Raw genomic sequence first — 144,179 nt, forward strand, 5'->3', positions numbered from 1 at the left:
GGCTTCTCTCAGCTCTAGGTATGTGAGAGGGACCCTGAGTTTGCGGCCTCAAGTGGAATGGACACCGCGATGCCCTGACTCGAAATAAGGCCGGATATCCCTGCAGTGACTGGAATGCAGGCTCGTCTTGCATCTCCCAAGACGAAAGGGTGTCTTAATCCCCTGTGGAGACCGCAGAGAAAGACCTAGTTCCCCACCTCATCGCGACAGGAGGCCTCAAATCCTTTGAAAACTCCAGAGGTACGCGGAGATCAGTGCCTCCAAAGGAGACGATGCCTGACTCCTCGTGAAACTTGATAGGAGACCCAGGATTCCTGTGGCACGTGGAAAGGGACCCTTGGTCTCCCGTCTCAGCTGGAGAGGCGTCCCAATTGCCCTGCAAAGCCTCGAGGAGAATCCCGAGTTGTCCCTCGCAACTAGGCAGGAGTCCTGACGTCGCTGAAGAAACACGTGTGTGGAAGGGCCATCCCCGTCGTAACTCGAGAATATACCCCAGGTTCCCGCCGCAACTCGAGAAAAACCATGAGACTTCCCCCTCGCCGCGAGATGAGGCCCGATTCCCCTGCACTGCGTGCAGAGCAATTCCGTGTTGCACATCACACATGAAAGGAGCCTTGATTTCCTTGATGGCACTCCAGAGAAACCCCAAGAACACTGTTTCAAGGCTAGAGGGATCCTGAGGTCACTGTAGCAACACGAAAGAGCCCCGTGGACCAAGAATCCACACGAGATGAGAGGTTAGTCCCTGGCTTCGACTCCTGAGGAATACCACCTTACCACAAGCACCTCAAGAGGAGGCTTCTCTCAGCTCTAGGTATGTGAGAGGGATCCTGAGTTTGCGGCCTCAAGAGGAATGGACACCGCGATGCCCTGACTCGAAATAAGGCCGGATATCCCTGCAGTGACTTCAATGCAGGCTCGTCTTGCATCTCCCAAGAAGAAAGGATGTCTGAATCCCCTGTGGAGACCACAGAGAAAGACCTAGTTCCCCACCTCATCGCGACCGGAGGCCTCACATCCTTTGAAAACTCCAGAGGTACGCGGAGATCAGTGCCTCCAAAGGAGACGATGCCTGACTCCTCGTGAAACTTGATAGGAGTCCCAGGATTCTTGTGGCACGTGGAAAGGGACCCTTGGTCTCCCGCCTCAGCTGGAGAGGCGTTCCAATTGCCCTGCCAAGCCTCGAGGAGAATCCCGAGTTGTCCCTCGCAACTAGGCAGGAGTCCTGACGTGGCTGAACAAACACGTGGGTGGAAGGGCCATCCCCGTCGTAACTCGAGAATATACCCCAGGTTCCCGCCGCAACTCGAGAAAAACCATGAGACTTCCCCCTCGATGCGAGATGAGGCCCGATTCCCCTGTACTGCGTGCAGAGCAATTCCGTCTTGCACATCACACATGAAAGGAGCCTTGATTTCCTTGATGGCACTCCAGAGAAACCCCAAGAACACTGTTTCAAGGATAGAGGGATCCTGAGGTAACTGTAGCAACACGAAAGAACTCTGTGGACCAAAAATCAACTCAAAAAGAGAGGTTAGTCCCTGGATTCGTCTCCAGAGGAATACCACCTTACCACAAGCACCTCAAGAGGAGGCTTCTCTCAGGTCTCGGTATGTGAGAGGGACCCTGAGTTTGCAGCCTCAAGTGGAATGGACACCGCGATGCCCTGACTCGAAATAAGGCCGGATATCCCTGCAGTGACTTCAATGCAGGCTCGTCTTGCATCTCCCAGGACGAAAGGATGTCTGAATCCCCTGTGGAAAGCACAGAGAAAGACTTAATTCCCCACCTCATCGCGACCGATAGCCTCACATCCTTTGAAAACTCCAGAGGTACGCGGAGATCAGTGCCTCCAAAGGAGACGATGCCTGACTCCTCGTGAAACTTGATAGGAGTCCCAGGATTCCTGTGGCACTTGGAAAGGGACACTTGGTCTCCCGCCTGAGCTGGAGAGGCGTCCCAATTGCCCTGCCAAGCCTCGAGGAGAATCCAGAGTTGTCCCTCGCAACTAGGCAGGAGTCCTGACGTCGCTGAAGAAACACGTGGGTGGAAGGGCCATCCCCGTCGTAACTCGAGAATATACCCCAGGTTCCCGCCACAACTCGAGAAAAACCATGAGACTTCCCCCTCGCCGCGAGATGAGGCCCGATTCCCCTGCACTGCGTGCAGAGCAATTCCGTGTTGCACATCACACATGAAAGGAGCCTTGATTTCCTTGATGGCACTCCAGAGAAACCCCAAGAACACTGTTTCAAGGCTAGAGGGATCCTGAGGTCACTGTAGCAACACGAAAGAGCTCCGTGGGCCAAAAATCAACTCGAGATGAGAGGTTAGTCCCTGGCTTCGACTCCAGAGGAATACCACCTTACCACAAGCACCTCAAGAGGAGGCTTCTCTCAGCTGTAGGTATGTGAGAGGGACCCTGAGTTTGCGGCCTCAAGTGGAATGGACACCGCGATGCCCTGACGCGAAATAAGGCTGGCTATCCCTGCAGTGACTTGAATGCAGGCTCGTCTTGCATCTCCCAAGACGAAAGGGTGTCTGAATCCCCTGTGGAGACCACAAAGAAAGACCTAGTTCCCCACCTCATCGCGACAGGAGGCCTCAAATCCTTTGAAAACTCCAGAGGTATGCGGAGATCAGTGCCTCCAAAGGAGACGATGCCTGACTCCTCGTGAAACTTGATAGGAGACCCAGGATTCCTGTGGCACTTGGAAAGGGACCCTTGGTCTCCCGTCTCAGCTGGAGAGGCGTCCCAATTGCCCTGCAAAGCCTCGAGGAGAATCCCGAGTTGTCCCTCGCAACTAGGCAGGAGTCCTGACGTCGCTGAAGAAACACGTGTGTGGAAGGGCCATCCCCGTTGTAACTCGAGAATATACCCCAGGTTCCCGCCGCAACTCGAGAAAAACCATGAGACTTCCCCCTCGATGCGAGATGAGGCCCGATTCCCCTGCACTGCGTGCAGAGCAATTCCGTGTTGCACATCACACATGAAAGGAGCCTTGATTTCCTTGATGGCACTCCAGAGAAACCCCAAGAACACTGTTTCAAGGCTAGAGGGATCCTGAGGTCACTGTAGCAACACGAAAGAGCTCCGAGGACCAAAAATCAACTCGAGATGAGAGGTTAGTCCCTGGCTTCGACTCCAGAGGAATACCACCTTACCACAAGCACCTCAAGAGGAGGCTTCTCTCAGCTCTAGGTATGTGAGAGGGACCCTGAGTTTGCGGCCTCAAGTGGAATGGACACCGCGATGCCCTGACGCGAAATAAGGCTGGATATCCCTGCAGTGACTTGAAGGCAGGCTCGTCTTGCATCTCCCAAGATGAAAGGATGTCTGAATCCCCTGTGGAGACCACAGAGAAAGACCTAGTTCCCCACCTCATCGCGACAGGAGGCCTCAAATCCTTTGAAAACTCCAGAGGTACGCGGAGATCAGTGCCTCCAAAGGAGACGATGCCTGACTCCTCGTGAAACTTGATAGGAGACCCAGGATTCCTGTGGCACGTGGAAAGGGACCCTTGGTCTCCCGTCTCAGCTGGAGAGGCGTCCCAATTGCCCTGCAAAGCCTCGAGGAGAATCCCGAGTTGTCCCTCGCAACTAGGCAGGAGTCCTGACGTCGCTGAAGAAACACGTGTGTGGAAGGGCCATCCCCGTCGTAACTCGAGAATATACCCCAGGTTCCCGCCGCAACTCGAGAAAAACCATGAGACTTCCCCCTCGCCGCGAGATGAGGCCCGATTCCCCTGCACTGCGTGCAGAGCAATTCCGTGTTGCACATCACACATGAAAGGAGCCTTGATTTCCTTGATGGCACTCCAGAGAAACCCCAAGAACACTGTTTCAAGGCTAGAGGGATCCTGAGGTCACTGTAGCAACACGAAAGAGCTCCGTGGACCAAAAATCAACTCGAGATGAGAGGTTAGTCCCTGGCTTCGACTCCAGAGGAATACCACCTTACCACAAGCACCTCAAGAGGAGGCTTCTCTCAGCTCTAGGTATGTGAGAGGGACCCTGAGTTTGCGGCCTCAAGTGGAATGGACACCGCGATGCCCTGACGCGAAATAAGGCTGGATATCCCTGCAGTGACTTGAAGGCAGGCTCGTCTTGCATCTCCCAAGATGAAAGGATGTCTGAATCCCCTGTGGAGACCACAGAGAAAGACCTAGTTCCCCACCTCATCGCGACCGGAGGCCTCACATCCTTTGAAAACTCCTGAGGTACGCGGAGATCAGTGCCTCCAAAGGAGACGATGCCTGACTCCTCGTGAAACTTGATAGGAGTCCCAGGATTCCTGTGGCACGTGGAAAGGGACCCTTGGTCTCCCGCCTCAGCTGGAGAGGCGTCCCAATTGCCCTGCAAAGCCTCGAGGAGAATCCCGAGTTGTTCCTCGTAGCTAGGCAGGAGTCCTGGCGTCGCTGAAGAAACACGTGGGTGGAAGGGCCATCCCCGTCGTAACTCGAGAATATACCCCAGGTATCCACCGCAACTCGAGAAAAACCATGAGACTTCCCCCTCGCGGCGAGATGAGGCCCGATTCCCCTGCACTGCGTGCAGAGCAATTCCGTGTTGCACATCACACATGAAAGGAGCCTTGATTTCCTTCATGGCACTCCAGAGAAACCCCAAGAACACTGTTTCAAGGCTAGAGGGATCCTGAGGTCACTGTAGCAACACGAAAGAGCTCCGTGGACCAAGAATCAACACGAGATGAGAGGTTAGTCCCTGGCTTCGACTCCTGAGGAATACCACCTTACCACAAGCACCTCAAGAGGAGGCTTCTCTCAGCTCTAGGTATGTGAGAGGGATCCTGAGTTTGCGGCCTCAAGTGGAATGGACACCGCGATGCCCTGACTCGAAATAAGGCCGGATATCCCTGCAGTGACTTGAATGCAGGCTCGTCTTGCATCTCCCAAGACGAAAGGATGTCTGAATCCCCTGTGGAGACCACAGAGAAATACCTAGTTCCCCACCTCATCGCGACCGGAGGCCTCACATCCTTTGAAAACTCCAGAGGTACGCGGAGATCAGTTCCTCCAAAGGAGACGATGCCTGACTCCTCGTGAAACTTGATAGGAGTCCCAGGATTCTTGTGGCACGTGGAAAGGGACGCTGGTCTCCCGCCTCAGCTGGAGAGGCGTTCCAATTGCCCTGCCAAGCCTCGAGGAGAATCCCGAGTTGTCCCTCGCAACTAGGCAGGAGTCCTGACGTGGCTGAACAAACACGTGGGTGGAAGGGCCATCCCCGTCGTAACTCGAGAATATATCCCAGGTTACCGCCGCAACTCGAGAAAAACCATGAGACTTCCCCCTCGATGCGAGATGAGGCCCGATTCCCCTGTACTGTGTGCAGAGCAATTCCGTCTTGCACATCACACATGAAAGGAGCCTTGATTTCCTTGATGGCACTCCAGAGAAACCCCAAGAACACTGTTTCAAGGATAGAGGGATCCTGAGGTCACTGTAGCAACACGAAAGAACTCTGTGGACCAAAAATCAACTCGAAAAGAGAGGTTAGTCCCTGGATTCGTCTCCAGAGGAATACCACCTTACCACAAGCACCTCAAGAGGAGGCTTCTCTCAGCTCTAGGTATGTGAGAGGGACCCTGAGTTTGCGGCCTCAAGTGGAATGGACACCGCGATGCCCTGACTCGAAATAAGGCCGGATATCCCTGCAGTGACTTCAATGCAGGCTCGTCTTGCATCTCCCAAGACGAAAGGATGTCTGAATCCCCTGTGGAAAGCACAGAGAAAGACTGAGTTCCCCACCTCATCACGACCGATAGCCTCACATCCTTTGAAAACTCCAGAGGTACGCGGAGATCAGTGCCTCCAAAGGAGACGACGCCTGACTTCTCGTGAAACTTGATAGGAGTCCCAGGTTTCCTGTGGCACTTGGAAAGGGACTCTTGGTCTCCCGCCTCAGCTGGAGAGGCGTCCCAATTGCCCTGCCAAGCCTCGAGGAGAATCCAGAGTTGTCCCTCGCAACTAGGCAGGAGTCCTGACGTCGCTGAAGAAACACGTGGGTGGAAGGGCCATCCCCGTCGTAACTCGAGAATATACCCCAGGTTCCCGCCGCAACTCGAGAAAAACCATGAGACTTCCCCCTCGCTGCGAGATGAGGCCCGATTCCCCTGCACTGCGTGCAGAGCAATTCCGTGTTGCACATCACACATGAAAGGAGCCTTGATTTCCTTGATGGCACTCCAGAGAAACCCCAAGAACACTGTTTCAAGGCTAGAGGGATCCTGAGGTCACTGTAGCAACACGAAAGAGCTCCGTGGGCCAAAAATCAACTCGAGATGAGAGGTTAGTCCCTGGCTTCGACTCCAGAGGAATACCACCTTACCACAAGCACCTCAAGAGGAGGCTTCTCTCAGCTCTAGGTATGTGAGAGGGACCCTGAGTTTGCGGCCTCAAGTGGAATGGACACCGCGATGCCCTGACGCAAAATAAGGCTGGATATCCCTGCAGTGACTTGAATGCAGGCTCGTCTTGCATCTCCCAAGATGAAAGGATGTCTGAATCCCCTGTGGAGACCACAGAGAAAGACCTAGTTCCCCACCTCATCGCGACCGGAGGCCTCACATCCTTTGAAAACTCCAGAGGTACGCGGAGATCAGTGCCTCCAAAGGAGACGATGCCTGACTCCTCGTGAAACTTGATAGGAGTCCCAGGATTCCTGTGGCACGTGGAAAGGGACCCATGGTCTCCCGCCTCAGCTGGAGAGGCGTCCCAATTGCCTTGCCAAGCCTCGAGGAGAATCCCGAGTTGTGTCTCGCAACTAGGCAAGAGTCCTGACGAGGCTGAACAAACACGTGTGTGGAAGGGCCATCCCCGTCGTAACTCGAGAATATACCCCAGGTTCCCGCCGCAACTCGAGAAAAACCATGAGACTTCCCCCTCGCCGCGAGATGAGGCCCGATTCCCCTGCACTGCGTGCAGAGCAATTCTGTGTTGCATATCACACAAGAAAGGAGCCTTGATTCCCTTCATGGCACTCCAGAGAAACACCAAGAACACTGTTTCAAGGCTAGAGGGATCCTGAGGTCACTGTAGCAACACGAAAGAGCTCCGTGGAGCAAAAATCAACTCGAGATGAGAGGTTAGTCCCTGGCTTCGACTCCAGAGGAATACCACCTTACCACAAGCACCTCAAGAGGAGGCTTCTCTCAGCTCTAGGTATGTGAGAGGAACCCTGAATTTGTGGCCTCAAGTGGAATGGACACCGCGATGCCCTGACTCGAAATAAGGCCGGATATCCCTGCAGTGACTTGAATGCAGGCTCGTCTTGCATCTCCCAAGACGAAAGGGTGTCTGAATCCCCTGTTGAGACCACAGAGAAAGACCTAGTTCCCCACCTCATCGCGACAGGAGGCCTCAAATCCTTTGAAAACTCCAGAGGTATGCGGAGATCAGTGCCTCCAAAGGAGACGATGCCTGACTCCTCGTGAAACTTGATAGGAGACCCAGGATTCCTGTGGCACGTGGAAAGGAACACTTGGTCTCCCGTCTCAGCTGGAGAGGCGTCCCAATTGCCCTACAAAGCCTCGAGGAGAATCCCGAGTTGTCCCTCGCAACTAGGCAGGAGACCTGACGTCGCTGAAGAAACACGTGGGTGGAAGGGCCATCCCCGTCGTAACTCGAGAATATACCCCAGGTTCCCGCCGCAACTCGAGACAAACCATGAGACTTCCCCCTCGCCGCGAGATGAGGCCCGATTCCCCTGCACTGCGTGCAGAGCAATTCCGTGTTGCACATCACACATGAAAGGAGCCTTGATTTCCTTGATGGCACTCCAGAGAAACCCCAAGAACACTGTTTCAAGGCTAGAGGGATCCTGAGGTCACTGTAGCAACACGAAAGAGCTCCGTGGACCAAGAATCAACACGAGATGAGAGGTTAGTCCCTGGCTTCGACTCCTGAGGAATACCACATTACCACAAGCACCTCAAGAGGAGGCTTCTCTCAGCTCTAGGTATGTGAGAGGGACCCTGAGTTTGCGGCCTCAAGTGGAATGGACACCGCGATGCCCTGACTCGAAATAAGGCCGGATATCCCTGCAGTGACTGGAATGCAGGCTCGTCTTGCATCTCTCAGGACGAAAGGGTGTCTTAATCCCCTGTGGAGACCGCAGAGAAAGACCTAGTTCCCCACCTCATCGCGACAGGAGGCCTCAAATCCTTTGAAAACTCCAGAGGTACGCGGAGATCAGTGCCTCCAAAGGAGACGATGCCTGACTCCTCGTGAAACTTGATAGGAGACCCAGGATTCCTGTGGCACGTGGAAAGGGACCCTTGGTCTCCCGTCTCAGCTGGAGAGGCGTCCCAATTGCCCTGCAAAGCCTCGAGGAGAATCCCGAGTTGTCCCTCGCAACTAGGCAGGAGTCCTGACGTCGCTGAAGAAACACGTGTGTGGAAGGGCCATCCCCGTCGTAACTCGAGAATATACCCCAGGTTCCCGCCGCAACTCGAGAAAAACCATGAGACTTCCCCCTCGCCGCGAGATGAGGCCCGATTCCCCTGCACTGCGTGCAGAGCAATTCCGTGTTGCACATCACACATGAAAGGAGCCTTGATTTCCTTGATGGCACTCCAGAGAAACCCCAAGAACACTGTTTCAAGGCTAGAGGGATCCTGAGGTCACTGTAGCAACACGAAAGAGCTCCGTGGGCCAAAAATCAACTCGAGATGAGAGGTTAGTCCCTGGCTTCGACTCCTGAGGAATACCACCTTACCACAAGCACCTCAAGAGGAGGCTTCTCTCAGCTCTAGGTATGTGAGAAGGACCCTGAGTTTGCGGCCTCAAGTGGAATGGACACCGCGATGCCCTGACGCAAAATAAGGCTGGATATCCCTGCAGTGACTTGAATGCAGGCTCGTCTTGCATCTCCCAAGATGAAAGGATGTCTGAATCCCCTGTGGAGACCACAGAGAAAGACCTAGTTCCCCACCTCATCGCGACCGGAGGCCTCACATCCTTTGAAAACTCCAGAGGTACGCGGAGATCAGTGCCTCCAAAGGAGACGATGCCTGACTCCTCGTGAAACTTGATAGGAGTCCCAGGATTCCTGTGGCACGTGGAAAGGGACCCTTGGTCTCCCGCCTCAGCTGGAGAGGCGTCCCAATTGCCTTGCCAAGCCTCGAGGAGAATCCCGAGTTGTGTCTCGCAACTAGGCAAGAGTCCTGACGAGGCTGAACAAACACGTGTGTGGAAGGGCCATCCCCGTCGTAACTCGAGAATATACCCCAGGTTCCCGCCGCAACTCGAGAAAAACCATGAGACTTCCCCCTCGCCGCGAGATGAGGCCCGATTCCCCTGCACTGCGTGCAGAGCAATTCTGTGTTGCATATCACACAAGAAAGGAGCCTTGATTCCCTTCATGGCACTCCAGAGAAACCCCAAGAACACTGTTTCAAGGCTAGAGGGATCCTGAGGTCACTGTAGCAACACGAAAGAGCTCCGTGGAGCAAAAATCAACTCGAGATGAGAGGTTAGTCCCTGGCTTCGACTCCTGAGGAATACCACATTACCACAAGCACCTCAAGAGGAGGCTTCTCTCAGCTCTAGGTATGTGAGAGGAACCCTGAATTTGTGGCCTCAAGTGGAATGGACACCGCGATGCCCTGACTCGAAATAAGGCCGGATATCCCTGCAGTGACTTGAATGCAGGCTCGTCTTGCATCTCCCAAGACGAAAGGGTGTCTGAATCCCCTGTTGAGACCACAGAGAAAGACCTAGTTCCCCACCTCATCGCGACAGGAGGCCTCAAATCCTTTGAAAACTCCAGAGGTATGCGGAGATCAGTGCCTCCAAAGGAGACGATGCCTGACTCCTCGTGAAACTTGATAGGAGACCCAGGATTCCTGTGGCACGTGGAAAGGGACACTTGGTCTCCCGTCTCAGCTGGAGAGGCTTCCCAATTGCCCTACAAAGCCTCGAGGAGAATCCCGAGTTGTCCCTCGCAACTAGGCATGAGACCTGACGTCGCTGAAGAAACACGTGGGTGGAAGGGCCATCCCCGTCGTAACTCGAGAATATACCCCAGGTTCCCGCCGCAACTCGAGAAAAACCATGAGACTTCCCCCTCGCCGCGAGATGAGGCCCGATTCCCCTGCACTGCGTGCAGAGCAATTCCGTGTTGCACATCACACATGAAAGGAGCCTTGATTTCCTTGATGGCACTCCAGAGAAACCCCTAGAACACTGTTTCAAGGCTAGAGGGATCCTGAGGTCACTGTAGCAACACGAAAGAGCTCCGTGGACCAAGAATCAACACGAGATGAGAGGTTAGTCCCTGGCTTCGACTCCTGAGGAATACCACCTTACCACAAGCACCTCAAGAGGAGGCTTCTCTCAGCTCTAGGTATGTGAGAGGGACCCTGAGTTTGTGGCCTCAAGTGGAATGGACACCGCGATGCCCTGACTCGAAATAAGGCCGGATATCCCTGCAGTGACTGGAATGCAGGCTCGTCTTGCATCTCCCAAGACGAAAGGGTGTCTTAATCCCCTGTGGAGACCGCAGAGAAAGACCTAGTTCCCCACCTCATCGCGACAGGAGGCCTCAAATCCTTTGAAAACTCCAGAGGTACGCGGAGATCAGTGCCTCCAAAGGAGACGATGCCTGACTCCTCGTGAAACTTGATAGGAGACCCAGGATTCCTGTGGCACGTGGAAAGGGACCCTTGGTCTCCCGTCTCAGCTGGAGAGGCGTCCCAATTGCCCTGCAAAGCCTCGAGGAGAATCCCGAGTTGTCCCTCGCAACTAGGCAGGAGTCCTGACGTCGCTGAAGAAACACGTGTGTGGAAGGACCATCCCCGTCGTAACTCGAGAATATACCCCAGGTTCCCGCCGCAACTCGAGAAAAACCATGAGACTTCCCCCTCGCCGCGAGATGAGGCCCGATTCCCCTGCACTGCGTGCAGAGCAATTCCGTGTTGCACATCACACATGAAAGGAGCCTTGATTTCCTTGATGGCACTCCAGAGAAACCCCAAGAACACTGTTTCAAGGCTAGAGGGATCCTGAGGTCACTGTAGCAACACGAAAGAGCCCCGTGGACCAAGAATCCACACGAGATGAGAGGTTAGTCCCTGGCTTCGACTCCTGAGGAATACCACCTTACCACAAGCACCTCAAGAGGAGGCTTCTCTCAGCTCTAGGTATGTGAGAGGGATCCTGAGTTTGCGGCCTCAAGTGGAATGGACACCGCGATGCCCTGACTCGAAATAAGGCCGGATATCCCTGCAGTGACTTCAATGCAGGCTCGTCTTGCATCTCCCAAGAAGAAAGGATGTCTGAATCCCCTGTGGAGACCACAGAGAAAGACCTAGTTCCCCACCTCATCGCGACCGGAGGCCTCACATCCTTTGAAAACTCCAGAGGTACGCGGAGATCAGTGCCTCCAAAGGAGACGACGCCTGACTCCTCGTGAAACTTGATAGGAGTCCCAGGATTCTTGTGGCACGTGGAAAGGGACCCTTGGTCTCCCGCCTCAGCTGGAGAGGCGTTCCAATTGCCCTGCCAAGCCTCGAGGAAAATCCCGAGTTGTCCCTCGCAACTAGGCAGGAGTCCTGACGTGGCTGAACAAACACGTGGGTGGAAGGGCCATCCCCGTCGTAACTCGAGAATATACCCCAGGTTCCCGCCGCAACTCGAGAAAAACCATGAGACTTACCCCTCGATGCGAGATGAGGCCCGATTCCCCTGTACTGCGTGCAGAGCAATTCCGTCTTGCACATCACACATGAAAGGAGCCTTGATTTCCTTGATGGCACTCCAGAGAAACCCCAAAAACACTGTTTCAAGGATAGAGGGATCCTGAGGTAACTGTAGCAACACGAAAGAACTCTGTGGACCAAAAATCAACTCAAAAAGAGAGGTTAGTCCCTGGATTCGTCTCCAGAGGAATACCACCTTACCACAAGCACCTCAAGAGGAGGCTTCTCTCAGGTCTCGGTATGTGAGAGGGACCCTGAGTTTGCAGCCTCAAGTGGAATGGACACCGCGATGCCCTGACTCGAAATAAGGCCGGATATCCCTGCAGTGACTTCAATGCAGGCTCGTCTTGCATCTCCCAGGACGAAAGGATGTCTGAATCCCCTGTGGAAAGCACAGAGAAAGACTTAATTCCCCACCTCATCGCGACCGATAGCCTCACATCCTTTGAAAACTCCAGAGGTACGCGGAGATCAGTGCCTCCAAAGGAGACGATGCCTGACTCCTCGTGAAACTTGATAGGAGTCCCAGGATTCCTGTGGCACTTGGAAAGGGACACTTGGTCTCCCACCTCAGCTGGAGAGGCGTCCCAATTGCCCTGCCAAGCCTCGAGGAGAATCCAGAGTTGTCCCTCGCAACTAGGCAGGAGTCCTGACGTCGCTGAAGAAACACGTGGGTGGAAGGGCCATCCCCGTCGTAACTCGAGAATATACCCCAGGTTCCCGCCGCAACTCGAGAAAAACCATGAGACTTCCCCCTCGCCGCGAGATGAGGCCCGATTCCCCTGCACTGCGTGCAGAGCAATTCCGTGTTGCACATCACACATGAAAGGAGCCTTGATTTCCTTGATGGCACTCCAGAGAAACCCCAAGAACACTGTTTCAAGGCTAGAGGGATCCTGAGGTCACTGTAGCAACACGAAAGAGCTCCGTGGGCCAAAAATCAACTCGAGATGAGAGGTTAGTCCCTGGCTTCGACTCCAGAGGAATACCACCTTACCACAAGCACCTCAAGAGGAGGCTTCTCTCAGCTCTAGGTATGTGAGAGGGACCCTGAGTTTGCGGCCTCAAGTGGAATGGACACCGCGATGCCCTGACGCGAAATAAGGCCGGATATCCCTGCAGTGACTTGAAGGCAGGCTCGTCTTGCATCTCCCAAGATGAAAGGATGTCTGAATCCCCTGTGGAGACCACAGAGAAAGACCTAGTTCCCCACCTCATCGCGACCGGAGGCCTCACATCCTTTGAAAACTCCTGAGGTACGCGGAGATCAGTGCCTCCAAAGGAGACGATGCCTGACTCCTCGTGAAACTTGATAGGAGTCCCAGGATTCCTGTGGCACGTGGAAAGGGACCCTTGGTCTCCCGCCTCAGCTGGAGAGGCGTCCCAATTGCCTTGCCAAGCCTCGAGGAGAATCCCGAGTTGTGTATCGCAACTAGGCAAGAGTCCTGACGTGGCTGAACAAACACGTGTGTGGAAGGGCCATCCCCGTCGTAACTCGAGAATATACCCCAGGTTCCCGCCGCAACTCGAGAAAAACCATGAGACTTCCCCCTCGCCGCGAGATGAGGCCCGATTCCCCTGCACTGCGTGCAGAGCAATTCTGTGTTGCACATCACACATGAAAGGAGCCTTGATTTCCTTCATGGCACTCCAGAGAAACCCCAAGAACACTCTTTCAAGGCTAGAGGGATCCTGAGGTCACTGTAGCAACATGAAAGAGCTCTGTGGACCAAAAATCAACTCGAGATGAGAGGTTAGTCCCTGGCTTCGACTCCAGAGGAATACCAACTTACCACAAGCACCTCTAGAGGAGGCTTCTCTCAGCTCTTGGTATGTGAGAGGGACCCTGAGTTTGTGGCCTCAAGTGGAATGGACACCGAGATGCCCTGACTCGAAATAAGGCCGGATATCCCTGCAGTGACTGGAATGCAGGCTCGTCTTGCATCTCCCAAGACGAAAGGGTGTCTGAATCCCCTGTGGAGACCACAGAGAAAGACCTAGTTCCCCACCTCATCGCGACAGGAGGCCTCAAATCCTTTGAAAACTCCAGAGGGATGCGGAGATCAGTGCCTCCAAAGGAGACGATGCCTGACTCCTCGTGAAACTTGATAGGAGACCCAGGATTCCTGTGGCACGTGGAAAGGGACACTTGGTCTCCCGACTCAGCTGGAGAGGCGTCCCAATTGCCCTGCAAAGCCTCGAGGAGAATCCCGAGTTGTTCCTCGCAGCTAGGCAGGAGTCCTGGCGTCGCTGAAGAAACACGTGGGTGGAAGGGCCATCCCCGTCGTAACTCGAGAATATACCCCAGGTTCCCGCCGCAACTCGAGAAAAACCATGAGACTTCCCCCTCGCCGCGAGATGAGGCCCGATTCCCCTGCACTGCGTGCAGAGCAATTCCGTGTTGCACATCACACATGAAAGGAGCCTTGATTTCCTTGATGGCACTCCAGAGAAACCCCAAGAACACTGTTTCAAGGCTAGAGGGATCCTGAGGTCACTGTAGCAACACGAAAGAGCTCCGTGGACCAAGAATCAACACGAGATGAGAGGTTAGTCCCTGGCTTCGACTCCTGAGGAATACCACCTTACCACAAGCACCTCAAGAGGAGGCTTCTCTCAGCTCTAGGTATGTGAGAGGGATCCTGAGTTTGCGGCCTCAAGTGGAATGGACACCGCGATGCCCTGACTCGAAATAAGGCCGGATATCCCTGCAGTGACTTGAATGCAGGCTCGTCTTGCATCTCCCAAGACGAAAGGATGTCTGAATCCCCTGTGGAGACCACAGAGAAATACCTAGTTCCCCACCTCATCGCGACCGGAGGCCTCACATCCTTTGAAAACTCCAGAGGTACGCGGAGATCAGTTCCTCCAAAGGAGACGATGCCTGACTCCTCGTGAAACTTGATAGGAGTCCCAGGATTCTTGTGGCACGTGGAAAGGGACGCTGGTCTCCCGCCTCAGCTGGAGAGGCGTTCCAATTGCCCTGCAAAGCCTCGAGGAGAATCCCGAGTTGTCCCTCGCAACTAGGCAGGAGTCCTGACGTGGCTGAACAAACACGTGGGTGGAAGGGCCATCCCCGTCGTAACTCGAGAATATATCCCAGGTTCCCGCCGCAACTCGAGAAAAACCATGAGACTTCCCCCTCGATGCGAGATGAGGCCCGATTTCCCTGTACTGCGTGCAGAGCAATTCCGTCTTGCACATCACACATGAAAGGAGCCTTGATTTCCTTGATGGCACTCCAGAGAAACCCCAAGAACACTGTTTCAAGGCTAGAGGGATCCTGAGGTCACTGTAGCAACACGAAAGAACTCTGTGGACCAAAAATCAACTCGAAAAGAGAGGTTAGTCCCTGGATTCGTCTCCAGAGGAATACCACCTTACCACAAGCACCTCAAGAGGAGGCTTCTCTCAGCTCTAGGTATGTGAGAGGGACCCTGAGTTTGCGGCCTCAAGTGGAATGGACACCGCGATGCCCTGACTCGAAATAAGGCCGGATATCCCTGCAGTGACTTCAATGCAGGCTCGTCTTGCATCTCCCAAGACGAAAGGATGTCTGAATCCCCTGTGGAAAGCACAGAGTAAGACTGAGTTCCCCACCTCATCACGACCGATAGCCTCACATCCTTTGAAAACTCCAGAGGTACGCGGAGATCAGTGCCTCCAAAGGAGACGACGCCTGACTTCTCGTGAAACTTGATAGGAGTCCCAGGTTTCCTGTGGCACTTGGAAAGGGACTCTTGGTCTTCCGCCTCAGCTGGAGAGGCGTCCCAATTGCCCTGCCAAGCCTCGAGGAGAATCCAGAGTTGTCCCTCGCAACTAGGCAGGAGTCCTGACGTCGCTGAAGAAACACGTGGGTGGAAGGGCCATCCCCGTCGTAACTCGAGAATATACCCCAGGTTCCCGCCGCAACTCGAGAAAAACCATGAGACTTCCCCCTCGCTGCGAGATGAGGCCCGATTCCCCTGCACTGCGTGCAGAGCAATTCCGTGTTGCACATCACACATGAAAGGAGCCTTGATTTCCTTGATGGCACTCCAGAGAAACCCCAAGAACACTGTTTCAAGGCTAGAGGGATCCTGAGGTCACTGTAGCAACACGAAAGAGATCCGTGGGCCAAAAATCAACTCGAGATGAGAGGTTAGTCCCTGGCTTCGACTCCAGAGGAATACCACCTTACCACAAGCACCTCAAGAGGAGGCTTCTCTCAGCTCTAGGTATGTGAGAGGGACCCTGAGTTTGCGGCCTCAAGTGGAATGGACACCGCGATGCCCTGACGCAAAATAAGGCTGGATATCCCTGCAGTGACTTGAATGCAGGCTCGTCTTGCATCTCCCAAGATGAAAGGATGTCTGAATCCCCTGTGGAGACCACAGAGAAAGACCTAGTTCCCCACCTCATCGCGACCGGAGGCCTCACATCCTTTGAAAACTCCAGAGGTACGCGGAGATCAGTGCCTCCAAAGGAGACGATGCCTGACTCCTCGTGAAACTTGATAGGAGTCCCAGGATTCCTGTGGCACGTGGAAAGGGACCCTTGGTCTCCCGCCTCAGCTGGAGAGGCGTCCCAATTGCCTTGCCAAGCCTCGAGGAGAATCCCGAGTTGTGTCTCGCAACTAGGCAAGAGTCCTGACGAGGCTGAACAAACACGTGTGTGGAAGGGCCATCCCCGTCGTAACTCGAGAATATACCCCAGGTTCCCGCCGCAACTCGAGAAAAACCATGAGACTTCCCCCTCGCCGCGAGATGAGGCCCGATTCCCCTGCACTGCGTGCAGAGCAATTCTGTGTTGCATATCACACAAGAAAGGAGCCTTGATTCCCTTCATGGCACTCCAGAGAAACCCCAAGAACACTGTTTCAAGGCTAGAGGGATCCTGAGGTCACTGTAGCAACACGAAAGAGCTCCGTGGAGCAAAAATCAACTCGAGATGAGAGGTTAGTCCCTGGCTTCGACTCCAGAGGAATACCACCTTACCACAAGCACCTCAAGAGGAGGCTTCTCTCAGCTCTAGGTATGTGAGAGGAACCCTGAATTTGTGGCCTCAAGTGGAATGGACACCGCGATGCCCTGACTCGAAATAAGGCCGGATATCCCTGCAGTGACTTGAATGCAGGCTCGTCTTGCATCTCCCAAGACGAAAGGGTGTCTGAATCCCCTGTTGAGACCACAGAGAAAGACCTAGTTCCCCACCTCATCGCGACAGGAGGCCTCAAATCCTTTGAAAACTCCAGAGGTATGCGGAGATCAGTGCCTCCAAAGGAGACGATGCCTGACTCCTCGTGAAACTTGATAGGAGACCCAGGATTCCTGTGGCACGTGGAAAGGGACACTTGGTCTCCCGTCTCAGCTGGAGAGGCGTCCCAATTGCCCTACAAAGCCTCGAGGAGAATCCCGAGTTGTCCCTCGCAACTAGGCAGGAGACCTGACGTCGCTGAAGAAACACATGGGTGGAAGGGCCATCCCCGTCGTAACTCGAGAATATACCCCAGGTTCCCACCGCAACTCGAGACAAACCATGAGACTTCCCCCTCGATGCGAGATGAGGCCCGATTCCCCTGCACTGCGTGCAGAGCAATTCCGTGTTGCACATCACACATGAAAGGAGCCTTGATTTCCTTGATGGCACTCCAGAGAAACCCCTAGAACACTGTTTCAAGGCTAGAGGGATCCTGAGGTCACTGTAGCAACACGAAAGAGCTCCGTGGACCAAGAATCAACACGAGATGAGAGGTTAGTCCCTGGCTTCGACTCCTGAGGAATACCACATTACCACAAGCACCTCAAGAGGAGGCTTCTCTCAGCTCTAGGTATGTGAGAGGGACCCTGAGTTTGCGGCCTCAAGTGGAATGGACACCGCGATGCCCTGACTCGAAATAAGGCCGGATATCCCTGCAGTGACTGGAATGCAGGCTCGTCTTGCATCTCCCAAGACGAAAGGGTGTCTGAATCCCCTGTGGAGACCACAGAGAAAGACCTAGTTCCCCACCTCATCGCGACAGGCGGCCTCAAATCCTTTGAAAACTCCAGAGGTACGCGGAGATCAGTGCCTCCAAAGGAGACGATGCCTGACTCCTCGTGAAACTTGATTGGAGACCCAGGATTCCTGTGGCACGTGGAAAGGGACACTTGGTCTCCCGTCTCAGCTGGAGAGGCGTCCCAATTACCCTGCAAAGCCTCGAGGAGAATCCCGAGTTGTCCCTCGCAACTAGGCAGGAGTCCTGACATGGCTGAACACACACGTGTGTGGAAGGGCCATCCCCGTCGTAACTCGAGAATATACCCCAGGTTCCCGCCGCAACTCGAGAAAAACCATGAGACTTCCCCCTCGCCGCGAGATGAGGCCCGATTCCCCTGCACTGCGTGCAGAGCAATTCCGTGTTGCACATCACACATGAAAGGAGCCTTAATTTCCTTGATGGCACTCCAGAGAAACCCCAAGAACACTCTTTCAAGGCTAGAGGGATCCTGAGGTCACTGTAGCAACACGAAAGAGCTCCGTGGACCAAGAATCAACACGAGATGAGAGGTTAGTCCCTGGCTTCGACTCCTGAGGAATACCACCTTACCACAAGCACCTCAAGAGGAGGCTTCTCTCAGCTGTAGGTATGTGAGAGGGATCCTGAGTTTGCGGCCTCAAGTGGAATGGACACCGCGATGCCCTGACTCGAAATAAGGCCGGATATCCCTGCAGTGACTTGAATGCAGGCTCGTCTTGCATCTCCCAAGAAGAAAGGATGTCTGAATCCCCTGTGGAGACCACAGAGAAAGACCTAGTTCCCCACCTCATCGCGACCGGAGGCCTCACATCCTTTGAAAACTCCAGAGGTACGCGGAGATCAGTGCCTCCAAAGGAGACGATGCCTGACTCCTCGTGAAACTTGATAGGAGTCCCAGGATTCTTGTGGCACGTGGAAAGGGACGCTGGTCTCCCGCCTCAGCTGGAGAGGCGTTCCAATTGCCCTGCCAAGCCTCGAGGAGAATCCCGAGTTGTCCCTCGCAACTAGGCAGGAGTCCTGACGTGGCTGAACAAACACGTGGGTGGAAGGGCCATCCCCGTCGTAACTCGAGAATATACCCCAGGTTCCCGCCGCAACTCGAGAAAAACCATGAGACTTCCCCCTCGATGCGAGATGAGGCCCGATTCCCCTGTACTGTGTGCAGAGCAATTCCGTCTTGCACATCACACATGAAAGGAGCCTTGATTTCCTTGATGGCACTCCAGAGAAACCCCAAGAACACTGTTTCAAGGATAGAGGGATTCTGAGGTCACTGTAGCAACACGAAAGAACTCTGTGGACCAAAAATCAACTCGAAAAGAGAGGTTAGTCCCTGGATTCGTCTCCAGAGGAATACCACCTTACCACAAGCACCTCAAGAGGAGGCTTCTCTCAGCTCTAGGTATGTGAGAGGGACCCTGAGTTTGCGGCCTCAAGTGGAATGGACACCACGATGCCCTGACTCGAAATAAGGCCGGTTATCCCTGCAGTGACTTCAATGCAGGCTCGTCTTGCATCTCCCAGGACGAAAGGATGTCTGAATCCCCTGTGGAAAGCACAGAGAAAGACTTAGTTCCCCACCTCATCGCGACCGATAGCCTCACATCCTTTGCAAACTCCAGAGGTACGCGGAGATCAGTGCCTCCAAAGGAGACGACGCCTGACTTCTCGTGAAACTTGATAGGAGTCCCAGGTTTCCTGTGGCACTTGGAAAGGGACTCTTGGTCTCCCGCCTCAGCTGGAGAGGCGTCCCAATTGCCCTGCCAAGCCTCGAGGAGAATCCAGAGTTGTCCCTCGCAACTAGGCAGGAGTCCTGACGTCACTGAAGAAACACGTGTGTGGAAGGGCCATCCCCGTCGTAACTCGAGAATATACCCCAGGTTCCCGCCGCAACTCGAGAAAAACCATGAGACTTCCCCCTCGCTGCGAGATGAGGCCCGATTCCCCTGCACTGCGTGCAGAGCAATTCCGTGTTGCACATCACACAAGAAAGGAGCCTTGATTTCCTTGATGGCACTCCAGAGAAACCCCAAGAACACTGTTTCAAGGCTAGAGGATCCTGAGGTCACTGTAGCAACACGAAAGAGCTCCGTGGACCAAAAATCAACTCGAGATGAGAGGTTAGTCCCTGGCTTCGACTCCAGAGGAATACCACCTTACCACAAGCACCTCAAGAGGAGGCTTCTCTCAGCTCTAGGTATGTGAGAGGGACCCTGAATTTGCGGCCTCAAGTGGAATGGACACCGCAATGCCCTGACTCGAAATAAGGCCGGATATCCCTGCATTGACTTGAATGCAGGCTCGTCTTGCATCTCCCAAGACAAAAGGGTGTCTGAATCCCCTGTGGAGACCACAGAGAAAGACCTAGTTCCCCACCTCATCGCGACAGGAGGCCTCAAATCCTTTGAAAACTCCAGAGGTATGCGGAGATCAGTGCCTCCAAAGGAGACGATGCCTGACTCCTCGTGAAACTTGATAGGAGACCCAGGATTCCTGTGGCACGTGGAAAGGGACACTTGGTCTCCCGTCTCAGCTGGAGAGGCGTCCCAATTACCCTGCGAAGCCTCGAGGAGAATCCCGAGTTGTGTCTCGCAACTAGGCAGGAGTCCTGACGTGGCTGAACAAACACGTGGGTGAAAGGGCCATCCCCGTCGTAACTCGAGAATATACCCCAGGTTCCCGCCGCAACTCGAGAAAAACCATGAGACTTCCCCCTCGATGCGAGATGAGGCCCGATTCCCCTGTACTGCGTGCAGAGCAATTCCGTCTTGCACATCACACATGAAAGCAGCCTTGATTTCCTTGATGGCACTCCAGAGAAACCCCAAGAACACTGTTTCAAGGCTAGAGGGATCCTGAGGTCACTGTAGCAACACGAAAGAGCTCCGTGGGCCAAAAATCAACTCGAGATGAGAGGTTAGTCCCTGGCTTCGACTCCAGAGGAATACCACCTTACCACAAGCACCTCAAGAGGAGGCTTCTCTCAGCTCTAGGTATGTGAGAGGGACCCTGAGTTTGCGGCCTCAATTGGAATGGACACCGCGATGCCCTGACGCGAAATAAGGCTGGATATCCCTGCAGTGACTTGAATGCAGGCTCGTCTTGCATCTCCCAAGATGAAAGGATGTCTGAATCCCCTGTGGAGACCACAGAGAAAGACCTAGTTCCCCACCTCATCGCGACCGGAGGCCTCACATCTTTTGAAAACTCCAGAGGTACGCGGAGATCAGTGCCTCCAAAGGAGACGATGCCTGACTCCTCGTGAAACTTGATAGGAGTCCCAGGATTCCTGTGGCACGTGGAAAGGGACCCTTGTTCTCCCGCCTCAGCTGGAGAGGCGTCCCAATTGCCTTGCCAAGCCTCGAGGAGAATCCCGAGTTGTGTCTCGCAACTAGGCAGGAGTCCTGACGTGGCTGAACAAACACGTGTGTGGAAGGGCCATCCCCGTCGTAACTCGAGAATATACCCCAGGTTCCCGCCGCAACTCGAGAAAAACCATGAGACTTCCCCCTCGCCGCGAGATGAGGCCCGATTCCGCTGCACTGCGTGCAAAGCAATTCCGTGTTGCACATCACACATGAAAGGAGCCTTGATTTCCTTGATGGCACTCCAGAGAAACCCCAAAAACACTGTTTCAAGGCTAGAGGGATCCTGAGGTCACTGTAGCAACACGAAAGAGCTCCGTGGACCAAGAATCAACACGAGATGAGAGGTTAGTCCCTGGCTTCGACTCCTGAGGAATACCACCTTACCACAAGCACCTCAAGAGGAGGCTTCTCTCAGCTGTAGGTATGTGAGAGGGATCCTGAGTTTGCGGCCTCAAGTGGAATGGACACCGCGATGCCCTGACTCGAAATAAGGCCGGATATCCCTGCAGTGACTTGAATGCAGGCTCGTCTTGCATCTCCCAAGAAGAAAGGATGTCTGAATCCCCTGTGGAGACCACAGAGAAAGACCTAGTTCCCCACCTCATCGCGACCGGAGGCCTCACATCCTTTGAAAACTCCAGAGGTACGCGGAGATCAGTGCCTCCAAAGGAGACGATGCCTGACTCCTCGTGAAACTTGATAGGAGTCCCAGGATTCTTGTGGCACGTGGAAAGGGACGCTGGTCTCCCGCCTCAGCTGGAGAGGCGTTCCAATTGCCCTGCCAAGCCTCGAGGAGAATCCCGAGTTGTCCCTCGCAACTAGGCAGGAGTCCTGACGTGGCTGAACAAACACGTGGGTGGAAGGGCCATCCCCGTCGTAACTCGAGAATATACCCCAGGTTCCCGCCGCAACTCGAGAAAAACCATGAGACTTCCCCCTCGATGCGAGATGAGGCCCGATTCCCCTGTACTGTGTGCAGAGCAATTCCGTCTTGCACATCACACATGAAAGGAGCCTTGATTTCCTTGATGGCACTCCAGAGAAACCCCAAGAACACTGTTTCAAGGATAGAGGGATTCTGAGGTCACTGTAGCAACACGAAAGAACTCTGTGGACCAAAAATCAACTCGAAAAGAGAGGTTAGTCCCTGGATTCGTCTCCAGAGGAATACCACCTTACCACAAGCACCTCAAGAGGAGGCTTCTCTCAGCTCTAGGTATGTGAGAGGGACCCTGAGTTTGCGGCCTCAAGTGGAATGGACACCACGATGCCCTGACTCGAAATAAGGCCGGTTATCCCTGCAGTGACTTCAATGCAGGCTCGTCTTGCATCTCCCAGGACGAAAGGATGTCTGAATCCCCTGTGGAAAGCACAGAGAAAGACTTAGTTCCCCACCTCATCGCGACCGATAGCCTCACATCCTTTGCAAACTCCAGAGGTACGCGGAGATCAGTGCCTCCAAAGGAGACGACGCCTGACTTCTCGTGAAACTTGATAGGAGTCCCAGGTTTCCTGTGGCACTTGGAAAGGGACTCTTGGTCTCCCGCCTCAGCTGGAGAGGCGTCCCAATTGCCCTGCCAAGCCTCGAGGAGAATCCAGAGTTGTCCCTCGCAACTAGGCAGGAGTCCTGACGTCACTGAAGAAACACGTGTGTGGAAGGGCCATCCCCGTCGTAACTCGAGAATATACCCCAGGTTCCCGCCGCAACTCGAGAAAAACCATGAGACTTCCCCCTCGCTGCGAGATGAGGCCCGATTCCCCTGCACTGCGTGCAGAGCAATTCCGTGTTGCACATCACACAAGAAAGGAGCCTTGATTTCCTTGATGGCACTCCAGAGAAACCCCAAGAACACTGTTTCAAGGCTAGAGGGATCCTGAGGTCACTGTAGCAACACGAAAGAGCTCCGTGGACCAAAAATCAACTCGAGATGAGAGGTTAGTCCCTGGCTTCGACTCCAGAGGAATACCACCTTACCACAAGCACCTCAAGAGGAGGCTTCTCTCAGCTCTAGGTATGTGAGAGGGACCCTGAATTTGCGGCCTCAAGTGGAATGGACACCGCAATGCCCTGACTCGAAATAAGGCCGGATATCCCTGCATTGACTTGAATGCAGGCTCGTCTTGCATCTCCCAAGACAAAAGGGTGTCTGAATCCCCTGTGGAGACCACAGAGAAAGACCTAGTTCCCCACCTCATCGCGACAGGAGGCCTCAAATCCTTTGAAAACTCCAGAGGTATGCGGAGATCAGTGCCTCCAAAGGAGACGATGCCTGACTCCTCGTGAAACTTGATAGGAGACCCAGGATTCCTGTGGCACGTGGAAAGGGACACTTGGTCTCCCGTCTCAGCTGGAGAGGCGTCCCAATTACCCTGCGAAGCCTCGAGGAGAATCCCGAGTTGTGTCTCGCAACTAGGCAGGAGTCCTGACGTGGCTGAACAAACACGTGGGTGAAAGGGCCATCCCCGTCGTAACTCGAGAATATACCCCAGGTTCCCGCCGCAACTCGAGAAAAACCATGAGACTTCCCCCTCGATGCGAGATGAGGCCCGATTCCCCTGTACTGCGTGCAGAGCAATTCCGTCTTGCACATCACACATGAAAGCAGCCTTGATTTCCTTGATGGCACTCCAGAGAAACCCCAAGAACACTGTTTCAAGGCTAGAGGGATCCTGAGGTCACTGTAGCAACACGAAAGAGCTCCGTGGGCCAAAAATCAACTCGAGATGAGAGGTTAGTCCCTGGCTTCGACTCCAGAGGAATACCACCTTACCACAAGCACCTCAAGAGGAGGCTTCTCTCAGCTCTAGGTATGTGAGAGGGACCCTGAGTTTGCGGCCTCAATTGGAATGGACACCGCGATGCCCTGACGCGAAATAAGGCTGGATATCCCTGCAGTGACTTGAATGCAGGCTCGTCTTGCATCTCCCAAGATGAAAGGATGTCTGAATCCCCTGTGGAGACCACAGAGAAAGACCTAGTTCCCCACCTCATCGCGACCGGAGGCCTCACATCTTTTGAAAACTCCAGAGGTACGCGGAGATCAGTGCCTCCAAAGGAGACGATGCCTGACTCCTCGTGAAACTTGATAGGAGTCCCAGGATTCCTGTGGCACGTGGAAAGGGACCCTTGTTCTCCCGCCTCAGCTGGAGAGGCGTCCCAATTGCCTTGCCAAGCCTCGAGGAGAATCCCGAGTTGTGTCTCGCAACTAGGCAGGAGTCCTGACGTGGCTGAACAAACACGTGTGTGGAAGGGCCATCCCCGTCGTAACTCGAGAATATACCCCAGGTTCCCGCCGCAACTCGAGAAAAACCATGAGACTTCCCCCTCGCCGCGAGATGAGGCCCGATTCCGCTGCACTGCGTGCAAAGCAATTCCGTGTTGCACATCACACATGAAAGGAGCCTTGATTTCCTTGATGGCACTCCAGAGAAACCCCAAAAACACTGTTTCAAGGCTAGAGGGATCCTGAGGTCACTGTAGCAACACGAAAGAGCTCCGTGGACCAAGAATCAACACGAGATGAGAGGTTAGTCCCTGGCTTCGACTCCTGAGGAATACAACCTTACCACAAGCACCTCAAGAGGAGGCTTCTCTCAGCTCTAGGTATGTGAGAGGGACCCTGAGTTTGCGGCCTCAAGTGGAATGGACACCGCGATGCCCTGACTCGAAATAAGGCCGGATATCCCTGCAGTGACTTGAATGCAGGCTCGTCTTGCATCTCCCAAGACGAAAGGGTGTCTGAATCCCCGGTGGAGACCACAGAGAAAGACCTAGTTCCCCACCTCATCGCGACAGGAGGCCTCAAATCCTTTGAAAACTCCAGAGGTATGCGGAGATCAGTGCCTCCAAAGGAGACGATGTCTGACTCCTCGTGAAACTTGATAGGAGACCCAGGATTCCTGTGGCACGTGGAAAGGGACACTTGGTCTCCCGTCTCAGCTGGAGAGGCGTCCCAATTGCCCTACAAAGCCTCGAGGAGAGTCCCGAGTTGTCCCTCGCAACTAGGCAGGACACCTGACGTCGCTGAAGAAACACGTGGGTGGAAGGGCCATCCCCGTCGTAACTCGAGAATATACCCCAGGTTCCCGCCGCAACTCGAGAAAAACCATGAGACTTCCCCCTCGCCGCGAGATGAGGCCCGATTCCCCTGCACTGCGTGCAGAGCAATTCCGTGTTGCACATCACACATGAAAGGAGCCTTGATTTCCTTGATGGCACTCCAGAGAAACCCCTAGAACACTGTTTCAAGGCTAGAGGGATCCTGAGGTCACTGTAGCAACACGAAAGAGCTCCGTGGACCAAGAATCAACTCGAGATGAGAGGTTAGTCCCTGGCTTCGACTCCTGAGGAATACCACATTACCACAAGCACCTCAAGAGGAGGCTTCTCTCAGCTCTAGGTATGTGAGAGCGACCCTGAGTTTGCGGCCTCAAGTGGAATGGACACCGCGATGCCCTGACTCGAAATAAGGCCGGATATCCCTGCAGTGACTTCAATGCAGGCTCTTCTTGCGTCCTCCAGGACGAAAGGATGTCTGAATCCCCTGTGGAAAGCACAGAGAAAGACTTAGTTCCCCACCTCATCGCGACCGATAGCCTCACATCCTTTGAAAACTCCAGAGGTATGCGGAGATGAGTGCCTCCAAAGGAGACGATGCCTGACTTCTCGTGAAACTTGATAGGAGACCCAGGATTCCTGTGGCACGTGGAAAGGGACCCTTGGTCTCCCGTCTCAGCTGGAGAGGCGTCCCAATTGCCCTGCAAAGCCTCGAGGAGAATCCCGAGTTGTCCCTCGCAACTAGGCAGGAGTCCTGACATGGCTGAACACACACGTGTGTGGAAGGGCCATCCCCGTCGTAACTCGAGAATATACCCCAGGTTCCCGCCGCAACTCGAGAAAAACCATGAGACTTCCCCCTCGCCGCGAGATGAGGCCCGATTCCCCTGCACTGCGTGCAGAGCAATTCCGTGTTGCACATCACACATGAAAGGAGCCTTGATTTCCTTCATGGCACTCCAGAGAAACCCCAAGAACACTGTTTCAAGGCTAGAGGGATCCTGAGGTCACTGTAGCAACACGAAAGAGCTCCGTGGACCAAGAATCAACACGAGATGAGAGGTTAGTCCCTGGCTTCGACTCCTGAGGAATACCACCTTACCACAAGCACCTCAAGAGGAGGCTTCTCTCAGCTCTAAGTATGTGAGAGGGATCCTGAGTTTGCGGCCTCAAGTGGAATGGACACCGCGATGCCCTGACTCGAAATAAGGCCGGATATCCCTGCAGTGACTTGAATGCCGGCTTGTCTTGCATCTCCCAAGAAGAAAGGATGTCTGAATCCCCTGTGGAGACCACAGAGAAACACCTAGTTCCACACCTCATCGCGACCGGAGGCCTCACATACTTTGAAAACTCCAGAGGTACGCGGAGATCAGTGCCTCCAAAGGAGACAATGCCTGACTCCTCGTGAAACTTGATAGGAGTCCCAGGATTCTTGTGGCACGTGGAAAGGGACCCTTGGTCTCCCGCCTCAGCTGAAGAGGCGTTCCAATTGCCCTGCCAAGCCTCGAGGAGAATCCCGAGGTGTCCCTCGCAACTAGGCAGGAGTCCTGACGTGGCTGAACAAACACGTGGGTGGAAGGGCCATCCCCGTCGTAACTCGAGAATATACCCCAGGTTCCCGCCGCAACTCGAGAAAAACCATTAGACTTCCCCCTCGATGCGAGATGAGGCCCGATTCCCCTGCACTGCGTGCAGAGCAATTCCGTGTTGCACATCACACATGAAAGGAGCCTTGATTTCCTTGATGGCACTCCAGAGAAACCCCAAGAACTCTGTTTCAAGGCTAGAGGGATCCTGAGGTCACTGTAGCAACACGAAAGAGCTCTGTGGACCAAGAATCAACACGAGATGAGAGGTTAGTCCCTGGCTTCGACTCCTGAGGAATACCACCTTACCACAAGCACCTCAAGAGGAGGCTTCTCTCAGCTCTAGGTATGTGAGAGGGACCCTGAGTTTGCGGCCTCAAGTGGAATGGACACCGCGATGCCCTGACTCAAAATAAGGCCGGATATCCCTGCAGTGACTTGAATGCAGGCTCGTCTTGCATCTCCCAAGAAGAAAGGATGTCTGAATCCCCTGTGGAGACCACAGAGAAAGACCTAGTTCCCTACCTCATCGCGACCGGAGGCCTCAAATCCTTTGAAAACTCCAGAGGTATGCGGAGATCAGTGCCTCCAAAGGAGACGATGCCTGACTCCTCGTGAAACTTGATAGGAGACCCAGGATTCCTGTGGCACGTGGAAAGGGACCCTTGGTCTCCCGTCTCAGCTGGAGAGGCGTCCCAATTGCCCTGCAAAGCCTCGAGGAGAATCCCGAGTTGTCCCTCGCAACTAGGCAGGAGTCCTGACATGGCTGAACACACAGGTGTGTGGAAGGGCCATCCCCGTCTTAACTCGAGAATATACCCCAGGTTCCCGCCGCAACTCGAGAAAAACCATGAGACTTCCCCCTCGCTGCGAGATGAGGCCCGATTCCGCTGCACTGCGTGCAGAGCAATTCCGTGTTGCACATCACACATGAAAGGAGCCTTGATTTCCTTGATGGCACTCCAGAGAAACCCCAAGAACACTGTTTCAAGGCTAGAGGGATCCTGAGGTCACTGTAGCAACACGAAAGAGCTCCGTGGACCAAGAATCAACACGACATGAGAGGTTAGTCCCTGGCTTCGACTCCTGAGGAATACCACCTTACCACAAGCACCTCAAGAGGAGGCTTCTCTCAGCTCTAGGTATGTGAGAGGGACCCTGAGTTTGCGGCCTCAAGTGGAATGGACACCGCGATGCCCTGACTCGAAATAAGGCCGATATCCCTGCAGTGACTGGAATGCAGGCTCGTCTTCCATCTCCCAAGACGAAAGGGTGTCTGAATCCCCTGTGGAGACCACAGAGAAAGACTTAGTTCCCCACCTCATCGCGACAGGAGGCCTCAAATCCTTTGAAAACTCCAGAGGTATGCGGAGATCAGTGCCTGCAAAGGAGACGATGCCTGACTCCTCGTGAAACTTGATAGGAGACCCAGGATTCCTGTGGCACGTGGAAAGGGAACCTTGGTCTCCCGTCTCAGGTGGAGAGGCGTCCCAATTGCCCTGCAAAGCCTCGAGGAGAATCCCGAGTTGTCCCTCGCAACTAGGCAGGAGTCCTGACATGGCTGAACACACACGTGTGTGGAAGGGCCATCCCCGTCGTAACTCGAGAATATACCCCAGGTTTCCGCCGCAACTCGAGAAAAACCATGAGACTTCCCCCTCGCCGCGAGATGAGGCCCGATTCCCCTGCACTGCGTGCAGAGCAATTCCGTGTTGCACATCACACATGAAAGGAGCCTTGATTTCCTTGATGGCACTCCAGAGAAACCCCAAGAACACTGTTTCAAGGCTAGAGGGATCCTGAGGTCACTGTAGCAACACGAAAGAGCTCCGTGGACCAAGAATCAACACGAGATGAGAGGTTAGTCCCTGGCTTCGACTCCTGAGGAATACGACCTTACCACAAGCACCTCAAGAGGAGGCTTCTCTCAGCTCTAGGTATGTGAGAGGGACCCTGAGTTTGCGGCCTCAAGTGGAATGGACACCGCGATGCCCTGACTCGAAATAAGGCCGGATATCCCTGCAGTGACTTGAATGCAGGCTCGTCTTGCATCTCCCAAGAAGAAAGGATGTTTGAATCCCCTGTGGAGACCACAGAGAAACACCTAGTTCCACACCTCATCGCGACCGGAGGCCTCACATCCTTTGAAAACTCCAGAGGTACGCGGAGATCAGTGCCTCCAAAGGAGACAATGCCTGACTCCTCGTGAAACTTGATAGGAGTCCCAGGATTCTTGTGGCACGTGGAAAGGGACCCTTGGTCTCCCGCCTCAGCTGGAGAGGCGTTCCAATTGCCCTGCCAAGCCTCGAGGAGAATCCCGAGTTGTCCCTCGCAACTAGGCAGGAGTCCTGACGTGGCTGAACAAACACGTGGGTGGAAGGGCCTTCCCCGTCGTAACTCGAGAATATACCCCAGGTTCCCGCCGCAACTCGAGAAAAACCATTAGACTTCCCCCTCGATGCGAGATGAGGCCCGATTCCCCTGCACTGCGTGCAGAGCAATTCCGTGTTGCACATCACACATGAAAGGAGCCTTGATTTCCTTGATGGCACTCCAGAGAAACCCCAAGAACTCTGTTTCAAGGCTAGAGGGATCCTGAGGTCACTGTAGCAACACGAAAGAGCTCTGTGGACCAAGAATCAACACGAGATGAGAGGTTAGTCCCTGGCTTCGACTCCTGAGGAATACCACCTTTCCACAAGCACCTCAAGAGGAGGCTTCTCTCAGCTCTAGGTATGTGAGAGGGACCCTGAGTTTGCGGCCTCAAGTGGAATGGACACCGCGATGCCCTGACTCCAAATAAGGCCGGATATCCCTGCAGTGACTTGAATGCAGGCTCGTCTTGCATCTCCCAAGAAGAAAGGATGTCTGAATCCCCTGTGGAGACCACAGAGAAAGACCTAGTTCCCCACCTCATCGCGACCAGAGGCCTCACATCCTTTGAAAACTCCAGAGGTACGCGAAGATCAGTGCCTCCAAAGGAGACGATGCCTGACTCCTCGTGAAACTTGATAGGAGACCCAGGATTCCTGTGGCACGTGGAAAGGGACCCTTGGTCTCCCGTCTCAGCTGGAGAGGCGTTCCAATTGCCCTGCCAAGCCTCGAGGAGAATCCCGAGTTGTCCCTCGCAACTAGGCAGGAGTCCTGACATGGCTGAACCAACAAGTGTGTGGAAGGGCCATCCCCGTCGTAACTCGAGAATATACCCCAGGTTCCCGCCGCAACTCGAGAAAAACCATGAGACTTCCCCCTCGATGCGAGATGAGGCCCGATTCCCCTGTACTGCGTGCAGAGCAATTCCGTCTTGCACATCACACATGAAAGGAGCCTTGATTTCATTGATGGCACTCCAGAGAAACCCCAAGAACACTGTTTCAAGGATAGAGGGATCCTGAGGTCACTGTAGCAACACGAAAGAACTCTGTGGACCAAAAATCAACTCGAAAAGAGAGGTTAGTCCCTGGATTCGTCTCCAGAGGAATACCACCTTACCACAAGCACCTCAAGAGGAGGCTTCTCTCAGCTCTAGGTATGTGAGAGGGACCCAGAGTTTGCGGCCTCAAGTGGAATGGACACCGCGATGCCCTGACTCGAAATAAGGCCGGATATCCCTGCAGTGACTTCAATGCAGGCTCGTCTTGCATCTCCCAGGACGAAAGGATGTCTGAATCCCCTGTGGAAAGCACAGAGAAAGACTTAGTTCCCCACCTCATCGCGACCGATAGCCTCACATCCTTTGAAAACTCCAGAGGTACGCGGAGATCAGTGCCTCCAAAGGAGACGATGCCTGACTCCTCGTGAAATTTGATAGGAGTCCCAGGATTCCTGTGGCACTTGGAAAGGGACACTTGGTCTCCCGCCTCAGCTGGAGAGGCGTCCCAATTGCCCTGCCAAGCCTCGAGGAGAATCCAGAGTTGTCCCTCGCAACTAGGCAGGAGTCCTGACGTCGCTGAAGAAACACGTGGGTGGAAGGGCCATCCCCGTCGGAACTCGAGAATATACCCCAGGTTCCCGCCGCAACTCGAGAAAAACCATGAGACTTCCCCCTCGCCGCGAGATGAGGCCCGATTCCCCTGCACTGCGTGCAGAGCAATTCCGTGTTGCACATCACACATGAAAGGAGCCTTGATTTCCTTGATGGCACTCCAGAGAAACCCCAAGAACACTGTTTCAAGTATAGAGGGATCCTGAGGTCACTGTAGCAACACGAAAGAGCTCCGTGGACCAAGAATCAACACGAGATGAGAGGTTGGTCCCTGGCTTCGACTCCTGAGGAATACCACCTTACCACAAGCACCTCAAGAGGAGGCTTCTCTCAGCTCTAGGTATGTGAGAGGGACCCTGAGTTGCGGCCTCAAGTGGAATGGACACCGCGATGCCCTTACTCGAAATAAGGCCGGATATCCCTGCAGTGACTTGAATGCAGGCTCGTCTTGCATCTCCCAAGAAGAAAGGATGTCTGAATCCCCTGTGGAGACCACAGAGAAAGACCTAGTTCCCCACCTCATCGCGACCGATAGCCTGACATCCTTTGAAAACTCCAGAGGTACGCGGAGATCAGTGCCTGCAAAGGAGACGATGCCTGACTCCTCGTGAAACTTGATAGGAGTCCCAGGATTCTTGTGGCACGTGAAAAGGGACCCTTGGTCTCCCGCCTCAGCTGGAGAGGCGTTCCAATTGCCCTGCCAAGCCTCGAGGAGAATCCCGAGTTGTCCCTCGCAACTAGGCAGGAGTCCTGACGTGGCTGAACAAACACGTGTGTGGAAGGGCCATCCCCGTCGTAACTCGAGAATATACCCCAGGTTCCCGCCGCAACTCGAGAAAAACCATGAGACATCCCCCTCGATGCGAGATGAGGCCCGATTCCCCTGTACTGCGTGCAGAGCAATTCCGTCTTGCACATCACACATGAAAGGAGCCTTGATTTCCTTGATGGCACTCCAGAGAAACCCCAAGAACACTGTTTCAAGGATAGAGGGATCCTGAGGTCACTGTAGCAACACGAAAGAACTCTGTGGACCAAAAATCAACTCAAAAAGAGAGGTTAGTCCCTGGATTCGTCTCCAGAGGAATACGACCTTACCACAAGCACCTCGAGAGGAGGCTTCTCTCAGCTCTAGGTATGTGAGAGGGACCCTGAGTTTGCGGCCTCAAGTGGAATGGACACCGCGATGCCCTGACGCGAAATAAGGCTGGATATCCCTTCAGTGACTTGAATGCAGGCTCGTCTTGCATCTCCCAAGATGAAAGGATGTCTGAATCCCCTGTGGAGACCACAGAGAAAGACCTAGTTCCCCACCTCATCGCGACCGGAGGCCTCACATCCTTTGAAAACTCCAGAGGTACGCGGAGATCAGTGCCTCCAAAGGAGACGATGCCTGACTCCTCGTGAAACTTGATAGGAGTCCCAGGATTCCTGTGGCACGTGGAAAGGGACCCTTGGTCTCCCGCCTCAGCTGGAGAGGCGTCCCAATTGCCTTGCCAAGCCTCGAGGAGAATCCCGAGTTGTGTCTCGCAACTAGGCAAGAGTCCTGACGTGGCTGAACAAACACGTGTGTGGAAGGGCCATCCCCGTCGTAACTCGAGAATATACCCCAGGTTCCCGCCGCAACTCCAGAAAAACCATGAGACTTCCCCCTCGCCGCGAGATGAGGCCCGATTCCCCTGCACTGCGTGCAGAGCAATTCCGTGTTGCACATCACACATGAAAGGAGCCTTGATTTCCTTGATGGCACTCCAGAGAAACCCCAAGAACACTGTTTCAAGGCTAGAGGGATCCTGAGGTCACTGTAGCAACACGAAAGAGCTCCGTGGGCCAAAAATCAACTCGAGATGAGAGGTTAGTCCCTGGCTTCGACTCCAGAGGAATACCACCTTACCACAAGCACCTCAAGAGGAGGCTTCTCTCAGCTCTAGGTATGTGAGAGGGACCCTGAGTTTGCGGCCTCAAGTGGAATGGACACCGCGATGCCCTGACGCGAAATAAGGCTGGATATCCCTGCAGTGACTTGAATGCAGGCTCGTCTTGCATCTCCCAAGATGAAAGGGTGTCTGAGTCCCCTGTGGAGACCACAGAGAAAGACCTAGTTCCCCACCTCATCGCGACCGGAGGCCTCACATCCTTTGAAAACTCCAGAGGTACGCGGAGATCAGTGCCTCCAAAGGAGACGATGCCTGACTCCTCGTGAAACTTGATAGGAGTCCCAGGATTCCTGTGGCACGTGGAAAGGGACCCTTGGTCTCCCGCCTCAGCTGGAGAGGCGTCCCAATTGCCCTGCCAAGCCTCGAGGAGAATCCCGAGTTGTGTCTCGCAACTAGGCAAGAGTCCTGACGTGGCTGAACAAACACGTGTGTGGAAGGGCCATCCCCGTCGTAACTCGAGAATATACCCCAGGTTCCCGCCGCAACTCGAGAAAAACCATGAGACTTCCCCCTCACCGCGAGATGAGGCCCGATTCCCCTGCATTGCGTGCAGAGCAATTCTGTGTTGCACATCACACATGAAAGGAGTCTTGATTTCCTTCATGGCACTCCAGAGAAACCCCAAGAACACTGTTTCAAGGCTAGAGGGATCCTGAGGTCACTGTAGCAACACGAAAGAGCTCCGTGGACCAAAAATCAACTCGAGATGAGAGGTTAGTCCCTGGCTTCGACTCCAGAGGAATACCACCTTACCACAAGCACCTCAAGAGGAGGCTTCTCTCAGCTCTAGGTATGTGAGAGGGACCCTGAGTTTGTGGCCTCAAGTGGAATGGACACCGCGATGCCCTGACTCGAAATAAGGCCGGATATCCCTGCAGTGACTGGAATGCAGGCTCGTCTTGCATCTCCCAAGACGAAAGGGGGTCTGAATCCCCTGTGGAGACCACAGAGAAAGACTAGTTCCCCACCTCATCGCGACAGGAGGCCTCACATCCTTTGAAAACTCCAGAGGTATGCGGAGATCAGTGCCTCCAAAGGAGACGATGCCTGACTCCTCGTGAAACTTGATAGGAGACCCAGGATTCCTGTGGCACGTGGAAAGGGACCCTTGGTCTCCCGTCTCAGCTGGAGAGGCGTCCCAATTGCCCTGCAAAGCCTCGAGGAGAATCCCGAGTTGTCCCTCGCAACTAGGCAGGAGTCCTGACATGGCTGAACACACACGTGTGTGGAAGGGCCATCCCCGTCGTAACTCGAGAATATATCCCAGGTTCCCGCCGCAACTCGAGAAAAACCATGAGACTTCCCCCTCGATGCGAGATGAGGCCCGATTCCCCTGCACTGCGTGCAGAGCAATTCCGTGTTGCACATCACACATGAAAGGAGCCTTGATTTCCTTGATGGCACTCCAGAGAAACCCCAAGAACACTGTTTCAAGGCTAGAGGGATCCTGAGGTCACTGTAGCAACACGAAAGAGCTCCGTGGGCCAAAAATCAACTCGAGATGAGAGGTTAGTCCCTGGCTTCGACTCCAGAGGAATACCACCTTACCACAAGCACCTCAAGAGGAGGCTTCTCTCAGCTCTAGGTATGTGAGAGGGACCCTGAGTTTGCGGCCTCAAGTGGAATGGACACCGCGATGCCCTGACGCGAAATAAGGCTGGATATCCCTGCAGTGACTTGAATGCAGGCTCGTCTTGCATCTCCCAAGATGAAAGGGTGTCTGAGTCCCCTGTGGAGACCACAGAGAAAGACCTAGTTCCCCACCTCATCGCGACCGGAGGCCTCACATCATTTGAAACCTCCAGAGGTACGCGGAGATCAGTGCCTCCAAAGGAGACGATGCCTGACTCCTCGTGAAACTTGATAGGAGTCCCAGGATTCCTGTGGCACGTGGAAAGGGACCCTTGGTCTCCCGCCTCAGCTGGAGAGGCGTCCCAATTGCCCTGCCAAGCCTCGAGGAGAATCCCGAGTTGTGTCTCGCAACTAGGCAAAGGTCCTGACGTGGCTGAACAAACACGTGTGTGGAAGGGCCATCCCCGTCGTAACTCGAGAATATACCCCAGGTTCCCGCCGCAACTCGAGAAAAACCATGAGACTTCCCCCTCACCGCGAGATGAGGCCCGATTCCCCTGCACTGCGTGCAGAGCAATTCTGTGTTGCACATCACACATGAAAGGAGCCTTGATTTCCTTGATGGCACTCCAGAGAAACCCCAAGAACACTGTTTCAAGGCTAGAGGGATCCTGAGGTCACTGTAGCAACACGAAAGAGCTCCGTGGACCAAGAATCAACACGAGATGAGAGGTTAGTCCCTGGCTTCGACTCCTGAGGAATACCACCTTACCACAAGCACCTCAAGAGGAGGCTTCTCTCAGCTCTAGGTATGTGAGAGGGACCCTGAATTTGCGGCCTCAAGTGGAATGGACACCGCGATGCCCTGACGTTAAATAAGGCCGGATATCCCTGCAGTGACTGGAATGCAGGCTCGTCTTGCATCTCCCAAGACGAAAGGGTGTCTGAATCCCCTGTGGAGACCACAGAGAAACACCTAGTTCCCCACCTCATCGCGACCGGAGGCCTCAAATCCTTTGAAAACTCCAGAGGTATGCGGAGATCAATGCCTCCAAAGGAGACGATGCCTGACTCCTCGTGAAACTTGATAGGAGTCCCAGGATTCTTGTGGCACGTGGAAAGGGACCCTTGGTCTCCCGTCTCAGCTGGAGAGGCGTCCCAATTGCCCTGCCAAGCCTCGAGGAGAATCCCGAGTTGTCCCTCGCAACTAGGCAGGAGTCCTGACGTGGCTGAACAAACACATGGGTGGAAGGGCCATCCCCATCGTAACTCGAGAATATACCCCAGGTTCCCGCCGCAACTCGAGAAAAACCATGAGACTTCCCCCTCGATGCGAGATGAGGCCCGATTCCCCTGTACTGCGTGCAGAGCAATTCCGTCTTGCACATCACACATGAAAGGAGCCTTGATTTCCTTGATGGCACTCCAGAGAAACCCCAAGAACACTGTTTCAAGGATAGAGGGATCCTGAGGTCACTGTAGCAACACGAAAGAACTCTGTGGACCAAAAATCAACTCGAAAAGAGAGGTTAGTCCCAGGATTCGTCTCCAGAGGAATACCACCTTACCACAAGCACCTCAAGAGGAGGCTTCTCTCAGCTCTAGGTATGTGAGAGGGACCCTGAGTTTGCGGCCTCAAGAGGAATGGACACCGCGATGCCCTGACTCGAAATAAGGCCGGATATCCCTGCAGTGACTTCAATGCAGGCTCGTCTTGCATCTCCCAGGACGAAAGGATGTCTGAATCCCCTGTGGAAAGCACAGAGAAAGACTTAGTTCCCCACCTCATCGCGACCGATAGCCTCACATCCTTTGAAAACTCCAGAGGTACGCGGAGATCAGTGCCTCCAAAGGAGACGATGCCTGACTCCTCGTGAAATTTGATAGGAGTCCCAGGATTCCTGTGGCACTTGGAAAGGGACACTTGGTCTCCCGCCTCAGCTGGAGAGGCGTCCCAATTGCCCTGCCAAGCCTCGAGGAGAATCCAGAGTTGTCCCTCGCAACTAGGCAGGAGTCCTGACGTCGCTGAAGAAACACGTGGGTAGAAGGGCCATCCCCGTCGTAACTCGAGAATATACCCCAGGTTCCCGCCGCAACTCGTGAAAAACCATGAGACTTCCCCCTCGCCGCGAGATGAGGCCCGATTCCCCTGCACTGCGTGCAGAGCAATTCTGTGTTGCACATCACACATGAAAGGAGCCTTGATTTCCTTCATGGCACTCCAGAGAAACCCCAAGAACACTGTTTCAAGGCTAGAGGGATCCTGAGGTCACTGTAGCAATACGAAAGAGCTCCGTGGACCAAAAATCAACTCGAGATGAGAGGTTAGTCCCTGGCTTCGACTCCAGAGGAATACCACCTTACCACAAGCACCTCAAGAGGAGGCTTCTCTCAGCTCTAGGTATGTGAGAGGGACCCTGAGTTTGCGGCCTCAAGTGGAATGGACACCGCGATGCCCTGACTCGAAATAAGGCCGGATATCCCTGCAGTGACTGGAGTGCAGGCTCGTCTTGCATCTCCCAAGACGAAAGGGTGTCTGAATCCCCTGTGGAGACCACAGAGAAAGACCTAGTTCCCCACCTCATCTCGACAGGAGGCCTCACATCCTTTGAAAACTCCAGAGGTATGCGGAGATCAGTGCCTCCAAAGGAGACGATGCCTGACTCCTCGTGAAACTTGATAGGAGACCCAGGATTCCTGTGGCACGTGGAAAGGGACACTAGGTCTCCCGTCTCAGCTGGAGAGGCGTCCCAATTGCCCTGCAAAGCCTCGAGGAGAATCCCGAGTTGTCCCTCGCAACTAGGCAGGAGTCCTGACATGGCTGAACACACACGTGTGTGGAAGGGCCATCCCCGTCGTAACTCGAGAATATACCCCAGGTTCCCGCCGCAACTCGAGAAAAACCATGAGACTTCCCCCTTGCCGCGAGATGAGGCCCGATTCCCCTGTACTGCGTGCAGAGCAATTCCGTCTTGCACATCACACATGAAAGGAGCCTTGATTTCCTTGATGGCACTCCAGAGAAACCCCAAGAACACTGTTTCAAGGATAGAGGGATCCTGAGGTCACTGTAGCAACACGAAAGAACTCTGTGGACCAAAAATCAACTCGAAAAGAGAGGTTAGTCCCTGGATTCGTCTCCAGAGGAATACGACCTTACCACAAGCACCTCGAGAGGAGGCTTCTCTCAGCTCTAGGTATGTGAGAGGGACCCTGAGTTTGCGGCCTCAAGTGGAATGGACACCGCGATGCCCTGACTCGAAATAAGGCCGGATATCCCTGCAGTGACTTCAATGCAGGCTCGTCTTGCATCTCCCAAGACGAAAGGATGTCTGAATCCCCTGTGGAAAGCACAGAGAAAGACTTAGTTCCCCACCTCATCGAGACCGGAGGCCTCACATCCTTTGAAAACTCCAGAGGTACGCGGAGATCAGTGCCTCCAAAGGAGACGATGCCTGACTCCTCGTGAAACTTGATAGGAGTCCCAGGATTCCTGTGGCACTTGGAAAGGGACACTTGGTCTCCCGCCTCAGCTGGAGAGGCGTCCCAATTGCCCTGCCAAGCCTCGAGGAGAATCCAGAGTTGTCCCTCGCAACTAGGCAGGAGTCCTGACGTCGCTGAAGAAACACGTGGGTGGAAGGGCCATCCCCGTCGTAACTCGAGAATATACCCCAGGTTCCCGCCGCAACTCGAGAAAAACCATGAGACTTCCCCCTCGCCGCGAGATGAGGCCCGATTCCCCTGCACTGCGTGCAGAGCTATTCTGTGTTGCACATCACACATGAAAGGAGCCTTGATTTCCTTCATGGCACTCCAGAGAAACCCCAAGAACACTGTTTCAAGGCTAGAGGGTTCCTGAGGTCACTGTAGCAACACGAAAGAGCTCCGTGGACCAAAAATCAACTCGAGATGAGAGGTTAGTCCCTGGCTTCGACTCCAGAGGAATACCACCTTACCACAAGCACCTCAAGAGGAGGCTTCTCTCAGCTCTAGGTATGTGAGAGGGACCCTGAGTTTGCGGCCTCAAGTGGAATGGACACCGCGATGCCCTGACGCGAAATAAGGCTGGATATCCCTGCAGTGACTTGAATGCAGGCTCGTCTTGCATCTCCCAAGATGAAAGGATGTCTGAATCCCCTGTGGAGACCACAGAGAAAGACCTAGTTCCCCACCTCATCGCGACCGGAGGCCTCACATCCTTTGAAAACTCCAGAGGTACGCGGAGATCAGTGCCTCCAAAGGAGACGATGCCTGACTCCTCGTGAAACTTGATAGGAGTCCCAGGATTCCTGTGGCACGTGGAAAGGGACCCTTGGTCTCCCGCCTCAGCTGGAGAGGCGTCCCAATTGCCTTGCCAAGCCTCGAGGAGAATCCCGAGTTGTGTCTCGCAACTAGGCAAGAGTCCTGACGTGGCTGAACAAACACGTGTGTGGAAGGGCCATCCCCGTCGTAACTCGAGAATATACCCCAGGTTCCCGCCGCAACTCGAGAAAAACCATGAGACTTCCCCCTCGCCGCGAGATGAGGCCCGATTCCCCTGCACTGCGTGCAGAGCTATTCTGTGTTGCACATCACACATGAAAGGAGCCTTGATTTCCTTCATGGCACTCCAGAGAAACCCCAAGAACACTGTTTCAAGGATAGAGGGATCCTGAGGTCACTGTAGCAACACGAAAGAACTCTGTGGACCAAAAATCAACTCGAAAAGAGAGGTTAGTCCCTGGCTTCGACTCCAGAGGAATACCACCTTACCACAAGCACCTCAAGAGGAGGCTTCTCTCAGCTCTAGGTATGTGAGAGGGACCCTGAGTTTGCGGCCTCAAGTGGAATGGACACCGCGATGCCCTGACTCGAAATAAGGCCGGATATCCCTGCAGTGACTTCAATGCAGGCTCGTCTTGCATCTCCCAGGACGAAAGGATGTCTGAATCCCCTGTGGAAAGCACAGAGAAAGACTTAGTTCCCCACCTCATCAAGACCGATAGCCTCACATCCTTTGAAAACTCCAGAGGTACGCGGAGATCAGTGCCTCCAAAGGAGACGATGCCTGACTCCTCGTGAAACTTGATAGGAGTCCCAGGATTCCTGTGGCACTTGGAAAGGGACACTTGGTCTCCCGCCTGAGCTGGAGAGGCGTCCCAATTGCCCTGCCAAGCCTCGAGGAGAATCCAGAGTTGTCCCTCGCAACTAGGCAGGAGTCCTGACGTCGCTGAAGAAACACGTGGGTGGAAGGGCCATCCCCGTCGTAACTCGAGAATATACCCCAGGTTCCCGCCGCAACTCGAGAAAAACCATGAGACTTCCCCCTCGCCGCGAGATGAGGCCCGATTCCCCTGCACTGCGTGCAGAGCAATTCCGTGTTGCACATCACACATGAAAGGAGCCTTGATTTCCTTGATGGCACTCCAGAGAAACCCCAAGAACACTGTTTCAAGGCTAGAGGGATCCTGAGGTCACTGTAGCAACACGAAAGAGCTCCGTGGGCCAAAAATCAACTCGAGATGAGAGGTTAGTCCCTGGCTTCGACTCCAGAGGAACACCACCTTACCACAAGCACCTCAAGAGGAGGCTACACTCAGCTCTAGGTATGTGAGAGGGACCCTGAGTTTGCGGCCTCAAGTGGAATGGACACCGCGATGCCCTGACGCGAAATAAGGCTGGATATCCCTGCAGTGACTTGAATGCAGGCTCGTCTTGCATCTCCCAAGATGAAAGGATGTCTGAATCCCCTGTGGAGACCACAGAGAAAGACCTAGTTCCCCACCTCATCGCGACCGGAGGCCTCACATCCTTTGAAAACTCCAGAGGTACGCGGAGATCAGTGCCTCCAAAGGAGACGATGCCTGACTCCTCGTGAAACTTGATAGGCGTCCCAGGATTCCTGTGGCACGTGGAAAGGGACCCTTGGTCTCCCGCCTCAGCTGGAGAGGCGTCCCAATTGCCTTTCCAAGCCTCGAGGAGAATCCCGAGTTGTGTCTCGCAACTAGGAAAGACTCCTGACGTGGCTGAACAAACACGTGTGTGGAAGGGCCATCCCCGTCGTAACTCGAGAATATACCCCAGGTTCCCGCCGCAACTCGAGAAAAACCATGAGACTTCCCCCTCGCCGCGAGATGAGGCCCGATTCCCCTGCACTGCGTTCAGAGCTATTCTGTGTTGCACATCACACATGAAAGGAGCCTTGATTTCCTTCATGGCACTCCAGAGAAACCCCAAGAACACTGTTTCAAGGATAGAGGGATCCTGAGGTCACTGTATCAACACGAAAGAACTCTGTGGACCAAAAATCAACTCGAGATGAGAGGTTAGTCCCTGGCTTCGACTCCAGAGGAATACCACCTTACCACAAGCACCTCAAGAGGAGGCTTCTCTCAGCTCTAGGTATGTGAGAGGGACCCTGAGTTTGCGGCCTCAAGTGGAATGGACACCGCGATGCCCTGGCTCGAAATGAGGCCGGATATCCCTGCAGTGACTGGAATGCAGGCTCGTCTTGCATCTCCCAAGACGAAAGGATGTCTGAATCCCCTGTGGAGACCACAGAGAAAGACCTAGTTCCCCACCTCATCGCGACAGGAGGCCTCAAATCCTTTGAAAACTCCAGAGGTATGCGGAGATGAGTGCCTCCAAAGGAGACGATGCCTGACTCCTCGTGAAACTTGATAGGAGTCCCAGGATTCTCGTGGCACGTGGAAAGGGACCCTTGGTCTCCCGCCTCAGCTGGAGAGGCGTTCCAATTGCCCTGCCAAGCCTCGAGGAGAATCCCGAGTTGTCCCTCGCAACTAGGCAGGAGTCCTGACGTGGCTGAACAAACACGTGGGTGGAAGGGCCATCCCCGTCGTAACTCGAGAATATACCCCGGGTTCCCGCCGCAACTCGAGAAAAACCATGAGACTTCCCCCTCGACGCGAGATGAGGCCCGATTCCCCTGCACTGCGTGCAGAGCAATTCTGTGTTGCACATCACACATGAAAGGAGCCTTGATTTCCTTCATGGCACTCCAGAGAAACCCCAAGAACACTGTTTCAAGGCTAGAGGGATCCTGAGGTCACTGTAGCAACATGAAAGAGCTCTGTGGACCAAAAATCAACTCGAGATGAGAGGTTAGTCCCTGGCTTCGACTCCAGAGGAATACCACCTTACCACAAGCACCTCAAGAGGAGGCTTCTCTCAGCTCTAGGTATGTGAGAGGGACCCTGAGCGTGCGGCCTCAAGTGGAATGGACACCGCGATGCCCTGACTCGAAATAAGGCCGGATATCCCTGCAGTGACTTGAATGCAGGCTCGTCTTGCATCTTCCAAGAAGAAAGGATGTCTGAATCCCCTGTGGAGACCACAGAGAAACACCTTGTTCCCCACCTCATTGCGACCGGAGGCCTCACATCCTTTGAAAACTCCAGAGGTACGCGGAGATCAGTGCCTCCAAAGGAGACGATGCCTGACTCCTCGTGAAACTTGATAGGAGTCCCAGGATACCTGTGGCACTTGGAAAGGGACACTTGGTCTCCCGCCTCAGCTGGAGAGGCATCCCAATTGCCCTGCCAAGCCTCGAGGAGAATCCAGAGTTGTCCCTCGCAACTAGGCAGGAGTCCTGACGTCGCTGAAGAAACACGTGGGTGGAAGGGCCATCCCCGTCGTAACTCGAGAATATACCCCAGGTTCCCGCCGCAACTCGAGAAAAACCATGAGACTTCCCCCTCGCCGCGAGATGAGGCCCGATTCCCCTGCACTGCGTGCAGAGCAATTCCGTGTTGCACATCACACATGAAAGGAGCCTTGATTTCCTTGATGGCACTCCAGAGAAACCCCAAGAACACTGTTTCAAGGCTAGAGGGATCCTGAGGTCACAGTAGCAACACGAAAGAGCTCCGTGGGCCAAAAATCACCTCGAGATGAGAGGTTAGTCCCTGGCTTCGACTCCAGAGGAATACCACCTTACCACAAGCACCTCAAGAGGAGGCTTCTCTCAGCTCTAGGTATGTGAGAGGGACCCTGAGTTTGCGGCCTCAAGTGGAATGGACACCGCGGTGCCCTGACGCGAAATAAGGCTGGATATCCCTGCAGTGACTTGAATGCAGGCTCGTCTTGCATCTCCCAAGATGAAAGGATGTCTGAATCCCCTGTGGAGACCACAGAGAAAGACCTAGTTCCCCACCTCATCGCGACCGGAGGCCTCACATCCTTTGAAAACTCCAGAGGTACGCGGAGATCAGTGCCTCCAAAGGAGACGATGCCTGACTCCTCGTGAAACTTGATAGGAGTCCCAGGATTCCTGTCGCACGTGGAAAGGGACCCTTGGTCTCCCGCCTCAGCTGGAGAGGCGTCCCAATTGCCTTGCCATGCCTCGAGGAGAATCCCGAGTTGTGTCTCGCAACTAGGCAAGAGTCCTGACATGGCTGAACAAACACGTGTGTGGAAGGGCCATCCCCGTCGTAACTCGAGAATATACCCCAGGTTCCCGCCGCAACTCGAGAAAAACCATGAGACTTCCCCCTCGCCGCGAGATGAGGCCCGATTCCCCTGCACTGCGTGCAGAGCAATTCTGTGTTGCACATCACACATGAAAGGAGCCTTGATTTCCTTGATGGCACTCCAGAGAAACCCCAAGAACACTGTTTCAAGGCTAGAGGGATCCTGAGGTCCCTGTAGCAACACGAAAGAGCTCCGTGGACCAAAAATCAACTCGAGATGAGAGGTTAGTCCCTGGCTTCGACTCCAGAGGAATACCACCTTACCACAAGCACCTCAAGAGGAGGCTTCTCTCAGCTCTAGGTATGTGAGAGGGACCCTGAGTTTGCGGCCTCAAGTGGAATGGACACCGCGATGCCCTGACTCGAAATAAGGCCGGATATCCCTGCAGTGACTGGAATGCAGGCTCGTCTTGCATCTCCCAAGACGAAAGGGTGTCTGAATCCCCTGTGGAGACCACAGAGAAAGACCTAGTTCCCCACCTCATCGCGACAGGAGGCCTCAAATCCTTTGAAAACTCCAGAGGTACGCGGAGATCAGTGCCTCCAAAGGAGACGATGCCTGACTCCTCGAGAAACTTGATAGGAGTCCCAGGATTCTTGTGGCACGTGGAAAGGGACCCTTGGTCTCCCGTCTCAGCTGGAGAGGCGTCCCAATTGCCCTGCAAAGCCTCGAGGAGAATCCCGAGTTGTCCCTCGCAACTAGGCAGGAGTCCTGACATGGCAGAACACACACGATTGTGGAAGGGCCATCCCCGTCGTAACTTGAGAATATACCCCAGGTTCCCGCCGCAACTCGAGAAAAACCATGAGACTTCCCCCTCGCCGCGAGATGAGGCCCGATTCCCCTGCACTGCGTGCAGAGCAATTCCGTCTTGCACATCACACATGAAAGGAGCCTTGATTTCCTTCATGGCACTCCAGAGAAACCCCAAGAACACTGTTTCAAGGCTAGAGGGATCCTGAGGTCACTGTAGCAACACGAAAGAGCTCCGTGGACCAAGAATCAACACGAGATGAGAGGTTAGTCCCTGGCTTCGACTCCTGAGGAATACCACCTTACCACAAGCACCTCAAGAGGAGGCTTCTCTCAGCTCTAGGTATGTGAGAGGGATCCTGAGTTTGCGGCCTCAAGTGGAATGGACACCGCGATGCCCTGACTCGAAATAAGGCCGGATATCCCTGCAGTGACTTGAATGCAGGCTCGTCTTGCATCTTCCAAGAAGAAAGGATGTCTGAATCCCCTGTGGAGACCACAGAGAAACACCTAGTTCCCCACCTCATCGCGACCGGAGGCCTCACATCCTTTGAAAACTCCAGAGGTACGCGGAGATCAGTGCCTCCAAAGGAGACGATGCCTGACTCCTCGTGAAACTTGATAGGAGTCCCAGGATTCTTGTGGCACGTGGAAAGGGACCCTTGGTCTCCCGCCTCAGCTGGAGAGGCGTTCCAATTGCCGTGCCAAGCCTCGAGGAGAATCCCGAGTTGTCCCTCGCAACTAGGCAAGAGTCCTGACATGGCTGAACAAACACGTGTGTGGAAGGGCCATCCCCGTCGTAACTCGAGAATATACCCCAGGTTCCCGCCACAACTCGAGAAAAACCATGAGACTTCCCCCTCGCCGCGAGATGAGGCCCGATTCCCCTGCACTGCGTGCAGAGCAATTCTGTGTTGCACATCACACATGAAAGGAGCCTTGATTTCCTTGATGGCACTCCAGAGAAACCCCAAGAACACTGTTTCAAGGCTAGAGGGATCCTGAGGTCCCTGTAGCAACACGAAAGAGCTCCGTGGACCAAAAATCAACTCGAGAAGAGAGGTTAGTCCCTGGCTTCGACTCCAGAGGAATACCACCTTACCACAAGCACCTCAAGAGGAGGCTTCTCTCAGCTCTAGGTATGTGAGAGGGACCCTGAGTTTGCGGCCTCAAGTGGAATGGACACCGCGATGCCCTGACTCGAAATAAGGCCGGATATCCCTGCAGTGACTGGAATGCAGGCTCGTCTTGCATCTCCCAAGACGAAAGGGTGTCTGAATCCCCTGTGGAGACCACAGAGAAAGACCTAGTTCCCCACCTCATCGCGACAGGAGGCCTCAAATCCTTTGAAAACTCCAGAGGTATGCGGAGATCAGTGCCTCCAAAGGAGACGATGCCTGACTCCTCGTGAAACTTGATAGGAGACCCAGGATTCCTGTGGCACGTGGAAAGGGACCCTTGGTCTCCCATCTCAGCTGGAGAGGCGTCCCAATTGCCCTGCAAAGCCTCGAGGAGAATCCCGAGTTGTCCCTCGCAACTAGGCAGGAGTCCTGACATGGCTGAACACACACGTTTGTGGAAGGGCCATCCCCGTCGTAACTTGAGAATATACCCCAGGTTCCCGCCGCAACTCGAGAAAAACCATGAGACTTCCCCCTCGCCGCGAGATGAGGCCCGATTCCCCTGCACTGCGTGCAGAGCAATTCCGTCTTGCACATCACACATGAAAGGAGCCTTGATTTCCTTCATGGCACTCCAGAGAAACCCCAAGAACACTGTTTCAAGGATAGAGGGATCCTGAGGTCACTGTAGCAACACGAAAGAGCTCCGTGGACCAAGAATCAACAAGAGATGAGAGGTTAGTCCCTGGCTTCGACTCCTGAGGAATACCACCTTACCACAAGCACCTCAAGAGGAGGCTTCTCTCAGCTCTAGGTATGTGAGAGGGATCCTGAGTTTGCGGCCTCAAGTGGAATGGACACCGCGATGCCCTGACTCGAAATAACGCCGGATATCCCTGCAGTGACTTGAATGCAGGCTCGTCTTGCATCTTCCAAGAAGAAAGGATGTCTGAATCCCCTGTGGAGACCACAGAGAAACACCTAGTTCCCCACCTCATCGCGACCGGAGGCCTCACATCCTTTGAAAACTCCAGAGGTACGCGGAGATCAGTGCCTCCAAAGGAGACGATGCCTGACTCCTCAGGAAACTTGATAGGAGTCCCAGGATTCTTGTGGCACGTGGAAAGGGACCCTTGGTCTCCCGCCTCAGCTGGAGAGGCGTTCCAATTGCCGTGCCAAGCCTCGAGGAGAATCCCGAGTTGTCCCTCGCAACTAGGCAGGAGTCCTGACGTGGCTGAACAAACACGTGGGTGGAAGGGCCATCCCCGTCGTAACTCGAGAATATACCCCAGGTTCCCGCCGCAACTCGAGAAAAACCATGAGACGTCCCCCTCGATGCGAGATGAGGCCCGATTCCCCTGTACTGCGTGCAGAGCAATTCCGTCTTGCACATCACACATGAAAGGAGCCTTGATTTCCTTGATGGCACTCCAGAGAAACCCCAAGAACACTGTTTCAAGGCTAGAGGGATCGTGAGGTCACTGTAGCAACACGAAAGAACTCTGTGGACCAAAAATCAACTCGAAAAGAGAGGTTAGTCCCTGGATTCGTCTACAGAGGAATACCACCTTACCACAAGCACCTCAAGAGGAGGCTTCTCTCAGCTCTAGGTATGTGAGTGGTACCCTGAGTTTGCGGCCTCAAGTGGAATGGACACCGCGATGCCCTGACTCGAAATAAGGCCGGATATCCCTGCAGTGACTTCAATGCAGGCTCGTCTTGCATCTCCCAGGAGGAAAGGATGTCTGAATCCCCTGTGGAAAGCACAGAGAAAGACTTAGTTCCCCACCTCATCGCGACCGATAGCCTCACATCCTTTGAAAACTCCAGAGGTACGCGGAGATCAGTGCCTCCAAAGGAGACGATGCCTGACTCCTCGTGAAACTTGATAGGAGTCCCAGGATACCTGTGGCACATGGAAAGGGACACTTGGTCTCCCGCCTCAGCTGGAGAGGCGTCCCAATTGCCCTGCCAAGCCTCGAGGAGAATCCAGAGTTGTCCCTCGCAACTAGGCAGGAGTCCTGACGTCGCTGAAGAAACACGTGGGTGGAAGGGCCATCCCCGTCGTAACTCGAGAATATACCCCAGGTTCCCGCCGCAACTCGAGAAAAACCATGAGACTTCCACCTCGCCGCGAGATGAGACCCGATTCCCCTGCACTGCGTGCAGAGCAATTCTGTGTTGCACATCACACATGAAAGGAGCCTTGATTTCCTTGATGGCACTCCAGAGAAACCCCAAGAACACTGTTTCAAGGCTAGAGGGATCCTGAGGTCACTGTAGCAACACGAAAGAGCTCCGTGGGCCAAAAATCAACTCGAGATGAGAGGTTAGTCCCTGGCTTCGACTCCAGAGGAATACCACCTTACCACAAGCACCTCAAGAGGAGGCTTCTCTCAGCTCTAGGTATGTGAGAGGGACCCTGAGTTTGCGGCCTCAAGTGGAATGGACACCGCGTTGCCCTGACTCGAAATAAGGCTGGATATCCCTGCAGTGACTGGAATGCAGGCTCGTCTTGCATCTCCCAAGACGAAAGGGTGTCTGAATCCCCTGTGGAGACCACAGAGAAAGACCTAGTTCCCCACCTCATCGCGACAGGAGGCCTCAAATCTTTTGAAAACTCCAGAGGTATGCGGAGATCAGTGCCTCCAAAGGAGACGATGCCTGACTCCTCGTGAAACTTGATAGGAGACCCAGGATTCCTGTGGCACGTGGAAAGGGACCCTTGGTCTCCCGTCTCAGCTGGAGAGGCGTCCCAATTGCCTTGCCAAGCCTCGAGGAGAATCCCGAGTTGTGTCTCGCAACTAGGCAAGAGTCCTGACGTGGCTGAAGAAACACGTGGGTGGAAGGGCCATCCCCGTCGTAACTCGAGAATATACCCCAGGTTCCCGCCGCAACTCGAGAAAAACCATGAGACTTCCCCCTCGATGCGAGATGAGGCCCGATTCCCCTGTACTGCGTGCAGAGCAATTCCGTCTTGCACATCACACATGAAAGGAGCCTTGATTTCCTTGATGGCACTCCAGAGAAACCCCAAGAACACTGTTTCAAGTATAGAGGGATCCTGAGGTCACTGTAGCAACACGAAAGAGCTCCATGGACCAAAAATCAACTCGAGATGAGAGGTTAGTCCCTGGCTTCGACTCCAGAGGAATACCACCTTACCACAAGCACCTCAAGAGGAGGCTTCTCTCAGCTCTAGGTATGTGAGAGGGACCCTGAGTTTGCGGCCTCAAGTGGAATGGACACCGCGATGCCCTGACTCGAAATAAGGCCGGATATCCCTGCAGTGCCTGGAATGCAGGCTCGTCTTGCATCTCCCAAGACGAAAGGATGTCTGAATCCCCTGTGGAGACCACAGAGAAAGACCTAGTTCCCCACCTCATCGCGACCGATAGCCTCACATCCTTTGAAAATTCCAGAGGTACGCGGAGATCAGTGCCTCCAAAGGAGACGATGCCTGACTCCTCGTGAAACTTGATAGGAGACCCAGGATTCCTGTGGCACGTGGAAAGGGACCCTTGGTCTCCCGCCTCAGCTGGAGAGGCGTTCCAATTGCCGTGCCAAGCCTCGAGGAGAATCCCGAGTTGTCCCTTGCAACTAGGCAGGAGTCCTGACGTGGCTGAACAAACACGTGGGTGGAAGGGCCATCCCCGTCGTAACTCGAGAATATACCCCAGGTTCCCGCCGCAACTCGAGAAAAACCATGAGACTTCCCCCTCGATGCGAGATGAGGCCCGATTCCACTGTACTGCGTGCAGAGCAATTCCGTCTTGCACATCACACATGAAAGGAGCCTTGATTTCCTTGATGGCACTCCAGAGAAACCGCAAGAACACTGTTTCAAGTATAGAGGGATCCTGAGGTCACTGTAGCAACACGAAAGAACTCTGTGGACCAAAAATCAACTCGAAAAGAGAGGTTAGTCCCTGGATTCGTCTCCAGAGGAATACCACCTTACCACAAGCACCTCAAGAGGAGGCTTCTCTCAGCTCTAGGTATGTGAGAGGGACCCTGAATTTGCGGCCTCAAGTGGAATGGACACCGCGATGCCCTGACTCGAAATAAGGCTGGATATCCCTGCAGTGACTTCAATGCAGGCTCGACTTGCATTTCCCAGGACGAAAGGATGTCTGAATCCCCTGTGGATAGCACAGAGAAAGACTTAGTTCCCCACCTCATCGCGACCGATAGCCTCACATCCTTTGAAAACTCCAGAGGTACGCGGAGATCAGTGCCTCCAAAGGAGACGATGCCTGACTCCTCGTGAAACTTGATAGGAGTCCCAGGATTCCTGTGGCACTTGGAAAGGGACACTTGGTCTCCCGCCTCAGCTGGAGAGGCGTCCCAATTGCCCTGCCAAGCCTCGAGGAGAATCCAGAGTTGTCCCTCGCAACTAGGCAAGAGTCCTGACGTGGCTGAACAAACACGTGTGTGGAAGGGCCATCCCCGTCGTAACTCGAGAATATACCCCAGGTTCCCGCCGCAACTCGAGAAAAACCATGAGACTTCCCCCTCGTCGCGAGATGAGGCCCGATTCCCCTGCACTGTGTGCAGAGCAATTCTGTGTTGCACATCACACATGAAAGGAGCCTTGATTTCCTTCATGGCACTCCAGAGAAACCCCAAGAACACTGTTTCAAGGCTAGAGGGATCCTGAGGTCACTGTAGCAACACGAAAGAGCTCCGTGGACCAAAAATCAACTCGAGATGAGAGGTTAGTCCCTGGCTTCGACTCCAGAGGAATACCACCTTACCACAAGCACCTCAAGAGGAGGCTTCTCTCAGCTCTAGGTATGTGAGAGGGACCCTGAGTTTGCGGCCTCAAGTGGAATGGACACCGCGATGCCCTGACTCGAAATAAGGCCGGATATCCCTGCAGTGACTGGAATGCAGGCTCGTCTTGCATCTCCCAAGACGAAAGGGTGTCTGAATCCCCTGTGGAGACCACAGAGAAAGACCTAGTTCCCCACCTCATCGCGACAGGAGGCCTCAAATCCTTTGAAAACTCCAGAGGTATGCGGAGATCAGTGCCTCCAAAGGAGACGATGCCTGACTCCACGTGAAAGTTGATAGGAGACCCAGGATTCCTGTGGCACGTGGAAAGGGACCCTTGGTCTCCCGTCTCAGCTGGAGAGGCGTCCCAATTGCCCTGCAAAGCCTCGAGGAGAATCCCGAGTTGTCCCTCGCAACTAGGCAGGAGTCCTGACGTCGCTGAAGAAACACGTGTGTGGAAGGGCCATTCCCGTCGTAACTCGAGAATATACCCCAGGTTCCCGCCGCAACTCGAGAAAAACCATGAGACTTCCCCCTCGCCGCGAGATGAGACCCGATTCCCCTGCACTGCGTGCAGAGCAATTCCGTCTTGCACATCACACATGAAAGGAGCCTTGATTTCCTTGATGGCACTCCAGAGAAACCCCAAGAACACTGTTTCAAGGCTAGAGGGATCCTGAGGTCACTGTAGCAACATGAAAGAGCTCCGTGGACCAAGAATCAACACGAGATGAGAGGTTAGTCCCTGGCTTCGACTCCTGAGGAATACCAACTTACCACAAGCACCTCAAGAGGAGGCTTCTCTCAGCTCTAGGTATGTGAGAGGGATCCTGAGTTTGCGGCCTCAAGTGGAATGGACACCGCGATGCCCTGACTCGAAATAAGGCCGGACATCCCTGCAGTGACTTGAATGCAGGCTCCTCTTGCATCTCCCAAGAAGAAAGGATGTCTGAATCCCCTGTGGAGACCACAGAGAAACACCTAATTCCCCACCTCATCGCAACCGGAGGCCTCACATCCTTTGAAAACTCCAGAGGTACGCGGAGATCAGTGCCTCCAAAGGAGACGATGCCTGACTCCTCGTGAAACTTGATAGGAGTCCCAGGATTCTTGTGGCACGTGGAAAGGGACCCTTGGTCTCCCGCCTCAGCTGGAGAGGCGTTCCAATTGCCCTGCCAAGCCTCGAGGAGAATCCAGAGTTGTCCTTCGCAACTCGGCAGGAGTCCTGACGTGGCTGAACCAACACGTGGGTGGAAGGGCCATCCCAGTCGTAACTCGAGAATATACCCCAGGTTCCCGCCGCAACTCGAGAAAAACCATGAGACTGCCCCCTCGATGCGAGATGAGGCCCGATTCCCCTGTACTGCGTGCAGAGCAATTCCGTGTTGCACATCACACATGAAAGGAGCCTTGATTTCCTTGATGGCACTCCAGAGAAACCCCAAGAACACTGTTTCAAGGCTAGAGGGATCCTGAGGTCACTGTAGCAACACGAAAGAACTCTGTGGACCAAAAATCAACTCGAAAAGAGAGGTTAGTCCCTGGATTCGTCTCCAGAGGAATACCACCTTACCACAAGCACCTCAAGAGGAGGCTTCTCTCAGCTCTAGGTATGTGAGAGGGACCCTGAGTTTGCGGCCTCAAGTGGAATGGACACCGCGATGCCCTGACTCGAAATAAGGCCGGATATCCCTGCAGTGACTTCAATGCAGGCTCGTCTTGCATCTCCCAGGACGAAAGGATGTCTGAATCCCCTGTGGAAAGCACAGAAAAAGACTTAGTTCCCCACCTCATCGCGACCGATAGCCTCACATCCTTTGAAAACTCCAGAGGTACGCGGAGATCAGTGCCTCCAAAGGAGACGATGCCTGACTCCTCGTGAAACTTGATAGGAGTCCCAGGATTCCTGTGGCACTTGGAAAGGGACACTTGGTCTCCCGCCTCAGCTGGAGAGGCGTCCCAATTGCCCTGCCAAGCCTCGAGGAGAATCCAGAGTTGTCCCTCGCAACTAGGCAGGAGTCCTGACGTCGCTGAAGAAACACGTGGGTGGAAGGGCCATCCCCGTCGTAACTCGAGAATATACCCCAGGTTCCCGCCGCAACTCGAGAAAAACCATGAGACTTCCCCCTCGCCGCGAGATGAGGCCCGATTCCCCTGCAATGCGTGCAGAGCGATTCCGTGTTGCACATCACACATGAAAGGAGCCTTGATTTCCTTGATGGCACTCCAGAGAAACCCCAAGAACACTGTTTCAAGGCTAGAGGGATCCTGAGGTCACTGTAGCAACACGAAAGAGCTCCGTGGGCCAAAAATCAACTCGAGATGAGAGGTTAGTCCCTGGCTTCGACTCCAGAGGAATACCACCTTACCACAAGCACCTCAAGAGGAGGCTTCACTCAGCTCTAGGTATGTGAGAGGGACCCTGAATTTACGGCCTCAAGTGGAATGGACACCGCGATGCCCTGACGCGAAATAAGGCCGGATATCCCTGCAGTGACTTGAATGCAGGCTCGTCTTGCATCTCCCAAGATGAAAGGATGTCTGAATCCCCTGTGGAGACCACAGAGAAAGACCTAGTTCCCCACCTCATCGCGACCGGAGGCCTCACATCCTTTTAAAACTCCAGAGGTACGCGGAGATCAGTGCCTCCAAAGGAGACGATGCCTGACTCCTCGTGAAACTTGATAGGAGTCCCAGGATTCTTGTGGCACGTGGAAAGGGACCCTTGGTCTCCCGCCTCAGCTGGAGAGGCGTTCCAATTGCCGTGCCAAGCCTCGAGGAGAATCCCGAGTTGTCCCTCGCAACTAGGCAGGAGTCCTGACGTGGCTGAACAAACACGTGGGTGGAAGGGCCATCCCCGTCGTAACTCGAGAATATACCCCAGGTTCCCGCCGCAACTCGAGAAAAACCATGAGACTTCCCCCTCGATGCGAGATGAGGCCCGATTCCACTGTACTGCGTGCAGAGCAATTCCGTCTTGCACATCACACATGAAAGGAGCCTTGATTTCCTTGATGGCACTCCAGAGAAACCCCAAGAACACTGTTTCAAGTATAGAGGGATCCTGAGGTCACTGTAGCAACACGAAAGAACTCTGTGGACCAAAAATCAACTCGAAAAGAGAGGTTAGTCCCTGGATTCATCTCCAGAGGAATACCACCTTACCACAAGCACCTCAAGAGGAGGCTTCTCTCAGCTCTAGGTATGTGAGAGGGACCCTGAATTTGCGGCCTCAAGTGGAATGGACACCGCGATGCCCTGACTCGAAATAAGGCTGGATATCCCTGCAGTGACTTCAATGCAGGCTCGTCTTGCATCTCCCAGGACGAAAGGATGTCTGAATCCCCTGTGGATAGCACAGAGAAAGACTTAGTTCCCCACCTCATCGCGACCGATAGCCTCACATCCTTTGAAAACTCCAGAGGTACGCGGAGATCAGTGCCTCCAAAGGAGACGATGCCTGACTCCTCGTGAAACTTGATAGGAGTCCCAGGATTCCTGTGGCACTTGGAAAGGGACACTTGGTCTCCCGCCTCAGCTGGAGAGGCGTCCCAATTGCCCTGCCAAGCCTCGAGGAGAATCCAGAGTTGTCCCTCGCAACTAGGCAAGAGTCCTGACGTGGCTGAACAAACACGTGTGTGGAAGGGCCATCCCCGTCGTAACTCGAGAATATACCCCAGGTTCCCGCCGCAACTCGAGAAAAACCATGAGACTTCCCCCTCGCCGCGAGATGAGGCCCGATTCCCCTGCACTGCGTGCAGAGCAATTCCGTCTTGCACATCACACATGAAAGGAGCCTTGATTTCCTTCATGGCACTTCAGAGAAACCCCAAGAACACTGTTTCAAGGCTAGAGGGATCCTGAGGTCACTGTAGCAACACGAAAGAGCTCCGTGGACCAAGAATCAACACGAGATGAGAGGTTAGTCCCTGGCTTCGACTCCTGAGGAATACCACCTTACCACAAGCACCTCAAGAGGAGGCTTCTCTCAGCTCTAGGTATGTGAGAGGGATCCTGAGTTTGCGGCCTCAAGTGGAATGGACACCGCGATGCCCTGACTCGAAATAAGACCGGATATCCCTGCAGTGACTTCAATGCAGGCTCGTCTTGCATCTCCCAAGAAGAAAGGATGTCTGAATGCCCTGTGGAGACCACAGAGAAACACCTAGTTCCCCACCTCATCGCGACCGGAGGCCTCACATCCTTTGAAAACTCCAGAGGTACGCGGAGATCAGTGCCTCCAAAGGAGACGATGCCTGACTCCTCGTGAAACTTGATAGGAGTCCCAGGATTCTTGTGGCACGTGGAAAGGGACCCTTGGTCTCCCGCCTCAGCTGGAGAGGCGTTCCAATTGCCCTGCCAAGCCTCGAGGAGAATCCCGAGTTGTCCCTCGCAACTAGGCAGTAGTCCTGACGTGGCTGAACAAACACGTGGGTGGAAGGGCCATCCCCGTCGTAACTCGAGAATATACCCCAGGTTTCCGCCGCAACTCGAGAAAAACCATGAGACTTCCCCCTCGATGCGAGATGAGGCCCGATTCCCCTGTACTGCTTGCAGAGCAATTCCGTCTTGCACATCACACATGAAAGGAGCCTTGATTTCCTTGATGGCACTCCAGAGAAACCCCAAGAACACTGTTTCAAGGATAGAGGGATCCTGAGGTCACTGTAGCAACACGAAAGAACTCTGTGGACCAAAAATCAACTCGAAAAGAGAGGTTAGTCCCTGGATTCGTCTCCAGAGGAATACCACCTTACCACAAGCACCTCAAGAGGAGGCTTCTCTCAGCTCTAGGTATGTGAGAGGGACCCTGAGTTTGCGGCCTCAAGTGGAATGGACACCGCGATGCCCTGACTCGAAATAAGGCCGGATATCCCTGCAGTGACTTCAATGCAGGCTCGTCTTGCATCTCCCAGGAGGAAAGGATGTCTGAATCCCCTGTGGAAAGCACAGAGAAAGACTTAGGTCCCCACCTCATCGCGACCGATAGCCTCACATCCTTTGAAAACTCCAGAGGTACGCGGAGATCAGTGCCTCCAAAGGAGACTATGCCTGACTCCTCGTGAAACTTGATAGGAGTCCCAGGATACCTGTGGCACTTGGAAAGGGACACTTGGTCTCCCGCCTCAGCTGGAGAGGCGTCCCAATTGCCCTGCCAAGCCTCGAGGAGAATCCCGAGTTGTCCCTCGCAACTAGGCAGCAGTCCTGACGTCGCTGAAGAAACACGTGTGTGGAAGGGCCATCCCCGTCGTAACTCGAGAATATACCCCAGGTTCCCGCCGCAACTCGAGAAAAACCATGAGACTTCCACCTCGCCGCGAGATGAGGCCCGATTCCCCTGCACTGCGTGCAGAGCAATTCCGTGTTGCACATCACACAAGAAAGGAGCCTTGATTTCCTTCATGGCACTCCAGAGAAACCCCAAGAACACTGTTTCAAGGCTAGAGGGATCCTGAGGTCACTGTAGCAACACGAAAGAGCTCCGTGGACCAAAAATCAACTCGAGATGAGAGGTTAGTCCCTGGCTTCGACTCCAGAGGAATACCACCTTACCACAAGCACCTCAAGAGGAGGCTTCTCTCAGCTCTAGGTATGTGAGAGGGACCCTGAGTTTGCGGCCTCAAGTGGAATGGACACCGCGATGCCCTGACTCGAAATAAGGCCGGATATCCCTGCAGTGACTTGAATGCAGGCTCGTCTTGCATCTCCCAAGGAGAAAGGATGTCTGAATCCCCTGTGGAGACCACAGAGAAACACCTAGTTCCCCACGTCATCGCGACCGGAGGCCTCACATCCTTTGAAAACTCCAGAGGTACGCGGAGATCAGTGCCTCAAAAGGAGACGATGCCTGACTCCTCGTGAAACTTGATAGGAGTCCTAGGATTCTTGTGGCACGTGGAAAGGGACACTTGGTCTCCCGCCTCAGCTGGAGAGGCGTTCCAAATGCCGTGCCAAGCCTCGAGGAGAATCCCGAGTTGTCCCTCGCAACTAGGCAGGAGTCCTGACGTGGCTGAACAAACACGTGTGTGGAAGGTCCATCCCCGTCGTAACTCGAGAATATACCCCAGGTTCCCGCCGCAACTCGAGAAAAACCATGAGACTTCCCCCTCGATGCGAGATGAGGCCCGATTCCCCTGTACTGCGTGCAGAGCAATTCCATGTTGCACATCACACATGAAAGGAGCCTTGATTTCCTTGATGGCACTCCAGAGAAACCCCAAGAACACTGTTTCAAGGATAGAGGGATACTGAGGTCACTGTAGTAACACGAAAGAACTCTGTGGAACAAAAATCAACTCGAAAAGAGAGGTTAGTCCCTGGATTCGTCTCCAGAGGAATACCACCTTACCACAAGCACCTCAAGAGGAGGCTTCTCTCAGCTCTAGGTATGTGAGAGGGACCCTGAATTTGCGGCCTCAAGTGGAATGGACACCGCGATGCCCTGACTCGAAATAAGGACGGATATCCCTGCAGTGACTGGAATGCAGGCTCGTCTTGCATCTCCCAAGACGAAAGGATGTCTGAATCCCCTGTGGAGACCACAGAGAAAGACCAAGTTCCCCACCTCATCGCGACCGGAGGCCTCACATCCTTTGAAAACTCCAGAGGTACGCGGAGATCAGTGCCTCCAAAGGAGACGATGCCTGACTCCTCGTGAAACTTGATAGGAGTCCCAGGATTCCTGTGGCACGTGGAAAGGGACCCTTGGTCTCCCGCCTCAGCTGGAGAGGCGTCCCAATTGCCTTGCCAAGCCTCGAGGAGAATCCCGAGTTGTGTCTCGCAACTAGGCAAGAGTCCTGACGTGGCTGAACAAACACATGGGTGGAAGGGCCATCCCCGTCGTAACTCGAGAATATACCCCAGGTTCCCGCCGCAACTCGAGAAAAACCATGAGACTTCCCCCTTGCCGCGAGATGAGGCCCGATTACCCTGCACTGTGTGCAGAGCAATTCTGTGTTGCACATCACACATGAAAGGAGCCTTGATTTCCTTCATGGCACTCCAGAGAAACCCCAAGAACACTGTTTCAAGGCTAGAGGGATTCTGAGGTCACTGTAGCAACACGAAAGAGCTCCGTGGACCAAAAATCAACTCGAGATGAGAGGTTAGTCCCTGGCTTCGACTCCAGAGGAATACCACCTTACCACAAGCACCTCAAGAGGAGGCTTCTCTCAGCTCTAGGTATGTGAGAGGGACCCTGAGTTTGCAGCCTCAAGTGGAATGGACACCGCGATGCCCTGACTCGAAATAAGGCCGGATATCCCTGCAGTGACTGGAATGCAGGCTCGTCTTGCATCTCCCAAGACGAAAGGGTGTCTGAATCCCCTGTGGAGACCACAGAGAAAGACCTAGTTCCCCACCTCATCGCGACAGGAGGCCTCAAATCCTTTGAAAACTCCAGAGGTATGCGGAGATGAGTGCCTCCAAAGGAGACGATGCCTGACTCCTCGTGAAAGTTGATAGGAGACCCAGGATTCCTGTGGCACGTGGAAAGGGACCCTTGGTCTCCCGTCTCAGCTGGAGAGGCGTCCCAATTGCCCTGCAAAGCCTCGAGGAGAATCCCGAGTTGTCCCTCGCAACTAGGCAGGAGTCCTGACGTCGCTGAAGAAACACGTGTGTGGAAGGGCCATCCCCGTCGTAACTCGAGAATATACCCCAGGTTCCCGCCGCAACTCGAGAAAAACCATGAGACTTCCCCCTCGCCGCGAGATGAGGCCCGATTCCCCTGCAGTGCGTGCAGAGCAATTCCGTGTTGCACATGACACATGAAAGGAGCCTTGATTTCCTTGATGGCACTCCAGAGAAACCCCAAGAACACTGTTTCAAGGCTAGAGGGATCCTGCGGTCACTGTAGCAACACGAAAGAGCTCCGTAGGCCAAAAATCAACTCGAGATGAGAGGTTCGTCCCTGGCTTCGACTCCAGAGGAATACCACCTTACCACAAGCACCTCAAGAGGAGGCTTCTCTCAGCTCTAGGTATGTGAGAGGGACCCTGAGTTTGCGGCCTCAAGTGGAATGGACACCGCAATGCCCTGACGCGAAATAAGGCCGGATATCCCTGCAGTGACTTGAATGCAGGCTCGTCTTGCATCTCCCAAGATGAAAGGATGTCTGAATCCCCTGTGGAGACCACAGAGAAAGACCTAGTTCCCCACCTCATCGCGACCGGAGGCCTCACATCCTTTGAAAACTCCAGAGGTACGCGGAGATCAGTGCCTCCAAAGGAGACGATGCCTAAATCCTCGTGAAACTTGATAGGAGTCCCAGGATTCTTGTGGCACGTGGAAAGGGACCCTTGGTCTCCCGCCTCAGCTGGAGAGGCGTTCCAATTGCCCTGCCAAGCCTCGAGGAGAATCCCGAGTTGTCCCTCGCAACTAGGCAGGAGTCCTGACGTGGCTGAACAAACACGTGGGTGGAAGGGCCATCCCCGTCGTAACTCGAGAATATACCCCAGGTTCCCGCCGCAACTCGAGAAAAACCATGAGACTTCCCCCTCGATGCGAGATGAGGCCCGATTCCCCTGTACTGCGTGCAGAGCAATTCCGTGTTGCACATCACACATGAAAGGAGCCTTGATTTCCTTGATGGCACTCCACAGAAACCCCAAGAACACTGTTTCAAGGATAGAGGGATCCTGAGGTCACTGTAGTAACACGAAAGAACTCTGTTTACCAAAAATCAACTCGAAAAGAGAGGTTAGTCCCTGGATTCGTCTCCAGAGGAATACGACCTTTCCACAAGCACCTCAAGAGGAGGCTTCTCTCAGCTCTAGGTATGTGAGAGGGACCCTGAATTTGCGGCCTCAAGTGGAATGGACACCGCGATGCCCTGACTTGAAATAAGGCTGGATATCCTTGCAGTGACTTCAATGCAGGCTCGTCTTGCATTTCCCAGGACGAAAGGATGTCTGAATCCCCTGTGGATAGCACAGAGAAAGACTTAGTTCCCCACCTCATCGCGACCGATAGCCTCACATCCTTTGAAAACTCCAGAGGTACGCGGAGATCAGTGCCTCCAAAGGAGACGATGCCTGACTCCTCGTGAAACTTGATAGGAGTCCCAGGATTCCTGTGGCACTTGGAAAGGGACACTTGGTCTCCCGCCTCAGCTGGAGAGGCGTCCCAATTGCCCTGCCAAGCCTCGAGGAGAATCCAGAGTTGTCCCTCGCAACTAGGCAGGAGTCCTGACGTCGCTGAAGAAACACGTGGGTGGAAGGGCCATCCCCGTCGTAACTCGAGAATATACCCCAGGTTCCCGCCGCAACTCGAGAAAAACCATGAGACTTCCCCCTCGATGCGAGATGAGGCCCGATTCCCCTGTACTGCGTGCAGAGCAATTCCGTCTTGCACATCACACATGAAAGGAGCCTTGATTTCCTTGATGGCACTCCAGAGAAACCCCAAGAACACTGTTTCAAGGCTAGAGGGATCCTGAGGTCACTGTAGCAACACGAAAGAACTCTGTGGACCAAAAATCAACTCGAAAAGAGAGGTTAGTCCCTGGATTCGTCTCCAGAGGAATACCACCTTACCACAAGCACCTCAAGAGGAGGCTTCTCTCAGCTCTAGGTATGTGAGAGGGACCCTGAGTTTGCGGCCTCAAGTGGAATGGACACCGCGATGCCCTGACTCGAAATAAGGCCGGATATCCCTGCAGTGCCTGGAATGCAGGCTCGTCTTGCATCTCCCAAGACGAAAGGATGTCTGAATCCCATGTGGAGACCACAGAGAAAGACCTAGTTCCCCACCTCATCGCGACCGATAGCCTCACATCCTTTGAAAACTCCAGAGGTACGCGGAGATCAGTGCCTCCAAAGGAGACGATGCCTGACTCCTCGTGAAACTTGATAGGAGACCCAGGATTCCTGTGGCATGTGGAAAGGGACCCTTGGTCTCCCGTCTCAGCTGGAGAGGCGTCCCAATTGCCCTGCCAAGCCTCGAGGAGAATCCCGAGTTGTCCCTCGCAACTAGGCAGGAGTCCTGACGTCGCTGAAGAAACACGTGGGTGGAAGGGCCATCCCCGTCGTAACTCGAGAATATACACCAGGTTCCCGCCGCAACTCGAGAAAAACCATGAGACTTCCCCCTCGCCGTGAGATGAGGCCCGATTCCCCTGCACTGCGTGCAGAGCAATTCCGTGTTGCACATCACACATGAAAGGAGCCTTGATTTCCTTGATGGCACTCCAGAGAAACCCCAAGAACACTGTTTCAAGGCTAGAGGGATCCTGAGGTCACTGTAGCAACACGAAAGAGCTCCGTGGGCCAAAAATCAACTCGAGATGAGAGGTTAGTCCCTGGCTTCGAATCCAGAGGAATACCACCTTACCACAAGCACCTCAAGAGGAGGCTTCTCTCAGCTCTAGGTATGTGAGAGGGACCCTGAGTTTGCGGCCTCAAGTGGAATGGACACCGCGATGCCCTGACTCGAAATAAGGCCGGATATCCCTGCAGTGACTTGAATGCAGGCTCGTCTTGCATCTCCCAAGAAGAAAGGATGTCTGAATCCCATGTGGAGACCACAGAGAAACAACTAGTTCCCCACCTCATCGCGACCGGAGGCCTCACATCCTTTGAAAACTCCAGAGGTACGCGGAGATCAGTGCCTCCAAAGGAGACGATGCCTGACTCCTCGTGAAACTTGATAGGAGTCCCAGGATTCTTGTGGCACGTGGAAAGGGACCCTTGGTCTCCCGCCTCAGCTGGAGACGCGTTCCAATTGCCGTGCCAAGCCTCGAGGAGAATCCCGAGTTGTCCCTTGCAACTAGGCAGGAGTCCTGACGTGGCTGAACAAACACGTGGGTGGAAGGGCCATCCCCGTCGTAACTCGAGAATATACCCCAGGTTCCCGCCGCAACTCGAGAAAAACCATGAGACTTCCCCCTCGATGCGAGATGAGGCCCGATTCCTCTGTACTGCGTGCAGACCAATTCCGTCTTGCACATCACACATGAAAGGAGCCTTGATTTCCTTGATGGCACTCCAGAGAAACCCCAAGAACACTGTTTCAAGTATAGAGGGATCCTGAGGTCACTGTAGCAACACGAAAGAACTCTGTGGACCAAAAATCAACTCGAAAAGAGAGGTTAGTCCTTGGATTCGTCTCCAGAGGAATACCACCTTACCACAAGCACCTCAAGAGGAGGCTTCTCTCAGCTCTAGGTATGTGAGAGGGACCCTGAATTTGCGGCCTCAAGTGGAATGGACACCGCGATGCCCTGACTCGAAATAAGGCCAGATATCCCTGCAGTGACTTCAATGCAGGCTCGTCTTGCATTTCCCAGGACGAAAGGATGTCTGAATCCCCTGTGAATAGCACAGAGAAAGACTTAGTTCCCCACCTCATCGCGACCGATAGCCTCACATCCTTTGAAAACTCCAGAGGTACGCGGAGATCAGTGCCTCCAAAGGAGACGATGCCTGACTCCTCGTGAAACTTGATAGGAGTCCCAGGATTCCTGTGGCACTTGGAAAGGGACACTTGGTCTCCCGCCTCAGCTGGAGAGGCGTCCCAATTGCCCTGCCAAGCCTCGAGGAGAATCCCGAGTTGTCCCTCGCAACTAGGCAAGAGTACTGACGTGGCTGAACAAACACGTGTGTGGAAGGGCCATCCCCGTCGTAACTCGAGAATATACCCCAGGTTCCCGCCGCAACTCGAGAAAAACCATGAGACTTCCCCCTCGCCGCGAGATGAGGCCCGATTCCCCTGCACTGTGTGCAGAGCAATTCTGTGTTGCACATCACACATGAAAGGAGCCTTGATTTCCTTCATGGCACTCCAGAGAAACCCCAAGAACACTGTTTCAAGGCTAGAGGGATCCTGAGGTCACTGTAGCAACACGAAAGAGCTCCGTGGACCAAAAATCAACTCGAGATGAGAGGTTAGTCCCTGGCTTCGACTCCAGAGGAATACCACCTTACCACAAGCACCTCAAGAGGAGGCTTCTCTCAGCTCTAGGTATGTGAGAGGGACCCTGAGTTTGCGGCCTCAAGTGGAATGGACACCGCGATGCCCTGACTCGAAATAAGGCCGGATATCCCTGCAGTGACTGGAATGCAGGCTCGTCTTGCATCTCCCAAGACGAAAGGGTGTCTGAATCCCCTGTGGAGACCACAGAGAAAGACCTAGTTCCCCACCTCATCGCGACAGGAGGCCTCAAATCCTTTGAAAACTCCAGAGGTATGCGGAGATCAGTGCCTCCAAAGGAGACGATGCCTGACTCCTCGTGAAAGTTGATAGGAGACCCAGGATTCCTGTGGCACGTGGAAAGGGACCCTTGGTCTCCCGTCTCAGCTGGAGAGGCGTCCCAATTGCCCTGCAAAGCCTCGAGGAGAATCCCGAGTTGTCCCTCGCAACTAGGCAGGAGTCCTGACGTCGCTGAAGAAACACGTGTGTGGAAGGGCCATCCCCGTCGTAACTCGAGAATATACCCCAGGTTCCCGCCGCAACTCGAGAAAAACCATGAGACTTCCCCCTCGCCGCGAGATGAGACCCGATTCCCCTGCACTGCGTGCAGAGCAATTCCGTGTTGCACATCACACATGAAAGGAGCCTTGATTTCCTTGATGGCACTCCAGAGAAACCCCAAGAACACTGTTTCAAGGCTAGAGGGATCCTGAGGTCACTGTAGCAACATGAAAGAGCTCCGTGGACCAAGAATCAACACGAGATGAGAGGTTAGTCCCTGGCTTCGACTCCTGAGGAATACCAACTTACCACAAGCACCTCAAGAGGAGGCTTCTCTCAGCTCTAGGTATGTGAGAGGGATCCAGAGTTTGCGGCCTCAAGTGGAATGGACACCGCGATGCCCTGACTCGAAATAAGGCCGGATATCCCTGCAGTGACTTGAATGCAGGCTCGTCTTGCATCTCCCAAGAAGAAAGGATGTCTGAATCCCCTGTGGAGACCACAGAGAAACACCTAATTCCCCACCTCATCGCGACCGGAGGCCTCACATCCTTTGAAAACTCCAGAGGTACGCGGAGATCAGTGCCTCCAAAGGAGACGATGCCTGACTCCTCGTGAAACTTGATAGGAGTCCCAGGATTCCTGTGGCACTTGGAAAGGGACACTTGGTCTCCCGCCTCAGCTGGAGAGGCGTCCCAATTGCCCTGCCAAGCCTCGAGGAGAATCCAGAGTTGTCCCTCGCAACTAGGCAGGAGTCCTGACGTCGCTGAAGAAACACGTGGGTGGAAGGGCCATCCCCGTCGTAACTCGAGAATATACCCCAGGTTCCCGCCGCAACTCGAGAAAAACCATGAGACTTCCCCCTCGCCGCGAGATGAGGCCCGATTCCCCTGCAATGCGTGCAGAGCGATTCCGTGTTGCACATCACACATGAAAGGAGCCTTGATTTCCTTGATGGCACTCCAGAGAAACCCCAAGAACACTGTTTCAAGGCTAGAGGGATCCTGAGGTCACTGTAGCAACACGAAAGAGCTCCGTGGGCCAAAAATCAACTCGAGATGAGAGGTTAGTCCCTGGCTTCGACTCCAGAGGAATACCACCTTACCACAAGCACCTCAAGAGGAGGCTTCACTCAGCTCTAGGTATGTGAGAGGGACCCTGAGTTTACGGCCTCAAGTGGAATGGACACCGCGATGCCCTGACGCGAAATAAGGCCGGATATCCCTGCAGTGACTTGAATGCAGGCTCGTCTTGCATCTCCCAAGATGAAAGGATGTCTGAATCCCCTGTGGAGACCACAGAGAAAGACCTAGTTCCCCACCTCATCGCGACCGGAGGCCTCACATCCTTTTAAAACTCCAGAGGTACGCGGAGATCAGTGCCTCCAAAGGAGACGATGCCTGACTCCTCGTGAAACTTGATAGGAGTCCCAGGATTCTTGTGGCACGTGGAAAGGGACCCTTGGTCTCCCGCCTCAGCTGGAGAGGCGTCCCAATTGCCGTGCCAAGCCTCGAGGAGAATCCCGAGTTGTCCCGCGCAACTAGGCAGGAGTCCTGACGTGGCTGAACAAACACGTGGGTGGAAGGGCCATCCCCGTCGTAACTCGAGAATATACCCCAGGTTCCCGCCGCAACTCGAGAAAAACCATGAGACTTCCCCCTCGATGCGAGATGAGGCCCGATTCCACTGTACTGCGGGCAGAGCAATTCCGTCTTGCACATCACACATGAAAGGAGCCTTGATTTCCTTGATGGCACTCCAGAGAAACCCCAAGAACACTGTTTCAAGTATAGAGGGATCCTGAGGTCACTGTAGCAACACGAAAGAACTCTGTGGACCAAAAATCAACTCGAAAAGAGAGGTTAGTCCCTGGATTCATCTCCAGAGGAATACCACCTTACCACAAGCACCTCAAGAGGAGGCTTCTCTCAGCTCTAGGTATGTGAGAGGGACCCTGAATTTGCGGCCTCAAGTGGAATGGACACAGCGATGCCCTGACTCGAAATAAGGCTGGATATCCCTGCAGTGACTTCAATGCAGGCTCGTCTTGCATCTCCCAGGACGAAAGGATGTCTGAATCCCCTGTGGATAGCACAGAGAAAGACTTAGTTCCCCACCTCATCGCGACTGATAGCCTCACATCCTTTGAAAACTCCAGAGGTACGCGGAGATCAGTGCCTACAAAGGAGACGATGCCTGACTCCTCGTGAAACTTGATAGGAGTCCCAGGATTCCTGTGGCACTTGGAAAGGGACACTTGGTCTCCCGCCTCAGCTGGAGAGGCGTCCCAATTGCCCTGCCAAGCCTCGAGGAGAATCCAGAGTTGTCCCTCGCAACTAGGCAAGAGTCCTGACGTGGCTGAACAAACACGTGTGTGGAAGGGCCATCCCCGTCGTAACTCGAGAATATACCCCAGGTTCCCGCCGCAACTCGAGAAAAACCATGAGACTTCCCCCTCGCCGCGAGATGAGGCCCGATTCCCCTGCACTGTGTGCAGAGCAATTCCGTGTTGCACATCACACATGAAAGGAGCCTTGATTTCCTTCATGGCACTCCAGAGAAACCCCAAGAACACTGTTTCAAGGCTAGAGGGATCCTGAGGTCACTGTAGCAACACGAAAGAGCTCCGTGGACCAAAAATCAACTCGAGATGAGAGGTTAGTCCCTGGCTTCGACTCCAGAGGAATACCACCTTACCACAAGCACCTCAAGAGGAGGCTTCTCTCAGCTCTAGGTATGTGAGAGGGACCCTGAGTTTGCGGCCTCAAGTGGAATGGACACCGCGATGCCCTGACTCGAAATAAGGCCGGATATCCCTGCAGTGACTGGAATGCAGGCTCGTCTTGCATCTCCCAAGACGAAAGGGTGTCTGAATCCCCTGTGGAGACCACAGAGAAAGACCTAGTTCCCCACCTCATCGCGACAGGAGGCCTCAAATCCTTTGAAAACTCCAGAGGTATGCGGAGATCAGTGCCTCCAAAGGAGACGATGCCTGACTCCTCGTGAAACTTGATAGGAGACCCAGGATTCCTGTGGCACGTGGAAAGGGACCCTTGGTCTCCCGTCTCAGCTGGAGAGGCGTCCCAATTGCCCTGCAAAGCCTCGAGGAGAATCCCGAGTTGTTCCTCGCAACTAGGCAGGGGTCCTGACGTCGCTGAAGAAACACGTGTGTGGAAGGGCCATCCCCGTCGTAACTCGAGAATATACCCCAGGTTCCCGCCGCAACTCGAGAAAAACCATGAGACTTCCCCCTCGCCGCGAGATGAGGCCCGATTCCCCTGCACTGCGTGCAGAGCAATTCCGTGTTGCACATCACACATGAAAGGAGCCTTGATTTCCTTGATGGCACTCCAGAGAAACCCCAAGAACACTGTTTCAAGGCTAGAGGGATCCTGAGGTCACTGTAGCAACATGAAAGAGCTCCGTGGACCAAGAATCAACACGAGATGAGAGGTTAGTCCCTGGCTTCGACTCCTGAGGAATACCACCTTACCACAAGCACCTCAAGAGGAGGCTTCTCTCAGCTCTAGGTATGTGAGAGGGATCCTGAGTTTGCGGCCTCAAGTGGAATGGACACCGCGATGCCCTGACTCGAAATAAGGCCGGATATCCCTGCAGTGACTTGAATGCAGGCTCGTCTTGCATCTCCCAAGAAGAAAGGATGTCTGAATCCACTGTGGAGACCACAGAGAAACACCTAATTCCCCACCTCATCGCGACCGGAGGCCTCACATCCTTTGAAAACTCCAGAGGTACGCGGAGATCAGTGCCTCCAAAGGAGACGATGCCTGACTCCTCGTGAAACTTGATAGGAGTCCCAGGATTCTTGTGGCACGTGGAAAGGGACCCTTGGTCTCCCGCCTCAGCTGGAGAGGCGTTCCAATTGCCCTGCCAAGCCTCGAGGAGAATCCAGAGTTGTCCTTCGCAACTCGGCAGGAGTCCTGACGTGGCTGAACCAACACGTGGGTGGAAGGGCCATCCCAGTCGTAACTCGAGAATATACCCCAGGTTCCCGCCGCAACTCGAGAAAAACCATGAGACTTCCCCCTCGATGCGAGATGAGGCCCGATTCCCCTGTACTGCGTGCAGAGCAATTCCGTCTTGCACATCACACATGAAAGGAGCCTTGATTTCCTTGATGGCACTCCAGAGAAACCCCAAGAACAGTGTTTCAAGGATAGAGGGATCCTGAGGTCACTGTAGCAACACGAAAGAACTCTGTGGACCAAAAATCAACTCGAAAAGAGAGGTTAGTCCCTGGATTCGTCTCCAGAGGAATACCACCTTACCACAAGCACCTCAAGAGGAGGCTTCTCTCAGCTCTAGGTATGTGAGAGGGACCCTGAGTTTGCGGCCTCAAGTGGAATGGACACCGTGATGCCCTGACTCGAAATAAGGCCGGATATCCCTGCAGTGACTTCAATGCAGGCTCGTCTTGCATCTCCCAGGACGAAAGGATGTCTGAATCCCCTGTGGAAAGCACAGAGAAAGACTTAGTTCCCCACCTCATCTCGACCGATAGCCTCACATCCTTTGAAAACTCCAGAGGTACACGGAGATCAGTGCCTCCAAAGGAGACGATGCCTGACTCCTCGTGAAACTTGATAGGAGTCCCAGGATTCCTGTGGCACTTGGAAAGGGACACTTGGTCTCCCGCCTCAGCTGGAGAGGCGTCCCAATTGCCCTGCAAATCCTCGAGGAGAATCCCGAGTTGTCCCTCGCAACTAGGCAGGAGTCCTGACGTCGCTGAAGAAACACGTGTGTGGAAGGGCCATTCCCGTCGTAACTCGAGAATATACCCCAGGTTCCCGCCGCAACTCGAGAAAAACCATGAGACTTCCCCCTCGCCGCGAGATGAGGCCCGATTCCCCTGCACTGCGTGCAGAGCAATTCCGTGTTGCACATCACACATGAAAGGAGCCTTGATTTCCTTGATGGCACTCCAGAGAAACCCCAAGAACACTGTTTCAAGGCTAGAGGGATCCTGAGGTCACTGTAGCAACATGAAAGAGCTCCGTGGACCAAGAATCAACACGAGATGAGAGGTTAGTCCCTGGCTTCGACTCCTGAGGAATACCACCTTACCACAAGCACCTCAAGAGGAGGCTTCTCTCAGCTCTAGGTATGTGAGAGGGATCCTGAGTTTGCGGCCTCAAGTGGAATGGACACCGCGATGCCCTGACTCGAAATAAGGCCGGATATCCCTGCAGTGACTTGAATGCAGGCTCGTCTTGCATCTCCCAAGAAGAAAGGATGTCTGAATCCCCTGTGGAGACCACAGAGAAAGACCTAGTTCCCCACCTCATCGCGACCGGAGGCCTCACATCCTTTGAAAACTCCAGAGGTACGCGGAGATCAGTGCCTCCAAAGGAGACGATGCCTGACTCCTCGTGAAACTTGATAGGAGTCCCAGGATTCTTGTGGCACGTGGAAAGGGACCCTTGGTCTCCCGTCTCAGCTGGAGAGGCGTCCCAATTGCCCTGCCAAGCCTCGAGGAGAATCCCGAGTTGTCCCTCGCAACTAGGCATGAGTCCTGACGTCGCTGAAGAAACACGTGTGTGGAAGGGCCATTCCCGTCGTAACTCGAGAATATACCCCAGGTTCCCGCCGCAACTCGAGAAAAACCATGAGACTTCCCCCTCGCCGCGAGATGAGGCCCGATTCCCCTGCACTGCGTGCAGAGCAATTCCGTGTTGCACATCACACATGAAAGGAGCCTTGATTTCCTTGATGGCACTCCAGAGAAACCCCAAGAACACTGTTTCAAGGCTAGAGGGATCCTGAGGTCACTGTAGCAACATGAAAGAGCTCCGTGGACCAAGAATCAACACGAGATGAGAGGTTAGTCCCTGGCTTCGACTCCTGAGGAATACCACCTTACCACAAGCACCTCAAGAGGAGGCTTCTCTCAGCTCTAGGTATGTGAGAGGGATCCTGAGTTTGCGGCCTCAAGTGGAATGGACACCGCGATGCCCTGACTCGAAATAAGGCCGGATATCCCTGCAGTGACTTGAATGCAGGCTCGTCTTGCATCTCCCAAGAAGAAAGGATGTCTGAATCCCCTGTGGAGACCACAGAGAAACACCTAATTCCCCACCTCATCGCGACCGGAGGCCTCACATCCTTTGAAAACTCCAGAGGTACGCGGAGATCAGTGCCTCCAAAGGAGACGATGCCTGACTCCTCGTGAAACTTGATAGGAGTCCCAGGATTCTTGTGGCACGTGGAAAGGGACCCTTGGTCTCCCGCCTCAGCTGGAGAGGCGTTCCAATTGCCCTGCCAAGCCTCGAGGAGAATCCAGAGTTGTCCTTCGCAACTCGGCAGGAGTCCTGACGTGGCTGAACCAACACGTGGGTGGAAGGGCCATCCCAGTCGTAACTCGAGAATATACCCCAGGTTCCCGCCGCAACTCGAGAAAAACCATGAGACTTCCCCCTCGATGCGAGATGAGGCCCGATTCCCCTGTACTGCGTGCAGAGCAATTCCGTGTTGCACATCACACATGAAAGGAGCCTTGATTTCCTTGATGGCACTCCAGAGAAACCCCAAGAACACTGTTTCAAGGATAGAGGGATCCTGAGGTCACTGTAGCAACACGAAAGAACTCTGTGGACCAAAAATCAACTCGAAAAGAGAGGTTAGTCCCTGGATTCGTCTCCAGAGGAATACCACCTTACCACAAGCACCTCAAGAGGAGGCTTCTCTCAGCTCTAGGTATGTGAGAGGGACCCTGAGTTTGCGGCCTCAAGTGGAATGGACACCGCGATGCCCTGACTCGAAATAAGGCCGGATATCCCTGCAGTGACTTGAATGCAGGCTCGTCTTGCATCTCCCAAGAAGAAAGGATGTCTGAATCCCCTGTGGAGACCACAGAGAAACACCTAATTCCCCACCTCATCGCGACCGGAGGCCTCACATCCTTTGAAAACTCCAGAGGTACGCGGAGATCAGTGCCTCCAAAGGAGACGATGCCTGACTCCTCGTGAAACTTGATAGGAGTCCCAGGATTCTTGTGGCACGTGGAAAGGGACCCTTGGTCTCCCGCCTCAGCTGGAGAGGCGTTCCAATTGCCCTGCCAAGCCTCGAGGAGAATCCAGAGTTGTCCTTCGCAACTCGGCAGGAGTCCTGACGTGGCTGAACCAACACGTGGGTGGAAGGGCCATCCCAGTCGTAACTCGAGAATATACCCCAGGTTCCCGCCGCAACTCGAGAAAAACCATGAGACTTCCCCCTCGATGCGAGATGAGGCCCGATTCCCCTGTACTGCGTGCAGAGCAATTCCGTCTTGCACATCACACATGAAAGGAGCCTTGATTTCCTTGATGGCACTCCAGAGAAACCCCAAGAACACTGTTTCAAGGATAGAGGGATCCTGAGGTCACTGTAGCAACACGAAAGAACTCTGTGGACCAAAAATCAACTCGAAAAGAGAGGTTAGTCCCTGGATTCGTCTCCAGAGGAATACCACCTTACCACAAGCACCTCAAGAGGAGGCTTCTCTCAGCTCTAGGTATGTGAGAGGGACCCTGAGTTTGCGGCCTCAAGTGGAATGGACACCGCGATGCCCTGACTCGAAATAAGGCCGGATATCCCTGCAGTGACTTCAATGCAGGCTCGTCTTGCATCTCCCAGGACGAAAGGATGTCTGAATCCCCTGTGGAAAGCACAGAGAAAGACTTAGTTCCCCACCTCATCTCGACCGATAGCCTCACATCCTTTGAAAACTCCAGAGGTACACGGAGATCAGTGCCTCCAAAGGAGACGATGCCTGACTCCTCGTGAAACTTGATAGGAGTCCCAGGATTCCTGTGGCACTTGGAAAGGGACACTTGGTCTCCCGCCTGAGCTGGAGAGGCGTCCCAATTGCGCTGCCAAGCCTCGAGGAGAATCCAGAGTTGTCCCTCGCAACTAGGCAGGAGTCCTGACGTCGCTGAAGAAACACGTGGGTGGAAGGGCCATCCCCGTCGTAACTCGAGAATATACCCCAGGTTCCCGCCGCAACTGGAGAAAAACCATGAGACTTCCCACTCGATGCGAGATGAGGCCCGATTCCCCTGCACTGCGTGCAGAGCAATTCCGTCTTGCACATCACACATGAAAGGAGCCTTGATTTCCTTGATGGCACTCCAGAGAAACCCCAAGAACACTGTTTCAAGGCTAGAGGTATCCTGAGGTCACTGTAGCAACACGAAAGAGCTCTGTGGGCCAAAAATCAACTCGAGATGAGAGGTTAGTCCCTGGCTTCGACTCCAGAGGAATACCACCTTACCACAAGCACCTCAAGAGGAGGCTTCTCTCAGCTCTAGGTATGTGAGAGGGACCCTGAGTTGCGGCCTCAAGTGGAATGGACACCGCGATGCCCTGACTCGAAATAAGGCCGGATTTCCCTGCAGTGACTGGAATGCAGGCTCGTCTTGCATCTCCCAAGACGAAAGGATGTCTGAATCCCCTGTGGAGACCACAGAGAAAGACCTAGTTCCCCACCTCATCGCGACAGGAGGCCTCAAATCCTTTGAAAACTCCAGAGGTATGCGGAGATCAGTGCCTCCAAAGGAGACGATGCCTGACTCCTCGTGAAACTTGATAGGAGACCCAGGATTCCTGTGGAACGTGGAAAGGGACCCTTGGTCTCCCGTCTCAGCTGGAGAGGCGTCCCAATTGCCCTGCAAAGCCTCGAGGAGAATCCCGAGTTGTCCCTCGCAACTAGGCAGGAGTCCTGACGTCGCTGAAGAAACACGTGTGTGGAAGGGCCATTCCCGTCGTAACTCGAGAATATACCCCAGGTTCCCGCCGCAACTCGAGAAAAACCATGAGACTTCCCCCTCGCCGCGAGATGAGGCCCGATTCCCCTGCACTGCGTGCAGAGCAATTCCGTGTTGCACATCACACATGAAAGGAGCCTTGATTTCCTTGATGGCACTCCAGAGAAACCCCAAGAACACTGTTTCAAGGCTAGAGGGATCCTGAGGTCACTGTAGCAACATGAAAGAGCTCCGTGGACCAAGAATCAACACGAGATGAGAGGTTAGTCCCTGGCTTCGACTCCTGAGGAATACCACCTTACCACAAGCACCTCAAGAGGAGGCTTCTCTCAGCTCTAGGTATGTGAGAGGGATCCTGAGTTTGCGGCCTCAAGTGGAATGGACACCGCGATGCCCTGACTCGAAATAAGGCCGGATATCCCTTCAGTGACTTGAATGCAGGCTCGTCTTGCATCTCCCAAGAAGAAAGGATGTCTGAATCCCCTGTGGAGACCACAGAGAAAGACCTAGTTCCCCACCTCATCGCGACCGGGGGCCTCACATCCTTTGAAAACTCCAGAGGTACGCGGAGATCAGTGCCTCCAAAGGAGACGATGCCTGACTCCTCGTGAAACTTGATAGGAGTCCCAGGATTCTTGTGGCACGTGGAAAGGGACCCTTGGTCTCCCGCCTCAGCTGGAGAGGCGTTCCAATTGCCCTGCCAAGCCTCGAGGAGAATCCAGAGTTGTCCTTCGCAACTCGGCAGGAGTCCTGACGTGGCTGAACCAACACGTGTGTGGAAGGGCCATCCCCGTCGTAACTCGAGAATATACCCCAGGTTCCCGCCGCAACTCGAGAAAAACCATGAGACTTCCCCCTCGATGCGAGATGAGGCCCGATTCCCCTGTACTGCGTGCAGAGCAATTCCGTGTTGCACATCACACATGAAAGGAGCCTTGATTTCCTTGATGGCACTCCAGAGAAACCCCAAGAACACTGTTTCAAGGCTAGAGGGATCCTGAGGTCACTGTAGCAACACGAAAGAGCTCCGTGGCCCAAAAATCAACTCGAGATGAGAGGTTAGTCCCTGGCTTCGACTCCAGAGGAATACCACCTTACCACAAGCACCTCAAGAGGAGGCTTCTCTCAGCTCTAGGTATGTGAGAGGGACCCTGAGTTTGCGGCCTCAAGTGGAATGGACACCGCGATGCCCTGACTCGAAATAAGGCTGGATATCCCTGCAGTGACTGGAATGCAGGCTCGTCTTGCATCTCCCAAGACGAAAGGCTGTCTGAATCCCCTGTGGAGACCACAGAGAAAGACCTAGTTCCCCACCTCATCGCGACAGGAGGCCTCAAATCCATTGAAAACTCCAGAGGTATGCGGAGATCAGTGCCTCCAAAGGAGACGATGCCTGACTCCTCGTGAAACTTGATAGGAGACCCAGGATTCCTGTGGCACGTGGAAAGGGACCCTTGGTCTCCCGTCTCAGCTGGAGAGGCGTCCCAATTGCCCTGCCAAGCCTCGAGGAGAATCCCGAGTTGTCCCTCGCAACTAGGCAGGAGTCCTGACGTCGCTGAAGAAACACGTGTGTGGAAGGGCCATTCCCGTCGTAACTCGAGAATATACCCCAGGTTCCCGCCGCAACTCGAGAAAAACCATGAGACTTCCCCCTCGCCGCGAGATGAGGCCCGATTCCCCTGCACTGCGTGCAGAGCAATTCCGTGTTGCACATCACACATGAAAGGAGCCTTGATTTCCTTGATGGCACTCCAGAGAAACCCCAAGAACACTGTTTCAAGGCTAGAGGGATCCTGAGGTCACTGTAGCAACATGAAAGAGCTCCGTGGACCAAGAATCAACACGAGATGAGAGGTTAGTCCCTGGCTTCGACTCCTGAGGAATACCACCTTACCACAAGCACCTCAAGAGGAGGCTTCTCTCAGCTCTAGGTATGTGAGAGGGACCCTGAGTTTGCGGCCTCAAGTGGAATGGACACCGCGATGCCCTGACTCGAAATAAGGCCGGATATTCCTGCAGTGACTTAAATGCAGGCTCGTCTTGCATCTCCCAAGAAGAAAGGATGTCTGAATCCCCTGTGGAGACCACAGAGAAACACCTAATTCCCCACCTCATCGCGACCGGAGGCCTCACATCCTTTGAAAACTCCAGAGGTACGCGGAGATCAGTGCCTCCAAAGGAGACGATGCCTGACTCCTCGTGAAACTTGATAGGAGTCCCAGGATTCTTGTGGCACGTGGAAAGGGACCCTTGGTCTCCCGCCTCAGCTGGAGAGGCGTTCCAATTGCCCTGCCAAGCCTCGAGGAGAATCCAGAGTTGTCCTTCGCAACTCGGCAGGAGTCCTGACGTGGCTGAACCAACACGTGGGTGGAAGGGCCATCCCAGTCGTAACTCGAGAATATACCCCAGGTTCCCGCCGCAACTCGAGAAAAACCATGAGACTTCCCCCTCGATGCGAGATGAGGCCCGATTCCCCTGTACTGCGTGCAGAGCAATTCCGTGTTGCACATCACACATGATAGGAGCCTTGATTTCCTTGATGGCACTCCAGAGAAACCCCAAGAACACTGTTTCAAGGATAGAGGGATCCTGAGGTCACTGTAGCAACACGAAAGAACTCTGTGGACCAAAAATCAACTCGAAAAGAGAGGTTAGTCCCTGGATTCGTCTCCAGAGGAATACCACCTTACCACAAGCACCTCAAGAGGAGGCTTCTCTCAGCTCTAGGTATGTGAGAGGGACCCTGAGTTTGCGGCCTCAAGTGGAATGGACACCGCGATGCCCTGACTCGAAATAAGGCCGGATATCCCTGCAGTGACTTGAATGCAGGCTCGTCTTGCATCTCCCAAGAAGAAAGGATGTCTGAATCCCCTGTGGAGACCACTGAGAAACACCTAATTCCCCACCTCATCGCGACCGGAGGCCTCACATCCTTTGAAAACTCCAGAGGTACGCGGAGATCAGTGCCTCCAAAGGAGACGATGCCTGACTCCTCGTGAAACTTGATAGGAGTCCCAGGATTCTTGTGGCACGTGGAAAGGGACCCTTGGTCTCCCGCCTCAGCTGGAGAGGCGTTCCAATTGCCCTGCCAAGCCTCGAGGAGAATCCAGAGTTGTCCTTCGCAACTCGGCAGGAGTCCTGACGTGGCTGAACCAACACGTGGGTGGAAGGGCCATCCCAGTCGTAACTCGAGAATATACCCCAGGTTCCCGCCGCAACTCGAGAAAAACCATGAGACTTCCCCCTCGATGCGAGATGAGGCCCGATTCCCCTGTACTGCGTGCAGAGCAATTCCGTGTTGCACATCACACATGATAGGAGCCTTGATTTCCTTGATGGCACTCCAGAGAATCCCCAAGAACTCTGTTTCAAGGATAGAGGGATCCTGAGGTCACTGTAGCAACACGAAAGAACTCTGTGGACCAAAAATCAACTCGAAAAGAGAGGTTAGTCCCTGGATTCGTCTCCAGAGGAATACCACCTTACCACAAGCACCTCAAGAGGAGGCTTCTCTCAGCTCTAGGTATGTGAGAGGGACCCTGAGTTTGCGGCCTCAAGTGGAATGGACACCGCGATGCCCTGACGCGAAATAAGGCTGGATATCCCTGCAGTGACTTGAATGCAGGCTCGTCTTGCATCTCCCAAGATGAAAGGATGTCTGAATCCCCTGTGGAGACCACAGAGAAAGACCAAGTTCCCCACCTCATCGCGACCGGAGGCCTCACATCCTTTGAAAACTCCAGAGGTACGCGGAGATCAGTGCCTCCAAAGGAGACGATGCCTGACTCCTCGTGAAACTTGATAGAAGTCCCAGGATTCCTGTGGCACGTGGAAAGGGACCCTTGGTCTCCCGCCTCAGCTGGAGAGGCGTCCCAATTGCCTTGCCAAGCCTCGAGGAGAATCCCGAGTTGTGTCTCGCAACTAGGCAAGAGTCCTGACGTGGCTGAAGAAACACGTGGGTGGAAGGGCCATCCCCGTCGTAACTCGAGAATATACCCCAGGTTCCCGCCGCAACTCGAGAAAAACCATGAGACTTCCCACTTGCCGCGAGATGAGGCCCGATTACCCTGCACTGTGTGCAGAGCAATTCTGTGTTGCACATCACACATGAAAGGAGCCTTGATTTCCTTCATGGCACTCCAGAGAAACCCCAAGAACACTGTTTCAAGGCTAGAGGGATTCTGAGGTCACTGTAGCAACACGAAAGAGCTCCGTGGACCAAAAATCAACTCGAGATGAGAGGTTAGTCCCTGGCTTCGACTCCAGAGGAATACCACCTTACCACAAGCACCTCAAGAGGAGGCTTCTCTCAGCTCTAGGTATGTGAGAGGGACCCTGAGTTTGCAGCCTCAAGTGGAATGGACACCGCGATGCCCTGACTCGAAATAAGGCCGGATATCCCTGCAGTGACTGGAATGCAGGCTCGTCTTGCATCTCCCAAGACGAAAGGGTGTCTGAATCCCCTGTGGAGACCACAGAGAAAGACCTAGTTCCCCACCTCATCGCGACAGGAGGCCTCAAATCCTTTGAAAACTCCAGAGGTATGCGGAGATCAGTGCCTCCAAAGGAGACGATGCCTGACTCCTCGTGAAAGTTGATAGGAGACCCAGGATTCCTGTGGCACGTGGAAAGGGACCCTTGGTCTCCCGTCTCAGCTGGAGAGGCGTCCCAATTGCCCTGCAAAGCCTCGAGGAGAATCCCGAGTTGTCCCTCGCAACTAGGCAGGAGTCCTGACGTCGCTGAAGAAACACGTGTGTGGAAGGGCCATCCCCGTCGTAACTCGAGAATATACCCCAGGTTCCCGCCGCAACTCGAGAAAAACCATGAGACTTCCCCCTCGCCGCGAGATGAGGCCCGATTCCCCTGCAGTGCGTGCAGAGCAATTCCGTGTTGCACATCACACATGAAAGGAGCCTTGATTTCCTTGATGGCACTCCAGAGAAACCCCAAGAACACTGTTTCAAGGCTAGAGGGATCCTGAGGTAACTGTAGCAACACGAAAGAGCTCCGTAGGCCAAAAATCAACTCGAGATGAGAGGTTCGTCCCTGGCTTCGACTCCAGAGGAATACCACCTTACCACAAGCACCTCAAGAGGAGGCTTCTCTCAGCTCTAGGTATGTGAGAGGGACCCTGAGTTTGCGGCCTCAAGTGGAATGGACACCGCAATGCCCTGACTCGAAATAAGGCCGGATATCCCTGCAGTGACTTGAATGCAGGCTCGTCTTGCATCTCCCAAGATGAAAGGATGTCTGAATCCCCTGTGGAGACCACAGAGAAAGACCTAGTTCCCCACGTCATCGCGACCGGAGGCCTCACATCCTTTGAAAACTCCAGAGGTACGCGGAGATCAGTGCCTCCAAAGGAGACGATGCCTAAATCCTCGTGAAACTTGATAGGAGTCCCAGGATTCTTGTGGCACGTGGAAAGGGACCCTTGGTCTCCCGCCTCACCTGGAGACGCGTTCCAATTGCCGTGCCAAGCCTCGAGGAGAATCCCGAGTTGTCCCTCGCAACTAGGCAGGAGTCCTGACGTGGCTGAACAAACACGTGTGTGGAAGGGCCATCCCCGTCGTAACTCGAGAATATACCCCAGGTTCCCGCCGCAACTCGAGAAAAACCATGAGACTTCCCCCTCGATGCGAGATGAGGCCCGATTCCCCTGTACTGCGTGCAGAGCAATTCCGTGTTGCACATCACACATGAAAGGAGCCTTGATTTCCTTGATGGCACTCCAGAGAAACCCCAAGAACACTGTTTCAAGGATAGAGGGATCCTGAGGTCACTGTAGCAACACGAAAGAACTCTGTGGACCAAAAATCAACTCGAAAAGAGAGGTTAGTCCCTGGATTCGTCTCCAGAGGAATACCACCTTACCACAAGCACCTCAAGAGGAGGCTTCTCTCAGCTCTAGGTATGTGAGAGGGACCCTGAATTTGCGGCCTCAAGTGGAATGGACACCGCGATGCCCTGACTCGAAATAAGGACGGATATCCCTGCAGTGACTGGAATGCAGGCTCGTCTTGCATCTCCCAAGACGAAAGGATGTCTGAATCCCCTGTGGAGACCACAGAGAAAGACCTAGTTCCCCACCTCATCGCGACCCGATGCCTCACATCCTTTGAAAACTCCAGAGGTACGCGGAAATCAGCGCCTCCAAAGGAGACGATGCCTGACTCCTCGTGAAACTTGATAGGAGTCCCAGGATTCCTGTGGCACTTGGAAAGGGACACTTGGTCTCCCGTCTCAGCTGGAGAGGCGTCCCAATTGCCCTGCAAAGCCTCGAGGAGAATCCCGAGTTGTCCCTCGCAACTAGGCAGGAGTCCTGACGTCGCTGAAGAAACACGTGGGTGGAAGGGCCATCCCCGTCGTAACTCGAGAATATACCCCAGGTTCCCGCCGAAACTCGAGAAAAACCATGAGACTTCCCCCTCGCCGCGAGATGAGGCCCGATTCCCCTGCACTGCGTGCAGAGCAATTCCGTGTTGCACATCACACATGAAAGGAGCCTTGATTTCCTTGATGGCACTCCAGAGAAACCCCAAGAACACTGTTTCAAGGCTAGAGGGATCCTGAGGTCACTGTAGCAACACGAAAGAGCTCCGTGGGCCAAAAATCAACTCGAGATGAGAGGTTAGTCCCTGGCTTCGACTCCAGAGGAATACCACCTTACCACAAGCACCTCAAGAGGAGGCTTCTCTCAGCTCTAGGTATGTGAGAGGGACCCTGAGTTTGCGGCCTCAAGTGGAATGGACACCGCGATGCCCTGACTCGAAATAAGGCCGGATATCCCTGCAGTGACTTGAATGCAGGCTCGTCTTGCATCTCCCAAGAAGAAAGGATGTCTGAATCCCGTGTGGAGACCACAGAGAAACACCTAGTTCCCCACCTCATCGCGACCGGAGGCCTCACATCCTTTGAAAACTCCAGAGGTACGCGGAGATCAGTGCCTCCAAAGGAGACGATGCCTGACTCCTCGTGAAACTTGATAGCAGTCCCAGGATTCTTGTGGCATGTGGAAAGGGACCCTTGGTCTCCCGCCTCAGCTGGAGAGGCGTTCCAATTGCCCTGCCAAGCCTCGAGGAGAATCCCGAGTTGTCCCTCGCAACTAGGCAGGAGTCCTGACGTGGCTGAACAAACACGTGGGTGGAAGGGCCATCCCCGTCGTAACTCGAGAATATACCCCAGGTTCCCGCCGCAACTCGAGAAAAACCATGAGACTTCCCCCTCGCCGCGAGATGAGGCCCGATTCCCCTGCACTGCGTGCAGAGCAATTCCGTGTTGCACATCACACATGAAAGGAGCCTTGATTTCCTTGATGGCACTCCAGAGAAACCCCAAGAACACTGTTTCAAGGCTAGAGGGATCCTGAGGTCACTGTAGCAACACGAAAGAGCTCCGTGGGCCAAAAATCAACTCGAGATGAGAGGTTAGTCCCTGGCTTCGACTCCAGAGGAATACCACCTTACCACAAGCACCTCAAGAGGAGGCTTCTCTCAGCTCTAGGTATGTGAGAGGGACCCTGAGTTTGCGGCCTCAAGTGGAATGGACACCGCGATGCCCTGACGCGAAATAAGGCTGGATATCCCTGCAGTGACTTGAATGCAGGCTCGTCTTGCATCTCCCAAGATGAAAGGATGTCTGAATCCCCTGTGGAGACCACAGAGAAAGACCTAGTTCCCCACCTCATCGCGACCGATAGCCTCACATCCTTTGAAAACTCCAGAGGTACGCGGAGATCAGTGCCTCCAAAGGAGACGATGCCTGACTCCTCGTGAAACTTGATAGGAGTCCCAGGATTCCTGTGGCACGTGGAAAGGGACCCTTGGTCTCCCGCCTCAGCTGGAGAGGCGTCCCAATTGCCTTGCCAAGCCTCGAGGAGAATCCCGAGTTGTGTCTCGCAACTAGGCAAGAGTCCTGACGTGGCTGAACAAACACGTGTGTGGAAGGGCCATCCCCGTCGTACCTCGAGAATATACCCCAGGTTCCCGCCGCAACTCGAGAAAAACCATGAGACTTCCCCCTCGCCGCGAGATGAGGCCCGATTCCCCTGCACTGCGTGCAGAGCAATTCTGTGTTGCACATCACACATGAAAGGAGCCTTGATTTCCTTCATGGCACTCCAGAGAAACCCCAAGAACACTGTTTCAAGGCTAGAGGGATCCTGAGGTCACTGTAGCAACACGAAAGAGCTCCGTGGACCAAAAATCAACTCGAGATGAGAGGTTAGTCCCTGGCTTCGACTCCAGAGGAATACCACCTTACCACAAGCACCTCAAGAGGAGGCTTCTCTCAGCTCTAGGTATGTGAGAGGGACCCTGAGTTTGCGGCCTCAAGTGGAATGGACACCGCGATGCCCTGACTCGAAATAAGGCCGGATATCCCTGCAGTGACTGGAATGCAGGCTCGTCTTGCATCTCCCAAGACGAAAGGGTGTCTGAATCCCCTGTGGAGACCACAGAGAAAGACCTAGTTCCCCACCTCATCGCGACAGGAGGCCTCAAATCCTTTGAAAACTCCAGAGGTATGCGGAGATCAGTGCCTCCAAAGGAGACGATGCCTGACTCCTCGTGAAACTTGATAGGAGACCCAGGATTCCTGTGGCACGTGGAAAGGGACCCTTGGTATCCCGTCTCAGCTGGAGAGGCGTCCCAATTGCCCTGCAAAGCCTCGAGGAGAATCCCGAGTTGTCCCTCTCAACTAGGCAGGAGTCCTGATGTCGCTGAAGAAACACGTGTGTGGAAGGGCCATCCCCGTCGTAACTCGAGAATATACCCCAGGTTCCCGCCGCAACTCGAGAAAAACCATGAGACTTCCCCCTCGCCGGGAGATGAGGAACGATTCCCCTGCACTGCGTGCAGAGCAATTCCGTGTTGCACATCACACATGAAAGGAGCCTTGATTTCCTTCATGGCACTCCAGAGAAACCCGAAGAACACTGTTTCAAGGCTAGAGGGATCCTGAGGTGACTGTAGCAACACGAAAGAGCTCCGTAGACCAAGAATCAACACGAGATGAGAGGTTAGTCCCTGGCTTCGACTCCTGAGGAATACCACCTTACCACAAGCACCTCAAGAGTAGGCTTCTCTCAGCTCTAGGTATGTGAGAGGGATCCTGAGTTTGCGGCCTCAAGTGGAATGGACACCGCGATGCCCTGACTCGAAATAAGGCAGGATATCCCTGGAGTGAATTGAATGCAGGCTCGTCTTGCATCTCGCAAGAAGAAAGGATGTCTGAATCCCCTGTGGAGACCACAGAGAAAGACCTAGTTCCCCACCTCTGCGCGACCGGAGGCCTCACATCCTTTGAAAACTCCAGAGGTACGCGGAGATCAGTGCCTCCAAAGGAGACGATGCCTGACTCCTCGTGAAACTTGATAGGAGTCCCAGGATTCTTGTGGCACGTGGAAAGGGACCCTTGGTCTCCCGCCTCAGCTGGAGAGGCGTTCCAATTGCCCTGCCAAGCCTCGAGGAGAATCCCGAGTTGTCCCTCGCAACTAGGCAGGAGTCCTGACGTGGCTGAACAAACACGTGGGTGGAAGGGCCATCCCCGTCGTAACTCGAGAGTATACCCCAGGTTCCCGCCGCAACTCTAGAAAAACCATGAGACTTCCCCCTCGATGCGAGATGAGGCCCGATTCCCCTGTACTGCGTGCAGAGCAATTCCGTCTTGCACATCACACATGAAAGGAGCCTTGATTTTCTTGATGGCACTCCAGAGAAACCCCAAGAACACTGTTTCAAGGATAGAGGGATCCTGAGGTCACTGTAGCAACACGAAAGAACTCTGTGGACCAAAAATCAACTCGAAAAGAGAGGTTAGTCCCTGGATTCGTGTCCAGAGGAATACCACCTTACCACAAGCACCTCAAGAGGAGGCTTCTCTCAGCTCTAGGTATGTGAGAGGGACCCTGAGTTTGCGGCCTCAAGTGGAATGGACACCGCGATGCCCTGACTCGAAATAAGGCCGGATATCCCTGCAGTGACTTCAATGCAGGCTCGTCTTGCATCCCCGAGGACGAAAGGATGTCTGAATCCCCTGTGGAAAGCACAGAGAAAGACTTAGTTCCAGACCTCATCGCGACCGATAGCCTCACATCCTTTGAAAACTCCAGAGGTACGCGGAGATCAGTGCCTCCAAAGGAGACGATGCCTGACTCCTCGTGAAACTTGATAGGAGTCCCAGGATTCCTGTGGCACTTGGAAAGGGACACTTGGTCTCCCGCCTGAGCTGGAGAGGCGTCCCAATTGCCCTGCCAAGCCTCGAGGAGAATCCAGAGTTGTCCCTCGCAACTAGGCAGGAGTCCTGACGTCGCTGAAGAAACACGTGGGTGGAAGGGCCATCCCCGTCGTAACTCGAGAATATACCCCAGGTTCCCGCCGCAACTCGAGAAAAACCATGAGACTTCCCCCTCGATGCGAGATGAGGCCCGATTCCCCTGCACTGCGTGCAGAGCAATTCCGTCTTGCACATCACACATGAAAGGAGCCTTGATTTCCTTGATGGCACTCCAGAGAAACCCCAAGAACACTGTTTCAAGGATAGAGGGATCCTGAGGTAACTGTAGCAACACGAAAGATCTCTGTGGACCAAAAATCAACTAGAAAAGAGAGGTTAGTCCCTGGCTTCGACTCCAGAGGAATACCACCTTACCACAAGCACCTCAAGAGGAGGCTTCTCTCAGCTCTAGGTATGTGAGAGGGACCCTGAGTTTGGGGCCTCAAGTGGAATGGACACCGCGATGCCCTGACTCGAAATAAGGCCGGATATCCCTGCAGTGACTTCAATGCAGGCTCGTCTTGCATCTCCCAGGACGAAAGGATGTCTGAATCCCCTGTGGAAAGTACAGAGAAAGACTTAGTTCCCCACCTCATCGCGACCGATAGCCTCACATCCTTTGAAAACTCCAGAGGTACGCGGAGATCAGTGCCTCCAAAGGAGACGATGCCTGACTCCTCGTGAAACTTGATAGGAGTCCCAGGATTCCTGTGGCACTTGGAAAGGGACACTTGGTCTCCCGCCTCAGCTGGAGAGGCGTCCCAATTGCCCTGCCAAGCCTCGAGGAGAATCCCGAGTTGTCCCTCGCAACTAGGCAGGAGTCCTGACGTCGCTGAAGAAACACGTGAGTGGAAGGGCCATCCCCGTCGTAACTCGAGAATATACCCCAGGTCCCGCCGCAACTCGAGAAAAACCATGAGACTTCCCCCTCGCCGTGAGATGAGGCCCGATTCCCCTGCACTGCGTACAGAGCAGTTCCATGTTGCACATCACACATGAAAGGAGCCTTGATTTCTTTGATGGCACTCCAGAGAAACCCCAAGAACACTGTTTCAAGGCTAGAGGGATCCTGAGGTCACTGTAGCAACACGAAAGAGCTCCGTGGACCAAGAATCAACACGAGATGAGAGGTTAGTCCCTGGCTTCGACTCCTGAGGAATACCACCTTACCACAAGCACCTCAAGAGGAGGCTTCTCTCAGCTCTAGGTATGTGAGAGGGATCCTGAGTTTGCGGCCTCAAGTGGAATGGACACCGCGATGCCCTGACTCGAAATAAGGCCGGATATCCCTGCAGTGACTTGAATGCAGGCTCGTCTTGCATCTCCCAAGACGAAAGGATGTCTGAATCCCATGTGGAGACCACAGAGAAAGACCTAGTTCCCCACCTCATCGCGACCGGAGGCCTCACATCCTTTGAAAACTCCAGAGGTACGCGGAGATCAGTGCCTCCAAAGGAGACGATGCCTGACTCCTCGTGAAACTTGATAGGAGTCCCAGGATTCTTGTGGCACGTGGAAAGGGACCCTTGGTCTCCCGCCTCAGCTGGAGAGGCGTTCCAATTGCCCTGCCAAGCCTCGAGGAGAATCCCGAGTTGTCCCTCGCAACTAGGCAGGAGTCCTGACGTGGCTGAACAAACACGTGGGTGGAAGGGCCATCCCCGTCGTAACTCGAGAATATACCCCAGGTTCCCGCCGCAACTCGAGAAAAACCATGAGACTTCCCCCTCGATGTGAGATGAGGCCCGATTCCCCTGTACTGCGTGCAGAGCAATTCCGTCTTGCACATCACACATGAAAGGAGCCTTGATTTCCTTGATGGCACTCCAGAGAAACCCCAAGAACACTGTTTCAAGGATAGAGGGATCCTGAGGTCACTGTAGCAACACGAAAGAACTCTGTGGACCAAAAATCAACTCGAAAAGAGAGGTTAGTCCCTGGATTCGTCTCCAGAGGAATACCACCTTACCACAAGCACCTCAAGAGGAGGCTTCTCTCAGCTCTAGGTATGTGAGAGGGACCCTGAGTTTGCGGCCTCAAGTGGAATGGACACCGCGATGCCCTGACTCGAAATAAGGCCGGTTATCCCTGCAGTGACTTCAATGCAGGCTCGTCTTGCATCTCCCAGGACGAAAGGATGTCTGAATCCCCTGTGGAAAGCACAGAGAAAGACTTAGTTCCCCACCTCATCGCGACCGATAGCCTCACATCCTTTGAAAACTCCAGAGGTACGCGGAGATCAGTGCCTCCAAAGGAGACGATGCCTGACTCCTCGTGAAACTTGATAGGAGTCCCAGGATTCCTGTGGCACGTGGAAAGGGACCCTTGGTCTCCCGCCTCAGCTGGAGAGGCGTCCCAATTGCCTTGCCAAGCCTCGAGGAGAATCCCGAGTTGTGTCTCGCAACTAGGCAAGAGTCCTGACGTGGCTGAACAAACACGTGTGTGGAAGGGCCATCCCCGTCGTAACTCGAGAATATACCCCAGGTTCCCGCCGCAACTCGAGAAAAACCATGAGACTTCCCCCTCGCCGCGAGATGAGGCCCGATTCCCCTGCACTGCGTGCAGAGCAATTCCGTCTTGCACATCACACATGAAAGGAGCCTTGATTTCCTTGATGGCACTCCAGAGAAACCCCAAGAACACTGTTTCAAGGATAGAGGGATCCTGAGGTCACTGTAGCAACACGAAAGAACTCTGTGGACCAAAAATCAACTCGAAAAGAGAGGTTAGTCCCTGGATTCGTGTCCAGAGGAATACCACCTTACCACAAGCACCTCAAGAGGAGGCTTCTCTCAGCTCTAGGTATGTGAGAGGGACCCTGAGTTTGCGGCCTCAAGTGGAATGGACACCGCGATGCCCTGACTCGAAATAAGGCCGGATATCCCTGCAGTGACTTCAATGCAGGCTCGTCTTGCATCCCCGAGGACGAAAGGATGTCTGAATCCCCTGTGGAAAGCACAGAGAAAGACTTAGTTCCAGACCTCATCGCGACCGATAGCCTCACATCCTTTGAAAACTCCAGAGGTACGCGGAGATCAGTGCCTCCAAAGGAGACGATGCCTGACTCCTCGTGAAACTTGATAGGAGACCCAGGATTCCTGTGGCACGTGGAAAGGGACCCTTGGTATCCCGTCTCAGCTGGAGAGGCGTCCCAATTGCCCTGCAAAGCCTCGAGGAGAATCCCGAGTTGTCCCTCTCAACTAGGCAGGAGTCCTGATGTCGCTGAAGAAACACGTGTGTGGAAGGGCCATCCCCGTCGTAACTCGAGAATATACCCCAGGTTCCCGCCGCAACTCGAGAAAAACCATGAGACTTCCCCCTCGCCGGGAGATGAGGAACGATTCCCCTGCACTGCGTGCAGAGCAATTCCGTGTTGCACATCACACATGAAAGGAGCCTTGATTTCCTTCATGGCACTCCAGAGAAACCCGAAGAACACTGTTTCAAGGCTAGAGGGATCCTGAGGTGACTGTAGCAACACGAAAGAGCTCCGTAGACCAAGAATCAACACGAGATGAGAGGTTAGTCCCTGGCTTCGACTCCTGAGGAATACCACCTTACCACAAGCACCTCAAGAGTAGGCTTCTCTCAGCTCTAGGTATGTGAGAGGGATCCTGAGTTTGCGGCCTCAAGTGGAATGGACACCGCGATGCCCTGACTCGAAATAAGGCAGGATATCCCTGGAGTGAATTGAATGCAGGCTCGTCTTGCATCTCGCAAGAAGAAAGGATGTCTGAATCCCCTGTGGAGACCACAGAGAAAGACCTAGTTCCCCACCTCTTCGCGACCGGAGGCCTCACATCCTTTGAAAACTCCAGAGGTACGCGGAGATCAGTGCCTCCAAAGGAGACGATGCCTGACTCCTCGTGAAACTTGATAGGAGTCCCAGGATTCTTGTGGCACGTGGAAAGGGACCCTTGGTCTCCCGCCTCAGCTGGAGAGGCGTTCCAATTGCCCTGCCAAGCCTCGAGGAGAATCCCGAGTTGTCCCTCGCAACTAGGCAGGAGTCCTGACGTGGCTGAACAAACACGTGGGTGGAAGGGCCATCCCCGTCGTAACTCGAGAGTATACCCCAGGTTCCCGCCGCAACTCTAGAAAAACCATGAGACTTCCCCCTCGATGCGAGATGAGGCCCGATTCCCCTGTACTGCGTGCAGAGCAATTCCGTCTTGCACATCACACATGAAAGGAGCCTTGATTTTCTTGATGGCACTCCAGAGAAACCCCAAGAACACTGTTTCAAGGATAGAGGGATCCTGAGGTCACTGTAGCAACACGAAAGAACTCTGTGGACCAAAAATCAACTCGAAAAGAGAGGTTAGTCCCTGGATTCGTGTCCAGAGGAATACCACCTTACCACAAGCACCTCAAGAGGAGGCTTCTCTCAGCTCTAGGTATGTGAGAGGGACCCTGAGTTTGCGGCCTCAAGTGGAATGGACACCGCGATGCCCTGACTCGAAATAAGGCCGGATATCCCTGCAGTGACTTCAATGCAGGCTCGTCTTGCATCCCCGAGGACGAAAGGATGTCTGAATCCCCTGTGGAAAGCACAGAGAAAGACTTAGTTCCAGACCTCATCGCGACCGATAGCCTCACATCCTTTGAAAACTCCAGAGGTACGCGGAGATCAGTGCCTCCAAAGGAGACGATGCCTGACTCCTCGTGAAACTTGATAGGAGTCCCAGGATTCCTGTGGCACTTGGAAAGGGACACTTGGTCTCCCGCCTCAGCTGGAGAGGCGTCCCAATTGCCCTGCCAAGCCTCGAGGAGAATCCAGAGTTGTCCCTCGCAACTAGGCAGGAGTCCTGACGTCGCTGAAGAAACACGTGGGTGGAAGGGCCATCCCCGTCGTAACTCGAGAATATACCCCAGGTTCCCGCCGCAACTCGAGAAAAACCATGAGACTTCCCCCTCGATGCGAGATGAGGCCCGATTCCCCTGCACTGCGTGCAGAGCAATTCCGTCTTGCACATCACACATGAAAGGAGCCTTGATTTCCTTGATGGCACTCCAGAGAAACCCCAAGAACACTGTTTCAAGGATAGAGGGATCCTGAGGTAACTGTAGCAACACGAAAGATCTCTGTGGACCAAAAATCAACTAGAAAAGAGAGGTTAGTCCCTGGCTTCGACTCCAGAGGAATACCACCTTACCACAAGCACCTCAAGAGGAGGCTTCTCTCAGCTCTAGGTATGTGAGAGGGACCCTGAGTTTGGGGCCTCAAGTGGAATGGACACCGCGATGCCCTGACTCGAAATAAGGCCGGATATCCCTGCAGTGACTTCAATGCAGGCTCGTCTTGCATCTCCCAGGACGAAAGGATGTCTGAATCCCCTGTGGAAAGTACAGAGAAAGACTTAGTTCCCCACCTCATCGCGACCGATAGCCTCACATCCTTTGAAAACTCCAGAGGTACGCGGAGATCAGTGCCTCCAAAGGAGACGATGCCTGACTCCTCGTGAAACTTGATAGGAGTCCCAGGATTCCTGTGGCACTTGGAAAGGGACACTTGGTCTCCCGCCTCAGCTGGAGAGGCGTCCCAATTGCCCTGCCAAGCCTCGAGGAGAATCCCGAGTTGTCCCTCGCAACTAGGCAGGAGTCCTGACGTCGCTGAAGAAACACGTGAGTGGAAGGGCCATCCCCGTCGTAACTCGAGAATATACCCCAGGTCCCGCCGCAACTCGAGAAAAACCATGAGACTTCCCCCTCGCCGTGAGATGAGGCCCGATTCCCCTGCACTGCGTACAGAGCAGTTCCATGTTGCACATCACACATGAAAGGAGCCTTGATTTCTTTGATGGCACTCCAGAGAAACCCCAAGAACACTGTTTCAAGGCTAGAGGGATCCTGAGGTCACTGTAGCAACACGAAAGAGCTCCGTGGACCAAGAATCAACACGAGATGAGAGGTTAGTCCCTGGCTTCGACTCCTGAGGAATACCACCTTACCACAAGCACCTCAAGAGGAGGCTTCTCTCAGCTCTAGGTATGTGAGAGGGATCCTGAGTTTGCGGCCTCAAGTGGAATGGACACCGCGATGCCCTGACTCGAAATAAGGCCGGATATCCCTGCAGTGACTTGAATGCAGGCTCGTCTTGCATCTCCCAAGACGAAAGGATGTCTGAATCCCATGTGGAGACCACAGAGAAAGACCTAGTTCCCCACCTCATCGCGACCGGAGGCCTCACATCCTTTGAAAACTCCAGAGGTACGCGGAGATCAGTGCCTCCAAAGGAGACGATGCCTGACTCCTCGTGAAACTTGATAGGAGTCCCAGGATTCTTGTGGCACGTGGAAAGGGACCCTTGGTCTCCCGCCTCAGCTGGAGAGGCGTTCCAATTGCCCTGCCAAGCCTCGAGGAGAATCCCGAGTTGTCCCTCGCAACTAGGCAGGAGTCCTGACGTGGCTGAACAAACACGTGGGTGGAAGGGCCATCCCCGTCGTAACTCGAGAATATACCCCAGGTTCCCGCCGCAACTCGAGAAAAACCATGAGACTTCCCCCTCGATGTGAGATGAGGCCCGATTCCCCTGTACTGCGTGCAGAGCAATTCCGTCTTGCACATCACACATGAAAGGAGCCTTGATTTCCTTGATGGCACTCCAGAGAAACCCCAAGAACACTGTTTCAAGGATAGAGGGATCCTGAGGTCACTGTAGCAACACGAAAGAACTCTGTGGACCAAAAATCAACTCGAAAAGAGAGGTTAGTCCCTGGATTCGTCTCCAGAGGAATACCACCTTACCACAAGCACCTCAAGAGGAGGCTTCTCTCAGCTCTAGGTATGTGAGAGGGACCCTGAGTTTGCGGCCTCAAGTGGAATGGACACCGCGATGCCCTGACTCGAAATAAGGCCGGTTATCCCTGCAGTGACTTCAATGCAGGCTCGTCTTGCATCTCCCAGGACGAAAGGATGTCTGAATCCCCTGTGGAAAGCACAGAGAAAGACTTAGTTCCCCACCTCATCGCGACCGATAGCCTCACATCCTTTGAAAACTCCAGAGGTACGCGGAGATCAGTGCCTCCAAAGGAGACGATGCCTGACTCCTCGTGAAACTTGATAGGAGTCCCAGGATTCCTGTGGCACGTGGAAAGGGACCCTTGGTCTCCCGCCTCAGCTGGAGAGGCGTCCCAATTGCCTTGCCAAGCCTCGAGGAGAATCCCGAGTTGTGTCTCGCAACTAGGCAAGAGTCCTGACGTGGCTGAACAAACACGTGTGTGGAAGGGCCATCCCCGTCGTAACTCGAGAATATACCCCAGGTTCCCGCCGCAACTCGAGAAAAACCATGAGACTTCCCCCTCGCCGCGAGATGAGGCCCGATTCCCCTGCACTGCGTGCAGAGCAATTCCGTCTTGCACATCACACATGAAAGGAGCCTTGATTTCCTTGATGGCACTCCAGAGAAACCCCAAGAACACTGTTTCAAGGATAGAGGGATCCTGAGGTCACTGTAGCAACACGAAAGAACTCTGTGGACCAAAAATCAACTCGAAAAGAGAGGTTAGTCCCTGGATTCGTGTCCAGAGGAATACCACCTTACCACAAGCACCTCAAGAGGAGGCTTCTCTCAGCTCTAGGTATGTGAGAGGGACCCTGAGTTTGCGGCCTCAAGTGGAATGGACACCGCGATGCCCTGACTCGAAATAAGGCCGGATATCCCTGCAGTGACTTCAATGCAGGCTCGTCTTGCATCCCCGAGGACGAAAGGATGTCTGAATCCCCTGTGGAAAGCACAGAGAAAGACTTAGTTCCAGACCTCATCGCGACCGATAGCCTCACATCCTTTGAAAACTCCAGAGGTACGCGGAGATCAGTGCCTCCAAAGGAGACGATGCCTGACTCCTCGTGAAACTTGATAGGAGTCCCAGGATTCCTGTGGCACTTGGAAAGGGACACTTGGTCTCCCGCCTCAGCTGGAGAGGCGTCCCAATTGCCCTGCCAAGCCTCGAGGAGAATCCAGAGTTGTCCCTCGCAACTAGGCAGGAGTCCTGACGTCGCTGAAGAAACACGTGGGTGGAAGGGCCATCCCCGTCGTAACTCGAGAATATACCCCAGGTTCCCGCCGCAACTCGAGAAAAACCATGAGACTTCCCCCTCGCCGCGAGATGAGGCCCGATTCCCCTGCACTGCGTGCAGAGCAATTCCGTCTTGCACATCACACATGAAAGGAGCCTTGATTTCCTTGATGGCACTCCAGAGAAACCCCAAGAACACTGTTTCAAGGCTAGAGGGATCCTGAGGTCACTGTAGCAACACGAAAGAGCTCCGTGGGCCAAAAATCAACTCGAGATGAGAGGTTAGTCCCTGGCTTCGACTCCAGAGGAATACCACCTTACCACAAGCACCTCAAGAGGAGGCTTCTCTCAGCTCTAGGTATGTGAGAGGGGACCCTGAGTTTGCGGCCTCAAGTGGAATGGACACCGCGATGCCCTGACGCGAAATAAGGCTGGATATCCCTGCAGTGACTTGAATGCAGGCTCGTCTTGCATCTCCCAAGATGAAAGGATGTCTGAATCCCCTGTGGAGACCACAGAGAAAGACCTAGTTCCCCACCTCATCGCGACCGGAGGCCTCACATCCTTTGAAAACTCCAGAGGTATGCGGAGATCAGTGCCTCCAAAGGAGACGATGCCTGACTCCTCGTGAAACTTGATAGGAGTCCCAGGATTCCTGTGGCACGTGGAAAGGGACCCTTGGTCTCCCGCCTCAGCTGGAGAGGCGTCCCAATTAGCCTGCCAAGCCTCGAGGAGAATCCCGAGTTGTGTCTCGCAACTAGGCAAGAGTCCTGACATGGCTGAACACACACGTGGGTGGAAGGGCCATCCCCGTCGTAACTCGAGAATATACCCCAGGTTCCCGCCGCAACTCGAGAAAAACCATGAGACTTCCCCCTCGCCGCGAGATGAGGCCCGATTCCCCTGCACTGCGTGCAGAGCAATTCTGTGTTGCACATCACACATGAAAGGAGCCTTGATTTCCTTCATGGCACTCCAGAGAAACCCCAAGAACACTGTTTCAAGGCTAGAGGGATCCTGAGGTCACTGTAGCAACACGAAAGAGCTCCGTGGACCAAAAATCAACTCGAGATGAGAGGTTAGTCCCTGGCTTCGACTCCAGAGGAATACCACCTTACCACAAGCACCTCAAGAGGAGGCTTCTCTCAGCTCTAGGTATGTGAGAGGGACCCTGAGTTTGCGGCCTCAAGTGGAATGGACACCGCGATGCCCTGACGTGAAATAAGGCTGGATATCCCTGCAGTGACTTGAATGCAGGCTCGTCTTGCATCTCCCAAGATGAAAGGATGTCTGAATCCCCTGTGGAGACCACAGAGAAAGACCTAGTTCCCCACCTCATCGCGACCGATAGCCTCACATCCTTTGAAAACTCCAGAGGTACGCGGAGATCAGTGCCTCCAAAGGAGACGATGCCTGACTCCTCGTGAAACTTGATAGGAGTCCCAGGATTCCTGTGGCACGTGGAAAGGGACCCTTGGTCTCCCGCCTCAGCTGGAGAGGCGTCCCAATTGCCTTGCCAAGCCTCGAGGAGAATCCCGAGTTGTGTCTCGCAACTAGGCAAGAGTCCTGACGTGGCTGAACAAACACGTGTGTGGAAGGGCCATCCCCGTCGTAACTCGAGAATATACCCCAGGTTCCCGCCGCAACTCGAGAAAAACCATGAGACTTCCCCCTCGCCGCGAGATGAGGCCCCGATTCCCCTGCACTGCGTGCAGAGCAATTCTGTGTTGCACATCACACATGAAAGGAGCCTTGATTTCCTTCATGGCACTCCAGAGAAACCCCAAGAACACTGTTTCAAGGCTAGAGGGATCCTGAGGTCACTGTAGCAACACGAAAGAGCTCCGTGGACCAAAAATCAACTCGAGATGAGAGGTTAGTCCCTGGCTTCGACTCCAGAGGAATACCACCTTACCACAAGCACCTCAAGAGGAGGCTTCTCTCAGCTCTAGGTATGTGAGAGGGACCCTGAGTTTGCGGCCTCAAGTGGAATGGACACCGCGATGCCCTGACTCGAAATAAGGCCGGATATCCCTGCAGTGACTGGAATGCAGGCTCGTCTTGCATGTCCCAAGACGAAAGGGTGTCTGAATCCCCTGTGGAGACCACAGAGAAAGACCTAGTTCCCCACCTCATCGCGACAGGAGGCCTCAAATCCTTTGAAAACTCCAGAGGTATGCGGAGATCAGTGCCTCCAAAGGAGACGATGCCTGACTCCTCGTGAAACTTGATAGGAGACCCAGGATTCCTGTGGCACGTGGAAAGGGACCCTTGGTCTCCCGTCTCAGCTGGAGAGGCGTCCCAATTGCCCTGCAAAGCCTCGAGGAGAATCCCGAGTTGTCCCTCTCAACTAGGCAGGAGTCCTGATGTCGCTGAAGAAACACGTGTGTGGAAGGGCCATCCCCGTCGTAACTCGAGAATATACCCCAGGTTCCCGCCGCAACTCGAGAAAAACCATGAGACTTCCCCCTCGCCGGGAGATGAGGAACGATTCCCCTGCACTGCGTGCAGAGCAATTCCGTGTTGCACATCACACATGAAAGGAGCCTTGATTTCCTTCATGGCACTCCAGAGAAACCCCAAGAACACTGTTTCAAGGCTAGAGGGATCCTGAGGTCACTGTAGCAACACAAAAGAGCTCCGTGGGCCAAAAATCAACTCGAGATGAGAGGTTAGTCCCTGGCTTCGACTCCAGAGGAATACCACCTTACCACAAGCACCTCAAGAGGAGGCTTCTCTCAGCTCTAGGTATGTGAGAGGGACCCTGAGTTTGCGGCTTCAAGTGGAATGGACACCGCGATGCCCTGACGCGAAATAAGGCAGGATATCCCTGCAGTGACTTGAATGCAGGCTCGTCTTGCATCTCCCAAGATGAAAGGATGTCTGAATCCCCTGTGGAGACCACAGAGAAAGACCTAGTTCCCCATCTCATCGCGACCGGAGGCCTCACATCCTTTGAAAACTCCAGAGGTACGCGGAGATCAGTGCCTCCAAAGGAGACGATGCCTGACTCCTCGTGAAACTTGATAGGAGTCCCAGGATTCCTGTGGCACGTGGAAAGGGACCCTTGGTCTCACGCCTCAGCTGGAGAGGCGTCCCAATTGCCTTGCCAAGCCTCGAGGAGAATCCCGAGTTGTGTCTCGCAACTAGGCAAGAGTCCTGACGTGGCTGAACAAACACGTGTGTGGAAGGGCCATCCCCGTCGTAACTCGAGAATATACTCCAGGTTCCCGCCGCAACTCGAGAAAAACCATGAGACTTCCCCCTCGCCGCGAGATGAGGCCCGATTCCCCTGCACTGCGTGCAGAGCAATTCTGTGTTGCACATCACACATGATAGGAGCCTTGATTTCCTTCATGGCACTCCAGAGAAACCCCAAGAACACTGTTTCAAGGCTAGAGGGATCCTGAGGTCACTGTAGCAACACGAAAGAGCTCCGTGGACCAAAAATCAACTCGAGATGAGAGGTTAGTCCCTGGCTTCGACTCCAGAGGAATACCACCTTACCACAAGCACCTCAAGAGGAGGCTTCTCTCAGCTCTAGGTATGTGAGAGGGACCCTGAGTTTGCGGCCTCAAGTGGAATGGACACCGCGATGCCCTGACTCGAAATAAGGCCGGATATCCCTGCAGTGACTGGAATGCAGGCTCGTCTTGCATCTCCCAAGACGAAAGGGTGTCTGAATCCCCTGTGGAGACCACAGAGAAAGACCTAGTTCCCCACCTCATCGCGACAGGAGGCCTCAAATCCTTTGAAAACTCCAGAGGTATGCGGAGATCAGTGCCTCCAAAGGAGACGATGCCTGACTCCTCGTGAAACTTGATAGGAGACCCAGGATTCCTGTGGCACGTGGAAAGGGACCCTTGGTCTCCCGTCTCAGCTGGAGAGGCGTCCCAATTGCCCTGCAAAGCCTCGAGGAGAATCCCGAGTTGTCCCTCTCAACTAGGCAGGAGTCCTGATGTCGCTGAAGAAACACGTGTGTGGAAGGGCCATCCCCGTCGTAACTCGAGAATATACCCCAGGTTCCCGCCGCAACTCGAGAAAAACCATGAGACTTCCCCCTCGCCGGGAGATGAGGAACGATTCCCCTGCACTGCGAGCAGAGCAATTCCGTGTTGCACATCACACATGAAAGGAGCCTTGATTTCCTTCATGGCACTCCAGAGAAACCCCAAGAACACTGTTTCAAGGATAGAGGGATCCTGAGGTGACTGTAGCAACACGAAAGAGCTCCGTAGACCAAGAATCAACACGAGATGAGAGGTTAGTCCCTGGCTTCGACTCCTGAGGAATACCACCTTACCACAAGCACCTCAAGAGTAGGCTTCTCTCAGCTCTAGGTATGTGAGAGGGATCCTGAGTTTGCGGCCTCAAGTGGAATGGACACCGCGATGCCCTGACTCGAAATAAGGCAGGATATCCCTGGAGTGAATTGAATGCAGGCTCGTCTTGCATCTCGCAAGAAGAAAGGATGTCTGAATCCCCTGTGGAGACCACAGAGAAAGACCTAGTTCCCCACCTCTTCGCGACCGGAGGCCTCACATCCTTTGAAAACTCCAGAGGTACGCGGAGATCAGTGCCTCCAAAGGAGACGATGCCTGACTCCTCGTGAAACTTGATAGGAGTCCCAGGATTCTTGTGGCACGTGGAAAGGGACCCTTGGTCTCCCGCCTCAGCTGGAGAGGCGTTCCAATTGCCCTGCCAAGCCTCGAGGAGAATCCCGAGTTGTCCCTCGCAACTAGGCAGGAGTCCTGACGTGGCTGAACAAACACGTGGGTGGAAGGGCCATCCCCGTCGTAACTCGAGAGTATACCCCAGGTTCCCGCCGCAACTCGAGAAAAACCATGAGACTTCCCCCTCGATGCGAGATGAGGCCCGATTCCCCTGTACTGCGTGCAGAGCAATTCCGTCTTGCACATCACACATGAAAGGAGCCTTGATTTCCTTGATGGCACTCCAGAGAAACCCCAAGAACACTGTTTCAAGGATAGAGGGATCCTGAGGTCACTGTAGCAACACGAAAGAACTCTGTGGACCAAAAATCAACTCGAAAAGAGAGGTTAGTCCCTGGATTCGTGTCCAGAGGAATACCACCTTACCACAAGCACCTCAAGAGGAGGCTTCTCTCAGCTCTAGGTATGTGAGAGGGACCCTGAGTTTGCGGCCTCAAGTGGAATGGACACCGCGATGCCCTGACTCGAAATAAGGCCGGATATCCCTGCAGTGACTTCAATGCAGGCTCGTCTTGCATCCCCGAGGACGAAAGGATGTCTGAATCCCCTGTGGAAAGCACAGAGAAAGACTTAGTTCCCCACCTCATCGCGACCGATAGCCTCACATCCTTTGAAAACTCCAGAGGTACGCGGAGATCAGTGCCTCCAAAGGAGACGATGCCTGACTCCTCGTGAAACTTGATAGGAGTCCCAGGATTCCTGTGGCACTTGGAAAGGGACACTTGGTCTCCCGCCTGAGCTGGAGAGGCGTCCCAATTGCCCTGCCAAGCCTCGAGGAGAATCCAGAGTTGTCCCTCGCAACTAGGCAGGAGTCCTGACGTCGCTGAAGAAACACGTGGGTGGAAGGGCCATCCCCGTCGTAACTCGAGAATATACCCCAGGTTCCCGCCGCAACTCGAGAAAAACCATGAGACTTCCCCCTCGCCGCGAGATGAGGCCCGATTCCCCTGCACTGCGTGCAGAGCAATTCCGTCTTGCACATCACACATGAAAGGAGCCTTGATTTCCTTGATGGCACTCCAGAGAAACCCCAAGAACACTGTTTCAAGGCTAGAGGGATCCTGAGGTCACTGTAGCATCACGAAAGAGCTCCGTGGGCCAAAAATCAACTCGAGATGAGAGGTTAGTCCCTGGCTTCGACTCCAGAGGAATACCACCTTACCACAAGCACCTCAAGAGGAGGCTTCTCTCAGCTCTAGGTATGTGAGAGGGACCCTGAGTTTGCGGCCTCAAGTGGAATGGACACCGCGATGCCCTGACGCGAAATAAGGCTGGATATCCCTGCAGTGACTTGAATGCAGGCTCGTCTTGCATCTCCCAAGATGAAAGGATGTCTGAATCCCCTGTGGAGACCACAGAGAAAGACCTAGTTCCCCACCTCATCGCGACCGGAGGCCTCACATCCTTTGAAAACTCCAGAGGTATGCGGAGATCAGTGCCTCCAAAGGAGACGATGCCTGACTCCTCGTGAAACTTGATAGGAGTCCCAGGATTCCTGTGGCACGTGGAAAGGGACCCTTGGTCTCCCGCCTCAGCTGGAGAGGCGTCCCAATTAGCCTGCCAAGCCTCGAGGAGAATCCCGAGTTGTGTCTCGCAACTAGGCAAGAGTCCTGACATGGCTGAACACACACGTGGGTGGAAGTGCCATCCCCGTCGTAACTCGAGAATATACCCCAGGTTCCCGCCGCAACTCGAGAAAAACCATGAGACTTCCCCCTCGCCGCGAGATGAGGCCCGATTCCCCTGCACTGCGTGCAGAGCAATTCTGTGTTGCACATCACACATGAAAGGAGCCTTGATTTCCTTCATGGCACTCCAGAGAAACCCCAAGAACACTGTTTCAAGGCTAGAGGGATCCTGAGGTCACTGTAGCAACACGAAAGAGCTCCGTGGACCAAAAATCAACTCGAGATGAGAGGTTAGTCCCTGGCTTCGACTCCAGAGGAATACCACCTTACCACAAGCACCTCAAGAGGAGGCTTCTCTCAGCTCTAGGTATGTGAGAGGGACCCTGAGTTTGCGGCCTCAAGTGGAATGGACACCGCGATGCCCTGACTCGAAATAAGGCCGGATATCCCTGCAGTGACTTCAATGCAGGCTCGTCTTGCATCTCCCAGGACGAAAGGATGTCTGAATCCCCTGTGGAAAGTACAGAGAAAGACTTAGTTCCCCACCTCATCGCGACCGATAGCCTCACATCCTTTGAAAACTCCAGAGGTACGCGGAGATCAGTGCCTCCAAAGGAGACGATGCCTGACTCCTCGTGAAACTTGATAGGAGTCCCAGGATTCCTGTGGCACTTGGAAAGGGACACTTGGTCTCCCGCCTCAGCTGGAGAGGTGTCCCAATTGCCCTGCCAAGCCTCGAGGAGAATCCAGAGTTGTCCCTCGCAACTAGGCAGGAGTCCTGACGTCGCTGAAGAAACACGTGGGTGGAAGGGCCATCCCCGTCGTAACTCGAGAATATACCCCAGGTTCCCGCCGCAACTCGAGAAAAACCATGAGACTTCCCCCTCGCCGCGAGATGAGGCCCGATTTCCCTGCACTGCGTGCAGAGCAATTCCGTGTTGCACATCACACATGAAAGGAGCCTTGATTTCCTTGATGGCACTCCAGAGAAACCCCAAGAACACTGTTTCAAGGCTAGAGGGATCCTGAGGTCACTGTAGCAACACGAAAGAGCTCCGTGGGCCAAAATTCAACTCGAGATGAGAGGTTAGTCCCTGGCTTCGACACCAGAGGAATACCACATTACCACAAGCACCTCAAGAGGAGGCTTCTCTCAGCTCTATGTATGTGAGAGGGTCCCTGAGTTTGCGGCCTCAAGTGGAATGGACACCGCGATGCCCTGACGCGAAATAAGGCTGGATATCCCTGCAGTGACTTGAATGCAGGCTCGTCTTGCATCTCCCAAGATGAAAGGATGTCTGAATCCCCTGTTGAGACCACAGAGAAAGACCTAGTTCCCCACCTCATCGCGACCGCAGGCCTCACATCCTTTGAAAACTCCAGAGGTACGCGGAGATCAGTGCCTCCAAAGGAGACGATGCCTGACTCCTCGTGAAACTTGATAGGAGTCCCAGGATTCCTGTGGCACGTGGAAAGGGACCCTTTCTCTCCCGCCTCAGCTGGAGAGGCGTCCCAATTGCCTTGCCAAGCCTCGAGGAGAATCCCGAGTTGTGTCTCGCAACTAGGCAAGAGTCCTGACGTGGCTGAACAAACACGTGTGTGGAAGGGCCATCCCCGTCGTAACTCGAGAATATACCCCAGGTTCCCGCCGCAACTCGAGAAAAACCATGAGACTTCCCCCTCGCCGCGAGATGAGGCCCGATTCCCCTGCACTGCGTGCAGAGCAATTCCGTGTTGCACATCACACATGAAAGGAGCCTTGATTTCCTTGATGGCACTCCAGAGAAACCCCAAGAACACTGTTTCAAGGCTAGAGGGATCCTGAGGTCACTGTAGCAACACGAAAGAGCTCCGTGGACCAAAAATCAACTCGAGATGAGAGGTTAGTCCCTGGCTTCGACTCCAGAGGAATACCAACTTACCACAAGCACCTCAACAGGAGGCTTCTCTCAGCTCTAGGTATGTGAGAGGGACCCTGAGTTTGCGGCCTCAAGTGGAATGGACACCGCGATGCCCTGACTCGAAATAAGGCCGGATATCCCTGCAGTGACTTGAATGCAGGCTCGTCTTGCATCTCCCAAGACGAAAGGGTGTCTGAATCCCCTGTGGAGACCACAGAGAAAGACCTAGTTCCCAACCTCATCGCGACAGGAGGCCTCAAATCCTTTGAAAACTCCAGAGGTATGCGGAGATCAGTGCCTCCAAAGGAGACGATGCCTGACTCCTCGTGAAACTTGATAGGAGACCCAGGATTCCTGTGGCACGTGGAAAGGGACCCTTGGTCTCCCGTCTCAGCTGGAGAGGCGTCCCAATTGCCCTGCAAAGCCTCTAGGAGAATCCCGAGTTGTCTCTCTCAACTAGGCAGGAGTCCTGACATGGCTGAACACACACGTGTGTGGAAGGGCAATCCCCGTCGTAACTCGAGAATATACCCCAGGTCCCGCCGCAACTCGAGAAAAACCATGAGACTTCCCCCTCGCCGTGAGATGAGGCCCGATTCCCCTGCACTGCGTACAGAGCAGTTCCGTGTTGCACATCACACATGAAAGGAGCCTTGATTTCTTTGATGGCACTCCAGAGAAACCCCAAGAACACTGTTTCAAGGCTAGAGGGATCCTGAGGTCACTGTAGCAACACGAAAGAGCTCCGTGGACCAAGAATCAACACGAGATGAGAGGTTAGTCCCTGGCTTCGACTCCTGAGGAATACCACCTTACCACAAGCACCTCAAGAGGAGGCTTCTCTCAGCTCTAGGTATGTGAGAGGGATCCTGAGTTTGCGGCCTCAAGTGGAATGGACACCGCGATGCCCTGACTCGAAATAAGGCCGGATATCCCTGCAGTGACTTGAATGCAGGCTCGTCTTGCATCTCCCAAGACGAAAGGATGTCTGAATCCCATGTGGAGACCACAGAGAAAGACCTAGTTCCCCACCTCATCTCGACCGATAGCCTCACATCCTTTGAAAACTCCAGAGGTATGCGGAGATCAGTGCCTCCAAAGGAGACGATGCCTGACTCCTCGTGAAACTTGATAGGAGTCCCAGGATTCTTGTGGCACGTGGAAAGGGACCCTTGGTCTCCCGCCTCAGCTGGAGAGGCGTTCCAATTGCCCTGCCAAGCCTCGAGGAGAATCCCGAGTTGTCCCTCGCAACTAGGCAGGCGTCCTGACGTGGCTGAACAAACACGTAGGTGGAAGGGCCATCCCCGTCGTAACTCGAGAATATACCCCAGGTTCCCGCCGCAACTCGAGAAAAACCATGAGACTTCCCCCTCGATGCGAGATGAGGCCCGATTCCCCTGTACTGCGTGCAGAGCAATTCCGTCTTGCACATCACACATGAAAGGAGCCTTGATTTCCTTGATGGCACTCCAGAGAAACCCCAAGAACACTGTTTCAAGGATAGAGGGATCCTGAGGTCACTGTAGCAACACGAAAGAACTCTGTGGACCAAAAATCAACTCGAAAAGAGAGGTTAGTCCCTGGATTCGTCTCCAGAGGAATACCACCTTACCACAAGCACCTCAAGAGGAGGCTTCTCTCAGCTCTAGGTATGTGAGAGGGACCCTGAGTTTGCGGCCTCAAGTGGAATGGACACCGCGATGCCCTGACTCGAAATAAGGCCGGTTATCCCTGCAGTGACTTCAATGCAGGCTCGTCTTGCATCTCCCAGGACGAAAGGATGTCTGAATCCCCTGTGGAAAGCACAGAGAAAGACTTAGTTCCCCACCTCATCGCGACCGATAGCCTCACATCCTTTGAAAACTCCAGAGGTACGCGGAGATCAGTGCCTCCAAAGGAGACGATGCCTGACTCCTCGTGAAACTTGATAGGAGTCCCAGGATTCCTGTGGCACGTGGAAAGGGACCCTTGGTTTCCCGCCTCAGCTGGAGAGGCGTCCCAATTGCCTTGCCAAGCCTCGAGGAGAATCCCGAGTTGTGTCTCGCAACTAGGCAAGAGTCCTGACGTGGCTGAACAAACACGTGTGTGGAAGGGCCATCCCCGTCGTAACTCGAGAATATACCCCAGGTTCCCGCCGCAACTCGAGAAAAACCATGAGACTTCCCCCTCGCCGCGAGATGAGGCCCGATTCCCCTGCACTGCGTGCAGAGCAATTCTGTGTTGCACATCACACATGAAAGGAGCCTTGATTTCCTTCATGGCACTCCAGAGAAACCCCAAGAACACTGTTTCAAGGCTAGAGGGATCCTGAGGTCACTGTAGCAACACGAAAGAGCTCCGTGGGCCAAAAATCAACTCGAGATGAGAGGTTAGTCCCTGGCTTCGACTCCAGAGGAATACCACCTTACCACAAGCACCTCAAGAGGAGGCTTCTCTCAGCTCTAGGTATGTGAGAGGGACCCTGAGTTTGCGGCCTCAAGTGGAATGGACACCGCGATGCCCTGACTCGAAATAAGGCCGGATATCCCTGCAGTGACTGGAATGCAGGCTCGTCTTGCATCTCCCAAGACGAAAGGGTGTCTGAATCCCCTGTGGAGACCACAGAGAAAGACCTAGTTCCCCACCTCATCGCGACAGGAGGCCTCAAATCCTTTGAAAACTCCAGAGGTATGCGGAGATCAGTGCCTCCAAAGGAGACGATGCCTGACTCCTCGTGAAACTTGATAGGAGACCCAGGATTCCTGTGGCACGTGGAAAGGGACCCTTGGTCTCCCGTCTCAGCTGGAGAGGCATCCCAATTGCCCTGCAAAGCCTCGAGGAGAATCCCGAGTTGTCCCTCGCAACTAGGCAGGAGTCCTGACGTCGCTGAAGAAACACGTGTGTGGAAGGGCCATCCCCGTCATAACTCGAGAATATACCCCAGGTTCCCGCCGCAACTCGAGAAAAACCATGAGACTTCCCCCTCGCCGCGAGATGAGGCCCGATTCCCCTGCACTGCGTGCAGAGCAATTCCGTGTTGCACATCACACATGAAAGGAGCCTTGATTTCCTTGATGGCACTCCAGAGAAACCCCAAGAACACTGTTTCAAGGCTAGAGGGATCCTGAGGTCACTGTAGCAACACGAAAGAGCTCCGTGGACCAAGAATCAACACGAAATGAGAGGTTAGTCCCTGGCTTCGACTCCTGAGGAATACCACCTTACCACAAGCACCTCAAGAGGAGGCTTCTCTCAGCTCTAGGTATGTGAGAGGGATCCTGAGTTTGCGGCCTCAAGTGGAATGGACACCGCGATGCCCTGACTCGAAATAAGGCTGGATATCCCTGCAGTGACTTCAATGCAGGCTCGTCTTGCATCTCCCAAGAGGAAAGGATGTCTGAATCCCCTGTGGAGACCACAGAGAAACACCTAGTTCCCCACCTCATCGCGACCGGAGGCCTCACATCCTTTGAAAACTCCAGAGGTACGAGGAGATCAGTGCCTCCAAAGGAGACGATGCCTGACTCCTCGTGAAACTTGATAGGAGTCCCTGGATTCTTGTGGCACGTGGAAAGGGACCCTTGGTCTCCCGCCTCAGCTGGAGAGGCATTCCAATTGCCCTGCCAAGCCTCGAGGAGAATCCCGAGTTGTCCCTCGCAACTAGGCAGGAGTCCTGACGTGGCTGAACAAACACGTGTGTGGAAGAGCCATCCCCGTCGTAACTCGAGAATATACCCCAGGTTCCCGCCGCAACTCGAGAAAAACCATGAGACTTCCCCCTCGCCGCGAGATGAGGCCCGATTCCCCTGCACTGCGTGCAGAGCAATTCCGTGTTGCACATCACACATGAAAGGAGCCTTGATTTCCTTGATGGCACTCCAGAGAAACCCCAAGAACACTGTTTCAAGGCTAGAGGGATCCTGAGGTCACTGTAGCAACACGAAAGAGCTCCGTGGACCAAGAATCAACACGAAATGAGAGGTTAGTCCCTGGCTTCGACTCCTGAGGAATACCACCTTACCACAAGCACCTCAAGAGGAGGCTTCTCTCAGCTCTAGGTATGTGAGAGGGATCCTGAGTTTGCGGCCTCAAGTGGAATGGACACCGCGATGCCCTGACTCGAAATAAGGCCGGATATCCCTGCAGTGACTTCAATGCAGGCTCGTCTTGCATCTCCCAAGAGGAAAGGATGTCTGAATCCCCTGTGGAGACCACAGAGAAACACCTAGTTCCCCACCTCATCGCGACCGGAGGCCTCACATCCTTTGAAAACTCCAGAGGTACGAGGAGATCAGTGCCTCCAAAGGAGACGATGCCTGACTCCTCGTGAAACTTGATAGGAGTCCCTGGATTCTTGTGGCACGTGGAAAGGGACCCTTGGTCTCCCGCCTCAGCTGGAGAGGCATTCCAATTGCCCTGCCAAGCCTCGAGGAGAATCCCGAGTTGTCCCTCGCAACTAGGCAGGAGTCCTGACGTGGCTGAACAAACACGTGTGTGGAAGAGCCATCCCCGTCGTAACTCGAGAATATACCCCAGGTTCCCGCCGCAACTCGAGAAAAACCATGAGACTTTCCCCTCGATGCGAGATGAGGCCCGATTCCCCTGTACTGCGTGCAGAGCAATTCCGTCTTGCACATCACACATGAAAGGAGCCTTGATTTCCTTGATGGCACTCCAGAGAAACCCCAAGAACACTGTTTCAAGGATAGAGGGATCCTGAGGTCACTGTAGCAACACGAAAGAACTCTGTGGACCAAAAATCAACTCGAAAAGAGAGGTTAGTCCCTGGATTCGTCTCCAGAGGAATACCACCTTACCACAAGCACCTCAAGAGGAGGCTTCTCTCAGCTCTAGGTATGTGAGAGGGACCCTGAGTTTGCGGCCTCAAGTGGAATGGACACCGCGATGCCCTGACTCGAAATAAGGCCGGATATCCCTGCAGTGACTTCAATGCAGGCTCGTCTTGCATCTCCCAGGACGAAAGGATGTCTGAATCCCCTGTGGAAAGCACAGAGAAAGACTTAGTTCCCCACCTCATCGCGACCGATAGCCTCACATCCTTTGAAAACTCCAGAGGTACGCGGAGATCAGTGCCTCCAAAGGAGACGATGCCTGACTCCTCGTGAAACTTGATAGGAGTCCCAGGATTTCTGTGGCACTTGGAAAGGGACACTTGGTCTCCCGCCTCAGCTGGAGAGGCGTCCCAATTGCCCTGCCAAGCCTCGAGGAGAATCCAGAGTTGTCCCTCGCAACTAGGCAGGAATCCTGACGTCGCTGAAGAAACACGTGGGTGGAAGGGCCATCCCCGTCGTAACTCGAGAATATACCCCAGGTTCCCGCCGCAACTCGAGAAAAACCATGAGACTTCCCCCTCGCCGCGAGATGAGGCCCGATTCCCCTGCACTGCGTGCAGAGCAATTCTGTGTTGCACATCACACATGAAAGGAGCCTTGATTTCCTTCATGGCACTCCAGAGAAACCCCAAGAACACTGTTTCAAGGCTAGAGGGATCCTGAGGTCACTGTAGCAACACGAAAGAGCTCCGTGGACCAAAAATCAACTCGAGATGAGAGGTTAGTCCCTGGCTTCGACTCCAGAGGAATACCACCTTACCACAAGCACCTCAAGAGGAGGCTTCTCTCAGCTCTAGGTATGTGAGAGGGACCCTGAGTTTGCGGCCTCAAGTGGAATGGACACCGCGATGCCCTGACGCGAAATAAGGCTGGATATCCCTGCAGTGACTTGAATGCAGGCACGTCTTGCATCTCCCAAGATGAAAGGATGTCTGAATCCCCTGTGGAGACGACAGAGAAAGACCTAGTTCCACACCTCAACGCGACCGGTGGCCTCACATCCTTTGAAAACTCCAGAGGTACGCGGAGATCAGTGCCTCCAAAGGAGACGATGCCTGACTCCTTGTGAAACTTGATAGGAGTCCCAGGATTCCTGTGGCACGTGGAAAGGGACCCTTGGTCTCCCGCCTCAGCTGGAGAGGCGTCCCAATTGACTTGCCAAGCCTCGAGAAGAATCCCCAGTTGTGTCTCGCACCTAGGCAAGAGTCCTGACGTGGCTGAACAAACACGTGTGTGGAAGGGCCATCCCCGTCGTAACTCGAGAATATACCCCAGGTTCCCGCCGCAACTCGAGAAAAACCATGAGACTTCCCCCTCGCCGCGAGATGAGGCCCGATTCCCCTGCACTGCGTGCAGAGCAATTCTGTGTTGCACATCACACATGAAAGGAGCCTTGATTTCCTTCATGGCACTCCAGAGAAACCCCAAGAACACTGTTTCAAGGCTAGAGGGATCCTGAGGTCACTGTAGCAACACGAAAGAGCTCCGTGGCCCAAAAATCAACTCGAGATGAGAGGTTAGTCCCTGGCTTCGACTCCAGAGGAATACCACCTTACCACAAGCACCTCAAGAGGAGGCTTCTCTCAGCTCTAGGTATGTGAGAGGGACCCTGAGTTTGCGGCCTCAAGTGGAATGGACACCGCGATGCCCTGACTCGAAATAAGGCCGGATATCCCTGCAGTGACTGGAATGCAGGCTCGTCTTGCATCTCCCAAGACGAAAGGGTGTCTGAATCCCCTGTGGAGACCACAGAGAAAGACCTAGTTGCCCACCTCATCGCGACAGGAGGCCTCAAATCCTTTGAAAACTCCAGAGGTATGCGGAGATCAGTGCCTCCAAAGGAGACGATGCCTGACTCCTCGTGAAACTTGATAGGAGACCCAGGATTCCTGTGGCACGTGGAAAGGGACACTTGGTCTCCCGTCTCAGCTGGAGAGGCGTCCCATTTGCCCTGCAAAGCCTCGAGGAGAATCCCGAGTTGTCCCTCGCAACTAGGCAGGAGTCCTGACGTCGCTGAAGAAACACGTGGGTGGAAGGGCCATCCCCGTCGGAACTCGAGAATATACCCCAGGTTCCCGCCGCAACTCGAGAAAAACCATGAGACTTCCCCCTCGCCGAGAGATGAGGCCCGATTCCCCTGCACTGCGTGCAGAGCAATTCCGTGTTGCACATCACACATGAAAGGAGCCTTGATTTCCTTGATGGCACTCCAGAGAAACCCCAAGAACACTGTTTCAAGGCTAGAGGGATCCTGAGGTCACTGTAGCAACACGAAAGAGCTCCGTGGACCAAGAATCATCACGAAATGAGAGGTTAGTCCCTGGCTTCGACTCCTGAGGAATACCACCTTACCACAAGCACCTCAAGAGGAGGCTTCTCTCAGCTCTAGGTATGTGAGAGGGATCCTGAGTTTGCGGCCTCAAGTGGAATGGACACCGCGATGCCCTGACTCGAAATAAGGCTGGATATCCCTGCAGTGACTTCAATGCAGGCTCGTCTTGCATCTCCCAAGAAGAAAGGATGTCTGAATCCCCTGTGGAGACCACAGAGAAACACCTAGTTCCCCACCTCATCGCGACCGGAGGCCTCACATCCTTTGAAAACTCCAGAGGTACGCGGAGATCAGTGCCTCCAAAGGAGACGATGCCTGACTCCTCGTGAAACTTGATAGGAGTCCCTGGATTCTTGTGGCACGTGGAAAGGGACCCTTGGTCTCCCGCCTCAGCTGGAGAGGCATTCCAATTGCCCTGCCAAGCCTCGAGGAGAATCCCGAGTTGTCCCTCGCAACTAGGCAGGAGTCCTGACGTGGCTGAACAAACACGTGTGTGGAAGAGCCATCCCCGTCGTAACTCGAGAATATACCCCAGGTTCCCGCCGCAACTCGAGAAAAACCATGAGACTTCCCCCTCGCCGCGAGATGAGGCCCGATTCCCCTGTACTGCGTGCAGAGCAATTCCGTCTTGCACATCACACATGAAAGGAGCCTTGATTTCCTTGATGGCACTCCAGAGAAACCCCAAGAACACTGTTTCAAGGATAGAGGGATCCTGAGGTCACTGTAGCAACACGAAAGAACTCTGTGGACCAAAAATCCACTCGAAAAGAGAGGTTAGTCCCTGGATTCGTCTCCAGAGGAATACCACCTTACCACAAGCACCTCAAGAGGAGGCTTCTCTCAGCTCTAGGTATGTGAGAGGGACCCTGAGTTTGCGGCCTCAAGTGGAATGGACACCGCGATGCCCTGACTCGAAATAAGGCCGGATATCCCTGCAGTGACTTCAATGCAGGCTCGTCTTGCATCTCCCAGGACGAAAGGATGTCTGAATCCCCTGTGGAAAGCACAGAGAAAGACTTAGTTCCCCACCTCATCGCGACCGATAGCCTCACATCCTTTGAAAACTCCAGAGGTACGCGGAGATCAGTGCCTCCAAAGGAGACGATGCCTGACTCCTCGTGAAACTTGATAGGAGTCCCAGGATTCCTGTGGCACTTGGAAAGGGACACTTGGTCTCCCGCCTCAGCTGGAGAGGCGTCCCAATTGCCCTGCCAAGCCTCGAGGAGAATCCAGAGTTGTCCCTCGCAACTAGGCAGGAATCCTGACGTCGCTGAAGAAACACGTGGGTGGAAGGGCCATCCCCGTCGTAACTCGAGAATATACCCCAGGTTCCCGCCGCAACTCGAGAAAAACCATGAGACTTCCCCCTCACCGCGAGATGAGGCCCGATTCCCCTGCACTGTGTGCAGAGCAATTCTGTGTTGCACATCACACATGAAAGGAGCCTTGATTTCCTTCATGGCACTCCAGAGAAACCCCAAGAACACTGTTTCAAGGCTAGAGGGATCCTGAGGTCACTGTAGCAACACGAAAGAGCTCCGTGGACCAAAAATCAACTCGAGATGAGAGGTTAGTCCCTGGCTTCGACTCCAGAGGAATACCACCTTACCACAAGCACCTCAAGAGGAGGCTTCTCTCAGCTCTAGGTATGTGAGAGGGACCCTGAGTTTGCGGCCTCAAGTGGAATGGACACCGCGATGCCCTGACGCGAAATAAGGCTGGATATCCCTGCAGTGACTTGAATGCAGGCACGTCTTGCATCTCCCAAGATGAAAGGATGTCTGAATCCCCTGTGGAGACCACAGAGAAAGACCTAGTTCCCCACCTCATCGCGACAGGAGGCCTCAAATCCTTTGAAAACTCCAGAGGTATGCGGAGATCAGTGCCTCCAAAGGAGACGATGCCTGACTCCTCGTGAAACTTGATAGGAGACCCAGGATTCCTGTGGCACGTGGAAAGGGACCCTTGGTCTCCCGTCTCAGCTGGAGAGGCGTCCCAATTGCCCTGCAAAGCCTCGAGGAGAATCCCGAGTTGTCCCTCTCAACTAGGCAGGAGTCCTGATGTCGCTGAAGAAACACGTGTGTGGAAGGGCCATCCCCGTCGTAACTCGAGAATATACCCCAGGTTCCCGCCGCAACTCGAGAAAAACCATGAGACTTCCCCCTCGCCGCGAGATGAGGCCCGATTCCCCTGCACTGCGTGCAGAGCAATTCTGTGTTGCACATCACACATGAAAGGAGCCTTGATTTCCTTCATGGCACTCCAGAGAAACCCCAAGAACACTGTTTCAAGGCTAGAGGGATCCTGAGGTCACTGTAGCAACACGAAAGAGCTCCGTGGACCAAAAATCAACTCGAGATGAGAGGTTAGTCCCTGGCTTCGACTCCAGAGGAATACCACCTTACCACAAGCACCTCAAGAGGAGGCTTCTCTCAGCTCTAGGTATGTGAGAGGGACCCTGAGTTTGCGGCCTCAAGTGGAATGGACACCGCGATGCCCTGACTCGAAATAAGGCCGGATATCCCTGCAGTGACTGGAATGCAGGCTCGTCTTGCATCTCCCAAGACGAAAGGGTGTCTGAATCCCCTGTGGAGACCACAGAGAAAGACCTAGTTGCCCACCTCATCGCGACAGGAGGCCTCAAATCCTTTGAAAACTCCAGAGGTATGCGGAGATCAGTGCCTCCAAAGGAGACGATGCCTGACTCCTCGTGAAACTTGATAGGAGACCCAGGATTCCTGTGGCACGTGGAAAGGGACACTTGGTCTCCCGTCTCAGCTGGAGAGGCGTCCCATTTGCCCTGCAAAGTCTCGAGGAGAATCCCGAGTTGTCCCTCGCAACTAGGCAGGAGTCCTGACGTCGCTGAAGAAACACGTGTGTGGAAGGGCCATCCCCGTCGTAACTCGAGAATATACCCCAGGTTCCCGCCGCAACTCGAGAAAAACCATGAGACTTCCCCCTCGCCGCGAGATGAGGCCCGATTCCCCTGCACTGCGTGCAGAGCAATTCCGTGTTGCACATCACACATGAAAGGAGCCTTGATTTCCTTGATGGCACTCCAGAGAAACCCCAAGAACACTCTTTCAAGGCTAGAGGGATCCTGAGGTCACTGTAGCAACACGAAAGAGCTCCGTGGACCAAGAATCAACAGGAGATGAGAGGTTAGTCCCTGGCGTCGACTCCTGAGGAATACCACCTTACCACAAGCACCTCAAGAGGAGGCTTCTCTCAGCTCTAGGTATGTGAGAGGGATCCTGAGTTTGCGGCCTCAAGTGGAATGGACACCGCGATGCCCTGACTCGAAATAAGGCCGGATATGCCTGCAGTGACTTGAATGCAGGCTCGTCTTGCATCTCCCAAGAAGAAAGGATGTCTGAATCCCCTGTGGAGACCACAGAGAAACACCTAGTTCCCCACCTCATCGCGACCGGAGGCCTCACATCCTTTGAAAACTCCAGAGGTACGCGGAGATCAGTGCCTCCAAAGGAGACGATGCCTGACTCCTCGTGAAACTTGATAGGAGTCCCAGGATTCTTGTGGCACGTGGAAAGGGACCCTTGGTCTCCCGCCTCAGCTGGAGAGGCATTCCAATTGCCCTGCCAAGCCTCGAGGAGAATCCCGAGTTGTCCCTCGCAACTAGGCAGGAGTCCTGACGTGGCTGAACAAACACGTGGGTGGAAGGGCCATCCCCGTCGTAACTCGAGAATATACCCCAGGTTCCCGCCGCAACTCGAGAAAAACCATGAGACTTCCCCCTCGATGCGAGATGAGGCCCGATTCCCCTGTACTGCGTGCAGAGCAATTCCGTCTTGCACATCACACATGAAAGGAGCCTTGATTTCCTTCATGCCACTCCAGAGAAACCCCAAGAACACTGTTTCAAGGCTAGAGGGATCCTGAGGTCACTGTAGCAACACGAAAGAACTCTGTGGACCAAAAATCACCTCGAAAAGAGAGGTTAGTCCCTGGATTCGTCTCCAGAGGAATACCACCTTACCACAAGCACCTCAAGAGGAGGCTTCTCTCAGCTCTAGGTATGTGAGAGGGACCCTGAGTTTGCGGCCTCAAGTGGAATGGACACCGCGATGCCCTGACTCGAAATAAGGCCGGATATCCCTGCAGTGACTTCAATGCAGGCTCGTCTTGCATCTCCCAGGACGAAAGGATGTCTGAATCCCCTGTGGAAAGCACAGAGAAAGACTTAGTTCCCCACCTCATCGCGACCGATAGCCTCACATCCTTTGAAAACTCCAGAGGTACGCGGAGATCAGTGCCTCCAAAGGAGACGATGCCTGACTCCTCGTGAAACTTGATAGGAGTCCCAGGATTTCTGTGGCACGTGGAAAGGGACACTTGGTCTCCCGCCTCACCTGGAGAGGCGTCCCAATTGCCCTGCCAAGCCTCGAGGAGAATCCAGAGTTGTCCCTCGCAACTAGGCAGGAATCCTGACGTCGCTGAAGAAACACGTGGGTGGAAGGGCCATCCCCGTCGTAACTCGAGAATATACCCCAGGTTCCCGCCGCAACTCGAGAAAAACCATGAGACTTCCCCCTCGCCGCGAGATGAGGCCCGATTCCCCTGCACTGCGTGCAGAGCAATTCTGTGTTGCACATCACACATGAAAGGAGACTTGATTTCCTTCATGGCACTCCAGAGAAACCCCAAGAACACTGTTTCAAGGCTAGAGGGATCCTGAGGTCACTGTAGCAACACGAAAGAGCTCCGTGGACCAAAAATCAACTCGAGATGAGAGGTTAGTCCCTGGCTTCGACTCCAGAGGAATACCACCTTACCACAAGCACCTCAAGAGGAGGCTTCTCTCAGCTCTAGGTATGTGAGAGGGACCCTGAGTTTGCGGCCTCAAGTGGAATGGACACCGCGATGCCCTGACGCGAAATAAGGCCGGATATCCCTGCAGTGACTTGAATGCAGTCACGTCTTGCATCTCCCAAGATGAAAGGATGTCTGAATCCCCTGTGGAGACCACAGAGAAAGACCTAGTTCCACACCTCAACGCGACCGGTGGCCTCACATCCTTTGAAAACTCCAGAGGTACGCGGAGATCAGTGCCTCCAAAGGAGACGATGCCTGACTCCTCGTGAAACTTGATAGGAGTCCCAGGATTCCTGTGGCACGTGGAAAGGGACCCTTGGTCTCCCGCCTCAGCTGGAGAGGCGTCCCAATTGACTTGCCAAGCCTCGAGAAGAATCCCCAGTTGTGTCTCGCACCTAGGCAAGAGTCCTGACGTGGCTGAACAAACACGTGTGTGGAAGGGCCATCCCCGTCGTAACTCGAGAATATACCCCAGGTTCCCGCCGCAACTCGAGAAAAACCATGAGACTTCCCCCTCGATGCGAGATGAGGCCCGATTCCCCTGTACTGCGAGCAGAGCAATTCCGTCTTGCACATCACTCATGAAAGGAGCCTTGATTTCCTTGATGGCACTCCAGAGAAACCCCAAGAACACTGTTTCAAGGCTAGAGGGATCCTGAGGTCACTGTAGCAACACGAAAGAACTCTGTGGACCAAAAATCAACTTGAAAAGAGAGGTTAGTCCCTGGATTCGTCTCCAGAGGAATACCACCTTACCACAAGCACCTCAAGAGGAGGCTTCTCTCAGCTCTAGGTATGTGAGAGGGACCCTGAGTTTGCGGCCTCAAGTGGAATGGACACCGCGATGCCCTGACTCGAAATAAGGCCGGATATCCCTGCAGTGACTTCAATGCAGGCTCGTCTTGCATCTCCCAGGACGAAAGGATGTCTGAATCCCCTGTGGAAAGCACAGAAAGACTTAGTTCCCCACCTCATCGCGACCGATAGCCTCACATCCTTTGAAAACTCCAGAGGTACGCGGAGATCAGTGCCTCCAAAGGAGACGATGCCTGACTCCTCGTGAAACTTGATAGGAGTCCCAGGATTCCTGTGGCACTTGGAAAGGGACCCTTGGTCTCCCGTCTCAGCTGGAGAGGCGTTCCAATTGCCCTGCAAAGCCTCGAGGAGAATCCCGAGTTGTCCCTCGCAACTAGGCAGGAGTCCTGACGTGGCTGAACAAACACGTGCGTGGAAGGGCCATCCCCGTCGTAACTCGAGAATATACCCCAGGTTCCCGCCGCAACTCGAGAAAAACCATGAGACTTCCCCCTCGATGCGAGATGAGGCCCGATTCCCCTGTACTGCGTGCAGAGCAATTCCGTCTTGCACATCACACATGAAAGGAGCCTTGATTTCCTTGATGGCACTCCAGAGAAACCCCAAGAACACTGTTTCAAGGCTAGAGGGATCCTGAGGTCACTGTAGCAACACGAAAGAACTCTGTGGACCAAAAATCAACTCGAAAAGAGAGGTTAGTCCCTGGATTCGTCTCCAGAGGAATACCACCTTACCACAAGCACCTCAAGAGGAGGCTTCTCTCAGCTCTAGGTATGTGAGAGGGACCCTGAGTTTGCGGCCTCAAGTGGAATGGACACCGCGATGCCCTGACTCGAAATAAGGCCGGATATCCCTGCAGTGACTTCAATGCAGGCTCGTCTTGCATCTCCCAGGACGAAAGGATGTCTGAATCCCCTGTGGAAAGCACAGAGAAAGACTTAGTTCCCCACCTCATCGCGACCGCAGGCCTCACATCCTTTGAAAACCCCAGAGGTACGCGGAGATCAGTGCCTCCAAAGGAGACGATGCCTGACTCCTCGTGAAACTTGATAGGAGTCCCAGGATTCCTGTGGCACTTGGAAAGGGACACTTGGTCTCCCGCCTCAGCTGGAGAGGCGTCCCAATTGCCCTGCCAAGCCTCGAGGAGAATCCAGAGATGTTCCTCGCAACTAGGCAGGAGTCCTGACGTCGCTGAAGAAACACGTGGGTGGAAGGGCCATCCCCGTCGTAACTCGAGAATATACCCCAGGTTCCCGCCGCAACTCGAGAAAAACCATGAGACTTCCCCCTCGCCGCGAGATGAGGCCCGATTCCCCTGCACTGCGTGCAGAGAAATTCCGTGTTGCACATCACACATGAAAGGAGCCTTGATTTCCTTGATGGCACTCCAGAGAAGCCCCAAGAACACTGTTTCAAGGATAGAGGGATCCTGAGGTCACTGTAGCAACACGAAAGAGCTCCGTGGACCAAAAATCAACTCGAGATGAGAGGTTAGTCCCTGGCTTCGACTCCAGAGGAATACCACCTTACCACAAGCACCTCAAGAGGAGGCTTCTCTCAGCTCTAGGTATGTGAGAGGGACCCTGAGTTTGCGGCCTCAAGTGGAATGGACACCGCGATGCCCTGACTCAAAATAAGGCCGGATATCCCTGCAGTGACTTGAATGCAGGCTCGTCTTGCATCTCCCAAGAAGAAAGGATGTCTGAATCCCCTGTGGAGACCACAGAGAAACACCTAGTTCCCCACCTCATAGCGACCGGAGGCCTCACATCCTTTGAAAACTCCAGAGGTACGCGGAGATCAGTGCCTCCAAAGGAGACGATGCCTGACTCCTCGTTTAACTTGATAGGAGTCCCAGGATTCTTGTGGCACGTGGAAAGGGACCCTTGGTCTCCCGCCTCAGCTGGAGAGGCGTCCCAATTGCCGTGCCAATCCTCGAGGAGAATCCCGAGTTGTCCCTCGCAACTAGGCAGGAGTCCTGACGTCGCTGAAGAAACACGTGGGTGGAAGGGCCATCCCCGTCGTAACTCGAGAATATACCCCAGGTTCCCGCCGCAACTCGAGAAAAACCATGAGACTTCCCCCTCGCCGCGAGATGAGGCCCGATTCCCCTGCACTGCGTGCAGAGAAATTCCGTGTTGCACATCACACATGAAAGGAGCCTTGATTTCCTTGATGGCACTCCAGAGAAGCCCCAAGAACACTGTTTCAAGGCTAGAGGGATCCTGAGGTCACTGTAGCAACATGAAAGAGCTCCGAGGGCCAAAAATCAACTCGAGATGAGAGGTTAGTCCCTGGCTTCGTCTCCAGAGGAATACCACCTTACCACAAGCACCTCAAGAGGAGGCTTCTCTCAGCTCTAGGTATGTGAGAGGGACCCTGAGTTTGCGGCCTCAAGTGGATTTGACACCGCGATGCCCTGACTCGAAATAAGGCCGGATATCCCTGCAGTGACTTGAATGCAGGCTCGTCTTGCATCTCCCAAGATGAAAGGATGTCTGAATCCCCTGTGGAGACCACAGAGAAACACCTAGTTCCCCACCTCATCGCGACCGGAGGCCTCACATCCTTTGAAAACTCCAGAGGTACGCGGAGATCAGTGCCTCCAAAGGAGACGATGCCTGACTCCTCGTGAAACTTGGTAGGAGTCCCAGGATTCTTGTGGCACGTGGAAAGGGACCCTTGGTCTCCCGCGTCAGCTGGAGAGGCGTTCCAATTGCCGTGCCAAGCCTCGAGGAGAATCCAGAGTTGTCCCTCGCAACTAGGCAGGAGTCCTGACGTGGCTGAACAAACACGTGGGTGGAAGGGCCATCCCCGTCGTAACTCGAGAATATACCCCAGGTTCCCGCCGCAACTCGAGAAAAACCATGAGACTTCCCCCTAGATGGGAGATGAGGCCCGATTCCCCTGTACTGCGTGCAGAGCAATTCCGTGTTGCACATCACACATGAAAGGAGCCTTGATTTCCTTGATGGCACTCCAGAGAAACCCCAAGAACACTGTTTCAAGGCTAGAGGGATCCTGAGGTCACTGTAGCAACACGAAAGAGCTCCGTGGGCCAAAAATCAACTCGAGATGAGAGGATAGTCCCTGGCTTCGACTCCAGAGGAATACCACCTTACCACAAGCACCTCAAGAGGAGGCTTCTCTCAGCTCTAGGTATGTGAGAGGGACCCTGAGTTTGCGGCCTCAAGTGGAATGGACACCGCGATGCCCTGACTCGAAATAAGGCCGGATATCCCTGCAGTGACTTGAATGCAGGCTCGTCTTGCATCTCCCAAGATGAAAGGATGTCTGAATCCCCTGTGGAGACCACAGAGAAAGACCTAGTTCCCCACCTCATCGCGACCGGAGGCCTCACATCCCTTGAAAACTCCAGAGGTATGCGGAGATCAGTGCCTCCAAAGGAGACGATGCCTGACTCCTCGTGAAACTTGATAGGAGTCCCAGGATTCCTGTGGCACGTGGAAAGGGAACCTTGGTCTCCCGCCTCAGCTGGAGAGGCGTCCCAATTGCCTTGCCAAGCCTCGAGGAGAATCCCGAGTTGTGTCTCACAACTAGTCAAGAGTCCTGACGTGGCTGAACAAACACGTGTGTGGAAGGGCCATCCCCGTCGTAACTCGAGAATATACCCCAGGTTCCCGCCGCAACTCGAGAAAAACCATGAGACTTTCCCCTCGCCGCGAGATGAGGCCCGATTCCCCTGCACTGCGTGCAGAGCAATTCTGTGTTGCACATCACACATGAAAGGAGCCTTGATTTCCTTCATGGCACTCCAGAGAAATCCCAAGAACACTGTTTCAAGGCTAGAGGGATCCTGAGGTCACTGTAGCAACACGAAAGAGCTCCGTGGACCAAAAATCAACTCGAGATGAGAGGTTAGTCCCTGGCTTCGACTCCAGAGGAATACCACCTTACCACAAGCACCTCAAGAGGAGGCTTCTCTCAGCTCTAGGTATGTGAGAGGGATCCTGAGTTTGCGGGCTCAAGTGGAATGGACACCGCGATGCCCTGACTCGAAATAAGGCCGGATATCCCTGCAGTGACTGGAATGCAGGCTCGTCTTGCATCTCCCAAGAAGAAAGGATGTCTGAATCCCCTGTGGAGACCACAGAGAAACACGTAATTCCCCACCTCATCGCGACCGGAGGCCTCACATCCTTTGAAAACTCCAGAGGTACGCGGAGATCAGTGCCTCCAAAGGAGACGATGCCTGACTCCTCGTGATACTTGATAGGAGTCCCAGGATTCTTGTGGCACGTGGAAAGGGACACTTGGTCTCCCGCCTCAGCTGGAGAGGCGTTCCAATTGCCCTGCCAAGCCTCGAGGAGAATCCCGAGTTGTCCTTCGCAACTAGGCAGGAGTCCTGACATGGCTGAACAAACACGTGGGTGGAAGGGCCATCCCCGTCGTAACTCGAGAATATACCCCAGGTTCCCGCCGCAACTCGAGAAAAACCATGAGACTTCCCCCTCGATGCGAGATGAGGCCCGATTCCCCTGTACTGCGTGCAGAGCAATTCCGTCTTGCACATCACACATGAAAGGAGCCTTGATTTCCTTGATGGCACTCCAGAGAAACCCCAAGAACACTCTTTCAAGGATAGAGGGATCCTGAGGTCACTGTAGCAACACGAAAGAACTCTGTGGACCAAAAATCTACTCGAGATGAGAGGTTAGTCCCTGGATTCGTCTCCAGAGGAATAACACCTTACCACAAGCACCTCAAGAGGAGGCTTCTCTCAGCTCTAGGTATGTGAGAGGGACCCTGAGTTTGCGACCTCAAGTGGAATGGACACCGCGATGCCCTGACTCGAAATAAGGCAGGATATCCCTGCAGTGACTTCAATGCAGGCTCGTCTTGCATCTCCCAGGACGAAAGGATGTCTGAATCCCCTGTGGAAAGAACAGAGAAAGACTTAGTTCCCCACCTCATCGCGACCGATAGCCTCACATCCTTTGAAAACTCCAGAGGTCCGCGGAGATCAGTGCCTCCAAAGGAGACGATGCCTGACTCCTCGTGAAACTTGATAGGAGTCCCAGGATTCCTGTGGCACTTGGAAAGGGACACTTGGTCTCCCGCCTCAGCTGGAGAGGCATCCCAATTGCCCTGCCAAGCCTCGAGGAGAATCCAGAGTTGTCCCTCGCAACTAGGCAGGAGTCCTGACGTCGCTGAAGAAACACGTGGGTGGAAGGGCCATCCCCGTCGTAACTCGAGAATATACCCCAGGTTCCCGCCGCAACTCGAGAAAAACCATGAGACTTCCCCCTCGCCGCGAGATGAGGCCCAATTCCCCTGCACTGCGTGCAGAGCAATTCCGTGTTGCACATCACACATGAAAGGAGCCTTGATTTCCTTGATGGCACTCCAGAGAAACCCCAAGAACACTGTTTCAAGGCTAGAGGGATCCTGAGGTCACTGTAGCAACACGAAAGAGCTCCGTGGGCCAAAAATCAACTCGAGATGAGAGGTTAGTCCCTGGCTTCGACTCCAGAGGAATACCACCTTACCACAAGCACCTCAAGAGGAGGCTTCTCTCAGCTCTAGGTATGTGAGAGGGACCCTGAGTTTGCGGCCTCAAGTGGAATGGACACCGCGATGCCCTGACGCGAAATAAGGCTGGATATCCCTGCAGTGACTTGAATGCATGCTCGTCTTGCATCTCCCAAGATGAAAGGATGTCTGAATCCCCTGTGGAGACCACAGAGAAAGACCTAGTTCCCCACCTCATCGCGACCGGAGGCCTCACATCCTTTGAAAACTCCAGAGGTACGCGGAGATCAGTGCCTCCAAAGGAGACGATGCCTGACTCCTCGTGAAACTTGATAGGAGTCCCAGGATTCCTGTGGCACGTGGAAAGGGACCCTTGGTCTCCCGCCTCAGCTGGAGAGGCGTCCCAATTGCCTTGCCAAGCCTCGAGGAGAATCCCGAGTTGTGTCTTGCAACTAGGCAAGAGTCCTGACGTGGCTGAACAAACACGTGTGTGGAAGGGCCATCCCCGTCGTAACTCGAGAATATACCCCAGGTTCCCGCCGCAACTCGAGAAAAACCATGAGACTTCCCCCTCGCCGTGAGATGAGGCCCGATTCCCCTGCACTGCGTGCAGAGCAATTCCGTCTTGCACATCACACATGAAAGGACCCTTGATTTCCTTGATGGCACTCCAGAGAAACCCCAAGAACACTGTTTCAAGGCTAGAGGGATCCTGAGGTCACTGTAGCAACACGAAAGAACTCCGTGGACCAAGAATCAACTCGAGATGAGAGGTTAGTCCCTGGCTTCGACTCCTGAGCAATACCACCTTACCACAAGCACCTCAAGAGGAGGCTTCTCTCAGCTCTAGGTATGTGAGAGGGACCCTGAGTTTGCGGCCTCAAGTGGAATGGACACCGCGATGCCCTGACTCGAAATAAGGCCGGATATCCCTGCAGTGACTGGAATGCAGGCTCGTCTTGCATCTCCCAAGACGAAAGGGTGTCTGAATACCCTGTGGAGACCACAGAGAAAGACCTAGTTCCCCACCTCATCGCGACAGGACTCCTCAAATCCTTTGAAAACTCCAGAGGTATGCGGAGTTCAGTGCCTCCAAAGGAGACGATGCCTGACTCCTCGAGAAACTTGATAGGAGACCCAGGATTCCTGTGGCACGTGGAAAGGGACCCTTGGTCTCCCGTACCAGCTGGAGAGGCGTCCCAATTGCCCTTTAAAGCCTCGAGGAGAATCCCGAGTTGTCCCTCGCAACTAGGCAGGAGTCCTGACATGGCTGAACACACATGTGTGTGGAAAGGCCATCCCCGTCGTAACTCGAGAATATACCCCAGGTTCCCGCCGCAACTCGAGAAAAACCATGAGACTTCCCCCTCGCCGCGAGATGAGGCCCGATTCCCCGGCACTGCGTGCAGAGCAATTCCGTGTTGCACATCACACATGAAAGGAGCCTTGATTTCCTTCATGGCACTCCAGAGAAACCCGAAGAACACTGTTTCAAGGCTAGAGGGATCCTGAGGTCACTGGAGCAACACGAAAGAGCTCCGTGGACCAAGAATCAACACGAGATGAGTGGTTAGTCCCTGGCTTCGACTCGTGAGGAATACCACCTTACCACAAGCACCTCAAGAGGAGGCTTCTCTCAGCTCTAGGTATGTGAGAGGGATCCTGAGTTTGCGGCCTCAAGTGGAATGGACACCGCGATGCCCTGACTCGAAATAAGGCCGGATATCCCTGCAGTGACTTGAATGCAGGCTCGTCTTGCATCTCCCAAGAAGAAAGGATGTCTGAATCCCCTGTGGAGACCACAGAGAAACACCTAGTTCCCCACCTCATCGCGACCGGAGGCCTCACATCCTTTGAAAACTCCAGAGGTACGCGGAGATCAGTGCCTCAAAAGGAGACGATGCCTGACTCCTCGTGAAACTTGATAGGAGTCCCAGGATTCTTGTGGCACGTGGAAAGGGACCCTTGGTCTCCCGCCTCAGCTGGAGAGGCGTTCCAATTGCCCTGCCAAGCCTCAAGGAGAATCCCGAGTTGTCCCTCGCAACTAGGCAGGAGTCCTGACGTGGCTGAACAAACACGTGGGTGGAAGGGCCATCCCCGTCGTAACTCGAGAATATACCCCAGGTTCCCGCCGCAACTCGAGAAAAACCATGAGACTTCCCCCTCGATGCGAGATGAGGCCCGATTCCCCTGTACTGCGTGCAGAGCAATTCCGTCTTGCACATCACACATGAAAGGAGCCTTGATTTCCTTGATGGCACTCCAGAGAAACCCCAAGAACACTGTTTCAAGGATAGAGGGATCCTGAGGTCACTGTAGCAACACGAAAGAACTCTGTGGACCAAAAATCAACTCGAAAAGAGAGGTTAGTCCCTGGATTCGTCTCCAGAGGAATACCACCTTACCACAAGCACCTCAAGAGGAGGCTTCTCTCAGCTCTAGGTATGTGAGAGGGACCCTGAGTTTGCGGCCTCAAGTGGAATGGACACCGCGATGCCCTGACTCGAAATAAGGCCGGATATCCCTGAAGTGACTTCAATGCAGGCTCGTCTTGCATCTCCCAGGACGAAAGGATGTTTGAATCCCCTGTGGAAAGCACAGAGAAAGACTTAGTTCCCCACCTCATCGCGACCGATAGCCTCACATCCTTTGAAAACTCCAGAGGTACGCGGAGATCAGTGCCTCCAAAGGAGACGATGCCTGACTCCTCGTGAAACTTGATAGGAGTCCCAGGATTCCTGTCGCACTTGGAAAGGGACACTTGGTCTCCCGCCTCAGCTGGAGAGGCGTTCCAATTGCCCTGCCAAGCCTCGAGGTGAATCCAGAGTTGTCCCTCGCAACTAGGCAGGAGTCCTGACGTCGCTGAAGAAACACGTGGGTGGAAGGGCCATCCCCGTCGTAACTCGAGAATATACCCCAGGTTCCCGCCGCAACTCGAGAAAAACCATGAGACTTCCCTCTCGCCGCGAGGTGAGGCCCGATTCCCCTGCACTGCGTGCAGAGCAATTCCGTGTTGCACATCACACATGAAAGGAGCCTTGTTTTCCTTGATGGCACTCCAGAGAAACCCCAAGAACACTGTTTCAAGGCTAGAGGGATCCTGAGGTCACTGTAGCAACACGAAAGAGCTCCGTTGGCCGAAAATCAACTCGAGATGAGAGGTTAGTCCCTGGCTTCGACACCAGAGGAATACCACCTAACCACAAGCACCTCAAGAGGAGGCTTCTCTCAGCTCTAGGTATGTGAGAGGGACCCTGAGTTTGCGGCCTCAAGTGGAATGGACACCGCGATGCCCTGATGCGAAATAAGGCTGGATATCCCTGCAGTGACTTGAATGCAGGCTCGTCTTGCATCTCCCAAGATGAAAGGATGTCTGAATCCCCTGTGGAGACCACAGAGAAAGACCTAGTTCCCCACCTCATCGCGACCGGAGGCCTCACATCCTTTGAAAACTCCAGAGGTATGCGGAGATCAGTGCCTCCAAAGGAGACGATGCCTGACTCCTCGTGAAACTTGATAGGAGTCCCAGGTTTCCTGTGGCACGTGGAAAGGGACCCTTGGTCTCCCGCCTCAGCTGGAGAGGCGTCCCAATTGCCTTGCCAAGCCTCGAGGAGAATCCCGAGTTGTGTCTCGCAACTAGGCAAGAGTCCTGACGTGGCTGAACAAACACGTATGTGGAAGGGCCATCCCCGTCGTAACTCGAGAATATACCCCAGGTTCCCGCCGCAACTCGAGAAAAACCATGAGACTTCCCCCTCGCCGCGAGATGAGGCCCGATTCCCCTGCACTGCGTGCAGAGCAATTCTGTGTTGCACATCACACATGAAAGGAGCCTTGATTTCCTTCATGGCACTCCAGAGAAACCCCAAGAACACTGTTTCAAGGCTAGAGGGATCCTGAGGTCACTGTAGCAACACGAAAGAGCTCCGTGGACCAAAAATCAACTCGAGATGAGAGGTTAGTCCCTGGCTTCGACTCCAGAGGAATACCACCTTACCACAAGCACCTCAAGAGGAGGCTTCTCTCAGCTCTAGGTATGTGAGAGGGACCCTGAGTTTGCGGCCTCAAGTTGAATGGACACCGCGATGCCCTGACTCGAAATAAGGCCGGATATCCCTGCAGTGACTGGAATGCAGGCTCGTCTTGCATCTCCCAAGACGAAAGGGTGTCTGAATCCCCTGTGGAGACCACAGAGAAAGACCTAGTTCCCCACCTCATCGCGACAGGAGGCCTCAAATCCTTTGAAAACTCCAGAGGTATGCGGAGATCAGTGCCTCCAAAGGAGACGATGCCTGACTCCTCGTGAAACTTGATAGGAGACCCAGGATTCCTGTGGCACGTGGAAAGGGACCCTTGGTCTCCCGTCTCAGCTGGAGAGGCGTCCCAATTGCCCTGCCAAGCCTCGAGGAGAATCCCGAGTTGTCCCTCGCAACTAGGCAGGAGTCCTGACATGGCTGAACACACACGTGTGTGGAAGGGCCATCCCCGTCGTAACTCGAGAATATACCCCAGGTTCCCGCCGCAACTCGAGAAAAACCATGAGACTTCCCCCTCGCTGCAAAAGGAGGCCCGATTCCCCTGCACTGCGTGCAGAGCAATTCCGTGTTGCACATCACACATGAAAGGAGCCTTGATTTCCTTGATGGCACTCCAGAGAAACCCCAAGAACACTGTTTCAAGGCTAGAGGGATCCTGAGGTCACTGTAGCAACAGGAAAGAGCTCCATGGACCAAAAATCAACTCGAGATGAGAGGTTAGTCCCTGGCTTCGACTCCAGAGGAATACCACCTTACCACAAGCACCTCAAGAGGAGGCTTCTCTCAGCTCTAGGTATGTGAGAGGGACCCTGAGTTTGCGGCCTCAAGTGGAATGGACACCGCGATGCCCTGACTCGAAATAAGGCCGGATATCCCTGCAGTGACTTGAATGCAGGCTCGTCTTGCATCTCCCAAGAAGAAAGGATGTCTGAATCCCCTGTGGAGACCACAGAGAAAGACCTAGTTCCCCACCTCATCGCGACCGAAGGCCTCACATCCTTTGAAAACTCCAGAGGTACGCGGAGATCAGTGCCTCAAAAGGAGACGATGCCTGACTCCTCGTGAAACTTGATAGGAGTCCCAGGATTCTTGTGGCACGTGGAAAGGGACCCTTGGTCTCCCGCCTCAGCTGGAGAGGCGTTCCAATTGCCCTGCCAAGCCTCGAGGAGAATCCAGACTTGTCCCTCGCAACTAGGCAGGAGTCCTGACGTCGCTGAAGAAACACGTGGGTGGAAGGGCCATCCCCGTCGTAACTCGAGAATATACCCCAGGTTCCCGCCGCAACTCGAGAAAAACCATGAGACTTCCCCCTCGATGCGAGATGAGGCCCGATTCCCCTGCACTGCGTGCAGAGCAATTCCGTCTTGCACATCACACATGAAAGGAGCCTTGATTTCCTTGATGGCACTCCAGAGAAACCCCAAGAACACTGTTTCAAGGATAGAGGGATCCTGAGGTCACTGTAGCAACACGAAAGAACTCTGTGGACCAAAAATCAACTCGAAAAGAGAGGTTAGTCCCTGGATTCGTCTCCAGAGGAATACCACCTTACCACAAGCACCTCAAGAGGAGGCTTCTCTCAGCTCTAGGTATGTGAGAGGGACCCTGAGTTTGCGGCCTCAAGTGGAATGGACACCGCGATGCCCTGACGCGAAATAAGGCTGGATATCCCTGCAGTGACTTGAATGCAGGCTCGTCTTGCATCTCCTAAGATGAAAGGATGTCTGAATCCCCTGTGGAGACCACAGAGAAAGACCTAGTTCCCCACCTCATCGCGACCGGAGGCCTCACATCCTTTGAAAACTCCAGAGGTACGCGGAGATCAGTGCCTCCAAAGGAGACGATGCCTGACTCCTCGTGAAACTTGATAGTAGTCCCAGGATTCCTGTGGCACGTGGAAAGGGACCCTTGGTCTCCCGCCTCAGCTGGAGAGGCGTCCCAATTGCCTTGCCAAGCCTCGAGGAGAATCCCAGGTTGTGTCTCGCAACTAGGCAAGAGTCCTGACGTGGCTGAACAAACACGTGTGTGGAAGGGCCATCCCCGTCGTAACTCGAGAATATACCCCAGGTACCCGCCGCAACTCGAGAAAAACCATGACTTCCCCCTCGCCGCGAGATGAGGCCCGATTCCCCTGCACTGCGTGCAGAGCAATTCCGTGTTGCACATCACACATGAAAGGAGCCTTGATTTCCTTGATGGCACTCCAGAGAAACCCCAAGAACACTGTTTCAAGGCTAGAGGGATCCTGAGGTCACTGTAGCAACACGAAAGAGCTCCGTGGACCAAGAATCAACACGAGATGAGAGGTTAGTCCCTGGCTTCGACTCCTGAGGAATACCACCTTACCACAAGCACCTCAAGAGGAGGCTTCTCTCAGCTCTAGGTATGTGAGAGGGACCCTGAGTTTGCGGCCTCAAGTGGAATGGACACCGCGATGCCCTGACTCGAAATAAGGCCGGATATCCCTGCAGTGACTTGAATGCAGGCTCGTCTTGCATTTCCCAAGACGAAAGGATGTCTGAATCCCCTGTGGAGACCACAGAGACAGACCTAGTTCCCCACCTCATCGCGACAGGAGGCCTCACATCCTTTGAAAACTCCAGAGGTACGCGGAGATCAGTGCCTCCAAAGGAGACGATGCCTGACTCCTCGTGAAACTTGATAGCAGTCCCAGGATTCTTGTGGCACGTGGAAAGGGACCCTTGGTCTCCCGCCTCAGCTGGAGAGGCGTTCCAATTGCCCTGCCAAGCCTCGAGGAGAATCCCGAGTTGTCCCTCGCAACTAGGCAGGAGTCCTGACGTGGCTGAACAAACACGTGGGTGGAAGGGCCATCCCCGTCGTAACTCGAGAATATACCCCAGGTTCCCGCCGCAACTCGAGAAAAACCATGAGACTTCCCCCTCGATACGAGAAGAGGCCCGATTCCCCTGTACTGCGTGCAGAGCAATTCCGTCTTGCACATCACACATGAAAGGAGCCTTGATTTCCTTGATGGCACTCCAGAGAAACCCCAAGAACACTGTTTCAAGGATAGAGGGATCCTGAGGTCACTGTAGCAACACGAAAGAACTCTGTGGACCAAAAATCAACTCGAAAAGAGAGGTTAGTCCCTGGATTCGTCTCCAGAGGAATACCACCTTACCACAAGCACCTCAAGAGGAGGCTTCTCTCAGCTCTAGGTATGTGAGAGGGACCCTGAGTTTGCGGCCTCAAGTGGAATGGACACCGCGATGCCCTGACTCGAAATGAGGCCGGATATCCCTGCAGTGACTTGAATGCAGGCTCGTCTTGCATCTCTCAGGACGAAAGGATGTCTGAATCCCCTGTGGAAAGCACAGAGAAAGACTTAGTTCCCCACCTCATCGCGACCGATAGCCTCACATCCTTTGAAAACTCCAGAGGTACGCGGAGATCAGTGCCTCCAAAGGAGACGATGCCTGACTCCTCGTGAAACTTGATAGGAGTCCCAGGATTCCTGTGGCACTTGGAAAGGGACACTTGGTCTCCCGCCTCAGCTGGAGAGGCGTCCAAATTGCCATGCCAAGCCTCGAGGAGAATCCAGAGTTGTCCCTCGCAACTAGGCAGGAGTCCTGACGTCGCTGAAGAAACACGTGGGTGGAAGGGCCATCCCCGTCGTAACTCGAGAATATACCCCAGGTTCCCACAGCAACTCGAGAAAAACCATGAGACTTCCCCCTCGCCGCGAGATGAGGCCCGATTCCCCTGCACTGCGTGCAGAGCAATTCCGTGTTGCACATCACACATGAAAGGAGCCTTGATTTCCTTGATGGCACTCCAGAGAAACCCCAAGAACACTGTTTCAAGGCTAGAGGGATCCTGAGGTCACTGTAGCAACACAAAAGAGCTCCGTGGGCCAAAAATCAACTCGAGATGAGAGGTTAGTCCCTGGCTTCGACTCCAGAGGAATACCACCTTACCACAAGCACCTCAAGAGGAGGCTTCTCTCAGCTCTAGGTATGTGAGAGGGACCCTGAGTTTGCAGCCTCAAGTGGAATGGACACCGCGATGCTCTGACGCGAAATAAGGCTGGATATCCCTGCAGTGACTTGAATGCAGGCTCGTCTTGCATCTCCCAAGATGAAAGGATGTCTGAATCCCCTTTGGAGACCACATAGAAAGACCTAGTTCCCCACCTCATCGCGACCGGAGGCCTCACATCCTTTGAAAACTCCAGAGGTACGCGGAGATCAGTGCCTCCAAAGGAGACGATGCCTGACTCCTCGTGAAACTTGATAGGAGTCCCAGGATTCCTGTGGCACGTGGAAAGGGACCCTTGGTCTCCCGCCTCAGCTGGAGAGGCGTCCCAATTGCCTTGCCAAGCCTCGAGGAGAATCCCGAGTTGTGTCTCGCAACTAGGCAAGAGTCCTGACGTGGCTGAACAAACACGTGTGTGGAAGGGCCATCCCCGTCGTAACTCGAGAATATACCCCAGGTTCCCGCCGCAACTCGAGAAAAACCATGAGACTTCCCCCTCGCCGCGAGATGAGGCCCGATTCCCCTGCACTGCGTGCAGAGCAATTCTGTGTTGCACATCACACATGAAAGGAGACTTGATTTCCTTCATGGCACTCCAGAGAAACCCTAAGAACACTGTTTCAAGGCTAGAGGGATCCTGAGGTCACTGTAGCAACACGAAAGAGCTCCGTGGACCAAAAATCAACTCGAGATGAGAGGTTAGTCCCTGGCTTCGACTCCAGAGGAATACCACCTTACCACAAGCACCTCAAGAGGAGGCTTCTCTCAGCTCTAGGTATGTGAGAAGGACCCTGAGTTTGCGGCCTCAAGTGGAATGGACACCGCGATGCCCTGACTGGAAATAAGGCCGGATATCCCTGCAGTGACTGGAATGCAGGCTCGTCTTGCATCTCCCAAGACGAAAGGGTGTCTGAATCCCCTGTGGAGACCACAGCGAAAGACCTAGTTCCCCACCTCATCGCGACAGGAGGCCTCACATCCTTTGAAAACTCCAGAGGTATGCGGAGATCAGTGCCTCCAAAGGAGACGATGCCTGACTCCTCATGAAACTTGATAGGAGTCCCAGGATTCCTGTGGCACGTGGAAAGGGACCCTTGGTCTCCCGTCTCAGCTGGAGAGGCGTCCCAATTGCCCTGCAAAGCCTCGAGGAGAATCCCGAGTTGTCCCTTGCAACTAGGCAGGAGTCCTGACATGGCTGAACACACACGTGTGTGGAAGGGCCATCCCCGTCGGAACTCGAGAATATACCCCAGGTTCCCGCCGCAACTCGAGAAAAACCCTGAGACTTCCCCCTCGCCACGAGATGAGGCCCGATTCCCCTGCACTGCGTGCAGAGCAATTCCGTGTTGCACATCACACATGAAAGGAGCCTTGATTTCCTTGATGGCACTCCAGAGAAACCCCAAGAACACTGTTTCAAGGCTAGAGGGATCCTGAGGTCACTGTAGCAACACGAAAGAGCTCCGTGGGCCAAAAATCAACTCGAGATGAGAGGTTAGTCCCTGGCTTCGACTCCAGAGGAATACCACCTTACCACAAGCACCTCAAGAGGAGGATTCTCTCAGCTCTAGGTATGTGAGAGGGACCCTGAGTTTGCGGCCTCAAGTGGAATGGACACCGCGATGCCCTGACGCGAAATAAGGCTGGATATCCCTGCAGTGACTTGAATGCAGGCTCGTCTTGCATCTCCCAAGATGAAAGGATGTCTGAATCCCCTGTGGAGACCACAGAGAAAGACCTAGTTCCCCACCTCATCGCGACCGGAGGCCTCACATCCTTTGAAAACTCCAGAGGTACGCGGAGATCAGTGCCTCCAAAGGAGACGATGCCTGACTCCTCGTGAAACTTGATAGGAGTCCCAGGATTCCTGTGGCACGTGGAAAGGGACACTTGGTCTCCCGCCTCAGCTGGAGAGGCGTCCCAATTGCCTTGCCAAGCCTCGAGGAGAATCCCGAGTTGTGTCTCGCAACTAGGCAGGAGTCCTGACGTGGCTGAACAAACACGTGGGTGGAAGGGCCATCCCCGTCGTAACTCGAGAATATACCCCAGGTTCCCGCCGCAACTCGAGAAAAACCATGAGACTTCCGCCTCGATGCGAGATGAGGCCCGATTCCCCTGTACTGCGTGCAGAGCAATTCCGTCTTGCACATCACACATGAAAGGAGCCTTGATTTCCTTGATGGCACTCCAGAGAAACCCCAAGAACACTGTTTCAAGGATAGAGGGATCCTGAGGTCACTGTAGCAACACGAAAGAACTCTGTGGACCAAAAATCTACTCGAAAAGAGAGGTTAGTCCCTGGATTCGTCTCCAGAGGAATAACACCTTACCACAAGCACCTCAAGAGGAGGCTTCTCTCAGCTCTAGGTATGTGAGAGGGACCCTGAGTTTGCGGCCTCAAGTGGAATGGACACCGCGATGCCCTGACTCGAAATAAGGCCGGATATCACTGCAGTGACTTCAATGCAGGCTCGTCTTGCATCTCCCAGGACGAAAGGATGTCTGAATCCCCTGTGGAAAGCACAGAGAAAGCCTTAGTTCCCCACCTCATCGCGACCGATAGCCTCACATCCTTTGAAAACTCCAGAGGTACGCGGAGATCAGTGCCTCCAAAGGAGACGATGCCTGACTCCTCGTGAAACTTGATAGGAGTCCCAGGATTCCTGTGGCACTTGGAAAGGGACACTTGGTCTCCCGCCTCAGCTGGAGAGGCGTCCCAATTGCCCTGCCAAGCCTCGAGGAGAATCCCGAGTTGTCCCTCGCAACTAGGCAGGAGTCCTGATGTCGCTGAAGAAACACGTGGGTGGAAGGGCCATCCCCGTCGTAACTCGAGAATATACCCCAGGTTCCCGCCGCAACTCGAGAAAAACCATGAGACTTCCCCCTCGCCGCGAGATGAAGCCCGATTCCCCTGCACTGCATGCAGAGCAATTCCGTGTTGCACATCACACATGAAAGGAGCCTTGATTTCCTTCATGGCACTCCAGAGAAACCCCAAGAACACTGTTTCAAGGCTAGAGGGATCCTGAGGTCACTGTAGCAACACGAAAGAGCTCCGTGGGCCAAAAATCAACTCGAGATGAGAGGTTAGTCCCTGGCTTCGACTCCAGAGGAATACCACCTTACCACAAGCACCTCAAGAGGAGGCTTCTCTCAGCTCTAGGTATGTGAGAGGGACCCTGAGTTTGCGGCCTCAAGTGGAATGGACACCGCGATGCCCTGACGCGAAATAAGGCTGGATATCCCTGCAGTGACTTGAATGCAGGCTCGTCTTGCATCTCCCAAGATGAAAGGATGTCTGAATCCCCTGTGGAGACCACAGAGAAAGACCTAGTTCCCCACCTCATCGCGACCGGAGGCCTCACATCCTTTGAAAACTCCAGAGGTAGGCGGAGATCAGTGCCTCCAAAGGAGACGATGCCTGACTCCTCGTGAAACTTGATAGGAGTCCCAGGATTCCTGTGGCACGTGGAAAGGGACCCTTGGTCTCCCGCCTCAGCTGGAGAGGCGTCCCAATTGCCTTGCCAAGCCTCGAGGAGAATCCCGAGTTGTGTCTCGCAACTAGGCAAGAGTCCTGACGTGGCTGAACAAACACGTGTGTGGAAGGGCCCTCCCTGTCGTAACTCGAGAATATACCCCAGGTTCCCGCCGCAACTCGAGAAAAACCATGAGACTTCCCCCTCGCCGCGAGATGAGGCCCGATTTCCCTGCACTGCGTGCAGAGCAATTTTGTGTTGCACATCACACATGAAAGGAGCCTTGATTTCCTTGATGGCACTCCAGAGAAACCCCAAGAACACGGTTTCAAGGCTAGAGGGATCCTGAGGTCACTGTAGCAACACGAAAGAACTCCGTGGACCAAAAATCAACTCGAGATGAGAGGTTAGTCCCTGGCTTCGATTCCAGAGGAATATCACCTTACCACAAGCACCTCAAGAGGAGGCTTCTCTCAGCTCTAGGTATGTGAGAGGGACCCTGAGTTTGCGGCCTCAAGTGGAATGGACACCGTGATGCCCTGACTCGAAATAAGGCCGGATATCCCCACAGTGACTGGAATGCAGGCTCGTCTTGCATCTCCCAAGACGAAAGGGTGTCTGAATCCCCTGTGGAGACCACAGAGAAAGACCTAGTTCCCCACCTCATCGCGACAGGAGGCCTCAAAATCTTTGAAAACTCCAGAGGTATGAGGAGATCAGTGCCTCCAAAGGAGACGATGCCTGACTCCTCGTGAAACTTGATAGGAGACCCAGGATTCCTTTGGCACGTGGAAAGGGACCCTTGTTCTCCCTCCTCAGCTAGAGAGGCGTCCCAATTGCCCTGCAAAGCCTCGAGGAGAATCCCGAGTTGTCCCTCGCAACTAGGCAGGAGTCCTGACATGGCTGAACACACACGTGTGTGGAAGGGCCATCCCCGTCGTAACTCGAGAATATACCCCAGGTTCCCGCCGCAACTCGAGAAAAACCATGAGACTTCCCCCTCGCTGCGAGATGAGGCCCGATTCCCCTGCACTGCGTGCAGAGCAATTCCGTGTTGCACATCACACATGAAAGGAGCCTTGATATCCTTGATGGCACTCCAGAGAAACCCCAAGAACACTGTTTCAAGGCTAGAGGGATCCTGAGGTCACTGTAGCAACACGAAAGAGCTCCGTGGACCAAGAATCAACACGAGATGAGAGGTTAGTCCCTGGCTTCGACTCCTGAGGAATACCACCGTACCACAAGCACCTCAAGAGGAGGCTTCTCTCAGCTCTAGGTATGTGAGAGGGATCCTGAGTTTGCGGCCTCAAGTGGAATGGACACCGCGATGCCCTGACTCGAAATGAGGCCGGATATCCCTGCAGTGACTTGAATGCAGGCTCGTCTTGCATCTCCCAAGAAGAAAGGATGTCTGAATCCCCTGTTTAGACCACAGAGAAACACCTAGTTCCCCACCTCATCGCGACCGGAGGCCTCACATCCTTTGAAAACTCCAGAGGTACGCGGAGATCAGTGCCTCCAAAGGAGACGATGCCTGACTCCTCGTGAAACTTGATAGGAGTCCCAGGATTCTTGTGGCACGTGGAAAGGGACCCTTGGTCTCCCGCCTCAGCTGGAGAGGCGTTCCAATTGCCCTGCCAAGCCTCGAGGAGAATCCCGAGTTGTCCCTCGCAACTAGGCAGGAGTCCTGACGTGGCTGTGCAAACACGTGGGTGGAAGGGCCATCCTTGTCGTAACTCGAGAATATACCCCAGGTTCCCGCCGCAACTCGAGAAAAACCATGAGACTTCCCCCTCGATGCGAGATGAGGCCCGATTCCCCTGTACTGCGTGCAGAGCAATTCCGTCTTGCACATCACACATGAAAGGAGCCTTGATTTCCTTGATGGCACTCCAGAGAAACCCCAAGAACACTGTTTCAAGGATAGAGGGATCCTGAGGTCACTGTAGCAACACGAAAGAACTCTGTGGACCAAAAATCAACTCGAAAAGAGAGGTTAGTCCCTTGATTCGTCTCCAGAGGAATACCACCTTACCACAAGCACCTCAAGAGGAGGCTTCTCTCAGCTCTAGGTATGTGAGAGGGACCCTGAGTTTGCGGCCTCAAGTGGAATGGACACCGCGATGCCCTGACTCGAAATAAGGCCGGATATCCCTGCAGTGACTTGAATGCAGGCTCGTCATGCATCTCCCAAGAAGAAAGGATGTCTGAATCCCCTGTGGAGACCACAGAGAAAGACCTAGTTCCCCACCTCATCGCGACCGGAGGCCTCACATCCTTTGAAAACTCCAGAGGTACGCGGAGATCAGTGCCTCCAAAGGAGACGATGCCTGACTCCTCGTGAAACTTGATAGGAGTCCCAGGATTCTTGTGGCACGTGGAAAGGGACCCTTGGTCTCCCGCCTCATCTGGAGACGCGTTCCAATTGCCCTGCCAAGCCTCGAGGAGAATCCAGAGTTGTCCCTCGCAACTAGGCAGGAGTCCTGTCGTGGCTGAACAAACACGTGGATGGAAGGGCCATCCCCGTCGTAACTCGAGAATATACCCCAGGTTCCCGCCGCAACTCGAGAAAAACCATGAGACTTCCCCCTCGATGCGAGATGAGGCCCGATTCCCCTGTACTGCGTGCAGAGCAATTCCGTCTTGCACATCACACATGAAAGGAGCCTTGATTTCCTTGATGGCACTCCAGAGAAACCCCAAGAACACTGTTTCAAGGATAGAGGGATCCTGAGGTCACTGTAGCAACACGAAAGAACTCTGTGAAGCAAAAATCAACTCGAGATGAGAGGTTAGTCCCTGGATTCGTCTCCAGAGGAATACCACCTTACCACAAGCACCTCAAGAGGAGGCTTCTCTCAGCTCTAGGTATGTGAGAGGGACCCTGAGTTTGCGGCCTCAAGTGGAATGGACACCGCGATGCCCTGACTCGAAATAAGGCCGGATATCCCTGCAGTGACTTCAATGCAGGCTCGTCTTGCATCTCCCAGGACGAAAGGATGTCTGAATCCCCTGTGGAAAGCACAGAGAAAAACTTAGTTCCCCACCTCATCGCGACCGATATCCTCACATCCTTTGAAAACTCCAGAGGTACGCGGAGATCAGTGCCTCCAAAGGAGACGATGCCTGACTCCTCGTGAAACTTGATAGGAGTCCCAGGATTCCTGTGGCACTTGGAAAGGGACACTTGGTCTCCCGCCTCAGCTGGAGAGGCGTCCCAATTGCCCTGCCAAGCCTCGAGGAGAATCCAGAGTTGTCCCTCGCAACTAGGCAGGAGTCCTGACGTCGCTGAAGAAACACGTGGGTGGAAGGGCCATCCCCGTCGTAACTCGAGAATATACCCCAGGTTCCCGCCGCAACTCGAGAAAAACCATGAGACTTCCCCCTCGCCGCGAGATGAGGCCCGATTCCCCTGCACTGCGTGCAGAGCAATTCCGTGTTGCACATCACACATGAAAGGAGCCTTGATTTCCTTGATGGCACTCCAGAGAAACCCCAAGAACACTGTTTCAAGGCTAGAGGGATCCTGAAGTCACTGTAGCAACACGAAAGAGCTCCGTGGGCCAAAAATCAACTCGAGATGAGAGGTTAGTCCCTGGCTTCGACTCCAGAGGAATACCACCTTACCACAAGCACCTCAAGAGGAGGCTTCTCTCAGCTCTAGGTATGTGAGAGGGACCCTGAGTTTGCGGCCTCAAGTGGAATGGACACCGCGATGCCCTGACGCGAAATAAGGCTGGATATCCCTGCAGTGACTTGAATGCAGGCTCGTCTTGCATCTCCTAAGATGAAAGGATGTCTGAATCCCCTGTGGAGACCACAGAGAAAGACCTAGTTCCCCACCTCATCGCGACCGGAGGCCTCACATCCTTTGAAAACTCCAGAGGTACGCGGAGATCAGTGCCTCCAAAGGAGACGATGCCTGACTCCTCGTGAAACTTGATAGGAGTCCCAGGATTCCTGTGGCACGTGGAAAGGGACCCTTGGTCTCCCGCCTCAGCTGGAGAGGCGTCCCAATTTCCTTGCCAAGCCTCGAGGAGAATCCCAGGTTGTGTCTCGCAACTAGGCAAGAGTCCTGACGTGGCTGAACAAACACGTATGTGGAAGGGCCATCCCCGTCGTAACTCGAGAATATACCCCAGGTACCCGCCGCAACTCGAGAAAAACCATGAGACTTCCCCCTCGCCGCGAGATGAGGCCCGATTCCCCTGCACTGCGTGCAGAGCAATTCCGTGTTGCACATCACACATGAAAGGAGCCTTGATTTCCTTGATGGCACTCCAGAGAAACCCCAAGAACACTGTTTCAAGGCTAGAGGGATCCTGAGGTCACTGTAGCAATACGAAAGAGCTCCATGGACCAAGAATCAACACGAGATGAGAGGTTAGTCCCTGGCTTCGACTCCTGAGGAATACCACCTTACCACAAGCACCTCAAGAGGAGGCTTCTCTCAGCTCTAGGTATGTGAGAGGGACCCTGAGTTTGTGGCCTCAAGTGGAATGGACACCTCGATGCCCTGACTCGAAATTAGGCCGGATATCCCTGCAGTGACTTGAATGCAGGCTCGTCTTGCATTTCCCAAGACGAAAGGATGTCTGAATCCCCTGTGGAGACCACAGAGAAAGACCTAGTTCCCCACCTCATCGCGACCGGAGGCCTCACATCCTTTGAAAACTTCAGAGGTACGCGGAGATCAGTGCCTCCAAAGGAGACGATGCCTGACTCCTCGTGAAACTTGATAGCAGTCCCAGGATTCTTGTGGCACGTGGAAAGGGACACTTGTTCTCCCGCCTCAGCTGGAGAGGCGTTCCAATTGCCCTGCCAAGCCTCGAGGAGAATCCCGAGTTGTCCCTCGCAACTAGGCAGGAGTCCTGACGTGGCTGAACAAACACGTGGGTGAAAGGGCCATCCCCGTCGTAACTCGAGAATATACCCCAGGTTCCCGCCGCAACTCGAGAAAAACCATGAGACTTCCCCCTCGCCGCGAGATGAGGCCCGATTCCCCTGCACTGCATGCAGAGCAATTCCGTGTTGCACATCACACATGAAAGGAGCCTTGATTTCCTTCATGGCACTCCAGAGAAACCCCAAGAACACTGTTTCAAGGCTAGAGGGATCCTGAGGTCACTGTAGCAACACGAAAGAGCTCCGTGGGCCAAAAATCAACTCGAGATGAGAGGTTAGTCCCTGGCTTCGACTCCAGAGGAATACCACCTTACCACAAGCACCTCAAGAGGAGGCTTCTCTCAGCTCTAGGTATGTGAGAGGGACCCTGAGTTTGCGGCCTCAAGTGGAATGGACACCGCGATGCCCTGACGCGAGATAAGGCTGGATATCCCTGCAGTGACTTGAATGCAGGCTCGTCTTGCATCTCCCAAGATGAAAGGATGTCTGAATCTCCTGTGGAGACCACAGAGAAAGACCTAGTTCCCCACCTCATCGCGACAGGAGGCCTCACATCCTTTGAAAACTCCAGAGGTAGGCGGAGATCAGTGCCTCCAAAGGAGACGATGCCTGACTCCTCGTGAAACTTGATAGGAGTCCCAGGATTCCTGTGGCACGTGGAAAGGGACCCTTGGTCTCCCGCCTCAGCTGGAGAGGCGTCCCAATTGCCTTGCCAAGCCTCGAGGAGAATCCCGAGTTGTGTATCGCAACTAGGCAAGAGTCCTGACGTGGCTGAACAAACACGTGTGTGGAAGGGCCCTCCCTGTGGTAACTCGAGAATATACCCCAGGTTCCCGCCGCAACTCGAGAAAAACCATGAGACTTCCCCCTCGCCGCGAGATGAGGCCCGATTTCCCTGCACTGCGTGCAGAGGAATTTTGTGTTGCACATCGCACATGAAAGGAGCCTTGATTTCCTTGATGGCACTCCAGAGAAACCCCAAGAACACTGTTTCAAGGCTAGAGGGATCCTGAGGTCACTGTAGCAACACGAAAGAGCTCCGTGGACCAAAAATCAACTCGAGATGAGAGGTTAGTCCCTGGCTTCGATTCCAGAGGAATACCACCTTACCACAAGCACCTCAAGAGGAGGCTTCTCTCAGCTCTAGGTATGTGAGAGGGACCCTGAGTTTGCGGCCTCAAGTGGAATGGACACCGCGATGCCCTGACTCGAAATAAGGCCGGATATCCCTGCAGTGACTTCAATGCAGGCTAGTCTTGCATCTCCCAAGACGAAAGGGTGTCTGAATCCCGTGTGGAGACCACAGAGAAAGACCTAGTTCCCCACCTCATCGCGACAGGAGGCCTCAAAATCTTTGAAAACTCCAGAGGTATGAGGAGATCAGTGCCTCCAAAGGAGACGATGCCTGACTCCTCGTGAAACTTGATAGGAGTCCCAGGATTCTTGTGGCACGTGGAAAGGGACCCTTGGTCTCCCGCCTCAGCTGGAGAGGCGTCCCAATTGCCCTGCCAAGCCTCGAGGAGAATCCCGAGTTGTCCCTCGCAACTAGGCAGGAGTCCTGACGTGGCTGAGCAAACACGTGGGTGGAAGGGCCATCCCCGTCGTAACTCGAGAATATACCCCAGGTTCCCGCCGCAACTCGAGAAAAACCATGAGATTTCCCCCTCGATGCGAGATGAGGCCCGATTCCCCTGTACTGCGTGCAGAGCAATTCCGTCTTGCACATCACACATGAAAGGAGCCTTGATTTCCTTGATGGCACTCCAGAGAAACCCCAAGAACACTGTTTCAAGGATAGAGGGATCCTGAGGTCACTGTAGCAACACGAAAGAACTCTGTGGACCAAAAATCAACTCGAAATGAGAGGTTAGTCCCTGGATTCGTCTCCAGAGGAATAACACCTTACCACAAGCACCTCAAGAGGAGGCTTCTCTCAGCTCTAGGTATGTGAGAGGGACCCTGAGTTTGCGGCCTCAAGTGGAATGGACACCGCGATGCCCTGACTCGAAATAAGGCCGGATATCCCTGCAGTGACTTCAATGCAGGCTCGTCTTGCATCTCCCAGGAAGAAAGGATGTCTGAATCCCCTGTGGAAAGCACAGAGAAAGACTTAGTTCCCCACCTCATCGCGACCGATAGCCTCACATCCTTTGAAAACTCCAGAGGTACGCGGAGATCAGTGCCTCCAAAGGAGACGATGCCTGACTCCTCGTGAAACTTGATAGGAGTCCCAGGATTCCTGTGGCACTTGGAAAGGGACACTTGGTCTCCCGCCTCAGCTGGAGAGGCGTCCCAATTGCCCTGCCAAGCCTCGAGGAGAATCCAGAGTTGTCCCTCGCAACTTGGCAGGAGTCCTGACATTGCTGAAGAAACACGTGGGTGGAAGGGCCATCCCCGTCGTAACTCGAGAATATACCCCAGGTTCCCGCCGCAACTCGAGAAAAACCATGAGACTTCCCCCTCGCCGCGAGATGAGGCCCGATTCCCCTGCACTGCGTGCAGAGCAATTCCGTGTTGCACATCACACATGAAAGGAGCCTTGATATCCCTGATGGCACTCCAGAGAAACCCCAAGAACACTGTTTCAAGGCTAGAGGGATCCTGAGGTCACTGTATCAATACGAAAGAGCTCCATGGACCAAGAATCAACACGAGATGAGAGGTTAGTCCCTGGCTTCGACTCCTGAGGAATACCACCTTACCACAAGCACCTCAAGAGGAGGCTTCTCTCAGCTCTAGGTATGTGAGAGGGACCCTGAGTTTGTGGCCTCAAGTGGAATGGACACCTCGATGCCCTGACTCGAAATTAGGCCGGATATCCCTGCAGTGACTTGAATGCAGGCTCGTCTTGCATTTCCCAAGACGAAAGGATGTCTGAATCCCCTGTGGAGACCACAGAGAAAGACCTAGTTCCCCACCTCATCGCGACCGGAGGCCTCACATCCTTTGAAAACTTCAGAGGTACGCGGAGATCAGTGCCTCCAAAGGAGACGATGCCTGACTCCTCGTGAAACTTGATAGCAGTCCCAGGATTCTTGTGGCACGTGGAAAGGGACACTTGTTCTCCCGCCTCAGCTGGAGAGGCGTTCCAATTGCCCTGCCAAGCCTCGAGGAGAATCCCGAGTTGTCCCTCGCAACTAGGCAGGAGTCCTGACGTGGCTGAACAAACACGTGGGTGAAAGGGCCATCCCCGTCGTAACTCGAGAATATACCCCAGGTTCCCGCCGCAACTCGAGAAAAACCATGAGACTTCCCCCTCGCCGCGAGATGAGGCCCGATTCCCCTGCACTGCATGCAGAGCAATTCCGTGTTGCACATCACACATGAAAGGAGCCTTGATTTCCTTCATGGCACTCCAGAGAAACCCCAAGAACACTGTTTCAAGGCTAGAGGGATCCTGAGGTCACTGTAGCAACACGAAAGAGCTCCGTGGGCCAAAAATCAACTCGAGATGAGAGGTTAGTCCCTGGCTTCGACTCCAGAGGAATACCACCTTACCACAAGCACCTCAAGAGGAGGCTTCTCTCAGCTCTAGGTATGTGAGAGGGACCCTGAGTTTGCGGCCTCAAGTGGAATGGACACCGCGATGCCCTGACGCGAGATAAGGCTGGATATCCCTGCAGTGACTTGAATGCAGGCTCGTCTTGCATCTCCCAAGATGAAAGGATGTCTGAATCTCCTGTGGAGACCACAGAGAAAGACCTAGTTCCCCACCTCATCGCGACAGGAGGCCTCACATCCTTTGAAAACTCCAGAGGTAGGCGGAGATCAGTGCCTCCAAAGGAGACGATGCCTGACTCCTCGTGAAACTTGATAGGAGTCCCAGGATTCCTGTGGCACGTGGAAAGGGACCCTTGGTCTCCCGCCTCAGCTGGAGAGGCGTCCCAATTGCCTTGCCAAGCCTCGAGGAGAATCCCGAGTTGTGTATCGCAACTAGGCAAGAGTCCTGACGTGGCTGAACAAACACGTGTGTGGAAGGGCCCTCCCTGTGGTAACTCGAGAATATACCCCAGGTTCCCGCCGCAACTCGAGAAAAACCATGAGACTTCCCCCTCGCCGCGAGATGAGGCCCGATTTCCCTGCACTGCGTGCAGAGGAATTTTGTGTTGCACATCGCACATGAAAGGAGCCTTGATTTCCTTGATGGCACTCCAGAGAAACCCCAAGAACACTGTTTCAAGGCTAGAGGGATCCTGAGGTCACTGTAGCAACACGAAAGAGCTCCGTGGACCAAAAATCAACTCGAGATGAGAGGTTAGTCCCTGGCTTCGATTCCAGAGGAATACCACCTTACCACAAGCACCTCAAGAGGAGGCTTCTCTCAGCTCTAGGTATGTGAGAGGGACCCTGAGTTTGCGGCCTCAAGTGGAATGGACACCGCGATGCCCTGACTCGAAATAAGGCCGGATATCCCTGCAGTGACTTCAATGCAGGCTTGTCTTGCATCTCCCAAGACGAAAGGGTGTCTGAATCCCGTGTGGAGACCACAGAGAAAGACCTAGTTCCCCACCTCATCGCGACAGGAGGCCTCAAAATCTTTGAAAACTCCAGAGGTATGAGGAGATCAGTGCCTCCAAAGGAGACGATGCCTGACTCCTCGTGAAACTTGATAGGAGTCCCAGGATTCTTGTGGCACGTGGAAAGGGACCCTTGGTCTCCCGCCTCAGCTGGAGAGGCGTCCCAATTGCCCTGCCAAGCCTCGAGGAGAATCCCGAGTTGTCCCTCGCAACAAGGCAGGAGTCCTGACGTGGCTGAGCAAACACGTGGGTGGAAGGGCCATCCCCGTCGTAACTCGAGAATATACCCCAGGTTCCCGCCGCAACTCGAGAAAAACCATGAGATTTCCCCCTCGATGCGAGATGAGGCCCGATTCCCCTGTACTGCGTGCAGAGCAATTCCGTCTTGCACATCACACATGAAAGGAGCCTTGATTTCCTTGATGGCACTCCAGAGAAACCCCAAGAACACTGTTTCAAGGATAGAGGGATCCTGAGGTCACTGTAGCAACACGAAAGAACTCTGTGGACCAAAAATCAACTCGAAATGAGAGGTTAGTCCCTGGATTCGTCTCCAGAGGAATAACACCTTACCACAAGCACCTCAAGAGGAGGCTTCTCTCAGCTCTAGGTATGTGAGAGGGACCCTGAGTTTGCGGCCTCAAGTGGAATGGACACCGCGATGCCCTGACTCGAAATAAGGCCGGATATCCCTGCAGTGACTTCAATGCAGGCTCGTCTTGCATCTCCCAGGAAGAAAGGATGTCTGAATCCCCTGTGGAAAGCACAGAGAAAGACTTAGTTCCCCACCTCATCGCGACCGATAGCCTCACATCCTTTGAAAACTCCAGAGGTACGCGGAGATCAGTGCCTCCAAAGGAGACGATGCCTGACTCCTCGTGAAACTTGATAGGAGTCCCAGGATTCCTGTGGCACTTGGAAAGGGACACTTGGTCTCCCGCCTCAGCTGGAGAGGCGTCCCAATTGCCCTGCCAAGCCTCGAGGAGAATCCAGAGTTGTCCCTCGCAACTTGGCAGGAGTCCTGACATTGCTGAAGAAACACGTGGGTGGAAGGGCCATCCCCGTCGTAACTCGAGAATATACCCCAGGTTCCCGCCGCAACTCGAGAAAAACCATGAGACTTCCCCCTCGCCGCGAGATGAGGCCCGATTCCCCTGCACTGCGTGCAGAGCAATTCCGTGTTGCACATCACACATGAAAGGAGCCTTGATATCCTTGATGGCACTCCAGAGAAACCCCAAGAACACTGTTTCAAGGCTAGAGGGATCCTGAGGTCACTGTAGCAACACGAAAGAGCTCCGTGGACCAAGAATCAACACGAGATGAGAGGTTAGTCCCTGGCTTCGACTCCTGAGGAATACCACCTTACCACAAGCACCTCAAGAGGAGGCTTCTCTCAGCTCTAGGTATGTGAGAGGGATCCTGAGTTTGCGGCCTCAAGTGGAATGGACACCGCGATGCCCTGACTCGAAATAAGGCCGGATATCCCTGCAGTGACTTGAATGCAGGCTCGTCTTGCATCTCCCAAGAAGAAAGGATGTCTGAATCCCCTGTGGAGACCACAGAAAAACACCTAGTTCCCCACCTCATCGCGACCGGAGGCCTCACATCCTTTGAAAACTCCAGAGGTACGCGGAGATCAGTGCCTCCAAAGGAGACGATGCCTGACTCCTCGTGAAACTTGGTAGGAGTCCCAGGATTCTTGTGGCACGTGGAAAGGGACCCTTGGTCTCCCGCCTCAGCTGGAGAGGCGTTCCAATTGCCCTGCCAAGCCTCGAGGAGAATCCCGAGTTGTCCCTCGCAACTAGGCAGGAGTCCTGACGTGGCTGAGCAAACACGTGGGTGGAAGGGCCATCCTCGTCGTAACTCGAGAATATACCCCAGGTTCCCGCCGCAACTCGAGAAAAACCATGAGACTTCCCCCTCGATGCGAGATGAGGCCCGATTCCCCTGTACTGCGTGCAGAGCAATTCCGTCTTGCACATCACACATGAAAGGAGCCTTGATTTCCTTGATGGCACTCCAGAGAAACCCCAAGAACACTGTTTCAAGGATAGAGGGATCCTGAGGTCACTGTAGCAACACGAAAGAACTCTGTGGACCAAAAATCAACTCGAAAAGAGAGGTTAGTCCCTTGATTCGTCTCCAGAGGAATAACACCTTACCACAAGCACCTCAAGAGGAGGCTTCTCTCAGCTCTAGGTATGTGAGAGGGACCCTGAATTTGCGGCCTCAAGTGGAATGGACACCGTGATGCCCTGACTCGAAATAAGGCCGGATATCCCTGCAGTGACTTCAATGCAGGCTCGCCTTGCATCTCCCAGGACGAAAGGATGTCTGAATCCCCTGTGGAAAGCACAGAGAAAGACTTAGTTCCCCACCTCATCGCCACCGATAGCCTCACATCCTTTGAAAACTCCAGAGGTACGCGGAGATTAGTGCCTCCAAAGGAGACGATGCCTGACTCCTCGTGAAACTTGATAGGAGTCCCAGGATTCCTGTGGCACTTGGAAAGGGACACTTGGTCTCCCGCCTCAGCTGGAGAGGCGTCCCAATTGCCCTGCCAAGCCTCGAGGAGAATCCAGAGTTGTCCCTCGCAACTAGGCAGGAGTCCTGACATCGCTGAAGAAACACGTGGGTGGAAGGGCCATCCCCGTCGTAACTCGAGAATATACCCCAGGTTCCCGCCGCAACTCGAGAAAAACCATGAGACTTCCCCTCGCCGCGAGATGAGGCCCGATTCTCCTGCACTGCGTGCAGAGCAATTCCGTGTTGCACATCACACATGAAAGGAGCCTTGATTTCCTTCATGGCACTCCAGAGAAACCCCAAGAACACTGTTTCAAGGCTAGAGGGATCCTGAGGTCACTGTAGCAACACGAAAGAGCTCCGTGGACCAAGAATCAACACGAGATGAGAGGTTAGTCATTGGCTTCAACTCCTGAGGAATACCACCTTACCACAAGCACCTCAAGAGGAGGCTTCTCTCAGCTCTAGGTATGTGAGAGGGATCCTGAGTTTGCGGCCTCAAGTGGAATGGACACCGCAATGCCCTGACTCGAAATAAGGCCGGATATCCCTGCAGTGACTTGAATGCAGGCTCGTCTTGCATCTCCCAAGACGAAAGGATGTCTGAATCCCCTGTGGAGACCACAGAGAAAGACCTAGTTCCCCACCTCATCGCGACCGGAGGCCTCACATCCTTTGAAAACTCCAGAGGTACGCGGAGATCAGTGCCTCCAAAGGAGACAATGCCTGACTCCTCGTGAAACTTGATAGGAGTCCCAGGATTCCTGTGGCACTTGGAAAGGGACACTTGGTCTCCCGCCTCAGCTGGAGAGGCGTCCCAATTGCCCTGCCAAGCATCGAGGAGAATCCAGAGTTGTCCCTCGCAACTAGGCAGGAGTCCTGACGTCGCTGAAGAAACACGTGGGTGGAAGGGCCATCCCCGTCGTAACTCGAGAATATACCTCAGGTTCCCTCCGCAACTCGAGAAAAACCATGAGACTTCCCCCTCGCTGCGAGATGAGGCCCGATTCCCCTGCACTGCGTGCAGAGCAATTCCGTGTTGCACATCACACATGAAAGGAGCCTTGATTTACTTCATGGCACTCCAGAGAAACCCCAAGAACACTGTTTCAAGGCTAGAGGGATCCTGAGGACACTGTAGCAACACGAAAGAGCTCCGTGGGCCAAAAATCAACTCGAGATGAGAGGTTAGTCCCTGGCTTCGTCTCCAGAGGAATACCACCTTACCACAAGCACCTCAAGAGGAGGCTTCTCTCAGCTCTAGGTATGTGAGAGGGACCCTGAGTTTGCGGCCTCAAGTGGAATGGACACCGCGATGCCCTGACGCGAAATAAGGCTGGATATCCCTGCAGTGACTTGAATGCAGGCTCGTCTTGCATCTCCCAAGATGAAAGGATGTCTGAATCCCCTGTGGAGACCAGAGAGAAAGACCTAGTTCCCCACCTCATCGCGAACGGAGGCCTCACATCCTTTGAAAACTCCAGAGGTACGCGGAGATCAGTGCCTCCAAAGGAGACGATGCCTGACTCCTCGTGAAACTTGATAGGAGTCCCAGGATTCCTGTGGCACGTGGAAAGGGACCCTTGGTCTCCCGCCTCAGCTGGAGAGGCGTCCCAATTGCCTTGCCAAGCCTCGAGGAGAATCCCGAGTTGTGTCTCGCAACTAGGCAAGAGTCCTGACGTGGCTGAACAAACACGTGTGTGGAAGGGCCATCCCCGTCGTAACTCGAGAATATACCCCAGGTTCCCGCCACAACTCGAGAAAAACCATGAGACTTCCCCCTCGCCGCGAGATGAGGCCCGATTCCCCTGCACTGCGTGCAGAGCAATTCTGTGTTGCACATCACACATGAAAGGAGCCTTGATTTCCTTCATGGCACTCCAGAGAAACCCCAAGAACACTGTTTCAAGGCTAGAGGGATCCTGAGGTCACTGTAGCAACACGAAAGAGCTCCGTGGACCAAAAATCAACTCGAGATGAGAGGTTAGTCCCTGGCTTCGACTCCAGAGGAATACCACCTTACCACAAGCACCTCAAGAGGAGGCTTCTCACAGCTCTAGGTATGTGAGAGGGACCCTGAGTTTGCGCCCTCAAGTGGAATGGACACCGCGATGCCCTGACTCGAAATAAGGCCGGATATCCCTGCAGTGACTGGAATGCAGGCTCGTCTTGCATCTCCCAAGACGAAAGGGTGTCTGAATCCCCTGTGGAGACCACAGAGAAAGACCTAGTTCCCCACCTCATCGCGACAGGAGGCCTCAAATCCTTTGAAAACTCCAGAGGTATGCGGAGATCAGTGCCTCCAAAGGAGACGATGCCTGACTCCTCGTGAAACTTGATAGGAGACCCAGGATTCCTGTGGCACGTGGAAAGGGACACTTGGTCTCCCGTCTCAGCTGGAGAGGCATCCCAATTGCCCTGCAAAGCCTCGAGGAGAATCCCGAGTTGTCCCTCGCAACTAGGCAGGAGTCCTGACATGGCTGAACACACACGTGTGTGGAAGGGCCATCCCCGTCGGAACTCGAGAATATACCCCAGGTTCCCGCCGCAACTCGAGAAAAACCATGAGACTTCCCCCTCTCCGCAAAATGAGGCCCGATTCCCCTGCACTGCGTGCAGAGCAATTCCGTGTTGCACATCACACATGAAAGGAGCCTTGATTTCCTTGATGGCACTCCAGAGAAACCCCAAGAACACTGTTTCAAGGCTAGAGGGATCCTGAGGTCACTGTAGCAACACGAAAGAGCTCCGTGGACCAAGAATCAACACGAGATGAGAGGTTAGTCCCTGGCTTCGACTCCTGAGGAATACCACCTTACCACAAGCACCTCAAGAGGAGGCTTCTCTCAGCTCTAGGTATGTGAGAGGGATCCTGAGTTTGCGGCCTCAAGTGGAATGGACACCGCGATGCCCTGACTCGAAATAAGGCCGGATATCCCTGCAGTGACTTGAATGCAGGCTCGTCTTGCATCTCCCAAGACGAAAGGATGTCTGAATCCCCTGTGGAGACCACAGAGAAAGACCTAGTTCCCCACCTCATCGCGACCGGAGGCCTCACATCCTTTGAAAACTCCAGAGGTATGCGGAGATCAGTGCCTCCAAAGGAGACGATGCCTGACTCCTCGTGAAACTTGATAGGAGTCCCAGGATTCTTGTGGCACGTGGAAAGGGACCCTTGGTCTCCCGCCTCAGCTGGAGAGGCGTTCCAATTGCCCTGCCAAGCCTCGAGGAGAATCCCGAGTTGTCCCTCGCAACTAGGAAGGAGTCCTGACGTGGCTGAACAAACACGTGGGTGGAAGGGCCATCCCCGTCGTAACTCGAAAATATACCCCAGGTTCCCGCCGCAACTCGAGAAAAACCATGAGACTTCCCCCGCGATGCGAGATGAGGCCCGATTCCCCTGTACTGCGTGCAGAGCAATTCCGTCTTGCACATCACACATGAATGGAGCCTTGATTTCCTTGATGGCACTCCAGAGAAACCCCAAGAACACTGTTTCAAGGATAGAGGGATCCTGAGGTCACTGTAGCAACACGAAAGAACTCTGTGGACCAAAAATCAACTCGAAATGAGAGGTTAGTCCCTGGATTCGTCTCCAGAGGAATAACACCTTACCACAAGCACCTCAAGAGGAGGCTTCTCTCAGCTCTAGGTATGTGAGAGGGACCCTGAGTTTGCGGCCTCAAGTGGAATGGACACCGCGATACCCTGACTCGAAATAAGGCCGGATATCCCTGCAGTGACTTCAATGCAGGCTCGTCTTGCATCTCCCAGGAAGAAAGGATGTCTGAATCCCCTGTGGAAAGCACAGAGAAAGACTTAGTTCCCCACCTCATCGCGACCGATAGCCTCACATCCTTTGAAAACTCCAGAGGTACGCGGAGATCAGTGCCTCCAAAGGAGACGATGCCTGACTCCTCGTGAAACTTGATAGGAGTCCCAGGATTCCTGTGGCACTTGGAAAGGGACACTTGGTCTCCCGCCTCAGCTGGAGAGGCGTCCCAATTGCCCTGCCAAGCCTCGAGGAGAATCCAGAGTTGTCCCTCGCAACTTGGCAGGAGTCCTGACATTGCTGAAGAAACACGTGGGTGGAAGGGCCATCCCCGTCGTAACTCGAGAATATACCCCAGGTTCCCGCCGCAACTCGAGAAAAACCATGAGACTTCCCCCTCGCCGCGAGATGAGGCCCGATTCCCCTGCACTGCGTGCAGAGCAATTCCGTGTTGCACATCACACATGAAAGGAGCCTTGATATCCTTGATGGCACTCCAGAGAAACCCCAAGAACACTGTTTCAAGGCTAGAGGGATCCTGAGGTCACTGTAGCAACACGAAAGAGCTCCGTGGACCAAGAATCAACACGAGATGAGAGGTTAGTCCCTGGCTTCGACTCCTGAGGAATACCACCTTACCACAAGCACCTCAAGAGGAGGCTTCTCTCAGCTCTAGGTATGTGAGAGGGATCCTGAGTTTGCGGCCTCAAGTGGAATGGACACCGCGATGCCCTGACTCGAAATAAGGCCGGATATCCCTGCAGTGACTTGAATGCAGGCTCGTCTTGCATCTCCCAAGAAGAAAGGATGTCTGAATCCCCTGTGGAGACCACAGAAAAACACCTAGTTCCCCACCTCATCGCGACCGGAGGCCTCACATCCTTTGAAAACTCCAGAGGTACGCGGAGATCAGTGCCTCCAAAGGAGACGATGCCTGACTCCTCGTGAAACTTGGTAGGAGTCCCAGGATTCTTGTGGCACGTGGAAAGGGACCCTTGGTCTCCCGCCTCAGCTGGAGAGGCGTTCCAATTGCCCTGCCAAGCCTCGAGGAGAATCCCGAGTTGTCCCTCGCAACTAGGCAGGAGTCCTGACATCGCTGAAGAAACACGTGGGTGGAAGGGCCATCCCCGTCGTAACTCGAGAATATACCCCAGGTTCCCGCCGCAACTCGAGAAAAACCATGAGACTTCCCCTCGCCGCGAGATGAGGCCCGATTCCCCTGCACTGCGTGCAGAGCAATTCCGTGTTGCACATCACACATGAAAGGAGCCTTGATTTCCTTCATGGCACTCCAGAGAAACCCCAAGAACACTGTTTCAAGGCTAGAGGGATCCTGAGGTCACTGTAGCAACACGAAATAGCTCCGTGGACCAAGAATCAACACGAGATGAGAGGTTAGTCCCTGGTTTCGACTCCTGAGGAATACCACCTTACCACAAGCACCTCAAGAGGAGGCTTCTCTCAGCTCTAGGTATGTGAGAGGGATCCTGAGTTTGCGGCCTCAAGTGGAATGGACACCGCAATGCCCTGACTCGAAATAAGGCCGGATATCCCTGCAGTGACTTGAATGCA

The sequence above is a fragment of the Cervus elaphus genome, chromosome X, assembly GCF_910594005.1.
Source record: "Cervus elaphus chromosome X, mCerEla1.1, whole genome shotgun sequence".
In the NCBI taxonomy this organism is placed as follows: domain Eukaryota; kingdom Metazoa; phylum Chordata; class Mammalia; order Artiodactyla; family Cervidae; genus Cervus; species Cervus elaphus.